At 47.1% G+C, this 124755-nt stretch overlaps 3 protein-coding genes across 9 annotated transcripts in view; 1 reads left to right on the top strand and 2 right to left on the bottom strand.

The window, feature by feature from the left end:
* The window catches only part of cadm1b (cell adhesion molecule 1b), a 115471-nt gene extending 77620 nt beyond the window's left edge, over nt 1-37851 (top strand). Inside the window, exons 3-12 of one of the 3 annotated variants that reach the window (XM_055514262.1) lie at nt 544-564; nt 5962-6111; nt 9401-9553; nt 10860-10997; nt 15193-15351; nt 16932-17028; nt 17233-17405; nt 23265-23315; nt 32704-32832; nt 32946-37851. In XM_055514262.1, coding sequence (XP_055370237.1) covers nt 544-564; nt 5962-6111; nt 9401-9553; nt 10860-10997; nt 15193-15351; nt 16932-17028; nt 17233-17405; nt 23265-23315; nt 32704-32832; nt 32946-33064 — 1190 coding nt within the window. In that variant the 3' untranslated portion in view covers nt 33065-37851. The remainder of the gene's footprint in view (nt 1-543; nt 565-5961; nt 6112-9400; nt 9554-10859; nt 10998-15192; nt 15352-16931; nt 17029-17232; nt 17406-23264; nt 23316-32703; nt 32833-32945) is intronic. The other 2 variants (XM_029170467.3, XM_029170466.3) reach the window with 2 other exon arrangements.
* A 7634-nt stretch (nt 37852-45485) lies between these two features.
* arhgap32a (Rho GTPase activating protein 32a) lies at nt 45486-63814 on the bottom strand. Of its 3 annotated transcripts, none has more exons than XM_029172563.3 (22): nt 63411-63814; nt 59332-59445; nt 58490-58595; nt 57550-57638; nt 57233-57317; nt 54519-54605; nt 54300-54437; nt 54133-54225; nt 53316-53438; nt 53141-53218; nt 52841-52922; nt 52587-52736; nt 51883-51985; nt 51246-51390; nt 50866-50948; nt 50631-50738; nt 50336-50481; nt 50048-50261; nt 49731-49879; nt 49521-49595; nt 48835-49443; nt 45486-48660 (listed from the first exon to the last, which is right to left on the bottom strand). In XM_029172563.3, the coding sequence occupies exons 2-22, from the start codon at nt 59418-59420 to the stop codon at nt 46586-46588; spliced, it is 4827 nt and encodes a 1608-aa protein (XP_029028396.1). In that variant the 5' UTR covers nt 59421-59445; nt 63411-63814; the 3' UTR covers nt 45486-46585. The 3 variants fall into 3 exon arrangements, with proteins under 3 accessions (XP_029028396.1, XP_029028395.1, XP_055370236.1); XM_029172562.3 differs by having other exon boundaries at nt 48835-49449; XM_055514261.1 differs by lacking the exons at nt 57233-57317; nt 57550-57638; nt 58490-58595; nt 59332-59445; nt 63411-63814 and adding an exon at nt 55478-55678 and having other exon boundaries at nt 48835-49449.
* Nucleotides 63815-65256: 1442 nt separating this feature from the next.
* Nucleotides 65257-121559, bottom strand: igsf9ba (immunoglobulin superfamily, member 9Ba). Of its 3 annotated transcripts, none has more exons than XM_029172564.2 (21): nt 121263-121557; nt 110643-110840; nt 100157-100303; nt 94572-94723; nt 88180-88297; nt 85817-85958; nt 84194-84339; nt 82694-82836; nt 81822-81962; nt 81626-81745; nt 81383-81533; nt 80146-80269; nt 79675-79850; nt 78642-78868; nt 78300-78384; nt 78063-78224; nt 77891-77936; nt 77093-77179; nt 74806-76428; nt 69979-70109; nt 65257-69882 (listed from the first exon to the last, which is right to left on the bottom strand). In XM_029172564.2, exons 1-21 carry the CDS (start codon nt 121324-121326, stop codon nt 69674-69676), a joined length of 4392 nt encoding a protein of 1463 aa, XP_029028397.1. In that variant the 5' UTR covers nt 121327-121557; the 3' UTR covers nt 65257-69673. The 3 variants fall into 3 exon arrangements, with proteins under 3 accessions (XP_029028397.1, XP_029028398.1, XP_029028399.1); XM_029172566.2 differs by lacking the exon at nt 65257-69882 and adding an exon at nt 72641-72686 and having other exon boundaries at nt 121263-121559; XM_029172565.2 differs by lacking the exon at nt 77093-77179 and having other exon boundaries at nt 121263-121556.
* Nucleotides 121560-124755: the final 3196 nt, after the last annotated feature.

Below are 124755 nucleotides of genomic sequence, written 5' to 3' on the forward strand. Positions count from 1 at the left end.
ATAAATGATGGAAGCTCTCCCGGGGGGACGGGCCCCCTGCGCCGCTGCGGGGACTTGGGAGCGTGCCAGTCTCCCGTGCCCTCTGAGATGCCAGTTTGGGTGGGCACCGTTCCGAGCGGGTGCTCTCTTCTCCAGGATACACTGAGGGTCCCGGGGGAGGCGTCTCCAGGCAGTGGCTGCTCTGGAGCGGGGCCGGCTGGAATCTCAATCAGGGCGGATGAGAGGGGGGTGGGGGGGAAGCGCCCCCCACCGACGTTAATACGACGGCGGTGACGATGGAGGAAGGGAAGGAGAACGGCTCATTAGGTCAACGCTGCACACACCTGTTGGAGAACAATGCAAAGACCAAATGGGATTAATTGCTCTTTGTATTAATCTTATTTGGTGTAAAAAAAATCCACAAATAACATATGGAGCTTGATTGTAATGAATTCTGATGAGTTTTTTCCCGTTAGCGGTGGAATATGGTGCTGGGCTTGCTTCCTGTCTGCTCACCAGCCTGTCTGTCTTCTCCCTCCTCTGCTCTGCCCCGCGCTGCACCAGGAGCTGCTGAAACCGTGACAGGTACTCTTTCTTTTTTCCCGCTACCTGCTGTTCATTTGGACGCGCCCGCTTCTGTGTGTGTGTGTGTGTGTGTGTGTGTGTGTGTGTGTGTGTGTGTGTGTGTGTGTGTGTGTGTGTGTGTGTGTGTGTGTGTGTGTGTGTGTGTGGCGACTGGCCGTCCACCGCGCTCTGCTCATCTGTGCATATTTACACGAATGGCTGCCCGTGTTGGTCTTTTTTCTGTTAGCGACGGAGGAGACAGACACACGCTCGTCATCCTAAGTCACTTTGTTTTTCTTTTTAATCCTCAATTCAACATTTGACCAATACAATATATGCACAGACCAAATTTGCATTCTACTTTTAGTTTTCCAGGTTAGAATTTCTGACTTGTTGCAACTGCTTGATTCACTGCATTTCTCCTCAACTCGTTAAACCTCAGAGAAACAGTTGTAAACTCTTACAGTGGGTCCAGGGCGCCTTTGAACTACAGTACATGCTAACAGCAGCGTGCCAACCTGCAAACCCTCTATTTCCCATTTACTTGGGTGGATGAAACAAATTTAAAAATAAAAAAAAGTGGGCGATAATAAATATTTGTTCAGACAGGACATACAGTCCTTGTGTTTGTTAGAATGTATCACCAGTAAGGGCTGAATTCTCTAAATGTTTATTATTATTAGTTTTCACTACTGGAGATTAAAAAAAACAAAAATGAAAGATAGTGCTGGATCAGAACTCCAGGAAATGTAATATTCTTTACATGAAGACGCCCTAATGCACATGTTGAACAAGTGATGCGTGTGTGACTGTCTCCTCCTTTCATGTCTAACATTTTTAACTAATGCATCTCGCTAGTTCTTCACCTTTTCCTGCTATTTTCTTTTCACCCCAGCATGTGGTTACTGTAAATTAACAAAAAAGCCAGTGTGCGGTTCTAGCTGTTATTTTCTAAAAGGGCATTACACTTATTTGTACCTGTGTCCAATCTACGACCTCATCCTTCTTCTCCAGCTGCTGTGTGATTTCCTCAGTACTTTCCCACAACACCCAGAAGTGTTTTTACCACATGACGTTTCGCATTCAACAGGTCCAATCCTCCGCGGCCTGTCTGAAAATGTGGCCATGAGGCTGAGAATGCAAATGAGACGCGATCCCCACGCCTTTTTGCAGAAGTGCATTTGACGTGCGCTGGGGGAGGTCAGGTCACGGCGTCCTCCTTCATCAGCAGTCATGAGCACGCTAGCTGCGCCGTGTCAACTTCATCACGCGCCGTGTGGGCTACAGTGAGAGGAAAGGGCAGGAGCCCTGTTTGAGGCTGAGTTTCTGTGGTGTTTGGGCTGAGCCCGAGGTGGAGCTGTGTGACCCCCCCCCCAAGTCTATGGCCACAGGGTGAAGGCTTCTGAACGGACTGTTTTGGGAAAAGATCAGACTAATTAGCAAAGTGTAGAGGGGGAGAAAAAGGAGCAAGTGCACTTTTAACACACTCGAGTCATATGAACATTTAAATCTGTGTTCATACTGTAGCACAGCAAATTTCCCAATATATTTTATTAATAAGTTATGAAAAGTGTACTGTAGATACAAGGATCATATTAAACCCAGAGTGGAGTAGGAAAAAAAAAAACATTTGCCTTCTCTAAGGGCACGCCGGACTGTTAGGGCAAACGGGCAGTGGATCGAGCCCCTGCCGTCCAACCCCCCCCCCCCACACACACACACACACCCCTGGGTGAGGGTGTCATTGTGTTTTTTGATACATTTCAATCAACCACACACATCAAAGCTTCCCTTGACTCAGTCTGTGTTGACCAGATGACTGCTATGAGCTCAGACAGCATTAGACACATACACACACACACACACACACACACACACACACACACACACACACACACACACACACACACACACACACACACACACACACACACCAGCTCTTGACTCGTTTCCCTGAACATCAGGACGGTTACAGTGTGTAAAAATCGTCCCCGTCTGCTCTCACGACATATGTTTTTCGCTGTGCGCGTTTGTGCTTTTCACTGCGCAAATCCAGTCACAATGTGAAACGTCCCAGCTGCACACTGCGTCAGCCGTTACATGTAGTGACAGCGCGTCACGCTGTAATTCCTTTATTATTTCACAGGCCTGCTAAGAAGAAGATTTTAAGAATATAAGAAAAACAAATTCAGTGCTGAAAAACCAATTGAAGCTCATGGTTGTGAAAGATCAGTATAAACAAGTGCACTGTAAAAAAGCTTCCAACAAACCTTATGGTTGGTTTAAATACAAAAAAATGGCCAAATGAGCTCTGGGGGAAGTCGCTCGACGCTAATTATACTCTGAGACAGAAGCACTCTTACTTAAAACAGCATTTCATCATGAGGATCAGGGTTTAATGACGAGGCTGGATGAAGACGGGCAGCATCAGAGGAGGAGAGGGGGAAACTTTTATTGTTAATGACACTCTCGGTCTTGGTGGTTCCTTGAAAGGACACAAGTGCAGCAGGCTGAAGGCGGAGGACGGCTGTCCTGCCTTTCGTTGCCCCCTTTCATGTCTTTTGATGTGAAAACAAGAGAGGCGAGTTCAAAGGCAGCGCTGGCTCCGTTCAAAGCCGCCCGTCTGATGGAGGCGCCGCTCGGCTAATGTTTCCCGATTTCGTCAACTTTTGCCAGAATGGGTCAGGAGCGGCGCCGCTCCGCGTCCCGAGCGCCCGCTCGCCAGGTGGCGCATCCCGTCGTGGGGGTCCGTGTTTTTCCTCCCGCGGCGCTGGAGCTGGAGGGCGTCCGTGTGTGGAGATGCAGGCGCTCCGGCTGCTGGAATGAGTGCGAATTTATGGGCCAGTCATCGGCGCCGCGCCTCGGCCCGCTCCCCTCCCCCCGTTCCCGCCGCCCAGAATTAATGACTGCCTCTCCTCATTTGCACCCAATCATGACCAGGATGCCGAGGCAATTGAAAATGTTTACTCCAATTGCGAAAGCCCTCCATGTTCCACAAAGTGGCCTGTTTTCACTTTGATGGGATTGCTAATCACAGCCACGTTATTTATGTGTGTTTTGAATTGGAAATGAGCCGAGGCTGGATGTTGGAGGGGGACCAACCTTGCTTGGGGGCTCCTAAACCTTATGGAGAATTTATCTCCTGCTCCCTTTCTCTCGGCCCAACAGATTGAGAGCAGGGTAACCTTGCTTTGAGGCTGCTCTGTGTTTGGTGTTTTGATTGCCAAATATGTTACTTTTACAGCCACTAAATAAAATAGACATCAAAACACTTCACATCACTTTCCCCTCGTCTTCTGCAGCACTTAGTGCAGAAGAGCTCGGGCACTTTTGATATCATTCGCAACTTGCTTCACTTCCCCGCGACTGGTATTTTTTGATTTGATGCTCAGCATGATGTATTAACAGAACTAGAAACAACAATGTATCAATTCACTGTCGGTTTCTCCACGTGAAACCAAAAGATCATCGCTACAATAGAGAGTTATGTCCGCGGCGGATCATTCTGTCCCTCGAGATTTATAGCGTCTGGTGACGAGCGGTGCCAGTGATTGGAAATACACTTGTTGCTACAGTTTAATGGGTGCACTGGGTCTGATACAGCGGGCCCCGCCATAAATCGTCCCGTCTCGAAAGATGACGCGCGGCTTTTACTGAGACAGGCGCTCATTCGCATGCTGCTCTGAGGCCGACGTCAGTGGTGACTGTAAATGTGGACTCCCACTGATTGGATTGGAACAAACATAAAAGAAACACCTGTCGGGACAATGCTGCGCAATTGAACAGCAAAGATGAGTTAACACCTCCTAAACACGCCAAGAAAAATACAGTAGTGAATGTAGACATAGGAAATAAACTGACAAGTCAGTGTAGAAAGGCCCATATTTGATGTATGCTATCTGGATACTTCACTTACATCAGCAGAGTGTTATTCTAAGTTATGTTCTTCCCCTTCATTTCCGCTCTAGTCTTCCCCTAGTGGCCGCCAGGAGAACTACAGCAAACACTGACCCTGAGTCATGCACCATCATCGTCTTCTGTTGTTCTAACTTGGTTAATGCCTTTGTCCTTTTAAGCAGTGCGACATCATTTCATTCCGTCATGTTCCTGCACATTAACATATGCCTCCAATGTGTCTCGGATCTAAACTATAAACCTTTAATGGACTACAGCGTGTACTGTACCTTGTTTTTCAGCTTTTAGTTTAGCGGCGCTAAACCCGGGTCCTGACAGCGGAGCGGAATGAAATGGGTTGCTCATTGCTTCAGACAGGTCTGAGGAGCTTTTCTCCACAGGAGGTTAATTTCTTATTGCTTGCCGCGTCCTCAGAGTTCATTTTGAATCATGTTAGTTTGCCTGTCTATTCCTATTATCACTATCTGAAAACGCATGGGTGTTTTTTTTTTTCCTCCCTCCACTTTGTAAATGTCAGAATGCAATAGAGGTGTCTGACAACTCGGGCATGCAAATGTGCTTTTGATGTTTTCTGGAGGCTGTGGCTGAGAGCGTTGTTCCTCCGCTAGTGTGAATCTGAGGCATTAAAACATATTCTCCATTCTCCTTACTCTTTTTTTGTCTCCTGACAGATAAATATAGCACAAGGTGACTTTTGATTCTCTTCCTCTTTCTCAGACGGGAGGGGAAACAAAGCCTGTGTGTGTGTGTGTGTGTGTGTGTGTGTGTGTGTGTGTGTGTGTGTGTGTGTGTGTGTGTGTGTGTGTGTGTGTGTGTGTGTGTGTGTGTGTGTGTGTGTGTGTGTGTGTGTGCGCGTGTGTGTCTGTGTGTGTGGGGGGCTGGCTGGCATGAGGTGTGAGTTACGGCGACAAGGTCCCGGGTCTGTCTGCGGCGGCCGTGCGAGTGTACAGAGAGTGACTCAGATGCTTACAGAACTTTTATTCCTGCAGATATAGAACAGAACCGCTGAGCACACACTGGTCACATGGAGCCTCAGATGGAGGGCTCTGATGAAGCTTAACCATAAACAGCATCCAGCGCGGCTCATCTCGCTGCCTCTCTGTTCTCTGTTTAACCCCCCCCCCCCCCCCCCCCCCTCCCCCTCCTCCATCGTGCCTATATGTACAACTCGCCACTTTCTTACACTCCTCCTTTGTTGCTTTTGCTTCCTACCCTCTCCTGTCTCTCTACCTTCGTGGGCAGCAGAGCTTACAGCCCATCTGGCACCGGCTCACATGGCCCACTCTGAGCAGGGGGAGATCAATAGTGACAAACACTGCACATAGCTCTTATATTAGAAGGATTAGACACGGCTGCAAACAGACAATCAACGCGGCCTTTTCACATATCTTTACACGGTGCATGTGTTAAAAACGCCGCCGCGGCCGATTTGAATATTCATCTGCTCGGAGAATTTCCGTGTCTCATCTGCCCCGTCGCTGTTGTTCGTTTCCCTGCTTCTAGAAGTGGAAGGTCAGAATCTGGCGACCGACAACGTGTCGGTGGTGGAAGGGGAGACGGCGACCATCAGCTGCCGAGTGAAGAACAACGACGACTCTGTCATCCAGCTGCTCAACCCAAACAGACAGACCATCTACTTCAAAGACGTCAGACGTGAGTGTGGGCGCCCGTCACAGAGTCAGCGTCAGTGGCTGAAACTGTTAACAACCTTACATCACTGAAGCATTCAGAGGCATCCTGTAAAGTGCTGTGTTTAGTAATTGTGTCTGTGGTTTGGTGAAATCCATCTAATTCCCTGAAAACCTTTCTTCACAATTACCTGGTTTCTATAGTTCTGTAGTCGACAGTATTCCCATGAGGATTCATGCAATTTGGGACTTAGTATGAGGGAGAAAATTAAAATACCAGCTTGTTATATTAAAGTTTGAAAAAACAGGAATTTCAAATAAAGCAGCTTTCAAAAATGTGAATTAGCATTAACCATTCACACGAGGAAACAGCATCGCCAACGTGAGTGAATGTGCTTAACGCCTTCACTTAATTTCTCTATATTTATTTTACGTATCACCAGCAACATTGTTGCCTCTACAACGTTTTCCCCCCAGAGGTGCTCGTCTTCGCGTCGGAGTCAAACCTCAGGGCGTCCTCAGCCAAACGACTCACTGAGGCTTTGACTTTGCAGGGACGGTGTCCAACATCCACACAATCGGCTCCAGCTTTGCAGTTTGATTCTTCGGCGCCAACTTCGTTCCGCTTGTCCTTGACTTTTGCACAAGTCATTAAGCTCAGAATGCGGCAAGATTAATATAAGATAATTCACTGTGCCGCCATAATGGGAATAGTTTTGTGTCCTTGTCACTGTTAGATTTTTACGATAATCTCTTAGATTAGGATATTGAACGATATGATTATGCATGAGCATATGGGCTACTCCTACTTTGTACCAAGTTTTTTTTTTTTTTGCCTCAGCTTTTTTACTTGTTTGCATCTGGGATGCGAGCCAAGATTCAAGGTGAATGAGAAATACCCTTCGTTTCTGTCTGTATTGCGTCCCAGCTGTTATTTCACAAGTCTAGGTAGCGAGGCGTGTGTTCTATTTACTCACTCGCGAGGAGCATCAGGGGAGTTTGAGTACACATTTTTGTCATATTTGTACAAAATACCCGCCGCCGCCTGAGAATATGGCAGAGATGATGGAAAAAAAAGCGCCGATCACGCTGCGCGCCACGTCTTTGAAAATATTCAATATGACACAGTCACAGACAGAGTTTGGGGGTTTTACACTTTAGGAAGGAATAATTAGCTCCCACATCCAGGTGCCGATCAATATTAGCTCCGTGCTGCAAAGCTAAGAAATCCTTTGCCTCTTCTGTGTTCCTCCTCCACGTGGGCCTGCAGCATCGTATCACTTCCTCAGCCTACGTCGATCCGGCGCCGCTGTCAAACGCTGTAAAAACCCAGAACCTTCCCTCATCTGCGGTTAGACGTGAATATGTGCTGCATTGCTGAGGTTTTACTGGGCCGCCGCCGCCGCCGCCGCCGCCTCGTCTTTGTTTTCCTCCTAATGGGGCGTTCTAAACCCCACGGTCGGGCTATTCTCGGCTCCGTTCCTAAAGGACTGCTGCTTCTGCGGGGACCCCCCCCCCGGCCCGTGGCATTGTTAACTGTCAACGGGGCCGCTCGACACAGTAGCAGATCTTTGTATACAAGGAAGTAAACAGCGCTGACACAGAGACTCACCGGGAGCTACAAGCAGCTCCAAGCGAGGCGGCAGCCATAGAAACGCCACCATAGCAGCCGTACAGTAGAGGGGGACAGACAGACGCAAATAAAGATGAATTACGTCAAAGGTGCCGAGGCCGAGCGGTGCTCGACGGGGCCACCCGTTCATTCTGAGAGATATATGCAGAATGACATGCAATTTGGCGGCGTTGTCATCCGAAATGGGAAAAATGAGCTTTTCTCGCTGAAGGTGGACCTCGTCGAAGGGTGACGCAGTGTCGCGCGGTTATTTATTCCGCGCGTCCCTCCTCTGGACTCTTCTGCCGCCGCGTTTGAAGGCACGCCGGTCTACTTTAACAATCAGACAGTCGGGACGTTCCTTCAGAATAAAAAGCCTTCCAACGTCTTATTAGATAAGACCAAATACGAAAAAAAACTCATCACAGCTGCACATTTCTAATTCTAGCACAAAAGTTAACACAAGAGAAAACATTAAGTTTATTTGCTACAGGCTTATGGGCTTCTCAATGATCATAACTTCTGACTAATCCCTCCAATCCTTTGTTCTGTCATAACTTTAATGTCTTCAGTATTAAAAGACAAAGTTGAAAATAATAAAAATATTCCAAACTCTTAGTTTATGCTACAGCGAACATGAATAGATTTAACCACATTTCACCACATAGATTATGACAAGATTTCCTCGTCCTAGCATGTGGACTGTCCCCCATCCTCCCATGTGAGCTGTCATCCTCCCTGAGTAAACCACCTTCCAGATCTCAGGCGTGAAGGGTTTCCCTCCCGAGCAGGTGCCTGCTCTCTCCAAGTGCATCGGTGTCATTGTTTCCCTTTGAGGAGAGACTTCCAGAGAGCCCTCAAATTACACCGCGGGATGAGGGCTGGTGTTGACACCGCCCCGAGACCCCCGCGCAATGATTACCGAGCTAAGTGCAAGGCCTGACGGGAATAACAAAGTCCCCGCGCCCCGAACGGGGGCCGAGCGGGGGTTCGTTAGCGCGACAGACGCGGGCGGGACCCGGCGAAGGAGGCAGGTCAGGACGTCAAAAGGGCTCCCAATCAAATCCACCACAGCCGTTGATGCAAAGGAGAGCTCAGAGGCGAGGGCCGACCCCAGTGATGGAGAGCTGGCTCACGCAGCTGGAGGAAGGCAAACGTCCTCTCTATGCTGGCATTAGTACACAGATTGCTGGTTACTTCAGACTGAGAGTGTCAGGCGTCGGCGCCGCTCCACCCCTGTGCTGTGATTTGATTCATTATGTATGTCTGCAGGCCTTTGCCTTTTTCTGGAATATGAGTTTGACGCGTCCATCCATGACCAGCAGCAGCCCATTTTAAGAGTTCCTAGCTTGTTAGGAGTCTTCATGAGCACTCTTCACACTTTCCTGTCTTTGTGAGTGCTCTGTGGACTGTAAAGCTACTTTATAAATCAACTTGTATGAATCATTTTGAAAACTCGCTTTCCCCTTTACTCAATTAAGGAGAAAGCCCGCCAAAGGGCAGACCCCCCCCCCCCCCCCCCCCCCCCCCTCCTCCCCACGCTGCAAGTCTCAGCCTCTCTCTCTCTCTCTCTCCCTCGCCCGCACCCCCCCCCTCCCCGCTTCCATTCTCACCTGTCTCCTTCCTCCCCACTCGGTGTCTCACGCTCCTGTCCCATGCTCACTGTATCCGCGCTGTCTCTGTCTCACATGTATCCCCACAGCTCTGAAGGACAGCCGGTTCCAGCTGGTGAATTTCTCTGACAACGAACTGCGGGTGTCTCTGTCCAATGTGTCACTCTCCGATGAGGGACGCTATGTGTGCCAGCTCTACACGGATCCTCCTCAGGAAGCCTACGCAGACATCACTGTCCTGGGTAGGTGTGAGGGTGCATGTGTGAACCTCGCGCACACATCACACCCCGGCCCCCACACACAGGCACACGCGCAGTCTCTCTCCTTTATTGTATTTTGCCTGGTTATACACAGTGAATATAAAATAATAGTAATCTTTGATCCCGTTATCTTTAGCTACTGAAACAAAATGTCAGCCAATTAGGCTCTCGCAGTGCTCAACAGCATAACGAAAAGGAGCAGATGCTGAAACTGATGGCTCAGACCGCGTTGGTTTTGGCAGCTGTGTTGACTCTGTGAATCCCGGTGAATGTTGACTTGGCTGCTCCAAACGATTCCCTATTGAGAGTCAGCTGTGCCACACTTTGATGCTTTGGAGTGAAATTACTCTAGTTAAGCTTTATTATACATGCAGACATCCTGGGGGATTGAAAGGAATTAAAAGCACTTTAAAGTAATTACTCTAGTTGTACAATTGAAACCTAGCTGCAGTATTTCTGAACCAAGGGTTGCATTGAAGAGTCCTTGAAATAAACACCCCGCTGACTTTTTTTTTATGCTTTCAAGCAACTGGAGTTCAGTAAGTTGTGCTGTGATGATTAATGTAAGAAATGAGGGGACAACTGTGCTTTACCCTGTTTTGTGTAGATCCTACGCCCACATAACCACAGATTGTAATTGCCTATATTTGAGCAACTTGGGCATTCACTTGGTACAAAACACATTCATAACTAATGCATGGATCATGAAGATTCAGATGAAAGCATGAGAGATTTGTGAAATCATGAAGACTTTTGTCAGTCTGTCACAGCCCAAACTGAAACCTAATATTCATGGTCCCCAGAGGAGACGTCCTACCTTTAGGTGAAATGTATCACCGCTAATGGATAGCTTCCAGATAAATGGAAAGATTGCCTCCAACAATCAGTTTAACAAAGGGCCCTCCTTTTCATGTGCAGGGCTCACTGTTGATTGGCTCCAGCAACTAAAAGACAATGACTGAGAGGTGGACTTCATCACATGACAACATAAAGGAGAAAATGAATGTTGAAAGCTGCCAATGATTAAACATGAATTTTCCATGACTGCAACAGTGCCATGTTAAGAATCAGTTCTTTATGCATAGAAATGTGAGATTACTTATAATTGTAAGTGCTTGGAACCTGCATGAGGTGGAGGGTCTTTGTGCGTGTGCATCTCAGCAACATCCAGCAGGTGTTGCCTGGACACACGTTAACCACTAACGCAATCTCATACTGTACAAACTCGATGGCCAACATGAATTGATGCAGCCACTGTGCCTCATCATTACCGTCGCCGCTGTTTCAGTACCGCCGGGAAGCCCGGTCATCGAGAGCCGCGAGGACGTGGTCAGCGAGGGGAACGAGACGGAGCTCACCTGCACGGCCATGGGCAGCAAGCCAGCCGCCTCCATCAGATGGATGAAAGGGGAGGAAGAGCTGACAGGTCAGTGGAATAACAGCCCGCCCCCATTTGCCCGGCGTGCTCCAGGCCTGTCGGCTCCCACTACAGGCCCCGCTCGCCGGAGGCTCGTCCTCTCTGAGCAAAATGTAGTTCTCCCAAAAGACATTAATGTGTGTTGTACTTATTATGCTGACGGACACCTATAGGAACCTAATCAGGCCCGGCATGTGCAGCCGCAGTGGGAGAGTGTGTAAAGCGTCTGTCCACAGTCTGGCCTTGCTTCGTCAGCGCTGCTGCGATGCTCAGTCCATTCATTCACAGCTGAAGTCCCAAACTCACGTTGTGTGTGTGTGTGTGTGTGTGTTTTTTTAAATAGATTTTACAGCCACTTTTATCCAGTTCATTTAATTCCAGAACGTCTTCGTTTCAATGTGCAGGAAATGTTTATAAAGCAACCTTAAATCTAAATCATCCATAAATGGTAGTTATGAACTAGGATGTGCATGTTCCATCTTCATTTCAGCGCCGTCGGCCGACTGCAGGCCGTTGCAGGCGAAGGGTATATAATCTGGAGTGGTGGAAAATCCTTATTACCTCTCAGTTATGATTAGGGGGTCATCAATTATTCATTGCACACTTATTGTACAGCAAGGGGAGAGATATTAATTTTAGTCATATCGTATTTACACAGAGTGGATATCTCTGGGCTTGTTGTCAAATTATATATGTATTAGAATGGAGAGGATTCATTTGGCTCGTTGAGAGATGAAATATTTAGACAAGAGCGAATCGGAAGCTAAATGCCATCTGTGCCTCCAGTGTTCCCTACAGGAGCCCCAGTCAATTTCTGTTTATGACTCGTGGAGGGTTGTGTGTAGGGGAGGGCGAGACAACAGGATGGTTAGATCAGCGAAATGCCACGGACACGCTGAGCAGGGCTAATCCATAGTGGCGCTGGATGCACAGGGAGCCAGAGAGTCACTGCCCACGACACACCCATCACTACTTGTTACGGACGCGCACAACAATTCATTAGCTCCTGCACATATTGAGATTAAAAGGCGGTTTCACGGAGTCGCTCCGATCATGTTTGTCTGTCCGCGTGCGGCGGCGAGAAAGAAATCTGCTGGCTAATTTAAACACATTTTCAAATTGGCTGGATTGGTTTTCGCAAGCGTTTATCACGCTGGCAGGTACGGGACTGATGCGCTCCGGGGCTCGAGAGGGACACACACACACACGCACGCACGCACGCACACACACACACACACACACACACACACACACAAACGCTGACACACACACGCACGCACACACACACACACACACACACACACACACAAACGCTGACACACACACGCACGCACACACACACACACACACACACACACGCACGCACGCACGCACGCACGCACGCACGCACGCACGCACGCACGCACGCACACTCACGCACACAAGGTGGAAAAACACGCTTGTTAGCATAAATGACAGCTGCGGTGTCATTTAAATGTGTTGGAGCCGGGCACTCAGCTGCTGCCGCTGCCGGAGTACAGGAGGAGATTTGTTCCGTCGGACAGCTGCATCGAGATGATGGTGTTTTTAAACGGCCGCGTGTGTGATCATGTGCGACAGAACGCACAAGGTTTAATCAGAACTCGGAACAGTTTGTGGATTTAGTATTTTACAACTCGGTAAGAAATGGTCTGGGTTGATTGGATGGAAAATTGTCTTTGGTGATAATTTTTGGAAAGTAAAAAAAAAAAAAAATCAAATTTTTGACTTTCTACTACTACTAATTTACTTTATAGCAACATTTATATCCAGAAAACAATCATTTAGGGAATCTGTTATCAAGCTGTTTATTAACAAACCCATTAATTATAGCCCATCCTTTTTCATATCCTGGGTTCACAACAACAGCGTCATGGAAGTTCACAAACATCATCTAAATATAATATTCATCTCAGCCGCTTCACTCGTGGCGAGAGCAGCGCCGCCTTCCAGCCGGAGCCGGGCGCAGCTTGATCAGGCGCTGGCTGCGCCATGTGTTGGCAGGCACAAGTCCCGGGTTAGAAACTGACTGAAAGAAAATGTCACCCTGAAAGGAGGCTATGCTTGATTGCGCTGGGATTGATCAGCGGTTGATGCTCACAAGAGCGTTTGATTTGACGTCTCTGCCGCAACACTCAAATCTCCTCTGCATTCAGATTGGAGTCCCTCCACAACCTGATCCACAGTTGTTTTCCTCATCTGGGCTCGGATGACACTGGTAATTGACAAGCGCCGCTCGGCCCGTTCAGTGATAATGACTCTGTATGAGTCTGATCTTCAAACCGCGTCTGAACTTGTAGAAGTTTTCCCAACTCTTTGTCTTATCAAGATGATTTTTGCAAGAAGCAAAACCAAAAATAATTGATAGTAAAATTCAAATAGGATTCGAGGTTTCATGACAGCAATGAGACAAATAATGTAGCAGCAGCGCTGTGTTCCTGACCTTGAAATGTGTTGCTTGTTCCTTTGGTATTTTGCATAGGGCAGAGGTCAGATGAGAAGCACGGCATCATGGGACTCTCGCGCAGACGAGGGGGAACAAGACAGGAGGGAGCTATTAGAGTAAAAACTGTCTCTTTGACTTTGTCCTGAAGCAGCTGGTTGCTTTTTTTCACCCAAAATCAGCTGTGACAGTAGTGTTGTCCACAAACAAGCCACTGAGGGGAGTGCATGTCACATGAAACATAAGCAGCTGTAGGACGCCTGCTTTTACTGTACATGCAAAACAGAAAAACAAAAATCTACTTCTTTAAAGCAAAGGTGATCAGACTTTTTCACACAGAGTGCCTGCCCCACCTACAGCTGATTAGGCCAGGTGTGTTGAGCCAATCAGAAGCCGGAAGCTCTGATCGGCCCCGGAACCGCTCGGGAAACGTGAGTCACGCGCAGAGGTAAAACGGCGGTGCTTTGTTAAAGACAGCAAAGCTAATTGCGTGAAGGTTAATGCTCCCTCACTTCACTCCTTGGAGCTCGAAGCGGCAGGATCACCTGCTCACTGACCCATGCGGCGGTTGTCACACGCTGATGGGGGAAGTTCACACTGTATGGAAAACCCAAACATTACTTAAAAGTGCCCTTCATCAAACTCCATTGTGAGAGAAACCACGTTACTGGTCACTTTATTTGCAGTAAAACTAACTAGCAGCTGCAGAGCTCCAGTTACAGCATGTGTGTCCTGCATGAATAACACTGTTTTGTGAGCGGTTACACAAAGACGATGCCAGAATCATTAACATCTTTTTTGTCTGATCATTAAAACACAATGTGAATAAACCCATTCGCATGCGCCACCTGTTGCCCTTGGAGCGCATGTTTTAACCCTGTAGCATTTAACAGTATATAAAAGCAGCCTAGCGTAATCAGCTTCTAAATGAAAGCTGTTTATTTCTAGTTCTTTCCTCTCTCACCGTTGCACACGTTCCCGCTGCTCTTATGATTATTCCACTGTTATCGCAGATTCACCTCGAGCGGCTTTCTCTCCGAGCAGCCTGTTCTCTAACCGCACTTGGCAGAGCTGTCAGATTTAATGCCCTCAAGCGCGTTGACCACTTACCAATCCCAGTGCTTTAAATTTCATGTAGGCAGGTCCTGGGCGGGTGGGTGTGTGTTACGCGGGGTTAATATCCATCAGGAGGCCACATATGTGTGTATTGGCGATCATCAACTGTGGAACAACAGTGTTTTGCCCTCCCCGAGTCCAGTCAGGTTCCCCTGTGACAAGGCTGAAATGGAAGTGTGCTGCAGGTCAGAGCGGGGCTGTAATTATTTCCTCACTTCATTAAGTGCGAGTAAACCATCACACTCAGCACTGCAGCTAATGCGATGCCCCTGTGGCATTGTAATGCTCTCTAAATGAATGCCCCTCTGACAGCCCAGGGCCTAGTGGGCAGCAGATTACTGCAGGGTTAGCCCCAACAATGCTCAACCCTCCGGCTGCGGGAGCATTCATTATCAGGCTTATATGACCCAGTCAGAGATGCAGGGAGGATCCTCTGAAGTCTCGTCCGGGCACCACATCGCTGAATCGCGAATCAAATGTGAATGGCGGCCGACAGCGCATCCCTTGGACAGGTAATAATCGAGCGGGCGCTCGTCGTGGTCACTGCAGGTCGGTGCTGCTCCAAGGTCTCGCATTTGTTTTTCCAGTTGTTAAGTTTTTCCTCCTCTCTCGTCTCCTTCTTTCTAGGTGAGACGGCGGTTGAGGAGATGTATGACAGGATGTTTACTGTCACCAGCCGGGTAAGATTTTCTGTCAGCAAAGACGATGATGGAGTACCGGTGGACTGCATCATTGACCACCCAGCAGCAAAGGACCTCCTGGCTCGAAGACACCTGGAAGTGCAATGTAAGTGACCTACGAGGACACTTCTTAAACTTAAAGGCATTCATTTAGATGTATTTTATGTTTTCCATGAACGTGTTTTTTGTGATTCATGACCGTGAACAGGCCAACTGAGCAAAGAGACGCCTATTATAACGCTTCAATGTGAAACGACAAAAGTCAATACATTAACAGCTCAAATGGATCATAAGGAGACACAAATGGATTAAAAGAGCCAGACGCGCACAGACAGAAAGGACCGCGAGGAGATATGACCATGAAATGACTACAAAGGCTAAATTATCACAGGGGTGTAAACACATGACACAAAAGAAAACAAAAAGATAGAAAAACGCTGCTCGGGCACTAAACGGTGACTCATTAAATGACAACAAAGGTAAAGAAAACAACTACAGACTCCCAGACTGGAAAAGTGCAGCGAACGCTCAGTCTTTGCAGCAGGAGAAGACTCTCTGTCATTAGTTTGGGCCAAATTATTCTGAGAGGAAGCTACAAATGAAAATTTCTATTTTTAGCACAAGGTTGTGAAAAAAAATTAAGGTTCTTCACCTTCTGATTGTCGGGAAATCTCCTAGTTAAAGGCCAAAAATCAGCTGAATATGAGCGACCCGCCTTCTGCCACCGGACTTTGGGACTGAAAGTCCAAATGCGTCTTGTGGTCGCATGAATCTCATTTAAGCTGGTTTTAGAAAATACAAGACAGACCAAAAACCAGCGCGTGTGATGATACGGGGCAGCGAATGTGTGAAGGCAGAGCAACATAACATAGGCTGTCGCCGAGGCAACCGCTACTCCCAGAAAGTTGGTGGATGTGTATCAGGACGCTGCCAGGTCTCATCCTGCACACGCTCCCAACAACATGGCGCCATAGAACTGCATGTGCTCGGCCGGTCTGTCGGCAGCCTAGATCCAGCGGAGATCCAGGTCCAGAACGGGCAAAGCATCAAAGTGTAGTTTATAGCTCAAGTGAAAACTGAAAAACACGACCCAACTGAACTTACACATACAAAATATTTCCTTTGTGCTTTTATCACATAAATAATGTTGCAAACAAATAAGAGGCCGTTTCATGTGAAGGGAATCAGAAGCTGTGGTGCAGCCACAGCACAGTTACACGTCTGCGTCTCCTGGTGCTCGCGGTCACCATCGGGAAAAACAGATGTTTGAAGCCATGTTTAGGCCTCGTTTAAGCGGTGCATCGATTGAAGTGGTAAAACAGGCTGCCTTACACTGTTAAACATCAAAGAAAGGTTATGGTAGCCTTTTGTAGTCCCTGTAGAATATTAATTTTTTTCCAGGTAGACAACTGTTTTGTCTGACCTTTCAAGGAAAAAAAAGAGAGCTTGACTGGAACCGCTTGACATTTTGGTAATCTTTAGCCAGCATTGATAAGAGCCTCTTTTTTGTCCTGTCGAATGACTTGACGTCCACTGCGCGCGCAGGATAATCGTTCCGCGCCGCGCACTAGGCTTCGCCCTGTTCCGCTTCTGTTCCGTCTGAGAATCATTTGACGTCCGGAGTGACAATAAAGGCCGTCGCGTCAGCACGTTGTGACAAAACGCCGCTGTCGCGCTGATCTGCAGATAAACCGGAGGTGAAGATCGTGGTGACGTACCCTGAGGGTTTGACCAGAGAGGGCGACAACCTGGACCTGACGTGCGTCGCCGAGGGGAAACCGCAGTGAGTCCTCGTTTAGCTTCACGCTGCTCACTTTATTCATCCATAATCAGCCCCTTAACCTTTCCACGTGGTTGTAGCATTTAAATGTTACCAGATGTATACAACATATCAAGTCGCCGCCGATGATCTCACATCTGACCTTTTCCTTCAGATTTCTGGACAGACGGCGCCCGAGTGACGCGTCTGGTATTTGTGTTTTCCCAGACCCCACCGGATCAACTGGCTGAGAGTGGACGAGGACGTGCCGCCCCACGCCGTGGTCGCCGGCCCCGAGCTCTACATCGAGAACCTCAACAAGTCCTACAACGGCACCTACCGCTGCGTGGCGTCCAACGCCGTGGGGGAGGCCTATGACGACTACATCCTCTATGTATACGGTGAGCGCTCCGCCCCGGTGCTCCGGACCCGACGCCCCCGTCCCCACCGGGATTCCACTCACGCTGCCGATGTGCCGACTTAGCTGCCTACAGTACCACAGCTTCGGAAGTCAGGGGATTGTTTCTGCATTGATAAGGATTTACCGCAGTGTTCGTACAAAACAAACAGATTGTCAGTTATATATGGATGTGAGCCATTATTGAGAGGAACAAGGGGCTTAAAAGCACAGAAGTGTGGCTGCGGTTGACAAATCCACAGCGCCACGAATTTATGTTGAAGATTTGAGCTGCTGCTGCGCTATTAATGCACGATGAGCTGGAATCGTATGAAGAGGAAAGCAATGGATGAAGTGGGTGTTAACTTACGACTGGTACATTACGGTACAAACCCAGGAAGGGAGGTGTGATATGGGAGCTTCGGGTTTTGGAAGCAGCTGTTGAGCAGAATAGAAGCTGAATCATGTTGTCTGCAGACAAATAATCGAGTTTTTCACTCCTTAACTCTCTTGATGGATAGTGGAAAACACACGCGGATTGGCCTGAACTAAACAACTACATCGCCCATAATGCATTTCGACTGCCGAGAACTCAGTATAAACTGTGGGCGTGTTCTCATGATACAGCTTGTGTACAAGGGGCCCATTAACTCACCTATAGCAGAGCTGATCATCAGGTCAAACTGCATAAATCTGATCAGCTCACTTCTTTGGGACTTCTCTAGGTTTTCACATTTTAAATCTTTAATTCTACACTTCTACAAAAGTAAGATCCATGATCAGACAGACAATCTGTCCCCCTTATACCTTGCATTACAGCCCATGATTGCAAACCTCCCGTTGCTTTAAAACATGCTTTCCTTTTCAAATATTCATATTTATTTGAATTTCATTCTTTGGTCTTCTACATGTATTGTTTGCGATATGTCCGGAAAACGTAGAGTCACTGAATGTGAGCATTTACCTTCGTTTTCTATTATAAAGTCGGACTTTGGCGCTGTTGATTCATGTCAGTGCGGGTGGAATGACAATGTGCCCAGTGTCCGGTTCGTAAAGGCCAACGGAGGACGCGCTCTCCCAGGACGTGACTTTAAAGGCCTTCAAATGGCTCGTTCCCCTTGGTTTGATCTTCTTTTTTGCCTTTGTTCCTCCCTCTGCCTTAAAACGGCTGTCAGTCATGGGTTTTTGTTTTGGAAGGTTTTCTGACAAAATTCCAAGTATGTAAAACAAATAACAGATTATTATTGTTATTATCATTATTGCTTTTGCTCATGAACACACTTGGCAGGAAACGCGATGAAAAAAGTTTCAACTTTTGTTGCCCACAACAGTAACTGTGTAAAGGTGCACCAGGCATCTTTGTACTTCACTACCCAAGTGGGAACAGCAGGAGGGAGCTTTTTGAAGTTCTGAAACCGAGAAGGACTTAATCAGTTAGAAATCATGCAACATGATGCCAGTGAAGTACACACTCCTCGGACCTTAATTTCCTATTTTTGGTGGCTGGCGGGGGTGATGAGGACGGGGGGAAAATAAATTTGCAGCAGGTGCAGCCATTGTTGGTGGGTTTAGCTTTCACTCATTGGAGCCTTCGCTCCCCGCTGGTAGTAAGAGCATGTTGTATTTCTCTCCAAACCTTCAATTTGTTTCTGCCCATGTTTCAAGAATATTGTGTGACCAAGCCCAAACTCAGGAATAAGGCTGAACCTGTTGCATGGGCGAAATCAAACGTATCGAGTAAACAATTTGTATTTGAAAATGTTCAGAATTCCAAATGTTTAAACCTGAGACCAGAAGCTAGAGTAAACGTGAAGAAATTTGAGTTTTAGAAATGTGTGTATACAGTTGTGATTTAGTGGGTGATTGTCCAGGATGTGGCTCTTAAAATTTTATTTTGAAAAAATGTTTTCAAGTCTTTTTACTTTAAATGTGTTTTTAGTTGTTAGAAGTCTGCAGAAATAGTTTTGACTTCTGACAACGCCACTGCTACTAATAACCATCAACCAAAGCTATGTTTTACAATGTTAGCAGAGCAATGATTGGCCATTATCTTATTGTGTCTATGTGGAGAGAATCTATTGCAGGTTTGAACTTGGTGATATTGTCTAGCTCATCGCTCTGCGTCCTGAGGTCCTGTTGACAGACATGACCCGTGCATCTTCCTTTTGTCCGGCTGATGAGCGAATGTTTGTGGCAGGTGTTGAAAACGTGCTTCAAATGAAATAATTTAATAATGGTGTGTTGTGGGTTCAGGACAACTGGGGAATTTCTTCCATTGTGAAATCGCTGCCTCCTGAGTTGAAAGCAGGCAGAATAACCAAGTTAGAGTGAGGAACGCCTGTGCTTCAGACACAGCAGGACCTAACAAATCCAAATGTCTCAGGTACACAGTGTTCACAGAAACACTGGCATTCATTTTCCATTCATATTTAGAGTTGCTGTGAAAAAAACAAATCTCCAGTTTCCTGTCATAGCATGTGATCTGTGGAGGAGTAATGCGCTCCTTCTCCTGACTGACATGTGTGACTCTGTCTTCGTGACTTAGGCTTCCTGTGACTCTCACAACTCGGCGGCCCGATGGTTATTCATCATCGCGCTCTGCCAGGCAGATGATGACATCTGCTCGTTCCCAATGGGCCCATAATGATCGCTCCCAAACAAAAGGACAGCATATGCTGGCAAATAGCTCACTCAAGGCAGACTTATTCATGCCTCCACGACTAAATTCCTAATCGTTGAGTAAAGACTCTTCTGAAAGTGAGATTTACTGTTTTCTTGCTTTAGTTAAATCCTTGTTTGCGGGTTTTCTTCCCTCAACGGACGACGGTCCAGAATAAAACCTGCAGCGGCCGCGTTGTCGTTTTTTTTCCGCCCGCCTCTGAACGCTGCTTCTTCAATTAGGAACTTCCTATCCACATACTTTACCACTTTCCATTAAACACCGTTCCTCTGGCGTGCGAGCGTTGGAAGATCTATGACTTCACTTCTCTATAATGAGACACAGGAGATTGGTAAAAGGTGCTCACAACCGCGTATAATTATGTCTGTGACTCCCGCGCCTCTTTTCTGGAGGATTTAATGCCAGACCAAATCGTGTTGTGGTCCACGTGAGGATTTGTTGCCCCAGACTAATCATGCCTGCTACCGTGGCTTAATTAATGTGTGTTTCTCCAACACAGATCGGTCCAAGCATGAGAGCAACTTCTGTGTAGTCTTCAGTAACAATGCGCCTACACAACAACCACCTACTGGGTGTATTTTCATATGTTCGTCTACCTGCCGTTGTTATTGTTGGTTTTGTCATTTAGCTCTCGTAGTTAAGCCATCACACACCTCTCAGAACCTGTCAACGGTGACTTTTGTTTAACCGACTGCATGCAGCAAATAGCTTGATTTTAATGAGTTGTTTTGTTCCCGATAAGCGCCGCGTTTTCTTGTTGCTTCGGACCGTTATTAATGGAGCCGAGCCCAATGGTCCATCACTTCTCTTTCATCCCACTGCCACCGCTGCGACTCCTCGAGGCTTTTCCCATTGCAAAAAAGAAAAGGTGTAAGGCTATGTCAGACCAAGGCCTAGCGTGGCGCGTGCTGCACGTGGCCAGTCGAAGGGTGGAGGAGGCGCTGTTCCGTCCTGCGCCAGCGGTGGGTCTGGCGTTGGGTGGTGGAGAGCGGGCCAGAGAGAGGCCTTTCTGTGGTATAACTCACGCACTGCCAGCTGGCAGGAGAACAACGCTGCATTTACTGCCACGGTGTGGCCCGCAGTTGACTTTCTGACCCATAAATCTTCGGTGGACAAGGAGTCAAAGAGTCACAAGCCACTGGAAATTTGGGGTTTATCAGGGTTTTGACACAACAAGAGCAGAAGGGACTTCTGAGAGGCTGCTGGGAAACTGTCAATACATCAGCTTGAACAGCAGATGAACCTGCACCGCAGGAATTCACTGTATCATCTACAGTACTGTTCATTGTAAAGGTCCCTTTACTAGACACTTGCTTTGTTGTGGGGAGAAGGCCTTTATGTACAGTAGAAGTAACCCAAGCAAGAGAAACACATAAAAAGGGAGCTAAACATCCTCCCTGCTGTCGTGTTGGCAGCCAGGCTTAAGCAGGCATAGATAAACAATTTCTCTTACATTGTTTCACTTTGTGGTTAAATTTTCTCATATCAAAAACCCTCACTGATACAAATGCTCCCTGAAAATACGGGTTCTCCAGCATACACTCATATTTCAGTGCTCGTAACGCTCAGCCCAGAGTCATCCAGCCTGGAAATTGCCCATGGAGAATTCTTGTTCGCCTGGATATTATATGTGCCACATCCTATCCCGGCCTTTGTGAAGACCCTCTTCCCTGAATGGCCAATTTCCCTCTTCCAGACACTGACATTTCAGCTATCAGACTGCCTTCGGTCACAGGAAAAGAAACGTGGCCCACCCCTCCCCTTCAAATAGTGTCAGAAGAAAATCTCTTCCTGATACCCTGATACCCCCCTACCACCATCAACGCCACCTCTGTCATACACTCCATCCTCTAGCCGCAACATTATGCTGTCCTTGATGCTTTATCATTAGTTTGGGAGTGTGTGGTCCCCCACTGCTGTCTTTTGATGGAGTGCAGACAGTAAAGACATGGAGACAGCCAGCCAATTTCCCCTGCCGAGACTCTCCCACAGCAAGGGGTCGTGCTATCTTCCCCCCGCACCAGAGCCAGGCATATATTCCTCTGATGGAAACGCTTTCAGCCCTCCTTAGTGCGATGGCATACCTGAGTTGCCCTCCATTTTGTTTTGCTGATTATTTTTCCTGGGGGTTAGTGACAGGTCTAATCAGTGCAGCGTGGGGCGGAGGGATGCTGCTCAGGGCTATAACGTGCTGCAGCACGAGACCACCGGAGTGGTTTCATTTGCAGTTTGACTTAATTATAGAAAGAAACTGTGGAAAATAGCAGCACCTTTCCATAATTGCCCGACTTTATTATTCATAGGTAATTAGAATATGTATTAAAAGAGGAAATTCAAAAGCTTAATATAATGATATAAAGCACAACCCAATACAGCGACACATTACTGTTGTTTTAACGAAGGAGTGTGACTCCAAGGACGATAGACTTGGTCCTGAAATTGGCAATGTATCCGCAAACAAGTGGAGTCATTTAAAAGAAATCTGGTCCTCACATTTATTTCCTCACAGGATTATTCTCAAAGGCTTATTATATTATTGAATGTCAATTAATTTGACATATTTATTAATATTCATGGTCACCAGAGGATGACTCCCCATGACTCTGGTGATCATTTGACTTTTCCACCAGCAGGTCACAGGGAGTAATCCACACTCATTTCAGATCACTGGGTGATTCCACAGACTTAGTAGAACTTTTCTTTCAGTCTTTTAAACAAGGTCAGGGTTACGTATGTTTCACAGATGCTGACTTAAGCAATCTGTTGTCCATGTGCCCAGCTTTGCATCTTGTTTGCTTTTCTGCTTTTCTTACTGATCTTTTATTTCTGTATGTTTTCAGTAGCGTAGGTTCCCTTCATACAGATGGTTCAGTGCGGATTTTGGCCCCATCACTCTCACTGAAATTCTGCAATGAATCTGGGGCCATTAAACAAATGGAATGGTCACAACACATGGCTACTATTGTAAACTAACGTGAATTGAATTGAACATTGAAACGATGCAAATCCAAGTCCTTACTCACCTCGTAGTCACTTGATACTCTCACCACCGTAGCTAAAACTGTGCATGTTTTAAATCTACAGTAGAGCTTCTCATCTTCTGTAACTTTTGCCTATTTCTTTACTTTTGTCTTCCTTTATTTCTTATACATGTTCTTTATTTTTTTTACTCTTTTCATCTAGATGCTCCCACTACTATCCCCACACCCACCACCAACCCAGTCAACACGCAAGGTACTGTATGCCCCCACTCCTGTCCCTCTCAGCAATCGTGCGTGTGTGTGTGTGTGTGTGTGTGTGTGTGTGTGTGTGTGTGTGTGTGTGTGTGTGTGTGTGTGTGTGTGTGTGTGTGTGTGTGTTTAGCAGCTTGCATGCACATATGATCAGGTGATCAGTAGGAGACAGAGCCAGGGCTCGTACCTGGACCTCAGAGTTGCTGTGGATGGCCAGATTTCATCAGATCCTCCCGCTGATAGGTGACATTGAGGACAGGCGGCGCAGTGCCGTCTCACGCACCTGTCACAGTCACACATTTGATCTGAGTCTCTGCTTTGCTGTCCTGCTATCTTATCAGCATCTGCAGCCGTATCTCAATCGCCTCATCCATCATATTATAATGCCCTTTACTTCCTCCCTACAAATGCCAGTCACATTTAGCCTCTGCGAGCTCCAAACAATATCAATAACTATTTTCTCAAAGACATACGAAGTGAATGAAAGGCAGATCATTTGCAGCATTTATACAGAGCAACCTTTTATTTTCTCGCTTTGATTTAGCCTGGTTGCAAAACATCATTTCAATATTAACCTTTCTTTAAAAAAATAAAGAAAATAAAATTGCTATTATTTCAAAAGCACCGCTAAGGCTCCACGGATTGCGAGGCAACCTTGGGAGTTGACATTTGGATATGCCAGAATGTGACATTTCAATACAAAAAACTATCCTTAAAGAATAGATCGGTTTATCAATAGCTGCTTTAGAGATATGGCAATTTTGGCCCTTTTTATTGTGACCACTCTGTAATTCATACAGTTTGGATGAGGTATAAATATAATTCATTTAAAGTTGACTGTTTTTTGGATTTGAATGGGTTCAACTGGGACCAGTCCAAATTGTGAGTCCCCTCTCTAATTCTCTCTAACGGAGCACCTCCCCGTGCCACTGCCTTTTCTCTCTGCCTTCCTGTGTCAGTTCAGCAGCAGCCATCGCGCTGTCTCTGTCTGGGTGGGGCGCCGTCAGACAGGAAGCTGCTTTCGCCGAACTCTGCGTTACTCTGCATTTTCCCTCCTAAGCTTTCCTTCCTCTGCTGCAAGATTCCAGTCATTTCCCAGAGACAGATTTGAAAGCGGATTTACCATGATTTATGCGGTACATGCTGGGAGGATGTAATTGAGCTTTCTTGCAGTTCACTACTCTTTTAAATACCCTGTCACAGGGGCAATGCTAAGCTGGCTTGTGGTAGATTGCTTCGCGCTACCTTAATCAGCGTAACAGCACGGCACAGTGTTTTCCTCTCGTGCATAGGGGAGGATGCAGATCGCTTCATAGTCTTTCAACATAAACAATGTGGGAACTGTCATGGCTGCCACCGTATCTGTGATTTCCTATTGTTCAGTACAGGAAGATTCTGGTTTAAAGGTCCATTTTGTGCATTTTCACACTTTTTTTAGCTGCAATCACTTGTTAAACCAGCTCACTTCACTTTACAGATCAGCTTCAGCTTAAAGACGGTGGTCGGCCTCTGCTTCGGGTCCTTCAGTTCACAGATGGATGCATTTTTCCTTTATAATTTGCACAGCCTCAATCAATGCTATCAACTTGTCCAGATTCAGAGGCAGTAAAGCCAGTGCAAGTCATGAAAATGCTACTATCATCTTTAACAGGTAGCAAATGCTTCTGGGCTTAAATTCTAGCATTAGGTGCCACTTATAAAGCATTTATTGCCATTAATCATTTTTCTGTTGTATTTTAGCAGCACAACTGAAGTCTGAGTGTATTATTTGTTATGCACTAAGCTTTTGAATCACTGTTGTTCACTAATCCATATAAACAACACATTCACATGGGCCCGTTGTTTGGAATCTGCTGAATGAACAAACACAAGGCATTTCTGAACTATGTTAATTTCTCTTCTTCACTCTGTTGAGGGTTTTTTTGTAAGTAGTTCAAGTTTAGTTCAAGGCCTTGCATCATGAGGGAGCTCTCGACATGTTCTCCACATGTGTGGGAGATAAGACTGAGGGTGTGTGTGTGTGTGTGTGTGTGTGTGTGTGTGTGTGTGTGTGTGTGTGTGTGTGTGTGTGTGTGTGTGTGTGTGGTACTTGCTGTTGTACACTGTTAATAATAATAATAATAATAATTTTCAAGTAAACCCTCCACAGTTGAAGATGAAATGTTTGCAGTTGTTTTGTACTTTATCAACCTCTTTAAGAAAAGTTTGTTAGCAAGTAAGTAAAATAGTTCATTAACTGACATCTGTACTTGTTTATAATTCATAGAAAGACCAACAAATAGCACCGCTTTAACCTGAATAACTTACTTACCTGTAGTTTTCAGCTGCAAGTAAAATTCTTCATTTTGTGTTTCCGACCTGATCTGATGTTCAGTTAATAAAATAGATTCCAGGCACAACTGTCATGCCTGCTTGTGCAGTGAAGCCATGTCTTACTCAGTTTGGTGAGTAAAATACGTGACCTTCAAAGCAAAAATCTAAAAGACTCCTTTATGTGGAAACCTTTGGCTCCTACGTGTCACTCGGTCTCTCACAATTCTAAACATTTCATTCAGAAACCGCTCCAGACGGTGACTGTGTGACCGCTGCTGAAGAAGTGAATCTTTAAAGAAGCAGAACGTTGTCATCAAGACGGATTACAGATAGTTACAGCATCACAGGGAGAAAAAAAAACAAAGTACTCCTCCGGTTATTTTGTTGGTGGTTGTGTTTCTTACGGGCAGAAGGAAGAATTTACCCACAATCCCCAGCTCTGATGGAATAAAGGGAGTCTGTGGCGATAATGCTCCAGCTCGTCAGATGCTCGGAGATGATCCAAGGCAGGGACATCATATCCTGGCTAAGCCTTCAGTAACCCGCTTCCCCCATGGTTTGTCGAGAGGAGCCAGAGGGGAAGACATGGAACGAGGAATTATGTTGGAGGCTTGATTGAAAAGACCCTATGTTTCCCTCTGTTACCACGGCGACTTGTTGGTCCAGCAGGACCTCTGCTGAGCAGCGTAAAGGCGAGGATGCCTCTCCTCGTTCCTATTTTACTCTTTTAGCGCTATAGAAGGGCGCGTGAGTCAGGAATTAAACATTAAAGAGGCTTCGGGGGGCGATGAGCTCGAAAACAGTTCCCGAAGTTAACAGCAATTCTGCTTTATAGTTTCTATAACACTGTGAATGAACTGCCAGCGAGAGCTTAGCAAGCAACATTACATTAAACACAACCTGAGTCTGGCTCCCGTACTGCTCCCCTCAGACCTGGTAGCACCGCTAACTGTAATACAGTTTTTATTGCTTGCTTGGCTAATCCATAGGAGATTTGCGGATCCTTATGACTTCACACAAGGATACATGCGTGACTTCAGGGTTATTTTGATGTCTCTCTTCTGAGCGTGAGCGTGCGATCCGCTGCCAGATGGTATTTCAGGAATCCATTTCTGGCAGGTTTTCATACATGTTTTGTTTGCCGGTGCCTTGCTCAGCGCTGCGTTAGGTGTTGGCAGAGTCGAGCTGCTGTTATGTCTTGGGATTCAGGCCTTAACTCTTTGCGCGCTGTTGACATCCAGCAAACACTGTTGTGAGCACATTAAGCATTCAACTTAATTAGCCATTAAACATTTACCAGTGTTGTTTCAGTTTTCACATGTCTCACTTCTCATAAAAAAACATTTCGCTGGAAAAATTAAGGAATCATTGAGAAATGCTAATTACTTTTTTCCTCCCATTTGTTTACTCTGAGTCCCAGTTGAATTTGTGTTTTATCTGACCTGCATTTTTTTTCTCTTTTCTTTAAACAGTAATTAAAGAAAGAAAATATTGTAATGGTCCGTTTTAATTGGTCTCCAGGGAATAAGTTTGTAACGGCAGCCCACCCTGACATTAAAAGAACATTTCATTGCAGTAATACAGTTTTTTTGCTATGCAGCAGTTATAAATGATTATGAGAGCTCTGCTTGGCACATTACAGCTTGGAGATTCACTGCTATGTGCCAGTGAACCTACATCGTATCTTTATTTGCAGCTGATAAACTATTTGTGGGGTTGGTTACTATGGGCAACTTTAGGACGGAAGCAGTGATTTCCATTATTTGGTCCACCTTTTCCTTCGCCTTGATCTCTACCGGGCCGTGTTAGGGCTGTTGAAGGGAAAATCTAAAGTGGAGGTGGTTGCTAGTAGCTTTTATGAAGAGAATTTTGCCAATTTCAAACGATACAAAAAGATGCCACGGAGGAGTCCAAGTTCACTGTCGCAATTTCCATTCATTTGGCATTTTTTATTAGTTGCAGCCAGACCTTCACTTCGTTCCTGCACCTCCGTTAAATGTCACAGCCGTGTTTGTACATCTTCAAATCATTGTTTGGGTTATTACAAAGGATGGAGGAAATCAATTTAGCCGCTAAGCAGCAGTGTTGGGATGGCAGAGGACAGAATGTGACGGGCAAGAGACGACATTGGCCCCGTGCGCTCATCTCAGCGCGCACATTGTCTTCTTGCGCGGCAATGAACGCGTAAAGCCACACATGTTAACAGTTCACTGCTGCGAAATGGCTATTGACAGTCCTTGATGCTACAGCAGTGCCCCATTGTCCTGTCAAAGAAAGGGTTAGAGCAAGTGAAGGCCGATGATCCTTGTTTCAATTATATACATGTAATTACATCTATGGATAGTGTGTGTGTGTGTGTGTGTGTGTGTGTGTGTGTGTGTGTGTGTGTGTGTGTGTGTGTGTGTGTGTGTGTGTGTGTGTGTGTGTGTGTGTGTGTGTGCATCTAATCCACCTGGTGACGAGCTCACTTGTCTGACTCGCTGACGGATGCGCTGATGCTCTGCTACTGACCAGCGTGGCAATTAGTTATCCCAGTCCCAGAGACGGAGAGGTGCGACAGTAAACCATGTGCTTCTGGGAGTTCAGCCGGGCGCGTTCCACCGCCGCGCAGACACGGGCATCGCTTGCAAATCCTCTTTATTCCCTCATAAATCCCCGCGTCTGTGCACATCCTGTCAGGACACCGGTGCGGACATGTCAGCTCTCCCTGGCTGAGCTGCGCCGGCGCTATGGACAGGAGCCACATTACAGACATAATCAAATTCTACTTATTTCAAGTGTGAGGCCACAAATGCTGCGGTAATAACGCCGCCTGTCATTTGGAATGTGCTCTGTATTCTGAGCGCCGTGCGCTGTTGTAATCTGCACGGAGCACGGGCGGCCGCGGGGACTCCTGGATGTGTTAAAGCACTGAATGACTAACTAATCTACCCAGAAGGGGGGTGATGGGGGTGGCGCATAATAGAAATGACAGAATGACGCTTCAATGACACTCCGTTCTTCTCGTTCAGGTCAGACTCACATCAGCACTTCTGAAGCCTACACGTTCTTCTCTGTGGTCAGTGTAAAGTGTTTAAATTTGTACATGGAAGAGTTGATTCAACACCTGATGAATGTGAAGCTGTGAGCGAAGTGATGACAGATTTAGCTGAGAAGGTTGATGAATAATCACCATCATTTTTGCTCATTGCTCCAGCTGATGTGTGTATTTAAATGTGAGAATAAAATGACTTTTGACTAAACATAAGGATCAAGGTCCACTTCCTCCTCCTTTGGAGCCGCACTCGGTGAAGGTGTTTTGTTAGTTGCCATGAAGACGGTTTAACACGTGTGCATGCACTGTAGGTCTTGGAAGGTCCTAAAAGGCAGCAAACTCAGTTTCCTCAATACAAGGTCACCGGGGCCATTAATTAATTTATAAAATGCAGGAACATTTTGTATTTAGACGGTGACGGGGGACAAAGCAGCTGTAAACTGAAAAGTCAACTTGTAGCAAAAGTTTAATCCATGTTGTGTTATAGAGTTTTTAATTGGCTATTCCACTCATCTATTGTCTGTCAAGTTCCCAGGTCTGGGTTGCATTAATGTAATTATTGTTGTATACTACTGGGAAATACTGGGAAAACTCTGATATAATAAAACATATTCTGGACCCTATTGCTTATTGTGGCCTTCAAATTTGGTCTTAAATGTCTATAATGTACTTCTTTCAAATAAACTTCATTAGTTATTATCATTGACAGCACAGAGTGAGTGAGTCACTGTTATTACCATGACTTGCTTATGAACTTTTTTTTAATTCCATGAATGTAGCACACTGCTCGCGATCCTTTCTCCAGCTCGTTTTTTCCCATAATGCAACTTGATTTAAATTCCTGCACGATATAATGTTTTATATATGTTGATTATATTAGATTTCACAATCCACGTTGTGAAACAAAGACTATAAATGTCAAACTTAAGCGCACAACAGATGACACGTGAAAGCAAACATTGCGGGTTTAGTAAGTGCTGTTGTGTCATCTTCTGTTACATTAAACAAGTATTAAACAGCATCGCATGTTCATGCAGACGGTAGGAATCAAGGAAAAGGTTAGAAAAGCTCCCTTACGAGACACCAAGTTTACTTTCAAGAATCAAACCTTGAGTAGCAGAACATGTTCTACATCTGTTTTCACAGTCTGAATGGTGCAACTCATAACTCCTGACCTTTATGTCAAACATTCATCTTTGTATTTCATTTTGCTCTCTATCACGTTTCATAATATATTTATGATTTAATGCATTTCTGCAGCAACCAAACAAAATGAATGCAAATGTGGTAATATCTCCAGTTCATGTTGAATATGAGGCTGGGGCTTTATGGGCCCCTGAGTTTATTAAATGCAAAGCTGACAATCGGAAAACGAGCGTTCAGTAGCACACTTGACGCAGGCTACACGTGTAACCAGCCGTGACACCTGCTCCGGTAGGTGTTATGGGTTTGTTTGTCTGTGGCGCCTTCTCCAGATGCAGATCCCCCCCCCCCTCCCATTAAATAAATCCGTGGCTCTGCGAGCAGAGGCGGATGAGGCCCTTCCGTGTTTTCCTGCGCGTGTCAAGCGGCAAACAGCAGGGAGCAAGGTGAGGGCAGCAGGGTGTGTGGGGGGGGGCAGTGGGTGCAGGTCTTTTAGTGGGTGTGGGTTCATTAGCATGGAGCCCTGGCAGTTCCCTCTGCTCGGGAATGAGCTGTGCTATCTGACATCCCCGGTACAGTAAACAAACTGCGCCTTGCACATCCACCGCTTCACACACCCTGACGCGAGGCAACAGCTTTACTCCGCGAAGACGAGTCCGTTTTTTAAGGGGGAGGCGCTCGCTGGAGTGAAACAAAACTTTTCTCATTAATTAGCGCCTCGCGGTTCCACTTATAAGATGTCCTTGTGCTAACTGGATGCGACTTAAATAAGGTGCCGTGCTCGTTCGGGGGTTGAGACGTTTCGCTCGTCTCGGGCCTCTCGACTCGACTTATTACGCCCTCACAGTGTTGAGAAACTCTGCACTCGCCGCTCGTCTTTTATCAAAATCATTCAAGTTCAGAGCATGACTAGTGAGATTGATGGAAAATTGAGCTGCTCCCTCATGCAGCAAAGAACAGTGCAGCCATTCCTTCACCCGCCACTTCTCCATCAGTCCAAATGTGCACAGATAGAGACTATTGATAAATGTCTCTGAACTATTCTGAGGCTGAACATTTAGAGGCTGAAAATTTTTGCCTGGTTCTTCTGCAGCGTGCTGATAAATCTGGCTAAATGCTAGACAGTGATACTCCCTGACACCTGAGGCAGCCACGTATTTCTCTGCATGGAGACACCGGGCGTCAATTTATCTGCAGACTTGTGTCTATTTCTGATGATTGAGCTCTATGACTTCCAGAAATGGCCTCTTAAATCACAATGTGTTTTACAGTGTGTGAACTCTTGCCGAAATTGCAGACAGTGTCTACTGTTTCATGGTGAAATAACTGTCTTAAAACATTTTCCAGCCTTGCTCTCTCAAGAGGCTCAGACAGCCATTTCATTTCTATATGAAGTACTGATAGTGCTCTTATAACAGGCTGGGTCCAACAGGACTGTACAGCACCACAAACGTCAGCATCAACCTTTATTTAAGGTGGGTTTAAGTAACGGAGAGAACACTGTATTTTATTAAAACAATATTTAGCCAAAGCTAAATATTAGTCTGCCAGTGTCTCATATCAAAGCATAACTAACTCCAATGACTTATTAACCATGTAGTAAAGCAGCGTATTTTGCAAATGAAACAAGTTAAAGCAAGTTAAGATTTCAGCGCTGCTTTGGATGGTGGGCGTCTAATGCGCAGATTTTGTGTTCAGGGTCCAGTTTTTTGTACAAGTTAAAGCGTTTCTTCACTGCTGAAAAGCAACTTGTGGTACCTTTTATCAGAAAAAATGTGCAACAACATTCAACATTGATGGTCCATGTCCAGAGAAAACAGGGGAAACTGATGCAGTGTGTTGTGGCTGAAAATGGTCAAATCCTACAACCCCCAGAATGCACTGCGCTCTGACGAGTCACCTGAGCTGCAGTGATTGGACCTACCTGTCATTTAGCCCCGCCCCTTCTCAGCCCGAACGTTGCTGGGGCAGGTACAGAAAAAAACAGGAAGCACTAGTTGTAGTCCGTGAGCCCAATCAATCCTGAGAAGCCTCGGGACTTTTGCAGAGGAATAAATGATAATTTCTCTCCATAGAAGCTATGGAGGAACCTGAGTGTCCCTTTGTTCTTAAATACTACCCACCATCGTTTGGGTAATTCTGTCTTTAAGTTTTCCTTAAAGAAAAATAATGTTTACTTAGTTTAAATTCTCAGGAATTGTAGAGTGTTCGCTATTAACCCCAGTCATACTGTAGCTACTCTGTCACCAGTGCCTAAACTCAGTCAGAAATATATCAGGAGAGATGGGAATGAGACAAAAAATGGAAATTTTGTAAGTGTTTCCCCTATCATTTGACTGTAGGCTGAGCTAAGCCAAATGGCTGCTGGCCTTTAACTACTTAAAAATAATAGGCACAATGCCAAACTGCTTCTTTAAATTTGTGAATTCAAACTGGTTTGGAATTGGTTTTAAATCTTATGGACAGTGCGGCGATTATGACTGCGCAGTTGGGTGTGAAAATAGTCAGGAAGATAAAACGCTTTTGTCACTAAAAATGATCATCATCTGCAGTTTCCAGGATTTGTCAGTAATTAATAAATAAATACTTTAATATCCTCTTTGCGGGACGTTTCGTTGCAATATCTGCACTGTCTTCCACCCTCTACAGACCAATTTGTGCCGTTTTATCATCTCATGTTTACTGGTAAACAGGTTGGCTTTTTTCTAGCGTTTCGTCTCTGCGGTCAGGTCATGCTAAACTGCTCTGAGAGAAAACAAACCAATTTAGTTTATTTTGGCAGCTTAATGCTTTAATAGCTTCCTGTGCGGCCCACGTCTGTGTGAAGGCATTAACTTGGTGACTGGCTGAGAGGGGTTTCTGATCACGACAGCATTTACAGTTATTATCCTGTTTTCAGACTCCAGAGCCGGCGAGGGGGCCCCGCAGAAAATTGACCACGCTGTCATCGGAGGAGTGGTTGCTGTGGTGATGTTTGCCATCCTCTGTGCACTCATTGTTCTCGGTCGATACTTTGCCAGACACAAAGGTAAAAACAGCAGCCGTGTGATCACCAGCATCTTCGGGTTCAAGCGCTTTCATTTCTTCTTGTTGTCGCGAATGTGGAGGCGCGTTGGCTAATATGCGTGTACTCTTTTGCAGGAACCTACTTCACGCATGAAGCCAAAGGGGCGGACGATGCGGCCGACGCCGACACGGCGATCATCAACGCCGAGGGCGGACACAACAACACAGACGAGAAGAAGGAGTATTATATCTAAACTGGACAGGCCAGGAGAGACGGGTGGGGATGCTGGCTGCTGGTGGTGGCGGTGCTATGGGAGTGAAATATCTAACTCTGATTGGTTACAAGATGGCGCGTGCACGATTTTAAAGAGGAGAAGAAGAAGAAAGAAAACCGTAGAAAGTAGGACTGGCATGGCCGAGTGGGCCAAGAAGGGCGTCGCTGAGTCACCTGCCGACCCCTCCTGGACTGCTGGGGCCTATTCTGTACAGTTCAGTTATTTTACAGACAATTTTGTGCCTTGTTCTATTTCTTTTTGTTCCTTTTATTGTTTTTTTTTTCCCTTCACTTGCTTGTTGGATTGGATTTTTATCCACGTACTCCACCTGATCCTCGGGCCTCGTGTTTGTCTATGTGTGCTGCAGCTAGCGTTTAGCTCATGTACCCAGATCTGAGAGGATCCAGCTCATCCACGCTTTTTTTTTTACGAGTATTCTCCAGAGGTCAGTAAGTGAAACGCGGTGTGGACGCATTTTTCTCCACCGGGTCATCGTCCGACAGGTCCTGCCTACGTTTGCTACATGTTCGCAGGTCTGGTTGGATTCCACGTATTTCAGCGCAGACTCACACTCACCTCTTCGAGGTCGCAGGGTTCGTTACTAAGAGACAATTGTGAGTAATCATGCTCATTATAGAATGTATTTGTTCCTGAAAGTGATGTAGGAGTGCTTTTAAATATAGTTTCACACCGAACCAGAAACGTGCAACTGCTCACTTGTTGGCTTCAAGAAAACTCCAGGCGCTTAGTAGACGTGAAGTCAGTTTAGTATTTGTTTAGGGTATCGTGGAGTGACGTTTAAGACATCCTGACAGCTGTAAGACTTCAAATCAGAACCACTTATTCATTTTAAGCTCTGTGTGGGGAATTATCTGATGGTCAAGAGAACTAGGGCGATTAAATAGCTGAAGATAACCTTTTGTGTTGGTTTTAGTTGGTTTTATGTTAACAAATGGACCTGGGTTTTAAAATGACAAAGGAAGTGACATTTTGGGAAATATATTCACCTCTTTTTTTTTGTACCCACACCTTGATGAGGTGATTGACCACATGGCTTACCAGCTATTATAAGCTGTAAGTCTCATAAGCTTAGCTTAGCTTGGCTTAGTTTATTTTATCTTAGGTTAGCTTATCTTAGCTTAGTTTAGCTTAGCTTAGTTTAGCTTATCTTAGCTCAGTTTAGCTTAGCTTAGTTTAGCTTATCTTAGACATCTGTTGGTAAAAAATGTTTGGCTAGTATACTGTATCTTGTGTGTAACCTGTTAACTGGGAATATATACAGGAGGAAATGGGGACGTCATTATCGACCTTAATGTTATAATGTAGAATTTGAATGATAAGAGTCATTTAAATGGAAATTCATGTAGAAGAATCTTGTTTCTTCTGGCTTCATGCTGACAGATTGTTGGTTGTGTACAGGCGTACCTGTGGCCTGGTAAACTATAAATTGAATTATTTGACACCACTGCTATTTTTCAGATTAAAATTTAGAATGTAGACCGTGGAAATCAAAGTCACTTCCCTGGCATCACATACTGTACAACTCATAATTTTAGGACACGAAACAAGGCGATTCATATCTGTATAAAACCAACAACATGTACAGTATGAAGTCCAAAAGACATAAAGTTTTTGTACATAAATTCCCATTTCATTACCCTATTGTTTAAATACGTCATTATAACACTAAAGTCAGATGTCCATACTGTATATCCACAGTAGTTGAAATGCTTAGTCAGCGATGCCCTGGTAATGCAGTGAAAACGCTGGTCCTTTTAAAGTGCCGCAACTCTAAATTTGCTTTAAAGACAATATTAGTGAAAAATTATCTTTCATGTTTTTACTTTGTGCAGAAATAAGCTACCAGTCTGGATGCAGCTTTAAATTGTTTAATGCAATCACCCAGCATGAAAAAGAATTCAGTGGTACAGTATAAATCATCACTTTTGTCTATAAGTATTTGATTAATTTGATCCAATATGATGCGCCTACACAAGAGTCAGGGTAATATTCGTGGCCAGAATGTGATGTTTTTTTGGGAAGCGACTTCCATGTGAATTAATGAGCATCATTTCTACTCCTAATAATGCTTCCCCTATTTAATGCAAATACATGAGAGTGGCAATCCTCTATACTGAATTAATATATTTCCCAGAATGTTCATTTCCTTTGAAGTAAAAAGAAGACATATTACAGTATATGAATAAGTATTAACAGTATATGAATAAGTCTTCTTGTCTTAGGTCTTATTATATACAGTACACACACACATCATTCACATCCTATATATATATATATATATATATATATATATATATATATATATATATATATATATATATATATGGTCCTACTGAACAATTTATAACATTTTATTAAAAGTATTATTATTACAGTAGACTATTGATGCAGCCTGCTGTTTTTGTTTTGGTTCATTCTCACATTTTAATGCCAACCACATCGAACCTGGACCAAACCTAATAATAGATTTTATCGATTAGCCACACACAGATATCATGAATATTACAGTACGTGTATACAGAAAGTTGCAGAATGCAGAATGCTCCTCTTAAAAAAAATAGTGATAATACACAATAGGTGTTTATTTTATTTTCCAGTATATTTTCACTTTTTGCATTTGAATGTGTTACTTTATAAGGAAGCATGTTACACTTTCAATGGCAAAGTTTCTTGGTAGTTATTTGTAAGGTATCCAGGTCTGTTCTGTATGAATACTCATAGCAAGTGAAAAGAGGAATCACTGCGTATTCACTGGCTTAAAAATCCTTTTCACACAGACTTTTCTGCCCTCACTGAAACATGACTAAAAAGACATTCAATCACTGCAAACATGAATCAGTTATATTTCCTTGCTGTGTGTAAAGACGTTTTACCTTTGGGCTGTCTTTGATAAGTTGTAAGGCCGAGAGCCCTTACAAGTTATCAAAGATTTGCGAAGAGCTTTAGACTTAGTTTGGGAGAGATCATTTTCTTTCTGTCATCCTGCAGCCTCAAACCTTCACAGGAGCCGTGTACTGTTACAAATTGCCCATTTTTTTAACAACACAAATGAGAAGCTCCTACGCTTGGTGACAGAGACGCAGCGTGCATGCTTCATGCCTCTGACTCCGTCACTGCTAGAAGAGTAAAACGTTTGGTAATTGGTGCGTGATTTCATTATATTACCTGGATATGAGCAAAATAAATGTGTTATGATAAAGGACAAGCACTGCCTTAAATACATCTCTTGACATCTATCGCTATAAAGGAAAAGACTGAAGGACTTCATTTAGTGCCTTCTTTGAGGGATGTGGTTAGTATCACACAGTATCCTCCTGTACTCTCTTACACTATATCTTGTATACTTCTAACTCACAGGGCCAATACTCATCTACGTGCGTACGTTGTCTATATTCACACAGTATAAAGCTGCATCACATTTACGATCTGGAGCGTAAAAGACGCTGGATTCTAAACAAACACACACACACACACACACACACACACACACACACACACACACACACACACACACACACACACACACACACACACACACACACACACATTTCTTTCTTCATCAGGGCAGTGTGGCAGCTTCCATTGACAAGAATGTCGTATGCCAGGATGTAGTATTTATTGTCTTAATTAGTGACAAAACAATTTTAATTTGGTCATAATTATTTTCTCTGCTTCACTTCATTTGTTATTTATTCGGATGCCGTTGAGGACGGGGCTCGCTAGTATTATCCGAGAGGAACACAGTACTGGAAGCTATAATAAGCTACAATGATAGTACACATCCCTGGAATTTAGCATTCTGCTGTCATGGAAACGGTGATGTGCATGACAAATCTTACTTTGAGGTTTGATATTTATCTTAAATTGTTCTAAAGCCAGTGCTGCTTTGAATCGAGGAACATTAAAAGATTTTGGTTAGCGTCATTCTAATCTAACTCCTGGTTGGTTTTAAATACTTGATATTAAGTATGTTTCCTTTCACTCTCTCAGGTTCATGAGTGTTAATAGTTGTTTTTTTTTTTTCTTTTTTTTTTGCATCTCAGGTAGAATGCAAACTTTAAGGCCCCAAGTATATACTGTAGTATCACAGCTACTCAAAAAGAAGAACAACTCACAAGGTGTACATGTTTTTGTTTTCTCGGTTGTACATGTTTATGTGTTCTTAATATGGTGCACTGTTACGGTAAACGTTAACTATTATTTTGCATAGACCTAGTTCACAAACAAAGAAAACTAGATTTGTTAAGCAGACGAAAATTATGTACAGTCAACGTCAACAGAACCACGACGATCTTCATGAAACCTCTTCTTCCACTGTAACTCTTTGCTCATGCAGTATTGGTTATTTAGTAATTATAGGATGTGACCCCAGACAGTTGAACGAGCATTTTTGATTCACGCATAACGTTTCCTAGATGAAAAGATGGTGTATTTACTGTGACATAAAGTTTTATGAATGATCTGTAACATGTCTTGGATATTTTGGATGAAGCTCGCGTTGAAAGCCTGGGGACGGAGGGGCGTCGGAGGGTTTGGCTGTTCCCTCACTCCTCTCAAAGTGGTTGTTTTGGTTGTTGAATCTTAAATTTCTCTCTGTACCCGGGTGACATCTTTCTTTTGTGTAGTGAAGAGGATGTTTCTCATTTGGCCATGCATATTTTGTATCGGTTTACGCCAACATTTTTACAAAAGAACAAAAAAATCTGAAGAGTACTTGTCTTAATAAAAAGATATCAATGTTTAAAGTGGCTGTGCTGTTGTGAGTTGATCAAAAAAACGTACCCCAGCTTTGTAGTCCTGTCCTGCGTGGAGACGGGGAGAATTCATTTATGCATTTGTTGTCAGACTCCCTCTCTCCCTGTTTAACGTGCAGAATACATTAGCTGGGTTCAACCTGCTCACTTCATCCTGAGCTGCTGATACTTGTCAAACCCACCCACCCCCTAGAAAGAAGAAAGATCTGGAGTTGAGGTAAAAATACTGTACCGATGTAGATGTGATTTGGATGAGCAGCGGCGGCAGCAAACCGAGCTCCCGTCGGTGATTGACACATGCACTGTGGTGCAGATAGAGGGGAGAAACGTTTTAAATGACACAATGACTGACACCGGCAGGCTCCGGAGCCCCTGTTAAGGTTTCTGCCTGAACATGTGGATGTTAGTGATTTGACAAATTGATAGGTATTCGAAGTACAAGACCTAATTCATAACCATAAGCTATTCTGTCATCATATTTCTGTCAGTGCCACCGTTTCCCATTACCTTAAGTGATCCATCTAAGGTAAAGGTCAATAACATTATTCAGACTTTAATGGGAATAGTTTAACCTTAGAAACCAGCCACTTTCCTTCCTTACTCATACAATTATGGAAATATAATGCTTCCCTCCAGGAACATTAAATACCTGTCTATTGATTTTTGAAAAAAATGGCAGATTATGGGATTTTCGTTATAATTTTGTCCCCAGGTTAAACCCGGGAAATAAATATCTGAATGGATGGCAGGCGTGAGCTCCCGCTATTCTGCCGTGCCAGCTGTCGGTGCGTCGCGGATGCATGAGTGTGGCGGTGATGTTTCAGTTAGATGCTACTAAACCCATTTAAATGTTCAGTTTTAATTTGGAATGACACGTTTAAGTGTAATTAGCACAATGAGGGAATCGAGAGCGAACGAATGTCTGAGCATGGCTTGTTTAGTCGGCTAATTGATTGATTGGGATTGATGGCATGCAGCACTTGGCTTGGCTGAGGTGTAATTAAATGATATGGGAATAAATAGCGGGTGAACAAAGGCAGACGCACCACGCTCTGTCTGCACACCTACAACCTACCATGGCGCTCCTGTTTGCTGCAAACACTCCACGACTAGCATAATTCTTATTTATTTACCACCAGCTGACTCGCTTAACAACATAACAAGACCCAGTTGTGTGTCCTGTTCAAACGGCCTTTGTTTCCCACAGAGAACAGCTCAGAAGCTTGTGTTGTCGTTGTTATCTTCAAAAAGACCACTAAACCTTTTTATATATAAGATAAAAGGCCGCTGACTCAAAATAACATGCAATGACAGTTCCAGTCTGCAGGCTCTGTATGCTGTACATCAGAAAAATATTTGAAGCTAATTCCACCACAGTGGAAGACTTCAGAGTGTAATGCGTCTTTAAAATAACAATCTGCAGCGGTAATGTTTATTAATTTATTTTTTTTGCATTTTTTAGGCCGTTCAGAGTCAACCTTGTCTGAAGTTACAACATCAGTAGCAGACTCAACTCCTACACTTACTGTAGGTCACACCTACACACTACTAGAATCACAACAGTGTTAAAAAACTGGTAACAAAAGATGTGATTGGTTGTTATAGTACAGTAACAGCATTGTTTCCTTGTCTGACTTGAATGGAGTGTGATGGAGAGAATTCAAACAGCACTGACCCGCAAAAATGTGGCTGTTTCATAGATTCATGACTCCTTGTTTTCTGGTAATTATTCTTCAAGTCTCCAAAGGTTTGGAGGAGCCAGAAAGGATGTACTGCAGAGTGGGGTTTTAACATCTGTAGCAACAAATCAGCTTTGTACAATGTTGACTCCTAAATACAGTACGCTCTTGGTTTTGAATGATTTTGAGTTACACCACTCATACAAATATGAAGTTTGTGGCTGGAGTCTATACAGTAACTGATCACATGCTTATTAAATGCTACAGAATCAGACCTTTGGCTTTTTACTGCACATGACTGCTACTGCACACACACACACACACACACACACACACACACACACACACACACACACACACACACACACACACACACACACACACACACACACACACACACACACACAAGCAGCCTGTTAATCCTGTACAAAAGTGTCAGGGAGCAAGGACTTGTGATTAACTCCAAACCTAAAAGATGCTGTGAACAGCACTATAGGCTCTAATGTCAGCCGCGTAGCTACTTGATGTTTCATTTTCTGATACTTAATCAGAGGCTGATGTTTACCAGAGGGGGAAAATGTGCGACATGTTGATGCGGATGTTTTAGGTAGGATTAATTAGAAATAGACTCTTCTTACCCTCCTCTACCCACCAAAAAGGTTAAGTGTTTCCAACGTCAATCTGTAATTATCCGCCGAGCCTCAGCTTCGAGCAGCATCGTCTGAAGTTCTGTCAACCAGATCTCAAGGTGACTCGGTTCTGCAGCAGCAAAGACGCGCTCCCTCCTCGCCACATGTACGTCGACGTTCCGCTTCATAGCCGCCACCCTGCTACAATGAGCAAGGCAAACATTTCACAGTCCCCTCTTATCTCTCATTCTGCTGCGTCTGCATGTAATCTTTCTATCATATTTAGTATTGTTGATGCATAATTAATTTTCATTTAAACTAGATTTTTAATTTGAAACACTTCGATAGCTGTTCGTGATTATCTTTCGGAGATAGTCGGAGAAAAAAGAAAACAACGCCATTGTTGCTCTACAAGTTTATTTAGTAATTCAGCCTCTTTCCGCGAGGCCTCTGTGGATGTTGTTCACTTATGTTGTGTGTGTGCGTGTGTGTGTTTCTGTTGTCAGCGTATGAAAGTGTTCTATTTTTGTGGGACAGCCTGTTACAGTCTAAAACCGCGTCTGTACACAGCCTTGAAGTCAGACGCAGGGAGCTTCACTGAGCTGGTGAGCCGCTGCAGGAACATTGCCACCTCAGTAATTTATCACTCTGAGTCTATTTTCACTTATTAAATTGATTAGGTAATTAAAGGTTACATGTTTTAATTAAATTGGCATTGAATTCATACACAGGGCCTCCGACTGGAAAGAAAGGCATCGTGGGATGAAGTTCATCAGCGTGAACGCGCTCGAACTTCAATTCGGTTCCGTTCGGAGAGATGCGGATAAGTTAAAGCGAGTGTTTCATGCTCTGTGAGCTCGGCAGTCGCTCTCTTTAGAAATACGAATTACAGATAGTAACACACAGCGCCGCTTTGCAAAGGCAGCAACACAATGGGCTTGATTAAAAATAGGGGTCCTGGAAGTTAGAGGTGCTCAGACTAATGTCAGCTGCAAAACTTTAATCTGTACAGCACTCAGGCATTGAATTGAGAAAGTTTGAGTGCTGGTTATTAGTAACTGTCATGAATCTACACAAAAACGGTAAAAAGAGCTCCTACAGACCAAAACCTGGGCAAAATATGACATTTTTCTTCAAACATACCAACATAAAATTGTCTGAAGCTGAAGTGGAGTACGTTCTGCTGCAGTTGGAGCCACTGTCCCTCTGCTTTGGGATAATGAGGTGAGAGTTCAAATAATCTAGTTGTTGTGTTTTGGCTTTGGGGCCGGCGCAGATTAAGACTGGATAGCGAGGTTTACCGACAAATAGAGCGAAATGTTTGGTGTTCATTTCCTTTGTTCAGCTGTGCAAAGGATTGACTTCTCGCTTGGTAAAACATTGCTGAGCCGAGCTGTTTACCCTCGATGGCTGCGTGGTCAATTCTACACGTCTACACAGAGTTTGCATTTGCACAACAGCAGAGAGGGCAACGCACGCAGGAAGCAGGAGGAGAAGAAGAAGCTGCATCTAAAGAATAATGGCTCCTCCTGAGCTTTAGGACGCGGTACCCAGTGTGTGCGATGTGAACAAACCAAAGCTAAGCTAGTGACACAACAGAAACGAACAAGATGAAATCCTGATGGAAAACACACTTTATTTTAGAGCAACTGTGAGTGTGACTAACTGCCTTTAAACACACCACTAAGGCAGTTTGTCTGCGCTGGTCTATAGTTAGTTCAGTCACAGTGAAGTTGACGATGTCCACACCTCCACCTAGTAAAGTACAGGATGTGTTTTTTGGAGTTTATCATCATCCAAATTATGAGTAGAGCCAAATACAGTAAATGAGATCTAGGATTATTAGTTGTTTTGATCACTTGTGTTTGAAAAGTTGAGATATTTTTTAGGAAAGCATTCCACAAAGCAAATTTGATTTAGTCTAATTTCAGTTAGGGTAAATTCATAACACATTTGTTTGTTAACCTACTAAATAAATTGAAGTGATGGATGCTTCTAATACCAAATTTCCAAATGATCCCGCGTGCGCAGTCATTTTCTGAGCCCGACCTGTGACCGTGTGACTCGGGGGCAGCAGCAGTGAGCCACTGTACGCTCACACCGCCTCACTAACCTGCGCCTCCGTTGTCGCCACAGCAACCGAGCGCGAGCTTGTTTGCGGTGGCCTTTCATCTGATGGTTACACTAAACGCTCAGCGATCCAGATGGGGTCTTTAAACAAGCAGGCTTTTTTTTTTTTAATTACTGATGGATAAAACCCTTCTCCCCGTTTCCTGGAACCTGTTGAATCGTTCTGGCTTTTGTTCCTCTCTCCTCATTAGTGATGCCTTATGGTTTTAAATTTAGCAAAATCCAAAAATCAGCGAAGTGTATTCAGCAGCGCCGAGCCATTCCTCAAATAACAGATGTATCATTTACAAGTAAATGCCCCAAATGGATTCACATGGCTAAAGCTCATTCAACTGGTGGTTACCTTTTGAACCAACTGTAATGCCTCGGATAATTACATTCTGTTTCCCGGGTTATTATTCATCAGTTAAAGGTCAAGGACATTATTTGCAACACAAGCTGCACCGCGCATTGTGTCGGCCGACACGCGCGCTTCTCGTTGCTCAGTCACTTTGATATGCATGTGAATGTCAAATTAGAAAACTGAGTCCTAATAGGAAGCCATTACTGCAAGTGAGAAGCCTTTGTGTAAACCTGAGGTCTAATCACTTATTCAATCACAAAGCATTGTGTCCCTGCTCTCCACCACCCCGCAACCACTGCGCCCTCTAAAAAGCAGCTGATTTTCTATTTGGAAAAACCATGGATACACTTGAATAAAATATATATTTCTATCCATCGCTGAGGTCTAATTGGTTATGTGAAGTACTAACAAGGTTCTCTTGGTTGTTGTAATTAAATTAGAAACCAATTGTTATGTTAACTAGGTAATTAAAGGAGCCTTGGAACGTTCTTTCTCTTGTCTTTAGCAGCGCTCCGACAGGCAAAGACGCGCTGACAGGACGCACCGAAGGCTGTGGCCTGCAGCCAGATGTTCGCTGCAACACCGGTGACACTGTGCACGTCAGACGCACCCTCTGGCCCCAAAAATGAACCGCAGCACGCACAGTTTCAGTCTCAGTGTCAGTGCCGCGGACGTTGGCAACTTTTTTTTCATAAATATTCATTATAACAAAGAAACCCAAACCAAATTTAGACCAGTAAAAATCCCAAAACGAGCCCCAGCAGACTTCATGTCTTTTGAAATGGAATTATTCAGAAGCAGAGGCGCCTAACTGCAGCCTTTTACTATTTAAATAATCCCATATCACAGTCGAGATCCATCAAAGAAACAACGAGTGTAGAAGTGTACATTCATAAAGTTCCAATAATGTTTTGTAATGGAACATTACACTGTAATAAGGAACCAAAAACGGTGCTTTATGGAGCCACTAAAGAGCCGTGAAGCAGAGCCATGTGCTCTAATGGAGCTGCGGACCGGAGGCGCTCGGAACCACGGAGGCCTCGAAACCGCTCCTCCAGAACGTGAAGAGTTCATAACGCACCGTCCTCACCCGCTCCGAGGAGGCGTCTCCTGGAGCGTCTTCCAGGGCGACCGTTACCACGGCGATCACCTGCCGCCCCAGAGGTGACAGCCCCTTCCCCTCGCACCTGCTGGCGTGTGGCGCCACACGTCTCGCACCCCCCCCCCGTCTCCACATCTGGGCCACGCCAGATGTTCCTGAATAATTCCCCGCGCAGGTGAAAGTTCCTTCGCCTCCGCAGCTGAAACCTCCGCACGCTCAACACGTCCAATTCTGGGCGCGCGGAGGCGCCGGCGTGTTTCCACTCACGCGCTTGTTTGTTGCGGTGGGAGTGGAGGGGATGGGGGGGCGCTGGGGAGCTTTTTTCCCGCTCATTGCGTTTGCCCCCCAACTGAGAAATAGGACTTTGACTTGATCCTGAAAGGAAGCGTGTCTCAAATGCATCACGGTGTCCCAAAAAGCAGATGGCCGCCCAGTAAAGCAACAATTCTTTCTCCCAAACGCTGAATAATACATGCATATCTCGCTGCGATCCGCTGAATTCAATAGCCTATAGAAACGCATCGCTCTCAACGTAAACCATTTTTGCAACAGGCTGCTCTGTTTCCTCAGGTCCAGTCTCCCATAAATAATTTGCCTTCAACCTTCGCATGCATAAAAATTGCAACTTGTTGGTTATGAGAGGGAACAGTGAGGATGCACTTTGAATGCCAATGCGCCGATGAATAAACAATGGCTCGCTGGTTCAGGAGCAATGCAGAGCTGCCAGGAGACATTGCTTTGAGTCCGCGGGCGCTCTTAATGGTTTCTGCCACAGACCGAGCCTTTCAGTCGGCTGTGAATGGGAGGCTGTTTTGATCCGGGTGGGGGTGAGACACTTTAATAATTTCTCACAAAGCAACAATTCCGAAAGCACTTCCAACAACCTTGGCCGATTCCTACTGGTTATCCTCCAGCCACCCATCTCGCTTTAGACTGTGACTGAATGGGCTTCCGACGCGCAACAGGCTTACGTGGGGGGAAAAGCTTCATATTCACTTCGGAGCCAATCATCTGCGCGTAAGGTCACGACCGAGATGCATCTGCAACATTCCCCGCGTTTTCACGTCGAATGCCGGTGCTCGCCGTTCAAAAGCAGCGCAAACAAAATAGCTGGGCTGCTCTGCGTTGTTTTGTCTGGAGGCAGATGGAAATGTGGGCTTTTCCACACCTTGCTGTAGGAGATGTTTCAGGTGTGTGATGCTGCAGTGCCATCTGGTGGCGGGCAAGCAGAACAGCAGCCTATTTATCAGGAGGTAAAACGGTTTTGGCCTCGCATACATTAGCAACTGATAATAAAAAGATGCATTTAACACCATAACATTTAAGCCAATATCCAAAGAGACAATGCATCAACATCCTGCATGAGAAATAATAAAAATACTACATATATTTGCATGATGTGGATTTTTGCCTTCTGCCTCTGAATAAAATTATAGGTGTTGGAAATGAGAAGGCTTTGGAGAATCAAGCAGATGCCGTAAATATAATCACATTACCCAGGTTGCGTTTATGGCTTCAATCACAGCCTCTCAGGCAGTTCAATGAATAGAAAAGGAATGATTTGGGGGGTAAGCAAACAAGAGCTAGGTTTGAGAACAGAGCGAGTTCAGGACAGAGGTGGACTGGCTTTTCGTGCTTGGAATCTGAGCTCTTTATTGGTGTGACGCAGAATTAAAAGACTTAGAACAATAAGTCGTCTCCTTTCCAATTGAGGTGTGACACAAAAGTTCAACAAACTGCAATCACCGATAACACCTTTATTTTTAAGAGTCTCACTAAAATAATGCATTTATCATGTCTTAACAGAACATTTCCATCTACATGTTTGGATTTGAAATAGCATCTTTGTGAATAAAACGAGATCATAGTTCACTGTTAAAGGTTCCCTAAAAGAGGAAAATATGTCAGTTTGTGACAAAACCACAAAAAAAACACTTTGTCACAAACTGGAGAAGCTGATCTGCGCTGACTGTGTAGCGTATTTTACCATGGTACAGCCGTTACTGAATGGAAACCACAGCACTCAGCATTTGAAGATCGCATTATACAACGTGTGATGGAGTAAAAACGTCAGACGTTAGAAGGTCACCTTCTCACGTCCATGACCCGCCCGCCAAAGTGCTGATTAGGCCCATTTCCACTGGCAGAACCTTTCCTGGTGACTAGGAACCGGGAACGTAAGAAGCATCAGACTAATGTGCTTTTCGTACAGCGGCTGAAATCTCCCTGTGCTGTGGTGGAAACCCAAAGCGAATCACAGGTCCTCTGAGGGGAAGCTCCCTGGATCCTAGTTCCCAGGAAAGAAAAGTACTGCGACCTTTTGGACGGAAATGGGCCTTTAGGATTTCACGATTACTCAGAGCAAACTGTTGCTCACAGGAAAAATATATACTGTATATCAAGAGGCTTCATGTACAGCACGTTAAGACAATGTGTTTTATCCAGTTATCCCCAAAAGTGCTTGAAGTCTGAGAAGACTGAACTAGAAAACAGGATGTACAGTACATTGGACACATGTTAGCAGTGTGTTATTTGTACAAATACATTTACAATGAAGATCTTTTATTGTTAATAAACCCTGTTACTTTAGTTTGTCCTCGACTAACGCAACATTTCCCCTCCTTCAAAGTATCTACTGTAAATCCAAGACAGTGCTCTGTTTTCCCTTTGCGATGTCTCAAAAGCCGCCGGCGATGGCAGTACGGATTCCTACACTAATGTCACACTGTTGTAGCAGCGCTGGAAGTAGAAAAAAAAAACCCTCAGTGGAAGAGTGTGTTGGTCTGGCAGAGGATAAAGTGCTGTTCTCCTTTGGCCCGGCTGCAGAGCTGTGTGGTTGGATTCACTCGTAGACCCCGGTCTCTGATGTCAGAGCAGCATGATAAAAGGCCTGGCGGCCCAGAGCCTCGGCCAGCAGCCTGTGGCCGCTCGGAGACACGCAGCCCTGGCCGGGCAAATTTCCTGTCGCGGCTTTGGCGGATCTGGCGGATTTAAGTCTCGGCGCGGCGTAATACCTCTCCATGTGGTCGTATTGTGTGGGCCTGACTTTGGTGCTCTGAGTCCTTCTGTTGGGCTGAGTGGAAAAAGAGCCCAGATGTTCGGGCTCCGCGGGGGATTTGGTGTCGTAACGGTAGTAGTGGCGGTTCTCCCTGGTGCTCTGCGAGCGCCCGGGTCTCCTGAGGATGCTGGGCCTCGCGGCGCCGCACAGGCTGTTGACTGCGCTGGCCGCCATCGCCCGCCCCGGGTCCAGACCCCGCGCGAGGCCCCTGTCGTTGCGTTCGGCGCTCTTGAAGTCGGGGCAGCCCCTCTCTGGAAGCGAGGGGACTTTGCGGAGCGGAGGCTGCTGAGGGGAGCTGTCTCTGATCTGAATGCGCCTGGAGGCTCCGCCCTGCTGCCGGACGTCCCCGGGCTCCAGCCGAGGCCTCAGGGACGGCGGGGAGGCGGCGGCGGCGGCCGAACCCTGGCTTTCGGTCCCGTCGGCGGAAAGCAGGCAGGCGTTCCCGGGGTCCGACTTGCTCCGGATGTGCATTATGTCTCTGCCCAGTGTGTCCCTGTCGGTCGGGGAGGCGGCGCCGGCGTAGGGCGAAACCACGGGGCAGGCGTTCTGGCGTCGGTCCTGCCGGATCGGCTGATACACGACTCTTTCAAAAACGCCCGCGTCTCTGGCCTCGTAGACCACGGTGTCCCTGCTTTGTATGTACAGCTCCCTGTTGACAGGCGGCGAGTAGTTGCAGTAATCGGCCTGTCCGCCGCTGGAGTGCACGGTGTACGACTGGCTGTGACGGACGCCGCCGGCGGCGCGGCGCGGGGGCTCCACGTAGCAGCGGGCGCCGTCCGCCGCGCCCGCGTCCGAGTACGGGCTGTAGCAGCTCTCGAAGCGAACGGGGAACTGGAGCAGCGGCCGATGCGGCGCCTCGCTCGGCGCCTGCTCCATGTAGAACATGGCGCCGGGGGGCGGGACCTCCGCCTCGGCCAGCTCGTAGTGGCTGAAGTGAGGGGCGTGGAAGGAGCGCGCCCTGCGGATGGCCGGATGCCCCGCCCCCCTGGCCTCGGGCCGCGGGCCCTGCTTTCGGTGGCAGCTGCCGACGGGCTGCTCGTCTCTATGGTAACGGCGGTACTGGGGCGACAGGGGGTGCCTCAGGCCCAGCGTGCTGCGGCGCGTCTCGGACGACTGCCTGTACAGGCTCCGTGGACCGGACGGGTGCTGGAGCAGAGCGTCCGCTCTGGGGCAGTGGTGCGTGTGGGTCGGCCGATGCTGGTGGCGGCGACGTGAGCAGACGTCCTCCACCGCGACCTCCGGGCAGTGGCGGCGCGCGGGACGCGGAAGCACCTCCTCGACGGAGGCCGGCACGGAGGTCTCGGCCAGAACGGCTCGGAAGTTGAAGACGTTGATGGAGTCGGCATTCATGTAGACGGGCGACGCGGACGGGCTCCGCGCCGCGCCCACGGGCGGAGTGGGCGTCGAGACCCCGATGCTCTGGTAGGTGGGCTCGCCTCCTGCGCCGTCCCTCCGCGGCCGCTCCCCTCGACCCCCCCTCCGCTCGGCGCTGCCGTCGTCCAGGCTGCCCGAGCCGAGCGGGCTGACGTTGGGCGTGAAATTGCAGGCGCCCTCCTGCCCGTCGAGGTGCGGCGGCAGGAAGTGGGCGGGGCCGCGCCACTGGGACAGGGCGGAGGCGTCGGGCTCGAAGGCCTCCTGGGACGCACCCAGGTCCAGAACGGTGGGCCGGGGCGGCCGGTCCTGGCCGCGGGGGGCCTCCGGACCCTGCAGAGGGGGGGGCGGGCCGTGGGGGCGTCTCTGGGCGCCGCCGGCGGCCTTCTGCGCAGATTCAGCCAGAGCCAGGGCCAGCTTGCGCGCGGCACTCGTCAGGGGAGGGTGAGGAGGGAGAACAGACACTGAACTCATAAGTCTATCTGTTCCTGGGGAGGGATAAGACAAACAACGCTACAGTATGACAGGACAAACAAAGCTATGGTAAGACGTGATGGGACAGACAAGACAGCTTTCATAAGAAACTACACAAGGTGTGATTATTTAGGTGCTAGCTATATATGGTAGCTGTTACGTGTGGCTTAAGGAGCAGTGGCACTGACCTGGATCAGGCAGGTTCTGAGCGGGCTGACTGAGCTCGGTCAGGGCTGATGCCTGGCTCGCTGTGCTGAGTGGGCTGCAGTGCTGAAAGTGTGTTCTTGGCTCCTTTCCATCCACCGGTGGAGAGGAGGAGGCCGACGCTCCGGGAACATCCGCCTGGGTCTTAAAGGACTTCTTCCTGAGTTTAGGTGAGACCAGCTTCGTCCCGCCTCTGCCCGGAGCCGGGCTCGTGTCCGGGGACCGCGAGCTGACGTTGTCGTTGACCGGCTCCGACTCACTGGAACAACCCGCGCTCCTCCTCCGCCTGCCCCCGTCTGTGCCGCGCGGGGGTCCGGGTGTCGCTGAGGCCGGGCTGCACTGGAAAGACATGGGGTCGAAGTCCAGAGTAGAGATGCCCGCAGCCGGCGGACAAAGGTCCAGGTCGTCCTCCTGGTGCGGGTTGGAAACGAAGGCGGCGACGCGGACCCGCTCGGCACCGGCGCGGCTCTCGCCCAGCGGGGGGCTTCTGCGGCCCGGCCTCGCTCGCCCGCCGTGCAGGCCGTCCCTGCTGAGGCCGGAGACGGCCTCGCTGGTGGAACGCGGCCGGAGGCGCTGGTAGCTCGGAGGTTCTCCTGGAACTGACAGAACGCGTACAATTAGCCTTTCAGCTGCCACACAGACTCAACAGTCAACCTGCATCAGTTGTTACCTTCAATATTGTGCAGGGACGTGAGCGATTCTTCACTTTTGGTGGAGCGCAGCGTGCCGCTAGCGCCTCTTCCGCCTGCAAATCATTTTTTTTCTCGAATGAGAGATCGCCTCAGACTGAATTTCCCAGCACCGGCCCAGTCGGCTGAATGAAGCGACGCGTTCAAATTCGTCAGAGTGTCAAAGCGAGAGGCACGGAATGCTTCCTCACCTGGCAGCGCGATGCTCTTTATCTCGTTGGGCTCGCTCGGGTGCCGCTTCAGCTTGCGCTTCGACACGGAGTGGGACTTCCCCAAGTGGAAGAAGGACAGCCAGTTGCCCACCGGGGACTTCTTGGCCTTGGCAGGAGGCCGCTTGCAGCTGCGACACAGACACAAACCACCTTTAGCTCCTAATGTGCCACAACTAAACGACACCAGGGACAAAACGCAAGCGTCAGGACTGCAACGTGTGAGGATGTCTGTTCAGCTTAAACGACCTTATGGAGCGTCATGGGCCAATACACACCTTTAGCGGCTGTATTCCTACCTTTCCATTGGGAGCTCGATGACTGTGTGAAACTTGCCAAGCAGGGCCCCGGGTCCCTCTCCGACTTCGATGTAGTCGCTGTGGGTCAGACATGGTGTCGTGGCCGGGGACCCCAGCTGTGCCTGAGTGCGAGCCTGCGCCTCCTCCAGAGACAATAACTTAGTGGATGGGGAGCAGACCAGCAAGGACTTGGGTCTGGATAAGGTGCTGGTGCCTACGGTGTAGTTGAAGTGTTCTCATTAGTAAAGCATTGTGTCGCGGTGCTTTTATTTTGGAGGAGAGACCTACCAGTGCTCTCCCTTATGATGGCGTTAAGTTTGGGACTGAAGAGTTCCTCCGTGTTATTAAGGATGAACTCCACCACCACTGACTGGATGCGCACCTCCATGAACGCCGCCGTGCCGCTGAAACAGGCCGACTCGATCTGCCTGGACCTGAAAACCAGTTCAAGCACAGCGCAATCTATTTCACAGCTCGGGGGGCCACTGAGACGCGTCCCAGTTCGCTGTCACAGAAAGGCTGGGACACGGAGCACAGCAGCGGCAGCAGAGCCCCGCGTGCCGCCACACGCCGCTGCACTCACCTGAGGAGGTTGGGGGCCCAGACAATAGCCAGGTTCTTCGTGTGCATGTTAGTGGTGGAGCTGAAAGTGGCCAGGTGGGAGAGATGCCTCATGAGGAACTCCAGAGTCCTGCAGAAAGCACAGAAACGCTCAGAAATCTTTGATAGAAAGTGCTGAGGGAAATAAAGGCAGTTTAGATTGCACATCCTCTTCCGCACGTGGCCACCAGGGGGCAGAGACGAGCCTTGAACCTGACCTGTAGTGAGGAGGCGGCAGCTGCTGGATGACATTGTGGATTTTGACCAGCCTCTCCTCGTCGGTGGCTGCGGACACGGCCTCCTGTGAAGACAGAGAACGCCGTGCGCATCAGAGAGGCCGGCGGTCCCTCACTTATCCTTGAGGCGGCGAGTGCGTTGGATGACTTTAATCTGCTTTTTGGCTTTAACGTGCAAAGCTCAGCTCCGTGGAACGACCCCAGTCTGAGGCAGCACCGTTCTTTTATCGCTCTTTTCAGTAAGATAACACATGGGGCTTCCACCTCTCACAGTGTCTGAACCTATTGATAGGCTACTTCCTGTTTCATATATCTATGGCCAGACCACGTCTGTGCCCCAGTTCCCCCGTTCTGACGCTTACTGAGAATCTGTCGTAGAGCTGGTAGGTGAGCAGAGGGTTGGGCAGCTCTCTGAAGTAGAGCTTACAGAGGGAGCCCACCGAGTGGATATCCTGCCTGAAGACCTCTCTGCTCAGATCTGGGATCTGCTCGGAGTCAAATTCATGCCTGGAGACAGAAAGAGGAAGAAAAAATAGACACAGAACGGCGTGGGAGTCAGCCCACTGCCCATCTGTCAGTAGGAAACACAGAAACGGGTCAACATCAGACGATACTTTCAACTACACAAGTTGCTTGGTGAATTAGTGATTTAGTTTTGTAATATCGTCTGAAGTTTAATATGGCTGCCAAATTCCATCTACTCCCCATCTTTAATTAGAAGTGGAGCGAGGCGCCGGTGAAGACGGCTCTTTGACAGCCCCAACAAGAATAAACTGGGAGAAACATCAACATGTCACCAAAGACTTTTCCTCCCCGAACAATTAAATGTGACACGGCATCAGTTTTTCATCTGAGAGAAGTCGTTTTAATTGACTGTCAACAGCCCATCACATTACGTCTCCCAATGAATCTGACCGTGAGAGTTTCTTTCACAAGTAGCTCTTGAGGCACAAACTAAGCTACGCCACTAGTTAGTGTTGGGTTTAATTAACTACACACCTCAGTTTCTGGATGTTGGAGGAGATCCCGGAGAGTCTGTAGATTCCGTCCACCACGCCGTGCTTTTCTATGAAGTCAGCACAGCTCTTAACAACCTGTGGGACTATGACACAGAGCAGAGGGACATGAGACCAGGACAAAACGCAAGCTGTGATGGGCTGCAGATGTTGATATGAAACGTCGATAATCATAGAAAATAACTATGCCATTGATTTGTTGATGTGTATCCTTGCCTTTCAGTGTTTACATTCAATAATCATCTGACAATCACGTCCCAATGTAGTCGTGCACGACAAAGACTAGGCTGGATGCTGTGAGGGCTCCCTATGGTTAGAATGACTGTATGTGATAACAGGTCAGGAGTGAATTCGTTTTTAGTAAATGGTCTTTTTGATTTTGCTTTTATTCAGCTTTTTGCATTAAAGGCAATAATGCTCACTTCAATATGTGTCATTGCATCATCATTACAAGCTTGGGGTCTGTGGAGAATCCCACCGTGCTGGCAGACACTGAGCAGTTATTCACACCACCAACTCATCTCATAACACAGAGCACAGTCATCACGTATCCACTGTACAGGCAGTAGATTTGCTACAAAATCCCCCCTGGAGGTGCTAATAAACTGAAACTAATAGGAGAAAACTCCTCCTCCTCCTTCTACTACCACTACTCTACTACTACTAATATTGTTCCCGCTTTCTTACCCTCGTGTCCAGAGTTGTGCAGATGTTCCCCCAGGTCACAGCCGAACACCCGTTCCCTGAGGATGCCCCGCTGCCGCAGCCTCTGCGGCGGCGGCCGGGACTTCATGAAGGACCTCAGGAACGTCACCAGCTTGCCGTGTTTCTTACACACTGGTTGATACGGGGGGAGACACACAGGCAACGGGTGACTCGGCGAACCCATGCAGCCCGTACGCTGGCACAGGCCCCGAAGCAACGAGCGAGCGGAGCGGTACCTGGCTTCGGCACTGCGCTTTGAACGCTGGGGGGGATCTTGTCATTTATCAGCTCAACGCAGTCACAGGGGAAGAAGCCGACCTGCGAGCAGACGGAGAGCAGAGGACAGGTGGCATGAGAAGAAGAGGCGCGCTTCATTAAACACGCGTGAGCTGGCGGGAGCAGTGGGAGCTTTTTGGGCGGTGGGTAAAGGTGCAGGGGGTACGAGCTGCCTCAGGCACTTAAACGGCCTAGTGTTCCTATGGTGGAATCCTTCCCGGCTGTTACTCAGCGATCACAAGCTGCTTCACGTGTTCTACCTGGAAGCCGTGCTTCCCTCGCCACCAGCCCGTGTCTTCTCTGGGAGGCATGTCTATCACCGACACAATGTCTCCCACCTAGGATCACAAACACAGAAACACTCAGGTCCCGTCTTCTGCCAAAAGAACCAGTGGGCAACCGGTCACGAACAGCCTGTCTCTGACGCGACCCCACCTCGAAGGTCAACTCGTCCGTGGCCTGGGCCGTGTAACGTTTGGTGACGTGAGCAGCAGCGATGGCGGGGACGTTGATCGAGGCTTCTTCCGACACCAGAAGATGGTTCCCCTTGTTGTCGATCTGAAATTACACGTAACATGAAAGTAATCTCCTATAAACCGACATATGTGCAGCCTTTGTTACCTGAGATCCATCCTGACATGTCAGGTCGGACACAAAGGCGTCCGCCATAGACTGTTAGTATCCCTCAGAGTCAGATATTGACTCAGCTCAGCTCAGCGGGACTCGGTTTATGGCTCCCTGCTCGACTCTACAGAACCCAGCTGTACATCTTGGAGCTGCATTAGTACGGTGTACGTGTGTCATTTGTAACGCCACGTTCAGTGAAAAGAGGCAGCTTTAGCAACTGCAGCAGCGCTTAGTGTAACAGATACTATATGTGAGGTACGTCAATGTTATAAGTCAAGCTTATAAACTACTGTAGGTGAACTTTAAAGGACAGATGCTACAGGTCTACAAGTCACATTTTATCCAGATAGACATACAGCATATGTATATCATATATATCACATATTGTGCATCCTGCTGTTACCAGCTTTTAAGCAAAGCAACCACATCACATCAGACCATAAGACCCAGACTCATATAGTGTATATGTACAGTAGTAGAGAGTAGAGATACTCCCTAAGCAGCAGGATCGATGGCAGGCAGGAGCACAGGGGTCTGGTCCTCACACCAATGATAGCGCTAATTAGATTCCAATGCTTATTGTGGCAGTAAAACCAGAATCAGTAGCATTAATAAGATGTGATACCTCCATCCATGTCAGTACTGGACCACAGTTGATCTTGTTGTCAGCGATGGCCGAGAAGCGGGACAGGTAGGTGGCCAACATGGTGGTTACTGACTGGAAGAAACCAACATTTAGAGAAAGCTAAAACACTGTAAAAAATGTATGTCATGGCAGCATTTGTAGTTTACCTCAACATTGTCTTTTATCAAGTCATGCCGCGGCAGCTCCGTGAGCTGGGAGAACCGACGGTCATAGATGCATAAATGTAGGTGTTTGTCCAGCACACGGAAGTCTTCATAGGACCTCTTCACCAGCCAGTTTCGACCCTGACAGGAAAAAAAAAAGGTTCATCAGAGCCGAGTGGAAACAAACAGCACCGTGTGATATCATGACAGCAACTATGGTACCTGGCAAGTGATCTGGACCAGGAAGACCAGCTCTTTGGAGTCCAGTCCAGCCTTCAGCCCATCATTCTGCCCCTCTACGAATGCCAGCTAAGAGAGGAACAAGACGGAGTAGAATATAACGTTAGATTGGTTTTGGCAGGTCACATGCTTCCAACGCTTCCACAGGAGATTTACGAAGAGAAGGGCGGAATTCAACTCTTACACCACAAATCACCTGAAGAATAATAGGAATTAACAGGTTGTTTTTTTCAAATTTCTAGATTTCTGAAAAATAATACAAATAATACATTTCCCTGGCTTACAAGTGATTCATATGCTTCACCGTGAATTGTGCAGTTGGAAATATGTATAATACATAAGCTGCTAATATCTAAGCAGAGGAAGGGGGTGTCGACTTGTCAGATTTCTCCAATATTCCATATGACCCCAAACTTTGTAGATCAAAGCCTCGTGAACGCACTGGAAGACGCCGCCGTATAAGAGACTTCAAAAGGCCCGGAAGCCGAGGGAACTTCTGGTTATTTATAACTGTTTGCAGCTCATCCAGATACGCTGTTACACAACACACAGCGACCTAGTTACTCCGCTCACCAGTTGTGCACCAAACCAGGCTGACAAAGGATGCAGCGGATGAAGGGCTGTTGAATAAGTCACGATAGAAGGATTTGTTGGGAATATGAGTCCGAGCCAAAGGGATAAATGTTGTAGTGGGGGGGGGGACAGGAGGCCAAAGGGATGCTGGGAGGCGGGATTAAAGATAAGCAGAAAGTGTTTAAATGAAACACAATATTAACTGGTTGAGAATATGGAAGTTAACGATTGAAAGACACTAGAATCCTCCTTCCGCCACAACCCTCAAATCTCAAACACGTGCCGCTCCACTCGTCTCCACTAACGCATGCATCTCCCGCGTTACTGCACCACAGTCTCCCACCGACACACAGTCACGCGCATGTTACCTGCCATTAAGGCATCTCCGCCTTCCACTGAAGGAACTAGCCCTGCCTTTGTGTGCAGCCGCACTCCTGGAGCCCAGTCAGCTCCTCGCTCTGAAGCCTCTGCCCCCTCGTCGCTCCCGCGTGACGTCCACCGCCGCCTTGCGTAAAACGCGCGTCCACCCGGCGTTGGACCGCCACCGGCTCGCTGCTCTTTTCAAACCAGCACGTATGAGAAGAGGACGCTTCCTGCCGTGCGTCTGATCCCCCTTCCTGCTTCCCTCCTGCGATCTCCTCCCCCTCCTCCCTCTCCGGTGCCCTGCATCCCTCCCCCCCCCCCCTCCATCTTGCCCTATCTCCCTCCCTTTCTCTCTTTTAACTCCTTTCTCTGGTGACAAAGAGGGTTCGGCAGCAAATGGGCTCAACTGGCACACACACAGATGCACAGGCTCATCCGTCATGCAGGGGCAAAGCTGCACAACACAGATAGAGGACCCTTGTTCATTTCAGAAGCATTCTTATTCATTTCACCCCCAGGGTGAGACTGGAGCGAATCTGAGGCGGGATCAGTCAGGCAGGCTGCAGACAGAGTCCGCTGTCCTTGTGCTATTTTGTGATGAGGATACATGAGACCTCATCAGTATCCTCCCTCCCAGCAGCCACAGTGTGTGTGTGTGTGTGTGTGTGTGTATGTACTGTAGAGACAATCAAATACACCATGGCAGATATCACAGGAGAACACTTATATGGCAAAAATAAGTGCAGTAATAAAAATGTATGTTTCTGGTTTGGAGGCTGTTTTCTCCCTGTGCGGCCTTTCAAGGTCACTACAGCTGTTTGCTTCACTTCTCTGCACTCCACAGACACAGCGGGACATTTAGCCCAAACACCGAGAGCATCCAGTCTGCTGCACTCTAATCCATTATCCCTGCACGCTGGGATTCACCCCTTGCGAGCGCGTCCGCTGCTCATGCGCTCCTTTGTGCTCGGCTACAGCGGCGGCGCGAGCGTGGAGGGGCGACTGCTGCCCTCTGCTGGACGGGAAGCACAACTAGCACCAAGGTCAGCCACAAGCTAACGCCCATGTGCACGTGTGACTGAGCAGCCACTGACTTCACTGTCACGTCGCTGCTTGTCATTATCACAGCGGTTAATGTCAAACAGGACATACTGTAAACATGTCTGTATCCTACATCACATGTTCAGACAGAACCCTTATAACACCTCATACAGCTACAGGATCTTTATATAGAATAAACATGCAACATTTCTTCAGATTATGTCTATAGATTATTTCCAACAACAAAATTACCACATAATGTAATGTTAAAAAGTTCATTTAATTTAGTAGCTTTGAGAATAATTATTCTGGACCAGACTGGTAGACTAATTACTATTAGCTTTGTCTCCCGACATTCAACAGTAACCAGTCTGACCATTATTGTCTGCACACAGGCCTCCTTCAGTTTCTGCATCCACTCACCTGTCACATACTGTCAATATGTGATCAACATGATCAGATTATGTGATCAGTGTGAACGGGACTGATAAATGCTAAGAGCACTGATTTATGCAGGTCGGGTATTTATGGTTGGATAAATATGTAAAGTGCTAAAGACAATGCATAAATGGAGGCGGAACTGCCAAAAAGAAACAAAGAAAGATATTGATCAAACTGCCATGTTGTATTTAATAAAGATGCATTTGTGGAGCCAGAATGGTCTCTGGACTTGGACCAAAGGCCCATTTACTAAAGACAGTAGCTCAGCTGTAACTCACCTGAACACTGCCAAAGTCCACAGTCTCATAGTGGAAATGAGCACACTCTGCCAACCTGGGGAAGTGACCCCTGGGGAACGTCAGCCTAAAAGAATACAGCACAAGAGTCATCAGTATTCAACGCACTGAGGTGATGGAGAGAAGCGAGGGCAGAGAGGGAGCGCCTGTGCGTGAGGGCAAGGTTAGAGACGCAGCAGCGATCCGTCTGTCTGTGCGGTGCCCATCGCTTTTATAGAAGGGCCTCTTTTCACTGGCCTGGATAGGAGCCCTGGTTTACAGCCTATAATAGCAGCAAAAGTGTCACAGGAAGCACCTACTTCTTCATGTTCTTGACCTTCATGCTGGCTGTGCTGACGCAAGAGCGCAGGAGTGGGTCAGCTGAGTGCTCTGCAACATCACTCCTCACCTGACAGGTGGAGAAATCACATAAGACTCAGTCACAGGATCAGTGATGGACAGATTTATATCATGCTATCTGTGCTAATGGTAAACGTTCTTTTACGCCAACACTATTGTATGTTATTTGAAGGCTTTTCTAATGCAATAGTGAAAGGCACAATGCAGAATAAGAAGACTGAAAAATTAAATTTTTAAACTGAAAAATATGAGTTACCTATTTTTAAAAATGAGAATTTAAAATTTAAACTTCAAATGAGAAGTCAGAAACCATCCTCTATGCTTCTCAGTGTTACAAATATGGTTCTTGAAGCATTAAATGTGTTTTTCAAACAGCATTGCAGATTTTCATTTCATTTTGCTAAAGTTTTTAATAACTTTCCGCAGCATCACGGTTTGGATTTTTAACTTGGTTTCACCTAAATTTTCATTTTAAGTCCTGGGCGAGGCTTGTGGGTGCTCAGCCAATCACATAGCTTTCAAAAAAAAAGAGCAATAGATTAAATGTGTCTCAATGTATCACAAGGTTGTCATATCATGTTTTAGCCTCTTACATTGTAGCTGAATCTGATGCTTTGGTATCATGACACACATTCATGTGATTTATTTTTGTTTTCTTGTTGGGTGAATGTTTGTTCAGTTAGTCTAGTTGTTGTAGCTACAAGTTAGAGAGCTACCTAACTGAGAAATTAAAAAAGAAAACATGTAATAATGACATGAAATGATAATAAAAAGTAAATTAATAATAAAAATAATAATTAAAAGCTAAATGTCTTCCTCTGTCTTACTCAGATTAAAAACAGATTGTTACTTCACAGAAGTAAAGATGTTGTGAAGGGGGTGGGGGTGTATATACTGTACCATGGCAGTGGATGTCTCCTCTGGCTGTATCTCTAATGGAGGATTACTGTTGGTTTCTTGAGGTAAAGCATCATCTTTGTCCAGGTCAGTAAACAGTAGCACATCTCTGCAGAAACACACAGGCCTGGAGTTACAGAAACACAACGGCGGCGTACGTCCACATGACTGTCCACTTATTGAAGGCCTCTTCCAAGCTGCTGTATTTTCTTAACAGAGCACCAGAGGGAGCAAGTGAGGGGGTGATTTCACTATATGTGGCTTGGGCTCAAATCATGACATTGTGCCAACGTGGCCCAGGAAACCTGCTGTATTAGGACTCAAAGTAAAACTCACTGCTTGAATCTGAAACGTCAGGCAAAGATGTGCTAGAAAAGCAAAGCGTGTGTATTCAAACACGTATTAAGACACAAAGGCGATCAGCACAAAAGGGAGTTCACGAAACCTTCCCTTGCAATGTGACTCAATGAATTTGGGAGTGGAGGGTGAGGTCCTTTCAATCCAACTTCTATGAGCAACAAAGGGAGGGGAGACAGAGGCTCAGCGTGATGAGACCAGGACACTAATCAGGTTGATTTATGGGACCCTCGTGTAACAACTCACAGAGGAAGAATGTCAGATCATCCAGATCCAGAGTAGATGGAGATTTAAATGCCTCCAACAGGCACATGCTTTAGCCTCAGCTCTGCACTGCTGCTATTCTACTGAGCTGAGTCCATTTACATGCAAACACACATGTAAATGACAGTGCAGACTCCTAATGCTCCCGCTTCTCATGCACACCCATATGGCTTTGCATAATCCAGACCAGCTGACGTGAAGCAAGGAGAAAGAGACTAACTCACCCTTCAAGGACGTCACTACTTCCTGGTTCTCCCCGGGGTCCTGAGGCAGCGTTTTCAATCACCGCGGCAACCACACATCCAGCCTCCATGATGCTGCCGTGCTGCAACAGTCCGCTGTAGAGAAACGTGAGTGGGAGGGAAGAGGCTCTGTGAGCGAGGGCAGGACAGTGGGTGGGTATGAGAGTAGAAGACGGGAAGAAGAGTTCGATGCGATGGAGCTGCCAGACGTTAACCCCTCGGAGTCCGCGGCGCGCGGCTCTCAAGGCTACGGTCGCACACAGCCCAGACTGTAATGTGTGATGACATCATGCGACGCTGCTTCCCAGGAGAAAGCACCAGGGACGGATAGGTTCATAAGATTAGGAGCTCGTTTTGAGCACACGCAGCCCTGACGGGTTTCAGCAGGAGAACGCGCTGCATTTATCTGCTCCTCAAGGAAATGTCAAGACTGTCACCGCAGATTCAGAACACGTCCCTGGATGGCATGCGTGTGTGGAAATATTATTTTATAACACCCCTGCACCCCTGAATATTTTTCCTTTTTAACACTTTTGGGAACGGCTGAACTATATTCCCTCATTTGTAAATTCACTGACAATGAATACAGGCCTTTCTGTCAGTTGTACTGTATGTCCAGCTCTGCTTATAAACCATCCTTCATCTGTACCTGCTCATACAGTACATACAGTATGTGGAGCAAGTGTTAATATTCATGTTGGAGTAAGTATATTTACATAATAAAAGACTAACGTCCATGAAATCGCTACAAAAAAAATCATCTATTTTAATGGGGCGTGGCCAGAGAGGGGACATCATCACTGGAGTCAGAAGGTGGCAGGTACAACAGAATGAATGACCTAATAAGGTGAGCCTAGACTCTTCACAGTTTATTCTAGCGGTTTCCAACCGGCCCCTCCGGCCCCGGGGTCTCACCGAGTTGCTGTTGACTGACTTCCACAAAGCCTCCTGACTCAGCAGAATGTGAGCCCGACAGAGGGGAACACAAGCCTGATGGTGCTCCACTATCCGCATCTGTCCTACTGGATCTCCACTCGGAGCGGGCGCTCGGGGTGAATAGTTTTGGAAACTTTCTAATGAGTTTTGAAGAACGAAGACTGTATCTCCCTACACTACCGTTCGTAGGTTAATCTGGTGATGATTATGACCTTATCTACAGAATGTCAGGCCAGGACACATATTTCTAATGCCTGCATAGTTTCCATGAAAAGGAAAATTGTAGCATGATCCACAGCACAGAGGCCGACCTTGCTGATTGTACCACGTCAGACAGAGTGTGCTATAGGAACACGCTGTACTTCACACTGCAGAGGAGGCTGGCGGGCGTTTTGTTCCTGTGTGAAAAGCCTTGTGGAGGAAGAAGCTGAGCACCACCGCGGGCAACGCACGGGTCTCACTGTACAGCGAGCGCCGCTCAGTATCAACCAGCACCACAATACATGAAAAGTAGACTATTTTAGAGGAGCTCCAAATAGCCTGGGCTATAAAAAGACACGACTGTCACAACTGCAGGAGCTAAAGAAGCGACGGCGCTCCGTGTCCGACCGTGGCGGGCGGAGGCGAGGCCTCCGCCGGCGCCCGCCTGCACCCGTGCAGCGTCACGGGCCGGAGAAATAGAACAGTGTCAGATCCGATCAGGCTGCAGCTCGATGCCGGAAGCGCCACCGGACGAAGCTGCACTCGCGCTTCCACGAGCCCTCTGTCAGTCGCATCCAAAGCATTGAGCATTGTAAGTGCAGAAATATGCAGCGTTCTATATGTGTGAGTGGAGCAGCATAGAAAGATGGACGTGAAAAATAGGGCGGCCTCCACAGAACAAAGCGCTGCTTATGAAACAGCAGCATTAAGTGTGCTGGCATGGAAAAATGACATCCTGTGTAAATGTAGCTACAAAACCTGTGAAGTACAGATACTTTACTGTAAATGAAGGCGGACACGCAAAACATTTATGTTATGTATATGCATTTATGCATGTGTCTGCATGTGAGCATGAGTATGAAGCTACGACCTGAACTAAACTAAACAAGACGCATGTTAGCAGATACGCAGCAAGGCTGTGATTGGACCAACCCGGCTCTCCATCTGGTCCCGTTCATCAGCCGGTTGCTACGTTCGCCGCTCGTTGCTAGTCAGGTAGCACAGCGAGTGGACGGAGCCACAACTGAAAGGTTGTGAGAGGAAAACACAAACTGTCGAGCTGAAAGACGCTGAAACACTCCGCTGAGCTGTAACCGGCAGAAAAGTTGTCATTAATAATATTTTGGAGGTGGCGCGTGTAAACACACTGACAACAGCAGCTCAATAAGAGTGACAGGCCAACGTTGCCAGCGAGGACAAAGTTGGTTTCATGCTCTCGCTCTGAGCGCTAGCGCGCAGTAAACAGCAGCCAGCAAAGAAGTGGAGAAAGGGCCCTGGTTGCCATGGCAACCGCCATCCTGTCCATCACGACTTGATGCTCCTCCAGAAACCTCAGAGGAACCCTGACTCCGATCGGCGATGTCGCCGCCGCTGTCCGAGCGACCCCGGCATTTTTTATAGGTCCGCCATCTTTATCAGAGCCGCGGCGCGGCTTCGTTCCTTAGGGAAGGAGGAGATGGGGGCTGGGGGCGCATGAGCCTTTAATCTGCTTGAAATCTACCACAGTGAGATTAACTTTATTCCATCTCGCACCGCTCGATCTTTGAGTTATAGTGATCCGCATGAGGGGCAGAGAGCGGGGTGAAGCGAGGGCAGGGAGATAAGGCCGTAAACAACAAGCGCCCAAATCTTTAATCACAAGCCGAACATCAGTGCCGGAGTCGTCCTGGGCTGCGGCCTGCAGCCCTCGCTGTGTGCACCTCTGCACACGGGCTAATGCGGGGGCAAACAACAAGTGGGATCTGCACCGTGGCCATTGTTTAAGAATATTTTTGTGCTGCTGCTGATGCTACTGTACCGCCCTCGCACAGAACCTCCTACACGTCGGCCTGTGAAAACCCAGGCAATCTAATACATCACCTGTGCCATAATTACCACCTTTGTGTGCTGGTGTTCGGCTGCAGACGGGTGTGGACTCGACCGTGCGCTAATCATTTATGAGGCCGGGCTCGCATTGTGTTACCGGGCTGCATTACATCATAACAAACATGACATGGAGGCACGGGTTTGTCCAGATGCTCGCTATACAGTGTGTTGATGACAGGATTCCTAATTCACCTGCAGAGCTGGAGCAGAAGGTGCTTTGGTGATTCATCTTCTGACTCACGTACATGACTACATGTATAACTATTATTATTCTGGTGTATGAAATAATGTTGAGCTAAAGCTGAAACGGACTTGTCTCACAGATTAGATGTAGTAGATTGCATACTATGAAGATGAGCAGACATTTACTGTACATGTGTGAAGTTGCAACCGATGGACTGTAGTATGTTTTTCATGCAACAAAAATAAATATATATGTTTGTACAAATACTACAGTATTAATTGTTATCAGGCTCTGATTATTATTATTATTTTACATTAATAATATCAATTAATTAACTAACCAACCAAGTCCTTGTCCATATTATTTTGTCTTCCCACCTTCCAATGCAGACAAGTACAGAGGCCGTTACAACCACAGACACACTGTACGTCTGACTTCCTGCACACGTTCACAATAACACAATATGCTGATGCTGTTGCACTTGTTGCAGGCCTGTTTCCCTATATTGCATTAGACCACTCGGGTATGTGCACACCCACGACATTACTGTGCATCCTAGGAAAAACAGCAGCACGATCCTCTGGACACAAACTCAGATCTGCCTCGGAGCACGTGATCGCCCGTCCTCTGCGCCGGCCATAAACTGAACCGGATCCAGTTTGTAAACTTTACCGTGGATGGACTTTGACCTGTTGGGCTTCACAGGCCGAACAGCGGGGTCAGCTGCATGCGGCCATAAACACGCGCGCGCGCGCACCCACGCGCGCGGTGCTTCGTCCGTAGCCAGCTAAAGAAAAAGCCCGGAAAACCCGCTGCGATCACACCTTCAGGGCGCAGGTTGTGCCCGACGCTCGGGGATAGTTAGGGACGGTACCTGTGCGCGTGCACGTCGCTCCACGCCGCTGCCTCCTCTATGCCGCACAGCGCCGAGATTCTTCTCCCCGACGAGGAAACATGTCAGCATCGCAGTGCAGAAGCCCTCCGCTCGTCATCCGAGGTGGACGTCAGCGGGCTCGGAGCTGCGTTCGGCTGCGACATCGCCGCGGCGGCGTGGGAGTCATCCCGTGGAGCCACAGCTGCCTGCGCGCCCGCCCGCCCGCAGCCCGCCTCGCTCGCCGACTGCCGTGGAGCCGCACTCGGCACCGGGAGCGCGCAAAACTGGCCCCGCGCCCGCGCCTCGAATGCTTTAGCCCCCGGGGGTTGCCAGACCTTTTCAAAGGGAAGGACCCGAGCAGGAGGTGAGGCGGACGGCGCGCGCGGAGCCCCCGTGTGACCGGTTGAGCAGCCCGAGGAGCCCCATCTGGCAAGTTGTGTGGTGTTAGGTAATGCTTGGTACTGAATTACATAACCATGTAGTGTAGGTGGGGTGGTAACAGTGAGAGGAGTGAAACCTGGTGTGCAAATCACTCATCTTCATACGTCTTCGCGTTCTCGTCCACTGAAGGGCAGCGTATGAAATCCATATTGTTTAGACATCATTTTACTATTAAATTACACCATAAGCTTCTCCGGTCCTCATTAACATCACTGTACAAACCAAATGATGCATTTCTGGATCAACAAATGTAGACAATGTAAATTGTAACTGTTGCAGCGCTATAGATGGAGATGAGATTAGTGCTGTTCTAAGGTTATGTAGAACAGAATGTTTATTCTTTACTAAATATCCTCTTGTCCTGGATATTTACTGTACCTACAGTAGGAATAGGTTAATATTCAATGAAGACGAGATGAGTGAATTACATTACTATGTCTGCTCAACACTCATTGAGGTTTTAATGCTGCTGACGGTAAAAACAACAAAACACACATTACCTGTATATATAGTGCTGGCAGCGAGTCCAGAATACAGACTGGAACAAACATCCTGGATGTGTCCAAAGGTCAAGGCACCAAACCCTGCTCACAGCCAAGCAGTGGCACATGAACCCCAGACAGTCAAAGCCCAGCATGTGCTACACATGGACATAACAAATTAAAATTGGTACGTTATGTTCAGCTTTGTAAGTAATATTAGTTAAGATATTAGTCATCTTTTCTTCATGTTTCACATATTCTATCTATTGTGAGAATCATTTTTTACACATCGAGACAATACCCAATATTCCGGCCTACAACAAAGTTTACTATCCATTAAATTATAAGTATGTTGATTATGTCAAGTGAAAATACAGAACAAAACAATTTGACTTTACTGAAGAATCCAAAGGCAGTTGTGTGTTTGAACAGTGGATTAGCTGCACTTTTCATTCCCTCAGGTGTATGCACATGGCTGCTCATTTGTTTGTTTCCCAGCATGCCAGAGGGAATTTCAACAAAAGCGCAAAGGTCATAGAGTGACAGATCTCATCCTCTCCCAGGTTATTTGCCTTGTTCGGGCTCAGACACCACACAGTTCGTGCCGTAATGTCTGGGTGGAGCTGGAAAAACACGGGATCCGGCGACACGCATACATTCAAGCACGAGCTTTGATCTTTGTGGGATCCATTGTTGTTAATAAAGTTTAATGTGCTGTTGTTGTATTTTATTAGTTTAACTCCTGTGTCCTATAATAATAATAAAAAACACCGTTTGGCCTGATTAAACTCCTGTCACCGCAGCATCTTCCTCTCTCTCTACCCAACACCTACACCCTGTGTCCAGCAGGCGAACTGCACCTAACCCCCTCCTCGCGCTGGATCAGAATGTTCCGAGAAACAAAAGCACAAGGAAGATAAGGCCTCTTTTCATTGTTTTTATTATATCAAAATACAAAAATTTGAGAGGAAAATTTTGTAATGGGACTAAGCATTTGAAATGATATGGTGACATGAATACATCACTGCTTTCATATTCTCACGGACATGCCACAGACAGAGCGTAGATCATGCGCTAGGCCCATGTCTACGTCACAACGAGCCACCAGGAGTGAGCCTGTGCGTTGTTCCCCGTAAAGGGTTTACATGGCGACTGTCTCTACATATTCAGGCCAGTCGCTACTGGCCCGGATGTTTTTACGTCATAGTTCCCTCGGGTTTCCGTTTTTACTCACTAAAGAAACGAGATCCATGGCAGTTGAACATGAAGAGTGAGTAGGACATGATCTCAGATGGTACAGAACTCACTGGACAGCAGTGGCAAACGAGAGGAAAGTAATACAAATATTCTACATAAGGCTTTGGTACAGCACCATACAGTATGAGTTAATTGCTCACATAAAGTTAAGTGAAGCGTAATACCTGATGTGGCGACGGAACAGAATGACGAGTCTAAAAAAAAAAAAACAAACCCTGACCAACAAAAGAGAAACATCAGGTCGTTGTAGCAAAACAGACAAAAGTAAAAAAGAATGTTTTTGCTTTGAAATATTTACATATGAACACTGTTGAATACACTTTTCAACTTAAATAAGGACATCATGGAAATGTTAAGCACAAAATAGATCAAATTAACATACATATGTAACATATAATACATGTAAACATGTGATGTACAGCACAGAGTCGAGTGGATGGACATGAAATGAAATGTGGTCAATTTTCTTCCTTTTCAGCACTACTGGGTTTGCTTGAGTATGAACATTAGCTAAAACAGTCAACAATGTAGTGCTTATTGTAGCCTACAATAATAATACATTCTAGTTCCTCAGTGCTGGTACACATGAAAAAACAGAGAATATAGAAAATACTACATATTTCTATTTTCTGTCCAATAACAACCAGCTCGGATGTCCATGAATGATTGCTAAATAGGCGTTTTTGTATTGTCTCTACATGCAAGATTAATACGAAGAAGAAATCAAATCGATTCTAAGTGTCGACCTACCAGCACCTAGTGATGCACTAAAAGCTGTAAGCAGGAAAAGTTGGACAAAACAACCCAAAAACAAAATGAAAAGCAATTTGAGCTAACAGTACGTCCAAAGCAGCCCTCTTAAAACGCTGTACATGTTTCTGTTTAATATGCAAAAAAACAAAGAAAGGAGCCCGGAAGACGTCCGTTCGTAAAACCCACCCCATTACCATTCGATCAGGAGAACCAGGAATAAATACAAACAAGGTCTGGCGACTACCCATGGCTATTCTGTACAGTACTAGTAGGAGTTCTACCATCCAGAGGAGTTGGCGTAATGACGTTGGGGGGGGGGGCGAACGCCCCCCTGAAGCAGTGTGCTTGGAAAAACAGTGCTCTCAACCAAAAGACTGTGGACCTACGAAAGGCGGCGTGTAGAAAAGACCCCGTTGTGACCTGACGCTGCTCTCTCTCTCCCCGATTGCCCTCCCGTGACCCCCCGCGGTGTATGTGCGCTACACAAAACCAGGGCCCGCGCGTCTTTTTCGGCTTGGTTAATATTCTCAATATCATCACAAGTTATACTTTTAGAGAGGGTACCTTGGAAGCACGGACAGACATTGCAAACACACTATAGAAAACAGGTGGTCGTGAACTCACTTCACCGACACGAGTCTCTATTACTTGAGGTTATATGCTATTTTCCAGTATTGTCACTGTCATCACACCATGGTACTGTTATCATAAGGACCTACTGTATAGTGTCTACGGGAGCTAGTACAGGTTGCTCGAACACACAGGGCCCCAAAAGAGTTCGCTTGTGGGAACGGAGAACTAAAAAAAAACAGGGAGAAACTCTATTCTACAGCACCACGAAGTTAAACATAGCACCAAGTTGTAATGTTCGAAGCAACTACGCCCTAACATACGGTTCTGTATCAAACTAATGTAAACACAATTTCCTCCACAGCACGTATTGTATATGAATATAGCATGTCTGTGACTCGTCCTTCGGTTTAGTTGCTTTGGACACCTGAAGGCCGAGAGCTCTGGAGTAAATCTACACGTGTGCTCATGAATGGGCAAAATACAGTATTACTTTGTTCCAGGGATATTATAGAGGGCAACACACTCTAAAGCTTTTTTTTTTCCCAATGGGCATTCACGTACTATACATCAGAGAAAATACTACTCAACTTGTGCAGCCAGCGGGCTATGGCAATAATACGTAGTACGGTACTAACATTAAGGTTTCTTTTCTTCTCAGATAAAATAATGTCTGCTAAAGTATGACAAATGAGGCACCTTAAATATATTTTAAAAACATTATCCACTTAAAGCCGTACTGTAAGCAAATACTTTGATATAGAATCTAATTTCTTTTTCCTCAGGATTGTTCCCGTCCCTTCCTCCGTACATCCTCGTACAAGAACACGTTCCTGTAAAACACGGTTTTAACTTCTCTTTACAAATACAATACTCACCATGTACAGTATATAACAAATATAGAGTATTTTTTCTCGTATCTTACACGAAAAAAACCAATTTGCTAAAGCAGAGCGTTCACTTCCGGGCGAGTAGTCACTCTCTCGCCTGTCTGAGCAGTGTGAGACGTTTGATTTGTCGGTAGGTGGGAAAAAATCGGTATCGATATGCATATAAGTGATTGAACGAGCTTCGCCGGCGAAATGAAAATGTTTGTTTTTTTTGTAGCAATCAAACGAACAGGAGCTTGGCTCAGAACCTGTGTGTGTTGGACGAGGGGGGTGTCGTTCATCACCACATACCACGTGACTGAGAGACGTTTGCCGTGGCATCACCGAGCGCAGCTGCACAACGAACAGCGTAATGGGTCATTCAATGTACTGTGGCATCGGCACATTCATTTCCTATACAGCAAAACATACATTCAATATCGGTTAGTGTCGAGAAATAAACAAACAAAGAAACAAACAGAGAAGGAGCAGGCAATACGCAAACAGCTGGGGGAGGGGGCCTTGTACTGCAAGTATTTCCCATAGCAATCACATTTTCAGCTGATGAAAACCTAGTTTCCACCAAAGTTACATTTACTGTTCTATGTGCCTTTATTAATTTTTAAATACTGAAACTGGATTTATTCCTTTTTTTTAACCGGTATTGTGGCTTCTGGCCTTTTACTGGGGTGTACACAGTTGAAGCAGGTACAAATTTAAGACATCAATGTAAAAAATAAATTAAAAATAAAAAAACATCAAAGTTATGCATCGTCTGTAGCGTTTTTTTTTTTCTCACGTCCTTGGCAGAGAAAGTAAAAACACACACAACATCACAGTCTCTCACTCCTTCAAAGAGACAAGTATGAGAAGGCGAAGGACAAAGGCAGTCTATGTTAAAAACCGAAACCAGAAAAAGGCAAAGAAAGGCACCTCGAGACGTGCCGCGCTTCACAAATGATGCCTCCATAATGAAATACATACAGTACTACAGTACATATCACAATTCATCACCCTGTTCTTCTAATTCCTACAAAGTCCAAGTGCGTCGAGCCCTGGACGACTTGGAGAGTTCTGGCCAAGGCTTTAACGCTGTGCTGCGTTAAGACACTGTCCTCTAACGGTCGGCGTGGAGCGCAACTCAAAAGGAGCACAGTTAGTTCTGATAATAAAAAAAAAGCTTCTAAATCAGATCAGGTGGGGCCGTGTCGTCTGCTCTAATGCGCGTGGTGCGTTATAGAAACCTTTTTATCCGCGTGTAAAAAGGTCACATACGTACAATATACCACAAGAATGACAGCAACTCTGCGTTTTTACTCTGAGGTATATTTTGTGGTAAGAACCCTGTGTTGAAATACTGACACTATTTGTATTGTAGGAAAGGTAGAGTCATGTCCATGTCCGAGGACGCACCAGGCTTAACAGTACCGCATCACTGTAAAACCTAAAGATATGGACCCCTCGGTGACTAGCGAGTGAAAAATCCTTCGGCGTGTTGCGACATACTCAAACAACACCTTTTATTACTGTAGGAGGAAGCTTAATTCCCTTGTTTTTACTATGTATATACATTATATATGTTCAGAGCGTTTTTCAAGTGAGAATCCACGAGACAGGCTGTGGCGTCGGCTCTGAAATTCATTGTCCTCGTCTTCAAATGAGATTTTTCCGAACCCGGAGTATTCGTCCGGACGCCTCTCGCTGCCCCGCACGCGCGTGAACTTCAGGGATTGCAAACGTATTAGTTTGATACAGAGATTGTTGTGGGCTGAGGTGGTTGTCGTTGTTGTCGTCGTCGTTGTTATTGGTGGTGGTGGTGTTTTTTTTTTTTTTTTCCAGGGGTCGTTCGGGTCAGCTTGGTCGAGTCCAATGGCTTGATGGGTAGCGCAGGCTAGCGCAGAGTCCCGTAGTTGGGGCCCTCGGAGTCGGCGCCGGCTAGAATGCCTGTCTGGTCCTCCTCGGACTGCCTGCGGCGCAGGAGGGAGGTCAAATAGAGATAGGGGTTCTTCTTGTTTTGCCTTTTTCTCTTTCTGTGGAGGTCGAGATCCTCGCCCTCTTGGGGTGTCTGAGATCGCCGCTGGGTCTGAGAGGGAGACATGTCTGAAATAGAGGAAGCAGAGAGGAGGGGTCTTACACCACCCACACATACTGTACAACAAGCCCTATAAATACCAGTGAGCGCTGCTCCACACTAACCTGTTCTCCTTCTGGAGGTTGTGTTGTTATTGTTGTTGGCAGCCTCTCCCTTGGCTTTAGTAATACAGTGGTGTAGCAGTGCTGGTAAGCTCTCAGACCCGGCAGGATCACTAGACGCACCTAGAGGTTCCCTGCGAAGAGGAGAGACAGCACAGCACACGTTGTTGCGCGTTCATCCAGCAGCGGAGTCCAGTCCCGTCTTAGATTGGAATATGGTCACAATGACACTTTGCCTGCTATTTCCTGTGGGTGCTATGATCTGATTCTAAGGAGAGTCCTGACACTAAGATGATGAGTTTCCACTTTATATCTGCACTCATGGATGATAAAAGTTAGAAAGAAAGACAGAAAGAGTTATAAACTAAACCAGTTGACATAGGGTGGATTTGGTGAAATTACAGTTTGGGCTATATATTAGTTCTAAGACAGAAACTATATTAAAGACCCAGCCCAGGATTTATGGAGTCCACATATTTCATTTTAATGGTATTTGTTACTAATTGTAGGTCCCAGATTTAAAGCTTAACAATAATTACATCATATTTACTTATTCAGGTGTGGGCCTTTAAATAAGTGACTGCTTCAGAAACTGGTCCATTTGCTGTATAAAACTCATAAAATGAAAATATTTTCTGGAACGGTAAATATTCTGTTCCTGTAAAAAATATTTTTAAAATTTAAAGGTCTGTAAAACAGGGGTCATCAACCATTCACTAATCTACTGTTTGTAAGTACATGTGGAGGACAGTTCATTCTGTTGATACTTCATAAAAGTTTTATTTTTACTCCTCTATATATTAGGTTATTAGTTACTTAGCAACTGATATTTTCATATGAACTTGCAGTATAGCATATGATAATCTGCTATAAAGTCATTCAATATCAAAGTGCTCAGTAAATACAGGTGCAGTATAACTGATTAGCTAGAATCGATTTATCCACAAAGAAAAGTAACAAGGAGTAATTCTTAAATTTTAGACGAACTTCCACAAACAATTAAGTTACAGTTTACATTCTCATTCTTGTGCCAGATGAAAGCTTCTGACAGATATACAGTAGATAATATATTATAGACTGACACTATAGATCTTACTTTGTTTGTCCACCAAAATCTCTTCATCCACCTGAAAACAACCTAAAGAGCTACAGCTGTCGACTTCAGATATTCAGTAAATGAGTTAATGGTGAGATGGTCTTTGAGCAGCTGTACAGCACGACACTGAGTGACTAGCAAGCCTTTTAGCCCAGTTTCATCATGGAGTTAGAGACTGTTTATCTAAGGTGAAGAGATCCTGTGAACAAGTCGAGGTTGTCCAGCGTCTATATTAGTTATTAATATGCTGCATCTTGACATGGTTTTGTTTGTGTAAGCAACTAAGACAAATATTGCCCCACCTCTTGTTAACAATCCATTAAGGCCACACCTGTTCTAGTATCACTGCACTAATCTTTGTATTGTGACCCCTGTAGTAAATGTTTTGCAATTCTTGAAAATGAATAGGAATAATAAGAACTATTTTCATTTCATGAGTGATACATGCTGAATTACAGTAAATGAAAATCGATCAGTGTTCAATCAGAAAAGGAATCCATCACGGGCCTTCACTCTCACACAGTCCGTTTTTACCTTGTACCGAACACTCTGCTTTTGCTGTCCATCTCTCATGGAGAGATGCAATAACGTTAAACCGTGCCCGAAAAACCTCAACTTTTACATTCACACTCATGAGGCTCAGTGTCTTTGGCTTTCAAAGAACTGAACGCAAAGAGTTTCAACACCTGACTTAACCCTTCCATTAAGTCAGGTTGCTGTGCCCGACGTTCGGGAATGCAACGCTTTACAGACGCTGCCCAGCGTTTTGTCACTGTGGAGAGAGAGATTGAGAGCCATTAGCGGGAGAGGGGGAGACAAATCGGAAGGAGTGCGACAGACCTGGAGAGATAGAGAACATTTGCATTATCACATCCACTGTGAGCAATCGCCACAGCGCGGGCAAAGACATTTTCATGGACATAAACACTGTACACCACACTGTCATCAACATGAACACTGTGTACAGAGGCTTCACCATGCTGACGGGAGGAGATGGCAGGAAGAGGAAATGGCCGTTAAAGAACGAGTCACATGACAGGAGGAGGAAATGGCCATTAAAAACAGTCACATGACAGAAAAAACGAAAGCACTTAGGACAACAAATGTGACAAAGAATTTAGTTGGAGAATCGTTGTTATTTGTTTGGTCGTAGAGAGGAGTTTAGAGAATGCATGCATGGCATTTTGCACATGGAACAAGACTTTAAAGGGGAATACTCCAGCCTATCACTCATGTGCGCCCGCTAGTGATTCAAGGCTTTTTTGGATTTTTGCTTTGGACGCAGGAAAACACGTCTGCAGTCAAACAATCAAGAGGCAGAGTTCAATGCGTCTCCACAGTCTTAAACCGCGCCTCGCGCCTGCTCACAAGCCTTAGCGACTGCAGCCGTGGCCACGGCAGGCGGACTGCGCCTCGGAACGTGTCCTGCGGTCGTTATTACCATTGGCTGCACTTCACTTGAATCCAGCACAGAGGCACAACCCAAAGCGATTCCCCTTTAAAGGAGAGAGTGATTGGAGCCCTCCCCCTGCTGACCCCTCCCCTCTCAGACATGGGTCCGACCCTTACCTATTGTGGCGTAGGGGACCGGGTCACAACAACGCTGCCCAGATAGCTGAGATCAATCAAAAACAAATCAGGTAAGACCCTTACCCTCTATAAAGCAGCAGCCCTATAAGCGACTTTTCCTTTAAAGGTCAGTGACGGCGCAGGAGAAAAGTCTCCGCCTCGTGGCTTTAGCTACTACATGACTGTAGCTTGTCTGCTGGTGAAATGGGCGTGAGGGGGCTCAGGAGTCTGCAAGAATGTAGTTGCAAGATAAAAGTGGTGGCACTGGATGTCTGCATAAGGTGGTCATGAAAGGTGAGCTCCACCAAAGTCACACGTCTGCACAGTATTTCCTGATAGACACAAGGAGGCACGGGTTCCATGTTTTAATTAAACACACCCACAATAAACATAGAATGTGACGGTGGATGAAGCAGCAGGAGTTCAAATATCTGGTAACTGGCAACAAGGTAGATCTGGTGTCTCAGACACTCAAACATGTTTTTGTTGGGAGAATAATGGCTTCCTGTGTTGTCCCGCTATGACTGCTCTGTTCTTTGGACTGTCTTAGAGAGGTAGAGGTTTTTGAAGTGATGTTGGCTGGGAGCCCACCTCCAAGGGGAGCAGCCACAGTATTAATCATCTCCAGATACAGACAATGTGCCCAATTGTGGACTGAGCTGACACCGAAAGGACTCCTTTTAACCATTTTCCAGCTACACAAGCATCTGCTACTCGTGACTAACGCGCTGATACTCAGTGTTTTAATAAACTAGTGCAGGTCTGAACCAAACCTCTTTTCCAGATCCAACCAACTTTCACCTCTCACAGGAGAACCCTCCAGTTGATGTTTAGGAACATCCAAAACATAGAACTCCCATTCATTCATCCACCGCGACTTTAAATGTTGATTGGGTGTGTATAATAATGCACAAAAGATCAGAACCTTGTGTTTCATCAGTCTAGATAAGATATGGTGGACATCAGATCACATTCCATGACCAGCTTATGACGATAACCAGGAAGTTACAAAGTGTGTGTAAAGTGTACAATGAGGCATAAAAGCCTCAGATGTGTTTTATGCAGGTCTATAATGATAATCTGTATACAGAGGCACTAAACATGAATGGGGGCTGTGCTGGGACAAAATCCTTAAGGTGACACTTCATTTCATTCTTCTCTATTTTTATGGGTACCACGTTCAAACAAGGGATTATGAACTAAACCTAAGTGTTAATACATTATTTACTAATACCTTGGTGGATGGTTTTAAGAAATACTTCGTACTTTAGGTCCTTGCTGACTTTTATAGCCATCATGACACTTGGTTTGTGTTTTTAAATATTAATTTCTTGGCTGACGAAGGATACAGTCGATTTACTGTACCATGTCACAAGGCAGATGTTGGTGGAGGGCACAAGGCATCAACCTACCAAATTAGCCACATTAAATTGATTTCTTCCTAAGTCAGAATTTTTAGGATAAAATATCAAACTTTTTTTTTTTTTTGACTGTTCAAAAGGATTTGACGAGAAGAATCTTTTTTGTCTTTTGTCACTGTGCTAGGCTAGGCAAGGCTTTGATTTCTAACTAACAATGCAAAAACAAATCAATATTAACACACTGTATACTATTTTTAAATTAGTCCAGAGATGTGAATAAAATGTGACAACCTAGCTTATAACTTGACTTCATAACTATAACTATAACTATAACTATAACTACAACTATTTCATTTATTATTAAGGCTGATTCACAGCCTATAAATACAAGCTTGTCAGAAAGTGGTACCTTAGTGTACATGTAAGTGTTGTATACATAGACTTTTGGTGCTTCACAAATTAATTTAAATTTTAAAAATCTAAAGAACTAATTGATCAGATTACATTTATATCCAGCTTTTGTTGTTGTTGTTGTTGTTATTCATATAGTGAAGACAAAAAAAATACAAAAATTGAGATTTCACATGCCAGTAAATTGTCAAAATTAAGAGATCTGGCGTTATTAGGAACTGATACAAGGTGTGCTAAATGCAATTACATGCCTTCTGCATATTAAGGTACAATATGCATTTTAATTATGCATTAATGGAAACATCAAAGTGGATAAATACTGAGGAAATTTGGAATAAAAGTCTCCTCTTCAAATAAATGTGTGACTATTCTCTACTGGAATGGATCACCTACCCTGAGGCCGATATCTGGAGCTGGGAGGGCTCTGAGGGCAGCATCTCCTCCTCTGTCCTCCTCTGGGATGGCCTCTGCCCGAAAACATCCCTGCCCTCCGGAGGGGGAGAGGGGGACTGGGAGGGATAACTGGCTGCAGTGGAGGCGTAGGACATGTGGGCGTGGTAACTGGGGCTGGTTGGCTTGGCGCCCTCTCTCTGAGTGGGAGAGGTGGTCAGGGAGGACCTCCGGGAGAAACTGACAGTGGCCGAGGGCTGCAGGGTAATCTCAGGCATCTCCAGAGACCGAGAGGTGCGGAGTATGCTGGGACGTGGAGGGGGCCGCACTAGAATGTCTGGAGAACCTGGCTGGGTGCTAAGGGGACTTTGAGAGAGGGGCGAGAGGCGGGAGGGCTGGAGAACTAGCGGGGGCAGGCTGGGGTCTGCCCGGCGCCCAGCCCTCGGGCTGAGCCAGGACTGAGGGCTACTACTGGGGGCTGTACTTGGGCTCCCTGCACGGACTGCCGGGTCAGGGTAAGGCAACACTGGTACACCCACACCGTGGGCCGTGTGTCTGAGCTGGCCGAGACTTTGGGCCTGTTGCATAGCTAAACGCCTAACCGGAGGCCCAGGGGGCCTGTCTCTGCCTGGGGGAGCCACAGGGACCTCCAGCTGCAGGAGTCCAGGGCTTGTTGGATCCTTCAAGTGAGATAGATGCAGGCGACTGGGGGGGAGAGAGTGCGGAGGGTATGGGGGCGGTTCGGGGAGATCCTGATGATGTAAGGGATGGTGAGGCGGGTATATAAACCGTGGACCTTCTAGACCCAGGAAGGGTAGCTCATGAGGCTGCCAGCTTTCAGGTGAGCGAGGAGGAGGGCTGTGTGTGTGAGACAGAGAATGGCCCGAGGCAGTGTACTGATGGTGCTCCATCTCCCCGCTCTCCTCCGGGATGGAGGGGTAACCGAAAGGGCCCTCAGCGGTGCCTGGGGGCGAGGACAGAGCGGAGCTACGCGGGCTGATGTCAGGCATGTAGAATGGTGGCGGAATCCCTGATTCACCTCTGCTGCCTAGATACCCATAGAACGGGCCTTGGGGAAAGCCCCTGTAGCGGGAGACGGGGGCCTGCCCTGAGGCGTGAAGTGCGCTGCTCTCTGCGAAGCTCATACCTTCCATGGGCCTGTGCAGACGGGGGCTGTAGGTGGGGGGCTGCGTTGATTCCAGGCTGGAGGACGTTGGGGAGAGCTGGGGCCGCAACATGGGCATGATGGGCGGCAAAGGCCCGGGGTCAAAATCATTCTCCTCATCGGACTGCCGGAACTCTGGGTACATGTCTGACTCCTCTGCAAAGGGGAAGCCCTGGATGCGGCGGGGTGGCGGGCTGGTCTCCATGACGAAGCGGCCATCGGGGCCACGGCTTATCAGCTCAATGGGCGTGGTGACCTCTGCCTCGTGCTTGGACACGCTGTATTTCTTGCTGGCTATGGCACGCTTGGTTTTCTTATAGAAGGACAGCTCTTTCTCTTTTTCTCTCAAAGGGCTGGGCAGCTTCCTGACGTACAGGCCCGGGCCGTGGGAGCCCTCTGAAGAAAGCGAGCGGGGCCGAGATGGAGGGGAGCTCTCTGGGCTTATCTTCCCCGACGACAGCCTGATTACGAAGAGACAGACACAAACACAAGACCCCCGTTCAAGTCGACGTAGCATGAAACACAGCCAAGAAGAACTACGCGAAGACTATGTTAAAACAGAAGAAAAGCCTCTGACCCTGTAAATGAAAAGTCGCAATTGCATTAAGGTGAACGGATGACACAATACAAGGCTAAAGCACTAACAAGGCAGCCATGATGAAGAGTGACGGCGGCTTTATGGCAGTGGGAACATCAGATAAAGCAGCTAATCAACCGAAGCCACAATGACAAGGTGAGAGGAAAACCGACGACACAGCTGGATAGCGGTTACACAAAACTTTTCTTGCGCAGATGGCAGACTTAATCCAAGATGCTGCACCAAATGGTGATGTGGGGGAAGCGGATGACGTCTAACCAGGCCTCGTGTCCCACACCAGGAGCAGCATAGTCGACATCTACAGCTGCACACTGTAAAGAGTGCGTTGTACTGTGCATGCGGCTGAGCTAATGCAACTCAATCCCCGTATGATGCATGGAGGTCTAGGAAGTCTATGCATGCAATAAAGGCAGCGCTAGGCCTCACTAGTCGTCGCCAGTGGATCGTCTCTACGCAAATGCATTAACCATGCAGCCAAGCCAGTGCAGTGCAGCACACTCTGTATTTTGGTACAGGCAGGCACTCACAGGGGGCTGGCAGGCGGGGGCAAGAAACTGCTCCTGGCAGGCTCGTCCCAGCAGGGCTCTACCCCCGGCAAGGGGGTGAGAGGAGGCCTGCGTTGGGAGACAAACGACATAGGCCTGGTTCATCTTTGCCACTAGCCTGAGTGACTGTGTGTGAACTCCCTGACCTTCCTGGATCATTCACTGAGACTGGACAGAAGTGATCGGAAAACAATGGTTCTGCTCAGGCAAACACACATCTTCTCTATACAGGTTATTATCGCAAATGAGCGTCCCTTTGAAATGCACACACACAAATTCCCACGGACACGAACACACCACGCAGAGCTGACACCGTACATTAAATGTGCAGCTAAACGAAAAACGGCATCATTAAACACTGATCATGCAGAAAAAGCAGAAAGCATTTGAGGTTAAAGAATAGATGGATCAACAATCAATACACATACTGCAGCTTGGCACTCTGGGTAATGTGCTTAAAATGCTGACTGGGCCACTTTGAACTCTTGCTTAATCTGCCCATGATCCGCTAGAGGTTGCTACTGTACATGTTGGTCTGCACCACCCAAAAAAACACCTCAGACGTCAGTGTTCGCTTGTTGTTTTGTTCCCCGTGCTTAGTCATAGGTGCAGGACAATGCATGCTGGGAGTAGAAGTCAGCTTCACCAACAACACTCAAAAAGCATTGTGTCCTTCCAGATGATGTCGCAGCTTTTCCTTTTTACTCAAGTGCCAAGGCTGATGCACAGTAGTGGACACCTCTGGCAGACTGCGGGAGCTCTGACGCTGGCTTTACTTACGGCGACTCAATGCTTTTCCTGAAGTGTGTCACCGACAGGGGAGGATCTGAGAGGACAGAAACATTTCAGTTTAGCTTCTCTTCTGTTGAGGCGTTCGAACAAGAGGGTCCAGACCCTGAACCCACCCTTCCTGTGACTAGCCTGTGTGGGTTGGGCCAAGAGGAGCACCGACCTGGTTTGCGTTTGAGTTTGCGACGGTGCTGCTTATTGACGAAGCAAGCGGCGAGAGTGCTGAACAGAACGGCTGCTGCCAGAAAGCAGATGGTCGCCACGACGCCCGCCACCACGGGCCGGGCCAGCCCCTCCTCAGGCAGCTCCGCCGGAGGAAAGGGATCTGGCGAGGGAGATGCTCGGGTCAAATTTAGCTGCCACGAGCTCTGATCATGTCTGTGCGTGCTTCATGACTGACCTGTGCTGGAAACTCCCACTACGTTGCTGCTCTCACTGATCAGGTCATCCATGACGGCCATCACTCGAAACTCATACCAGGACTCCTGTCACAAAACGTACTCTGCATTATTTTTTGCTCAGCACACTGGAAATATGAAAAACTTTACTTTACTGAAGAATTGGAGATGCCAGTTCTATAACAATCCATATGAGAAAGTTGTGGAGAATAGATTATTCAATCCAGATGTCTGAGACACTACACAAAGTAATCAGTTAATTTAACTGATCCAAGAATGAAATCAGAAATCCTGACACTTACTAATGTCTCCATTAGTAAGTGTCAGGATTGTCTTTAACGAACCTGAACGAGGTCCCTGGCGATGAGCTCGGTCTCTGTGGAAGGGATCAGATCATCCAGAACCTCCCACCTCTCCCCGAGGCGGAACTCCATGATGTATCGGTCGATGGGTGAGGAGTGGTTGGCTGGAGGGAGCCATGTGAGGAGAACACCGTGCTGCGTGCGATTGGCTGTGAGGCACCGTGGTGGAGTAAGAAGCACCAGTGGTTCTGGGGTACCCAGAGGAGAGCCTGCAGGCCAGTGAATGGGCACAGTAAGAGAAGGGAAACTCTAAATTAATTCAGATTTTGCCCCGTTTTCAAAAGTGCGCGTCAAGGAAGTGGCCTGCAGCCCGCTGGCAGTTTCACGATCACCTTTGAAACGGACCAGATATCTGCGTTACGACAACGGCCGGGCTTAAAGCCGCCACCGCTCTGTCTCTTCCACTGCTACGCTGAAGAACAGGCTGTGTGTCGATTTCTGCTGACACATTGATTTTAAATACCATGCACCTTTAATTCAGTTTGCGTTCACGTGGCATGCATGAAAAAAAAAAAAAAAAGCCTGAGCCGGCAGCCTGCCCTTGAGACATGACTTGGATTAAAATAGAGAATGGAAATAATTATGTCTACAACTAGAATACAAAAACTTGTACTGTAAATGGAACACAGGCATCTTTAATGGCACCACTTACAGGTTTGCAACTTAAAACTGTTACAGTAAACGGTGAAGGGGTTCCTGACTTGCTTTCTATGCGCAAAATGAGTTTGTCGCAGAAAACGTAATTTGCATATTCATACAATCATTAAAATGACTTGATATTAGCTTTTACTACTAAATGATTCTTTTTTTTACATACTGTAGAGAATAAAGAGCACACATTACTGTACATAGAGTATCAACTCAGACATCACTAGAGGGCAGTGTATTCCATAATCCTGCTAATCATTATCAAACTATAAATAGTGTCTGAGCACACAGCTCAGCGGGTTGATACTGAAGTCAAGAGGCAGCAAACATGGATGGAAAAGCCTTTGATTTACAGCACGGTACCAACCTGCAGTGTTGACTGTCACAACTTCACTGAATGGGCCTGTGCCCAGTTTGTTTTGTGCCAGCACACTGAACTGGTACTCTGTCCCAGGCTCCAGCCCTGGCACCACCAACCAGGTCTGAGCACCAGAGACGGGCATCGAATGCCAGTCGTGAGGACCGAAGTCGATTCTCTTTGACCTAAAAACAGAAATTAGACACAAAAAGCGGAATATTGAATGTGGTGTGATGAAGAAGCGAATGATGTCCTAGCGACTGGTCCCTCAGTGCATGACAGGTTGTCATTATTCTATAAAATCACGTCTTAAAATGACCTTGTGCATCATACAGTGAGACAAACATCCTGCCTCCTCTCAGGCGCAAACTGCTGGACCTCCTGCAAGTGTTGCTGCAGTGACCCTCAATTATTTTCGCATGAGCATCCACTAAACACCGCTTCCCCCGGCTACAGGCGGCTGTCATTGATTTCACTTACACTGGACCGTACCACACAGAGAATGTCTGTTCGAAGCCGCCATCATAACCCGGCTCCCAGGATACGTTAGCAGAAGTAGTTGACGGCAATACGTGGATATTGCCAGGAGCATGGGGGCTGGTGCCTGTGAGGATGTAGTGGGGAAGGGGAAAGAGAGCGGGTCAAAGTCAAAACAACACAATCATTTACTGTCACTTGCTGTAAAAACTCTAGGATTTAGATTTAGTTTCCTTTTATAAACATAACTCTATTAACGTCTTTAGTCAAATATTGCTTCCTGCAGATGATACTACGGTTCTGGATGAGGCGCTGGCCAGTGTAAGGTCAGGTTCAAGAGCAGCAGCGCCGCCCGCGGCCGTGCTGGTCCCGCCCAGCTATAACAGCTGTGCAGCGTGGCCGGAAGCCAGAGCGCTGCTCAGCGGAAGGAGGAGCACAGCTGTCTGCGGCGTCGCCCGACACCTGTCGGTGCCAGCTGTGCGACTGCAACCGGCCCGTAGGCGCCGGGGCCACGGGGGCAGAACCGCCGACCCGCTTCCCATCTCACGGACTAACGCGCTGGAAAATACGCTTGTGCCCCCTTCCTGCTCGGAGTAAACAGCTAAAGTGGATCCCACCCACACGCAGACAACAAACATGGCCACAAAGCCCAGATGTCTGCCTTTAACTCGGTGGGTGTGGTGGGACCGTTTCAGGCTTAATTTCAGCGGCGGGTCCTGTTTCCTAAACATTCTGAAGGCATTTTCTCTGCTATCAGCGCCGGAACGACATTGTCACAACTCGAGCGAGCAAAGGGCATAATCAGCGCCGCCGTCTCAAATGAGAGAAGGGGTGTTTGAAGGCAAAGGCGCCGAGATTAGTTATTAAAATCGGAACCCTACAATTTGAATTACAGGCATTAAAGCAGACGTTCGGCTGGAGAGCTTGTTGTAGCACAACTGGTATCAAACGGTGACAACTTTAATAGAGTCTGAGGGAAAAAGCGGCTGAAGCAGAGGGTGGAGACCACACACTGCACTCACACATTAGGCTTTAAATTAACTAGATGGAGCTATTGCTGATAAAATCTGATGAAATTTTAATGATGCCTAGGAGGGAAATTGGACAGAGGCGAGAACTTAGAGGGGTGCAGGTCCTTTGTTTTTTTTCTTCTTCATGCAAATCATTGAAAAGACACAGCAAAGTAACTCTGAAAGGTCAGTGAGTGAGGAGGCGGAGGCGCCGTGGACTTTGTTTGTACCGATGACTAGGATACGTGTGCTGGCAGTGATGCTTGTGACCACATTAGTGGCTACACACTCCCATTCTCCGTGGTCTTCCTTGCTGAGCGACACAAACTGTAAGCTGCCACTGGGTAGGATGTTGTGCTTACTCCTGCTCGGCTTCCCCACCTTCAGTGAACACAGAGATCAGAGTGACGGGGTTCAGCGTGCACTAACAGATTCATCATGGTGGAGTGCGCCGTGTGCCAGCTGTGCCCCACCTTTCTCCAGGTGATGGTTGGTATGTCGGGGTCTCCGGAAGCAGCACAGGGGATTACTAGCTCTCTCCCAGCCTCCTGGCGGTACTCCCCCCCAGGCCTCACGTTAAAGTAAGGGGGATCCTTGAGAAACACACACTCGTATCACGCACGTCTTCCCATAGACACATGCTGCAGACACGCACACCGTAGCTGCTACCTTTAGCACCAAAGTGGCAGGGGGGGACATGCCCATGGTACCCAGGGCGTTGTAAGGCACACAGGTGTAGGTGCCCAGGGAGTCTTCTGTGGCCTCCGCCACCCGGATACTTCCATCTGGCATCAGGCTCCACCCAGGGTACTGCAGGACAGGGGAGCATCATGCATAAATGTTTGTTTAGGAAAAAATAGTACAAAAAATAGTTAATGGTCCCAGCACATGCAAAATCCACATTTTGGCCATTCTGGTACATTTCCCTGACTATCTACAGGACTTTAGACAGCTTTATGTCAATGTGCTACTACAACTAGATGGTCCGCAGAATAATCTTATGCTGTAATATGCAATATACTGTAAGGACTTTTCACCTTCCAGCCTTCAGTTCTGATCTAGCGGCTGTGCTAGTGTTTTCATATGCCCTGTGAAGTGATCAGCATTCAACCGGTCACCTGTGGGTGGGCGGTTGTTCCACCCGACTCTGCTGTGTGTCACTGAGGCCACCTGAGTGGTGTCGCAATGAAGGAGGTGTTCTGTAAGTGGGAGGTTCCGTGGGTCGAGGCTCAACCCCGCTGCTCTGTTGAGAGCAGGTCATTCAACCTCCCCGAGTCGTCTTTTGAACCACTCGTCTTTCTCGCCCGGACACTTCAGCGACATCCACGTCACAAACACGGATCGTTTTGGCTGCTGAAGCCCACAGACGTGGAATAAAAGTCGTTTGTCTCATTTAGAGACAAACGGGTCAGACTGTGCAGCGTCTCAGAGAGACAGATTGGAAGATTAAAAGATTCTCTGTTTTAAGCCCAGATAATGTAGCAGTGGATGCCGTGACCTACTTGATAAGAAGGTGAACGAAATCCTTGAAACACACTGACCTTCTCCACTCTGAGAGGATAACCGTCTTTCTCCCACTTCACTGATGTCACAGGTGGGTTGGCGTCCACCGGGCAGCGGATGATGCCTGGCAGTTTCCGTGGGACGTAGATGACCGGCGGCATGTTGATCACCCGGGCAGGGTCTGCGTGTAAAGGTATTAGTGGGATGAGCTGGACTCATAGTAAAGTAAAGTCACATGGCACGCGGTCAGATTACAGAAATACCTCGTCCTCCCTCAATGCTCAGAACATAAACAGGGGTGGAGAAGACTGGGCTACAGCCAGATGGAGAGGTTTCATCATCACCAGTGTCTGCTAGACGGGCTCTGTTCTGGACTACTTGTTTTTACTTGGGTTTAAACTGGACCATTTAAATGCACTTTAAGTAAAGAATCATTCTCATGAACTAGATACTGTACAGTTTAGTTTGATCAATCATTCTTTTTCTACATCCTGTGTACAACAGATAGTATACAGTATATCTATAGTATTTCCCAGAAATATATGAGCTATTCAATTGCTTGTGGATAATATTCATTAGTAATATACGTGGTCAATAATATCTATCTATAATGTTATATAATCTATTACTGTATATGTTTGTCTCCGGTATGTGTCAGAATCCGACCACAGGAGAAGCTGACACTTTGCAAAAAGGCTCATTGATAAATCTGCTGTTAAATTCATTGACTCTCTATTAATCATACTGGTTATTATTTCATAGGACAATCCACTCAGGGTCAATGAAGAAGGCTACGTGTTTAAGTGGAAGCAGCTGTGGGATGCTTGACGCAAATAGCATTTATAAAGTGTGCTTAGTCCCAGGTAGAGTTCAGTGGTGCTGAGCTCAGGATGTGTTCCTATGAAGCATCCAGGATGCTGCTGCTGCTGTTTGTGATGAAATCAGCGCCTGCAGTGCCGTGGATCCCCCGACTGTAGCACAGTAATCAATGTCCAGCCGCAACTTTGCAGCAAATTAGCTAAACGAGCCGGGGCCGACGCTAAAATGAAACGTTGGACGCTCAGCGGTGGTGTTTGTCCGTCATCAGTCACAGGCGACGCGCTGGAACGGCCCGTTTCATTTAGCAGTTCAAAGAAGACGAGGAAAGATGGAGTCGGAGGACGAGCCGGGCTCCATCTTTGTGCACCGGAATCCAAACGGATGATGATTCAGTGATTAGCATCCTCTCAGGGCAGGGCCGCACTCGAGGAGGCGCGGTGAGAACAGCGCCGGGTGAGTCTCTGCTGCCTCTGTGCAACGCGTGACCTTGAAAGTCTTACTTTGCGTTGCAGTCACAGGGAAGCGCTGCCAAATAACACAGCGGCCTCTGACACAGGCAGCCTCCATACTGCTGCTGTTTCCTTCTCCACACACACACACACACACACACACACACACACACACACACACACACACACACACACACACACACACACACACACACACTCGGCTGGTTGCCGCCCCTCCCCCCGCCACTTTGTCGCCATGGTAACACTCACACTGAACAGTCAGGTAGGCTGATGCTGAGGGCGAGATGCCGAGGCTGTTGCTCGGACTGCAGGTGTACTTCCCGGCATCCTCCGGCTTGACCCGGAAGATGATGAGGGTGCCGTCGATGAGGATGCGCACTCGGAGCTTCAGATCACTGCAAGAAGACACAGAGGTTGTGTCAAACGGGAACAGGACGGGGCAGCCATCATTGGCTTTTCTTCTCCTCTTGGACTAAATTGCATGAAGGAACCATAAGAGAGCAGCAGAGAGTCAGAAGGCAGCCAGCACCGGGAGACATAAAGAAGCAGAATATAGAGCAGATATAGAGCCTCTTAAAAATAAAACACAAATATTCACTTCACTTCAACACTGACCACATCATAAAATGATGTTGAGTTCTACTTATATCAGTCAAAAAAACAACTGTGACCAATAACTATTATCTGTGTGTTAATTTATAACTGAAGTTTTTATATAACTGCATAAATATTTTAAACCAAAAACATCTGTGTACTTAATGACTAAAAAAAAAAACTACTAACTACTAGACTAATCACCACTTATTGACTCCAGGTAATGAGGTCTACACAGTAAATATATTACTATTACTATATATTTCTCTTTATTGCTTTGTGTAGGAAAATGTTAAATCATTGAGACAGTAATCATAAATAAATACAAGGACTAAAAACTGCATTCCAACTGTCTTAAGACCTAAAAATAGGAATAAATGTGCTGGAGCTCCAGGGGTTTCTGGGGTAGTGTCCAGTATTTCTAGATGGTTGCAGTACAAACAGACAGAGACGAGCAATGAGTCCTGTGAAAGAGAGTGCAGATCCTGCAATACTCAACATCTTGAGATTTAGTTTATCTCTTTCTCGTGTCTAATTACCACTACAGTATATGTTTTGGACCTACTGTACAAATAAAGGCGCTCGGGTAGAAAGAGTTCATGCAATTGTCTCAAGTGAAACCGATCTATGCCTAAAACTGAAGAGAAGAAAGAAAAATCCAGACTGATGCCCCGAAAGCTGTTTAAAATTAGATTGGACACTTCAGTGCACCTCCTTTACTAAAGTCCCTCAGGCGCTTGTTTTCAGTGCCAGTCAAAAATCCCATTCACCCGTTCCTCCCTCCCTCCCACTCGCTCTGTCTGTCACTCCTCCCCTGCAGAAACCCTCTCCGACTGTAAGAACCCGCTCTGGGGAGCTCGCCGAGGTCCTGGCCGGGCTTCAGATCATCGCTGCGTGAGAGGCACATGATGACACAGGGCCCGAGTCACGTGACGGCGTCATCCGAGTGCACTAACTGGGCTGGCGCGATGCAGACGGACCCCCACCAGGCTCGCTCCTACCGCCTCCAGGGCCGCAGCAGGACCGGGCGCGGGTGGGCCCCACGCACACACGCCACACGCCCTCACAGTCACTTAAGATACAGCACAGCACAGGGGCTCAGAGACGCACGACGTCATTCCCATCGCAAAGCTGAGGGATAAAAGCCCCGCGCAGCCGAACCGACTGAGCCCCTGAGCAAGGGGCCCTTAAGTCCTAACCTCATCCCGGCGCTTAACTGGGAAGTTCTCCCCAGCTGCTGCTGCTAAAGCACAGAAGTGAACTTGATCATAACTTTACTTCTTGAAGTAGACGTTGTCCTCCTCCCAGAACCAGGTGTAGGTCAGGTTGCCGGGATACGCCTCCGCTTGGCAGGTAAAGAGAGCGTTCTGGGATATGTTTACAGTGACGTTTTCCGGTGGTGACACGATGTATGGAGGCCCTGAGAGAGACACAAGGTTAAACTGGAACAGCACAGTCCTCGTTATGGGCTCCACCCAGTCAGGACAATTCTTCTGCATTTAAATCCATTACATAAGTATATACATATCCAGTGTATGAAGACATGTGTAAGCAGATATACAGTACGTGTGTACATATTTATTGTTGTGGCAATAATACAGTAATTAATATTAGAATGAGCAAGTTCTTTCCATAATAGTGTAAATCACACCTTAGTTTTATCTTCAATAAAAATGAAACAAATATAATTTTCACATTAGTTTTTATTAGTTTGGACTCTATACATACATAACTATGTGGATCTGCTCAGACTAAATGTAACGTTTGTTCCCTCCGTCTGCGGCACCTTCAGGTTTTGTTGTGTGTTCATGGTCCTGGCTCCTGTTTTTAATGTTTTGTGCATTATGTTTGCTCCAGAGCTCCTTGAGTCGCCTCGTTCCAGTATCGGCAGTGGAAACACACACAGCTGAGCTTCAACAGACCACTGCGAGGTTGACTTTAGGCAAAACACGTTTTTCAGCAATTAAAACTGAAAGAATGTCGTAAACAGGATCCAAGTGACAACTGAAGCATAAAACCTCCAGCGCGCAGGTCGTCAGTGCGTCGGCTCCATGCACAACACGCCGTGTATTATTTACAGTCTGATAAAATACAGCGAGCCGCCAGATAGTTTAACCTTAATAGTAGTCGGTGTTAAATCCCGTGCGTGCTTCACTTTGTAACCTCTTCGTCCCCTGAGGTACTTCACAGTGCGTTGGCTCTGAACTCTCAATAAAACAGCAGCAGCCATGAAAGGTAAGCTGTCTTTTGAGTGGGCCCAGACACAGGCCTCTGGGTTGTTTTCCTCCCAGCGTGCGCAGCGTTATGCATCAGGTGGGACTGTGGATGCCGGCGTGTGGGTGTCTCATATAACAATTAAAAACACATCACTGGAGTGAGAGCGCAACCGCTCACATATCTGCTGCTCACTGCTCTGGATCACGTCCTACGTCGTCTTCCAGCCTGTCACTTACTTAGCTTTTTACACAAGGTTTCTCCCTCAGTGTGTCCATCAAAGAAACTGAGTTGAGTTTACATTAGGATTGTGACATAACAGGTTCAGAGGGTTTAGACAATCCCACGTGTTTAGGTGTCTTTGCCATCTAAAGTCAGAAGATGTATTCATATAAAGGGTCCCTTTGATTTGCAGGAGGACACGAATGACCAGAGAGCTACTTCAACACGTCTGACAGAGTCTATGGAGCGGATCACTGCCCATTTGTACCGGTCCAGTCCTCAGAACCTGCCGTCACATGTCAAATGACCCAGTTTATTGATTTTAATGCAATGTGTTTTGGTATATATGTGTGTTTAAAGGAAAAAATATGTGTTTTTCTGGCATGCTCCCAATCACATTGAAGAAAATCTAAACAAACCTACAAAATATTCTGGGGATTCAGACCCAAACCTGTCTAGTCTTACTAGTGTATTCGCCGGTTTGCATCGCTGCACCACCACTGCTGCAGTGAGGAGTAGCAGAGCGAATGCCTGCGGTCTGGAGGCAGCTGCATCACACACCTAAGCGCTGCTCACGGGCCTTACTACGTTGAAATGAGTTTCTAAATCTGCGCTCGCCGTGTGTGTACAGTATTTGTGCGTGTATTTACTGTAGTGGGAGCGATGCTGCCTAGCCTGCATCACCCGTCCTATTAAAACAGACCCTCCACCAGAAAACGAGAGGCTGTGTTTCTCGTTAAATACCCCCCCCCACCGCCCAGCAGCCCTGCTCTATCAGGAGACTGAGAGGAACTGGAGGCTGCTATCACAACCATCTATCTGATCGGTGTCTAGCAGACAGCCTGGTTAATGGACCGGAGATAGACAGTGACATTCTCATAGACAGATCCTGCTGTACACACACACATGAGCAAACACCGGCCCCAGACTGAGTTATTGACTGGCTGATACAGACCCAGAAGGTATGTTACATACAGTACATCAGTACACCAGAGACTCTGCCTTTAAACCCTACTACAGTAAATGCCTTCCAGTATAAATAATGAAACTCAGCTACTTAATGATGCAAATGCGATATTAAGCCTCGGGGAGTAGGGAAAGTTCAAAATCTCTTGATCCGTGCAAATACAGAACATTTGTCAATTACACCTATTAATAGGCAGCGCGGCGGCGCGTCGGGGGAGTGCCCAGCGCGCGTACTGTACCTTGAACCAGCAGCCGGGTGGTGTGCAGCACCTCTCCCTGGTCGCTGTAGGCGCGGCACGTGTACGCGCCCCGGTCGTCTCGAGTGATGCCAAGAATGGTGAGACTGCCATCGTGGACCTGCGGGTGCAAGAGGAACAAAGTGAGGCTGGCGGGAGGTGAGGCATTTCTCTACTCACTAGTTTTGGCTTGTTGTTGGTAAATTTTGAATGAATATAAATGACTGTACAATGCGAAATATTATGTATAATAACCACCCGCACTGCTGAAGTAAGACCGTGGTGAGAATCTACACATCAAACACTTAAAAGTCACGAGTGTGTCGCGCTTTAATTATCTCCATGTCTGATGTGGTAACCGTGGAAACGTCCAACTCCACGTCCTTGTGTGCGGGCGCCGGCGAGAACCAATAGGCAGCGACGGAAACACATCAACCAAACCTAATAGAAATACCCTCATAAATTATGCAGCAGGTGTGCGAGAGGCTCTGTCCATTCAGGTCACACACAGCTGTAGTCTGTCCATTCATGCAGCCGAAGGGGGGGGGGGTGCTCCGCCTGCAAAATCGCTCCTATTCATCTGTCTCTCAACTGTTTCGCAGATGAGCGGCGCCGCTAGAAGACCAACGGGAGCAGTGCTGAACTTCTGTCAGTCTGTTGGCAAACTGTAGCATCCTCCTCATCGTCACCCAGATTGTCTAGCGCACAATAACACTTTGTGCGTCGCCGCAGCAACATGTGTGCCGCTCTGAGAGCTGGGGGAGTGTTAACCAAACACTGATGCGTCGCGAAGCATCAATTTGTTGCTCGCAAACCATTTGGACTGAGAAAAAAAAAACTTGAGACAGATTCAAAGTGATTAAAATTGCCTTTACTTTAATTACATGCTTCTAATATTAAATAGGGTCTGGATGATTTAGCAAAGACTCTGCTAGATCGGCCTCCCTCATGTATTAGCAACGACTACTTGGGTGAAAATGTCTGGGTTGTGATGCAGAAGTTGTAATGACATGTTACAGTAAGATACTTTTACTGATGTTTTGTTTTGTACCAACCTTTAAAAAACACCATTTCCCATGAGCCCTAGCTTTTACGCTAGCAGGCTAAATGTGAAGCAGCTTTGTCAGAACTCTCAGCACAGTAATGCAGCATGAGTGTTGATCAAGAGACACTGGCTAAATTACTGTAGCACTTTTTATTTATTTCCAGAATGGCAATAAAAGTATACTAGTTTACCTTTTAGCATCACAAATCCTAGATAATCTATGCCCGCTTGTCCGTTTGACTTGACAAGATTGTAGTTTTTCAGATGCTAAAAACTACAGTACTGCTAAACTTGCACTGGCTTGTGCTCAGATACAAAGTGAGCACGGGTCCCGCTTTGAGTCGGCCTTTTCACTGTTACATGACGTTCAGCTGCTGGACCAGTGCTGTAAGTCCGCTGCATTCACTGATACAAAAAAAAAATCTTAGAGAAGCTGCATGTCACGTTTTGTGTGTTCAAAGGGCTGAGCTTAGATATTAGCCAATAACTGGGCTGTGTGTAATAACACAGCAACACTGTGTCCAGACCACCGCTGCCGCTGCTGCTGCGACTCTCTGTGATCCTGGGATTTCGCGTTGCCGTTCATTTAAGTCTAAATCCAATCGGCGCTGAATCAAAACAGCAGACCGCCGGCGTGATTGTTCCAGACGCCCAGGACAGTGAACCTAACGGCATGTGATGATGCCTAATGGTCGCCGCTTGGGCGCTTTTTGTGCCTCGGCTGAACTTGATCCAAGGTGAGCGAGCGAGGATTAAAGAAACGGGCAAGCGGGGGGAGGGGGGGAGGCGGCCCACAGTGGATGAGGGGGAAAACGGGACAGACGCCGGAGATAAGACGAGGCACGAGATGAAGGCAGAATCTTAACACTAGAACTACTAAGGGACGTACACCTTTACATATACCCCTAACTACTGCTGGGTGATCACTTGTCCGCCACGCTCCAGCTGGCACCCTGCTAAGAGCCGCTTTTGATACGTAAAGAGGGCCATCACCGACGCACTCTGTGGGGTGGGATGCATGGGTTTGCTGACCCTGCTGCTGCCTGCAAGGCAGGAGCAGGGTTCCTACTCAGGTTCCTATGAGTCTATGAGTGACATCCACTGTTACAATGTTCCACCGCTATGTGCTTGGATTTACAACGTGAAAGGACGAGTGTCATTGTTGCGGTCTCACCGAAGGAAGCAATAAAAACATTAACAAGACAATAAAATAGTTTTGCTGCTTTGCTTATTTACAAAAAAACTAAATAAAGTTCACACATTATTTCACTGTAACGTTACTAAAAATTGCAGAAAAGACGACAGTACACCGCTCACCCATCTAGTTTTAACAAATGTGCAATTAAAAATATAATATAAACCAAAAAACGCTTGAAAGCGTTTCGGTTTTATATTCCATTTATTTCGTTATTTCCCCTTTCACCTGTACCACATAATAAGTCATTGCAGAGCTACAGCCATGTTTCACCAGCCGCTTTCGGCAGTGAGTCATAGACGGACGTTGTTCTGCCCGCTTTCATGTAGACACGGAACTCTTCACAGTTTTGTCAAACGTAATTTCGTTATTCATATACAACAACATGCAAATGCTAAAAATTACTGAAAAGATGACAGTACACCCATCTAGTTTGGGTGAACAGAAAACGCTTGAAAGCGTTTCCGTTTTATATTCCGTTTATTTGGTTATTACTCCTTTCACCTGTACCACATAAAGTCATTGCAGAGCTACAGCCATGTTCCTAGGAAGGCAACCAGCTGTTTATTTCGTTATTTCCTCTTTCATGTCCGTCTGGTGAATGAAAGTGGGCGTGGCCATCCACGTCCCAGAGCGGTGACACTGGGGGATGGGAAACACGCATCAACACGCAGGACAAAGATCTGCGTTTCTCTGCTGCTGCAGCCTCGGCTGCGTTGGGTTGTTAGTCTCCCTTTCACCTCTACCATATGAAATGTGTTCCTACGAAGTTGATCAGCCGCTTTCAGAATCAGAATCGTTTTTATTCACCGGGTTTATTTTTATTTACAAAATATAAACAGAAAACGCTTGAAACGTTTCCGTTTTATATTCCATTTATTTAATTATTTTTATTTACAAAAAAATCCCATACGCTTTGCACTGTAACGTCACTAAGAATTAGGAAAAAAGACAGTACACCCATCTAGTTTTAACAAATGTGCAATAAAAAATTTAAACAGAAAACGCTTGAAAGCGTTTCTGTTTTATATTTCCGTTTATTTCGTTATTTTCCCTTTCACCTGTACCACATAAAGTCATTGCAGAGCTACAGCCATTTTCCCAAGAGGTTCACCAGCCGCTTTCAGCGTGACACACGCATGGACGTTGTTCTGCCCGCTTTCATGTAGACACAAAACTCATCAAAGTAAAAGAGCTCAGAGCAGCATTTGCAATTACATGTATATTAATAACGAAATAAACGGAATGTAAAGTAAAATGCTTTATAGAGTTTGGTGTCTACATGAAACCGGCTGGTCAACTTTGTCAACATGTGGCTCCAGTAAGTGGGGGAATAACGGCCCAAAGCAACAGGCTGAAAGAGGAGGCTGTGGCAGAGGAACACAGGTCTTTGTCCTGTATGTTGATGCGCCCAGCCCCCACAGTCAGCGCTTACCTTTGCTACGGGACTGATAGCCCCGCCCACTTTTATTTATCAGACAGATATGAAAGTGGGTATAACGAAATAAACGGGATGTAATGTAAAACGCTTTCAAGAATTTTGTCTACATCAAAGCGGGCAAATCACATGTGAACGTTTTAATTTTTTTGTAAATAAAATAATGTTTGCCCAGTTCAAACCTGGCGAATAAAAACGATTCTGATAGCAGCTCAAGATCAACTTAGCAGGAACACATTTCATGTGGTACAGGTGAAAGGGACACTAACAACCCAACGCAGCCGAGGCTGCAGCAGCAGAGAAACGCAGATCTTTGTCCTGCGTGTTGATGAGCGTTTCCCCTTCCCCCAGTGTCCCCGCTCTGTTACGTGATGGCCACGCCCACTTTCATTCAACAGACGGACATGAAAGAGGGAATAACGAAATAAACATCTGGTTAACTTTGTAGGAACATGGTTGTAGCTCTGCAATGACTTTATGTGTTACAGGTGAAAGCAGTAATAACGAAATAAATGGAATATAAAAAACGCTTTCAAGCGTTTTCTGTTTATATTTTTTATTGCACATTTGTTAAAACTTGATGGGTGTACTGTCATCTTTTCTGTAATTTTTGATGACGTTACAGTGCAAACAATATTTGAACTATTTTTTTTTTGTAAATAAACAAAGCTTCGCCACATTTGAGAAGGATCTGAAACTGTCTTATTGTAATATTGATGATGATATCTTATTGCTTCCTTCGGTGAGACCGCAACAATGACACTCGTCCTTTCACGTTGTAAATCCAAACACATAGCGGTGGAACATTGTAACAGTGGATGTCACTCATAGACTCATAGGAACTGTGCAGCCTTGCAGACAGGAGCAGGGTCAGCGAGCCCACGCAACCCACCACCTAGAGTGCGTCAGTGATGGCCCTCTTTACCTAACAAAGGCAGCTGTTCACAGATGATTCAGGGTCTCAGCTAGCCGAGCAGATCATTTGACCACCTTCTAGTAGGAATGGGTATATTTAGAAAACCCAGTAGTTCTAGTGTTAATTTCTGTCACACGCGCTTCACTGACACATCCACAGAGACCGACGGAGGGATGCGGAGCGGCGGGAGGCCGCTCTTCCTCGCCTGCTCACAGCCTTTTGTGTGTGTGATTTAAAGTACCCTTTGGAGAACCCCCTAGAACCACACGCTGGGTGCTGTCCTCCGCTGTACAGCTCTTTTATTGCTGCTTTTCTTGTGTGCGACGAGGGGAAGGGGGGGGGGTTGTCTTGTTGCTAACCCCGTCTGTCACATTCCTCCCTTTCTCCAAGATGTCTCCGTGGATCTGAGCATGTGGGTGAGCAAATATGCCCTAATGCTCACTCACACACACACACACACACACACACACACACACACACACACACACACACACACACACACACACACACACACACACACACACTCTTGACACAGGAAGGAGCTTTCCCAAGCACCAGGCTGCAGAGAAATGGATGCTGAGAGTCAATGAATGCGCCGCGTTTGATATTTCTCCGTCTCCAGCAGTGAAGCTAGTAAACTTTGGCTCTCACTAGCGATTTTCATTTAGTGTAACATTCATATTAGGGCTAATGTAATATTGATGCAGGAGGAGGAGATTAATAATGCATCACAATGTTGTCTAACCATTTACCGAGGGGGGAGAGGCTGGTGTTAAAAGGAGGCAAGTGGGAAAAAAAGGGAAAAGAAAGAGGCAGAAGGTGTCTTAACAGACACGTCTGCACGCTGCAGCTGGAAAGAGGTGAAAACGCCCGCAGCAGACTGCGATATCACTAACATCTGAGCCTGTGAAGGCAAGCGGAAAAGGAGGGAGGGAGGCAGCCACATTCAAAGAACGAAACATCCTCTAATGCTCTAGTACTCGCTTTACGTAATCAACTCTCTGCCGCGTTCAAAGCGTTCCGGCAATTCTCCCTGCGACAAGGAGCCGTGATTGAAGGTTTTCCGCTCACCTTGACCTCCCTTCTCTTTAGAATTGCAATATTGCCTCCCAGATGTGAGCGCGCCGCGTTCGGCTGTCAGCCAGGCGCGGAGGTGGGGAGAGCGCCTGTTACTGTCAACTGACAGCGTTTGGAACTAAGCCACGTTTGTCCCGTGGCTGCGCGGCCCCGTCATCCTGTGGAGGTTCCGGTGCCTCGGACTCGCGTGCGATGGATCGGTGACGCGGTGCTGACACGCCTTCGATTCTGCGCGAACCCGATATTTCGGCGTTGATGGTTTATGCTGAGACATTAAGCTGAGGCGTTCCAGCGGCATCGAACCCCGCGGCTGCTGCGCCAGAAATATCCCGTCATGACATCAGGCCGTCTACATTGAGCTGTTTATCCACGTGGTTGAAAATCTAGCATCACCAGACAATAAAGGGGGGCTCAGCAGTGTGGGATGCGCTGCCAGGAGCCTTAAAGTTGGTAAAGTGACTCAAAGAGGCTTCTTATTTCACTGACGACAGTTTCTGGATGAAACACATGAGTGTGTGTTAAACATGACATCACTTCTCAATAGATTTTACGCATTAAAGTGAATAGAGCACAGAAATACAGCATCACTCTGACATGAGCCACAGTCCATAACATCCTTTGGTCCAGATGGGATCAGTGGATGGCACCATCTGTGCACAAACCCTGCTTCTATTTTCGAACACAATCGTAAATCTGACTTTCGGGCGTTGTGCCTTTTTCTTACCGAATATTTTGCGTTGGTTGCGAGCTCCTCCCCCTCCCTCAGCCAGCTGATCATTGGTTTTGGATTTCCCTGGGCAGAGCAGCTAAGCAGAGTGCTTCCCCCTTCCTTCGCCTCCACATATTGTGGCGGCGTCGCTGTGAACGAGGGTGGGGCTGCGGAAAGAGCACACAAACACATCATTACGACCATGCAGCTCAAAACTGTCAGACGTCACACTCTATGAATGAGAGAACGAGGCCAAATCTTGCTAATGTTTTGAGTCCATCCCTTTAATGCAAACGCGTTTGGAGTGACCGGCTTCATGATGGAAGATTCTCAGCCAGATGCCTGGGTTCTCCTCCACTTCACACAACAATATAAACCTTACACTGCTAAACATCAGCTAATGTGAGAACTTTGGCCTGCTCCCATTAGCTTTAGCCACAGCGACGGTAAATAACACAGGGTTCACTGGCAACTGGACTTGCTGCTTCTCTTCTTGAAGGCGTAGCTGCTCCTAAAGAAAGAAAGCAAATCCAGTTTCCATGGAAGTGAACCTTCAGCGTAGACATCCACCACAGTCCTACAATAACTCAAACTTCATTAACGTTAGAATTTCCCTTTGCAATGTCATGTATGTAACAAATGCATGATGTCCAGTACAGTAATGGAGGTTTACAGCAACACCACAAAGTCCCTTAAAGGGTTTCTAGATATAGTGAAAGACACTGTACAGCCTAAGGTGAGTTTGGACTGTTTGAATTTCCACTGTGTTGTGCATTTTAGAAAGGAGTTTAGACAGAACGCTCTTTGCTGTCTCCCCTGCATGCAGCAACAGCCCTGAAAGAGCCACCTCAGCTACTGGACATCACCAACATGTCCACCTGATGTTCCTGAGCCCCGGCGACAGCCACAAGGGACCCCTTCCCCATCCAACGGCGGCATCTCCACAGCCAGCTGCTTGCTCAGCTTCAGACAATGTTCTGATTAGAAAAAGTGCCACCATGTGTAGTTACAGAGGAAAAAACAGGCACCACTATACAAGTGGGTCAGCGCGTGCCGCTGGGAGTGCTGCCATGCTTCAGACAGCTCACGAGCACCTGGCATGGAGAAAACAAAATGCCCAATTAGCACATTTAGACATCTGCCCGTCCATACTGCCCCTCGCTCCCGAACACTCATTACATCGCATGATACAGTAGATTAATGGAGATCCTAATAAAATGCATGAGTGCTTTATGCATCCCAAGCTCGTACTGTTGATGGGTCAACGACTGCATTAAACGGATCATGATGCACCATTTTAGTTACCAACAACAAACTTTCTGCTCTTTGCACTTATTTGATTGAAATGCAGACTCTCATCAACAGATATGATGAATGTGATGATATAAGATAATAAGATGAATGATATCATGTCTGTATTTTCCATGTACTGAAAGTGCTCAGCAGTGTTGGCCCCTTTATGGAATCATAGAAACAAACGCGGTCCACTTGGGCCAAAACATGATCTCATACTTGGCTTAAAAGCCTTGACATGAACACGTGGAATGTACAAATTTAACACAGGCAACTTGGCTTTCGGTCAACAACTCACATGATGATGTGGCAGCAGAAGAGTGAATGAGGTGAGTAATTATAGTTACTGAGGGGAGGCACAGGTGAAAAAAGTACACAGGTCAAACCAGGAAAACGGTGACTGGAGGGGGCAGGAAGTGGGTGTGGCTAGAACAAGGGGCGTGGCTGGAGTAATTGAAGCAGAAAAACAGGGCAAGATAAGAGTGCTGGAACATTGTTGAACAGAAGATCTTCCAGCTTCCCGGAATCAATTTCAGCAGTAACAACTATTTCAGAAGACATTGTGCAAAATCATGCATTTGGATAACACTTGAGAGATGCAGAGGCTGTACACACACAATGCTCCACAACTCCTCAGTAGAATTTATAGAAAAGTACAGAAATGAGGCATAAAAGTTCTGGAAGAAAATGTTATGAGCTGATGATGAGACTAAAATTAACTTCTAGCAAAGTGATGATAAGGTCAGAGCTAATGACCCACAAAAAAGCTCATCCGTGAGTAGTGTCATGGCTGCTTCAAAGTCCTTTCTAAATCGTCTGTATTGATGCCATTATTCACAATGATACAGTTGCAGGGGGATGAATTTAAAATTGTACGGAAAGTTTTTAATTCATAGAGAAAGAATATTATCTAGACCACAAAGACAACAACACTGGCAGTAAAACTCACTCACTCACTCACTCACTCACTCACTCACTCACTCACTCACTCACTCACTCACTCACTCACTCACTCACTCACTCTTGCTGAGGGCATGCTCGAGCCTATCCCAACTGTCAATCCATCACAGGGCCACATATATAGACATGCCATCAGTCACCCTCTCACATCTACAGGCAATTTAGAATCTCCAATCAACCTGACATGTGTTCGAACTGTGGGGGGAAACCAGAGAAAACCCAAGCACACACAGGGAGATCCCATAGAAAATGAGAAAACTGTCAATGTCACAACATAGATCTGAGTGTTTGATCTCAAAACATTCAGAGAAGAATATATATGTTTTATATATTAGATATTAAATATGTAGTTGAATGCAGCAGCTAAAGGCCAACTCACGAAGAGAACATCAAGGACCTTGAAGCAAATGTGTCACCTCACGCCACCTCCAGCACCTTCATCTTTACACCAGCAGATAAAGGAGAATGGACCAGAACCACGTACACACTAATGGTTTCTAGCTATCCACTAACTACACAGCGGCAACTGATGGTGACGGTGCACCTATTTATACCAGCTGATGCACCAACTTGAAGCGCATCCAGGATACTTGTGCTGTCATTAATTTCAGTCCTAATTCCCATTTTTCCCAAGGGACTGAGCATCACTTGACAGGAAATAGGAGGCGCACGTTGCAGCGACGGGCATCAGGTACGTTGGTCAACCTGGGAGCTGCTCGTCACAGAGGAATCGTCAACACTGCTGGGAAACCTGGGAGTTGCTCCACAAAAAAAAAGTAAGCTGAGCGTCAGATCCTTGGCCTACTTACTGCAGCTCTTCATCAATTATATACATTAAAACATGCCTGCAGAGCCCGCGCTCCCACCGTTCTCCTCCGCAGACCACACAGCGCATGGGCAGAATGCCCGGCACCGAGCCGATCTGAAAGGCTCGCGTCGACTGCTCGTCGCTCGCTAAATCAAGAGTGTGTCCGCATAATTTCACTCCCTCGCTCGCCCGTTCTTTCTTCGCCTCTGCTCCTGTGAGAATACCGCTACACAGAGAACACATTTTTCATTGATTTCACATCATGAGCCTCAAACGTTTCAGCGTGAACTATTAAACTGAGAAGAAAGAAGCACTAACGGAGACCCCCCACCCCCCAACCCAAGGTCAGCGTCAAGGTACTCCACAGATTCTGGGTTAGAATACGTTGTAATTAAAACAAGAAAAACACAAGTTCCTTTCCTTTGCAAAGACGGTGAATTTGTGGATTTGCACCTGAACACATTCAAGGTACAGTAGAAAAAGATTAACGATATTTCCATATCAGCAACTTGTAAGTGGTCGGGTCATCAAGAAATTGATTGTATGATTACACACTCGGTTGGGAAAGAATTAAAGCGCTGTGTCCTGATACAGCTAAATGTGGTTTAATTATCCAGAACAACAGTGTTGTTGAGGTTTATCAGAAATTCAAACCATCACAATGAGTCCGATGGAGGGAGCGTCATTATTTGGGGCAAAGGGGAGAACGAGTCAACCTAATAATGAAAGGCTAGTTTCGGGCAGGACACTGCAGAACTATGAGTCTAAACCCAAAAAATGAGTTTAATGCACAACTGTTTTTGACTTTGCTGAAGATGAGATGGCACTGCATGAACTATTTCCACATCAAAACATGATTTTTTTCATCCATATGCTAATCGTGACCTATATTTCTAGAATTTTCCCTGACAGAGCTTGTGAGTTACACCAAAGCACATTATGACTGTGATGTATTTAACAGCTCTGTCCACTGGGCGCCACATGGGTTCGTTCCAAGTGGGTATTTGTGGGCAAACTGGGGACATACGCAAAAAAAACATTATTTGTTAATTAAAAGGTGCACCTTAAGGATTGTTCACACGAGCCCATGTTAAAGTTGCACTGGACCCATTAGTGACAGATAAGATCCGAATAAACAGACCTAATGGTCATATGAGCTGACATTCAGGCAAAAACCATATGCCAGCCCATCACTAGGCCAGTTTCAAAGTCTAAGGTTCGGTCGTCATTGTAGGTACACTTAAAAAACTGCTGCATTTCTTTGTTGGCTTCGTTAGTTTTTAAATAGTCCAGACAAGCGATGGGCAGATGACACCAAAGTAGGGGAAGAGGGGGAGGGAGGGCGACCAGAGAGAGGGGCCTTAGTGTCCTTCTCGGGCATAAGGCCGTGCCATCTGACACCTGCCACTGGGTGGGCATGGATTCCCCTTCCGCTTGGCAGGAAGTGAAGGCCGGCGAACAGGAACTCAAAGGAAGAGCGTATGCAAATACCAGTGGGCAAAGGAAATGGGTGCCCTTAGTGTCTGTGCGGAGGCCAGACAAAAAGGGCACCTGTGTCTCTCACAGACGCCCATTTAGTGTGTTAGATGTACACACTGACTGCTGCCTTTAACCGTCCAAACCTCAGCCCCAGATGTGCCGATCCCCACGCCCACCCCAAGCCAGCTAGCGTTAGCGTTAGCGTAGCGCCGCGCGCGCCATGACGCCGTTGTGGACATGATCGGCGGTGGCACAGCTCGAAGCAGCGGCGAGCAGCAGGAGACAGGGCTCGGGGCGCATACTGATGAGCGGCGCAACAGAGGTGCAGTGTGCCAGCGCAGGTGACGCCGGGGGTCGCGAACAGAGGCCTTGGTGCAACGCGCCGTGCACAGGAAGTGGCACAGAGAAACGATAGCTACTGTATTTACAGCTGCCGTTCAGTTGAGCAGTGCAGCCTCATTCTTTAGCATCCACAGCTGAATCACACAGAGGACAGACGGTCGGCCTCCAGCGAGGCCTTATTGAAACGTATGGACTGCTGCTTCTAGTCTGCGTGCTCCTCGCAACAGGATTCTCCAAGGCCCTGGGGCATTCCTGCGAAATGCAAAGGCGCAGATTTGATTTTTTTTCCGCCCGGTCATCAGTTTGATGGCTCTCAGGCTTTCACCGATGAACCCTGCTAGAACCGCCTGAAACAGGCCACAATCAATTCTCCTCTAACCAGCCTTTCATCCTTTTTTTTTGCCGGAGGCCCAATGGTTGCTCATCCACATCGGCCTGGAAATAACTTGATCATGACAAGGAGTTCAACTCTCCCCAGGAATTAGCCAGTACAAGTGTGACTGAGGGCTGTCTGCAAGGCTGCATATCATTAGCCACTATACTTATAGTGTAGCAATGACTAGTAGAGTTCCTCCATCCGCTATCACTAGCTTTAAATGTGCTGGTATCTATGTTCGAGCATGCAATTTAAACTATTTTCATGCATTAGCTGTGAGCACATTGTACTGCAAGTGCTAATTCTTCACGGAAGGCCCTTGTGTGCGTGCAGGCGACTCACCGTTGACTGTGAGGTGCACCCAGCTGCCGTTGTGGAAGGTGTCGTACTGTTGCTCCAGCATCAGGACCCTGCACTCGTACCAGCCCTGGTCCTCGGAGCGCACCGGGTCGATCTGCAGGGAGGCCTTCCCATGCAGAGAGGCTCTACCTGCAGACACGGGGTGGTGGGGGGTCACAATTAGCCTCGTTCGTTTGCATGCTCTTTTTCAGCAGCGGTCAGCTCCTCCATTGAAACTCACACCTAGGAGATTTGCTGGTCATCAGTCCTTTATAGCGGTTGGGGGTAAATACAGTGTAATACAACACCACTGTAGCAAATCCACCTTCGTGAAGGTGGTGGCAGTCGTTTTTTTTTATTATCACCTTTGTGAAGGGGAGCTATTATTGCAGCGCTGTTGTATTGGACCAGCATTAGTTTTAGCTACAGGTTGGTGCACTGAGCGTTTAAACCTCTGCTTAGCTCATTTTCTTTCTCTCTGCTCAGCAAATTCAGACTTTGAAGTACTAGTTAATAAAATAAGCACAAGCCTATTTTAGTCCAGCAAAATTCATTCTTTTGTTCTCTTTTTTTGTTAACCTACTTATTCCCACTCAGGAAGTACAACAGTCTGAAGTGTGTCCAAGCTCCGCATGGAAGGCTGGAAAGCACCTCGGACAGGTTGCCAGTATTTCCCAGCGCTAAGGGAGACAGACAATGCTTAACACTCACTGTACATTCATACCCACAGGCAATTTTGAGCCTTCAGTCAGCCTGACGTCCAAGAGGAAGCACAGTCTGCTCTAAAGGACACTTACAGACCTTACCTATAGCACATCCAGTCACTAAGGGTCATAGACAAGCTATTTCTTCGTGTGTCTTTGTGTTAGACTGATTCTTCTCAAAAGTGAACATTAGGCTTGTTCTGTGTACTGTATGACCAAGACCAGGTCAACACGTACAGTAACACATTATCTAGTCGGATTAATACAAGAACAAGTGGCAAAAATTTGAGGGTTTCCAAAGAAGCGTGAGGAGGGAGTTTCAGAGAGTAACAGTTTATTGTGCTCTGTGTGAAATGTAAAGGCGCTGGTGATACTGGGACTTCCAGCTGGTGGTGTCTGAGATACAAACTCCCATTCATAAAGCCCAACTAACATCAATAACAACACAACGACAGACTACATGTCATGTGATTTGAGCTTTTTTCTTCCGTTTTCTTATTAAGAAACAAATAATGACATCAACGTTTACAATTATAGCCTTTTATTGGGGGGCTTTATTGGGGATTAAATACTACCATGAACAATTATTTCCCTGGCACACAAACCCATATACTGTAGAACTGGAGTTTGACTTATTCAACTTTTTAAATTAAACTAAGTACATAAATTACTAAGCGACTAGCTTCAGAAGGTTTATTTTACCTTTGAGGTCAGGCTTTAGTTGTTTCTGCCTATTTCCAGTCTGCTAATGCTCAGATAACATCAAGGTAGATGTAGTTTCATATGAGACCGTTTTCTTCTCATCTAACTTTAACCTTTTTATGTTTTACGCATCAAACATTTGAACATTTTACCACAAATGGAAAACTTTCTGGGGATTATACATAAAAAAAACCACCAAGCGGAGGCGTAACTTGAGCTGATTTAAACTTAAGTTGGTGTCGGCGTGGAAAGAGACCAACCTTCCACTTCACAGGAATCATCTAGTTCTCATAAAACTTCTCCTTCCCGGCCGCTTTCTTCTTCAAGGCTGAGGATAAATTGAAATTCTAAAAGGAGGAAATCGCGAGGGATGGGAGAAGTTCAGGAACGCGGGCGTGGAGAAATCTTGGGCGGCTAAGCTGTCTGTCTCCAAGCCCGCACCCGCTGCTCACATGGCTGCCTCTGACAGGCCGACAGACTCAAACATTCGCTGCTGCTCTGTCTGACGATGGAGCCCTTTTCCACACTTTGATGTGTAGATGTACTGTAAGCCCTGTTTCCTGTTACTTCGCACTGTCAGGCAAATGTACTGACATCGCCGGTGGGCTGACTTGCACCACCAGCACTCACTATAAATGCAACAGATAGATACCCCCTGCCACGGGACTGCTGCCACAGCTGGGGCAGAAAACTGACGGGATATTTCGCTAACAGAAAATCAATAGAGCAAATAGAAGGACAGAAGACTGAGGACTGCAGCCTTGCAGAAATAAAAAAAAAAAAAAGGTGGCTCGTCTTTAAAAAGTCAAGTCTATTTTAGCCCGGGCACTGAAGTGCTGAATGGCGTGAAGGGTAGGGCTCAACCTCCGCTCTCATTTGTCAAGGAGTGAGACGGTGCTGCAGTAAACAGAGTTCACGGGGCTGTATCCATGTCAGGGTGTCCCCCCGGGCCCCCGCGGGGTCCCGTCCGCTCCAACAACGGAGCCGCGGCTCGGAAAAAGGGAACGCTGACAGGCTCGCTGAGGCACAATTAAAGGTGCAAACGCGCCGTAGAGCTCAAAGGCAAAGTGGTTAAGAGCTGATTGAGTGTTACGTTTAACCGATAGTTAAAGCGTTCATTCAGTCTGCTGTCTCCATGCTGCTTAGTCAGGTTGAACCCTTGGATTGTTACTTTGCTAGAGCCTTTATTGGTTTGTGTTGAAATCTCTAGTTTGTTCTACTTTTGTCTATGATTCGTTTTAAGTTTTGTGTTCATTTGAATCGTGAGAATTTGTTTAAACTGTACATATAGATTATCCCCCACATGTACATACAGCACTGTAGCACACATGCATGAGGGTGTAGGATATTTTGTGCTCATGGTTGCACATGTTTTCACTATGATAATACGACCGGTAATGCTAAGCTAAATGCTAACTGGAAGCTAAAGACCACCACTGTGGGCATCCCATATGCTCTGCTTCCATCTTTTCTTCACTGGCCAACAAAGACAAAACTAATGTTTGTATAGCCATGAGCCAAAAAAGAACAAAATGACCCACAACAGTCTGCAAGGAGAAACGTTTCTGCCCCTCCATTTAAATGATTAATGAATAAAGTCATTACGCTGCCTTACACTGTAACTGTAAGTACAGTGTTCATGAATGATTGACTCCGTTTTCAACAGGCGCGTGATGGAAAAACAGCACATTTCCCAATTCTATTCCCATTTATTCACACTGAGCGATAACAATTCCTGGGAATAGCTCAAATGAGTTCGAAGACGGCATGGGACCATTAAGCGCCGCAAATAGCATCTCATAAACTCCAGTCCGGTGTCATTATCACACTGTCACCATGCACATGCAATCCCCAGGACACGCTTTAATCTATGTAATGAGACTGGCCATATTCATGTTGCATCTGCTCCCCGGTACATAATTCCTCAACAGTGGACTTGACGCCACATGGCAGAGGCCCGCTGCTGGAGCGCCAGGGAGCACAGCGGCGGGCGACGCTGTTTGAGGAGCGCTGCTCACTCACGCCCCGCTGTCAGTCAGGAGGTTAACGCGAACAATGCAACGCTCCAGCGGCCGCAGCAGCCACTGTAGCCAGCACGAAACAAAGAGGGATTTCCCCAGACACTCAGTCGCTGCAATTAGGCTCCTCCGCAGTGATGACCCCGCTTAGAAAGCCCACGGGAAGGATTTTCAATAAATTCCATTTCCACTCTATTCATATAAAAAGAAAATCAGAAAAATCTGTTGTGCCCACATTTAGGACATTCACACCACAGGGAGATAAATCCTGCAGCTTTCCGACAAGCTGTGCTTTGCCTTTATTTTACAGCATATTACCGGGTCAGGCGGGGGCTTTGTACTTGCTAAAGAGGTGGGAACAGGAAGGGATAATTCTGACCTCATTCTGACAGCTCACCATCTTGTCACAGACACTGACGCAACATCAGAGGAACCAATTTCCCTGCTGTACGGCGTCTGTGTGAAGCCAGCAGCAAACATACTGTAGAAGCCATCAAAGTGATTTTAGGGCTGTGTAATGCTCAAGAGTGGGACAAGAAGCCCGCGTCATTGATCCACCACTTCAATTGAATGTTTGTCCATTTATGTTGCCTTTACTATGCTGCCTTTGTAACACCATAACGTTTTGTACACTTCATGTTTCATGTTCACCAGCTCCATCATTAGAGGTATTTTTAAGTTCTTTTAGGCCTTTTAGTTCTTTTCATTACAATGTGAATCAATAACAAATTCAATTCAACAATAGCTGACTCACTTTAGATTTTGACCAAACCACTGAATATGACTCTTCTCAGCAACTTCTAGCTTTTAGGAGTAACCTTGAGTTTTGGACTGTTCATCAGCCACTTCTGGTTATGCTACATACTGTACACATATACACAAAACGTTGTTCAAAAGTTGCTACAATGAATATTTATTATTAATATTTGATTAGATCAGATTAAATTGACAAGAATGCTTTTTTGTGTCTGCCTGTATAAATATAAATAATTGTAATGGAACTTTAACTTCTGAAGCTGAAGACAACCTAGCTCAGTGTTAACCCAGTGTTAAGTACAACCCGGCTCTACAGTGAATCCAACCTTTATAATGTAAAGATTACCGTTGTGATCGGTTGAATTAGTTTTAATGAGATGATGATTCACCTACAAAACCTCTGATCATTATATTGTGTTGGTCATGTTTTGCATCCTGGATCCTGTTTTTCATTTATTTTATCCAAAGAGAGTCTGTTTTGCTTGCAGATTAATTCCTCCATCCTCATGAGGTCAAATAATTAATTCATGAAGCTTAAAATCTTTTCATTAAATGAAGTCCATTTCTTGTCTATAATGCCATAAATGCAAATATAAACCCTAAATCCTGTAGATTCAGGGTTGTCACAGCCTGGACTCACTTCCTGTTTTATTTTCTTATACTTCCGGTTTTGTCTTGTCACTTTTGTTTTAGCTTTACTTTGCAGTCACGTGATATCCCCAGCTGTATTCTATCAATCATTACTCACCTGTGTTCTCATTAGTATTTAAGCACCACCTCTAAGCCCAGCACTTCGCCAGATTGTCTCTTTATGTTACTGCCAGCAATCCAGCGTTTTGAATCCATGATCGTGACACCCGTGTATGACCCTGCTTCTCCTGACCCTGATTCTTGTCTAGCCTACGATCCTGCCTTGCCGTGAGTTGACCCTAGCCTGCCTTGTGACCACCGCTTGTCTAAACCCTGTCTGTACTGTACCTGCCTGTTCTGTGTATTGACCTTCGTCTGCCTGACCACGAATTAAGTAAACTGCGTTACCACTCAAGTCTTGTCTTCGCTGTGCATGTGGGTACCTCGGAAGCCGTGACAGTACAATCTGGCCACACTCGGACCCAGCCGGCGTCTTGCATCGGTTTAAGGGCTGCAAGGGATTTTGTTTTGTGTACTCGGACAACGCAGAGTCGTGATGGTTTTTACCTGCTCGAGTCTGCCGGAGGATCTCCGCTGGTGCTTCAAAGAGCTCGCGAGGAATTACGCGGAAGCCCCCAGTCTGAAGGCGCGGCTCCGCGTAATAAAACAGGCGATCGCTATCCTGGAGGAGGAATTTTGGTGGCTTGACTACCCGGGAGTGCAGACGCTTTTTGAGAAACTCCAGTCAATGCGGAAGGATTTGGCACGCGCTCTGCGCGCGGCGCCCGCCAGCGTCTCATCAGCTGTTCCTGCTGCACCGGAAAGCGCTCCTGTCGCTGCTCAGTCGAGTCAAGCTCACGTTCCTGTCGCGCTCAGTCAAGCCAAGCTCGCGTTCCTGACGTCGCTCAGTCGAACCAAGCTCACGTTCCTGTCGCCGCTCAGTCGAGTCAAACTCACTTCCCTGTTGCCACTCAGGCAGATCCAGTCCCTGCTCCAGACGTCGCTCAGGCAGATCCAGCTCTCGTTCCAGACTCCAGCTCATCGAACCAAGTCCATGCCCACGCTACCGCCATAGTTCCCCAGTCCAATTCAGTCCGTGCCGTGGACCCAGCTCCTGCTTCAGCCCTGGCGGTTGAGGAGGTGAAGCCCACAGCTAGTCGTCAGAGGTCCAGACGGCGTCGACGACAGCCGGTTTCCCCTGTCCAGGCCCCAGAGGACTCGGCCACAGAAATCAAGCAGCCCTCTCCGCCAGCAGAAGGCACTCTCGCTCCATCTTACGACATGCCCATCTCCATCGCAGGCATCCCGGACAGCATCTTCCTGCGGATCCGTGCCCAATGCGCCCCTCCGGTCCTGTTCCTGTTTGCCCACTGGCTGAACTCCGCTGAGGCAGAGACCGACCCGGTAATCAAGGAGCGTCACTTCCGTGAAGCCGCCCTGCTCATCGCCCGGAAGCCTGCGCTGCGCGAGGCCCTGGGTTTCATTGAACCCCCGTCAGAGCCTGCACCCGTTCCTGCATCAGAGCCTGCACCCGTTCCTGCATCAGAGCCTGCACCCGTTCCTGCATCAGAGCCTGCACCCGTTCCTGCATCAGAGCCTGCACCCGTTCCTGCATCAGAGCCTGCACCCGTTCCTGCATCAGAGCCTGCATCACTGGCCCCAGCGTCTAAGCCTGCATCACTGGCCCCAGCGTCTAAGCCTGCATCACTGGCCCCAGCGTCTAAGCCTGCATCACTGGCCCCAGCGTCTAAGCCTGCATCACTGGCCCCAGCGTCTAAGCCTGCATCACTGGCCCCAGCGTCTAAGCCTGCATCACTGGCCCCAGCGTCTAAGCCTGCATCACTGGCCCCAGCGTCTAAGCCTGCATCACTGGCCCCAGCGTCTAAGCCTGCATCACTGGCCCCAGCGTCTAAGCCTGCATCACTGGCCCCAGCGTCTAAGCCTGCATCACTGGCCCCAGCGTCTAAGCCTGCATCACTGGCCCCAGCGTCTAAGCCTGCATCACTGGCCCCAGCGTCTAAGCCTGCATCACTGGCCCCAGCGTCTAAGCCTGCATCACTGGCCCCAGCGTCTAAGCCTGCATCACTGGCCCCAGCGTCTAAGCCTGCATCACTGGCCCCAGCGTCTAAGCCTGCATCACTGGCCCCAGCGTCTAAGCCTGCATCACTGGCCCCAGCGTCTAAGCCTGCATCACTGGCCCCAGCGTCTAAGCCTGCATCACTGGCCCCAGCGTCTCCTGTGTCTCTGGCTGCAGCAACTCCCACCCTAGCCTTACCTCAGTCATGCCAAGCCTCAGCCCAGCCTGCAGCAGCTCAAGCCTCAGCCCAGCCTGCAGCAGCTCAAGCCTCAGCTCAGCCTGCAGCAGCTCAAGCCTCAGCTCAGCCTGCAGCAGCTCAAGCCTCAGCTCAGCCTGCAGCAGCTCAAGCCTCAGCTCAGCCTGCAGCAGCTCAAGCCTCAGCTCAGCCTGCAGCAGCTCAAGCCCCAGCTCAGCCTGCAGCAGCTCAAGCCCCAGCTCAGTCACGTCAAGCTCAAGCCCCAGCTCAAGCTTAAGCCTCGGCTCCGCCACGCCAAACTCAAGCTCCATCTTTACGCCAGCTAGCGGACACCTCTGGCCAGTCACACCAGGCCTCAGTTCCTGTTCCTGTTCCTGTCGGCCATATTGAGGCCGTCCCAGTTTCTGTCGGCCATATTGAGGCCGTCCCAGTTTCTGTCGGCCATATTGAGGCCGTCCCAGTTTCTGTCGGCCATATTGAGGCCGTCCCAGTTTCTGTCGGCCATATTGAGGCCGTTCCAGTCCCTGTTCCCGTCGGCCATATTGAGGCCGTTCCAGTCCCTGTTCCCGTCGGCCATATTGAGGCCGTTCTAGTTCCTGTCGGCTCCTCTGAGGAGGACGCCGTTCTAGTTCCTGTCGGCTCCTCTGAGGAGGACGCCGTTCTAGTTCCTGTCGGCTCCTCTGAGGAGGACGCCGTTCTAGTTCCTGTCGGCTCCTCGGAGGAGGACGCCGTTCTAGTTCCTGTCGGCTCTTCTGAGGAGGACGCCGTTCTAGTTCCTGCCACTGTCGGCTCCTCGGAGGCCGCAGCCCCCGACGATCCCCAGGAGGGGGTCGTCCCGGCCGCAGCTCCTGCCGCAGCTCCTGCCGCAGCTCCTGCCGCAGCTCCTGCCGCAGCTCCTGCCGCAGCTCCTGCCGCAGCTCCTGCCGATCCCCAGGAGGGAACCGCTCCCGCCGCAGCGCCTGTTGCAGCTCCTGCCGACCTCCCGGAGGAGGTCGGCCCAGCTCTGTCTCCTGCCGACCTCCAGGAGGAGGTCGGTCCAGCTCTGTCTCCTGCCGACCTCCCGGAGGAGGTCGGTCCAGCTCTGTCTCCTGCCGACCTCCCGGAGGAGGTCGGTCCAGCTCTGTCTCCTGCCGACCTCCCGGAGGACACGCTCGTCTCAGCTCCTGGTGGTCCGGTCCCGGACACGCTCGCCTCAGCCCCTGGTGGTCCGGTCCCGGACACGCTCGCCTCAGCTCCTGGTGGCCCGGTCCCGGCCACGCCCGTCTCAGCTCCTGGTGGCCCGGTCCCGGCCACGCCCGTCTCAGCTCCTGGTGGTCCGGTCCCGGACACGCTCGTCTCAGCTCCTGGTGGTCCGGTCCCGGACACGCTCGTCTCAGCTCCTGGTGGTCCGGTCCCGGACACGCTCGCCTCAGCCCCTGGTGGTCCGGTCCCGGACACGCTCGCCTCAGCCCCTGGTGGTCCGGTCCCGGACACGCTCGCCTCAGCCCCTGGTGGTCCGGTCCCGGACACGTCTGTCTCCGCTCCTGGAGGCCCGGTGCCGGCCACGTCTGCATCGGTTCCTGGTGGTCCGGCTCCGGCCACGTCTCCACGTCTGTCTTCGCCTCTGGTTCCTGCCTCGTCTCCACGTCTGTCTTCGCCTCTGGTTCCTGCCTCATCTCCACGTCTGTCTTCGCCTCTGGTCCCTGCCTCGTCTCCACGTCTGCCCTCGGTTCCTGGTGGCCCGGCTCCGGCCATGTCTGTCCTCGTCTCTGGTCCCAGCCTCGTCTCCACGTCTGTCCCCGTCGCCGTTCCCGGCTTCCCGCCGGCTCTCGCCTCACCTGCCGGACGGAGGGCCAGGTCCTTGGCGAATCCTGTGGCAGGGATGGCGCTGCCTCCTGCGTCGTCGGCCACCTCGGCTGGCCGGTTCCGGAGGCGACCACCTACCGGGAGGTCGCTGTTTCCCGCCCCGACGATGGCGCGGTCTCTGCCATTGCCGACCGCCGCGTCTTCTCAGTTCCCTGGTGCACCCCCGGTCTGGAGAGCACCGGCGCATGTGTTTGGCCACGGGAGGCGTCTTGTTCCGACGCCGGCCTCCTAGAACTCCAGCCTTGCCCTCGGGCACAAGATGTGCCGTCTCGGCCTGGCGGCTGCCCGGCTGGGACTCTCCTCGCATCCACCCTCCTTGAGGAGGTTTCTGGACTTTGTTATCATCCATCATGGACTTTACACTCATGGACTCGGTTCTGTCTTCTGTTATTCGCGCCTTGTGTTTTGTTTTGGCCCGCTTCCTGTCCTCCCTCCGCCCACCCTGCTAGTCGGTCTTGCGCGTTTTGGGGCGCCTGGGAATTCGCCCGTGAGGGGGGAGTTCTGTCACAGCCTGGACTCACTTCCTGTTTTATTTTCTTATAGTTCCGGTTTTGTCTTGTCACTTTTGTTTTAGCTTTACTTTGCAGTCACGTGATATCCCCAGCTGTATTCTATCAATCATTACTCACCTGTGTTCTCATTAGTATTTAAGCACCACCTCTAAGCCCAGCACTTCGCCAGATTGTCTCTTTATGTTACTGCCAGCAATCCAGCGTTTTGAATCCATGATCGTGACACCCGTGTATGACCCTGCTTCTCCTGACCCTGATTCTTGTCTAGCCTACGATCCTGCCTTGCCGTGAGTTGACCCTAGCCTGCCTTGTGACCACCGCTTGTCTAAACCCTGTCTGTACTGTACCTGCCTGTTCTGTGTATTGACCTTCGTCTGCCTGACCACGAATTAAGTAAACTGCGTTACCACTCAAGTCTTGTCTTCGCTGTGCATGTGGGTCCGCTACCTCGGAAGCCGTGACAAGGGTTTATGTTTGCAGGTTGCTCCACTGACCCTGTCCTACAGTACAGCACTGTGTGTGCTCTGTGCTGCATTGCCACTGTGTAGGAACGCATGTACTGTACTGCGTGTGCACAATGTCACAAACTGCTGAGACATAGTTTTTGTTTCTACCCACTAAGAGGCAGCAGATGCCCCTACGCAGCTCTGTGTGGAGCAAAAAGAACCACAACACCTTTCTCTAACTACTTAAAGACTTCAGCGAACTGTACTGGGGCTACAGGTTTTAAGGGGAATCACTGTGGTGTATTTGTACTGTAAGTGCAGGTGAGTCTTCTCAATAAAACAGGTTCGGGTGGTACATGTACACAGTGCTGTGTGTTTAACCTGAGAGGTCTGCAGCAATACAGGAACATCTATACACTGTACGATCAGGAAGTCTTCACAGAATTACTACAGTTCTACAGACTGACTCAGTGCTATATAGAAATAATGATCAGGTCACACACCTGGGCCACTCCATCACCCCATAGACATGAATCTGGACACATTCACTGACACAATACCAAAAAAAGCCATAAGATTACAGGGACAAGTTCCTCCTCTCACCTGTGTACTCTGGATCCACATGAGGAGGGTAGAAGCGGAAGTTGATGAAGAAGGGGATAGGCACTCCAAACTTGAACCACTCCACCACATAAGGGGGCTGCTGGCCGTCCAGGGGAGGGGACACGTCACACCCCAGGATCACGCTCTCACCGGCGCGTGCCGTCACAAACCGGGGCTCCTCTCTCACTCCGTGGGCACCTGGCGGGACAGAAGAGGACTCGTAAAGAGGACAGCTCAGCGCCAGAACGGGGCTCTCACTGCATCTGCAGACGAAGCAGAGAAATCGCCGCGGTCGAGTCATCTTGGACTCATTTACAAACAGTGATCGGTTGGCAAATAAAGGCGATCGACCCAATTACTGTACAATGGATTAAAAGCACGTATTGCTTGTGAAGCGCTGGACACGGAGGCTGCCGTGCACTGTCTGAATGGTCACTATGCACGTGGGTAAACCCTCTCCCCTCGGCTCATCCCTCCCATCATCATCCGTCAGTCGCATCTGTTGGCGAGTGTTTTGTGGCTGTGCCATACTGTACTATAAATGAGCTGCCAAGGCCTCCATTGATCATCGCTGGCTGCTGCTCAGATGAGCTTTACTATGAGCACCACCAGGCCTGGCGCCCGGCCACGAGCGTCCAGGCACGCTGCCGAGCGTTGACCTATCAGATGACTGAAAGGTCGGCGTACCTGCCTCAGCAGAACGCTCACTCTGGGAATGGATTTTCTCCAGCTGCCACCGCCGCTCCCATTGAACGGGCCATATCGCCGCCGTCAGAGCGAGCACGACTGCCCGCCCTCGCCCAGGGGGAGAATCGCTTCAGGGAACAAGAGACATGCTGACATTTCACTCCAGAGAAACACCAGCTGAATAACTTAACGCTTTCATTAACAGTATCATTTGCATTATCAGGGCTCGTTTTTTTTTAAAGGGACAGCAGATTTGGACAACGATTGGGAACTGCTTCCTCTTATACAGAACAAATGCAACCTCTCTTAGACCGAACAGGCAACACATTGTCTTTGGACTGTGGGAGAAAATAAAGCATTAACTCCTCCCCTACTGACCATATGCATCACTTAATGATTGTGTTTACCAGTTTAAGCCGCATTATCCTCTGATAGACTTAATCCACCACGTTTGTTTCAGCCAGAGCAGGATCTGGAGTGAAATGTAGCTGATTTAAACAAAATACACGTTTTAGTGCATGAGGTTCCACACTCCCCCGAACACAAACCAAATGAAGCATGTGCATGCTTTAGTGGACACAACAGGACCACGTAACAATCACAGAGGCTTTTCCATTAAAGAAAACTCAAAGCTGCACATGCTGCTCTTCAGCTTTGTTATCATTGGGCCTGTGATCAAGCAGCATTTTTCATTTAAATGTGCACAGCAGAAAGATCGCTAAGCTGCACAAGTGGGAAGTGCAGAAAGGTTCTGTGAGGCTGCCCTACAACCAGCACAAGCCGTGATCTCAACAAACAAAACATCTGATCCATCCATAATCAAAAGAAAAGCAGAAATCTGCTGAACTAATCCTTCGAGAGTTGTTAAAAAGCCTGAAACTCACACCTGAGTACGTTCCATCGCGGCCTCATTTATAACCCCTTTAAAGACGATTAGCCTAACTCTGCTCAACACCTCATGCAGCTCAGGAGCTGAGAAATAGGAGGTGAATATGAGGTTTACTTCCTTTACACAAATAGAAACATCAGAAAAGGCAAGAAAACACATATTCTGGGTATTTCAACAGGTTCACCTACTGCACTGTACATGTACTACCTGTCATACCACTTCAAACCTTTTTCTGTGCAGGAATCACAAAGTGCATATAGCCTTATACTTCATTAACACCAAATCTACTAGACATTCAAAGAAACAAAGATGACAATAGATCAAAATCTAAATAATTATAACAGTGAAGAGCTTTGAACTGCATCTGGGGCTGTTGGGTATTTGTGTTCGGAGAGAGCAGGCTCCCATTAACAATGAAACACTGGCACATTGTTCACTTTGGGTAAGTAGAGTCACTTGACATGAAGCACAGGCTCAAACCTGGTGGCTACTGAGATCCATTGTTTTCCTCACACAGCTCATGCTGCAGACGTTTAGCTGCTCAAGTTATTTTGGTGGGAGGGGGTGGGGAAAAAAAAGAAGTAGGAGCGATAATAACTCTCAACTTCTTTTATAGGATCCTCCACGAGTGGACGATCAGCAGGAGTTTGGCCTTTTTCATTTGCCTAATGGAGACACAGTGACTGCACAGGGTTTATATGGGGCTTATTGGGGAAAAACAGTGAGGCTCTAGGCAAGACATGCAGGGTCCAAGCTGAAGACCCTCCAAAAACACAGAATAAAGGGATCAATACAGTTAAAACATGATGGCATATCAGAATTGCTTTGGCACTGTAAACGTCAACTTAACTGTAATTGCAGAGTGAAGACTGAGATACACGGAGGCAGAATTCTGTTGAGTAAGATCTGCATAAATCAGACAGGTGATAAATCCAGGGGACCAATATGTTTTATCTCCTCTCAGCATATAGTGGATTTACTGCTATGATCACGAATTCCTGAAGGGCAACAATTCTGCCACCCGTCAAATAAATCACCTGAAAGGCAGACAGTCCACGTACAAAAGGCAAAGCACTCGTTGCGGGTTCAAGAGGAACGCCACGGCAGGTGAGTCGACATGTCTGTTACAATTACCCGCCATCCGAGCTGACAGCTCAAACGCCAACGTGTCCTGACTGACAGTAAATTCCTATTTACTATTATGTTTGAAATGCCTGTGCTCATCATACAGTAGAGCACAAATCTCTCCCTAGTGTTGTCAAAGGGATCCGATGGGCTCGCTGCTGCCTCCGGTGGCCATGGGGGGGTAAACACCGGCGCTGCAGTTCTCATCAAGCACCAGAGAGAACTCAAACAGGAACAGGGGGTGTGAATTCACACCAGAGCTGCTTTAGGCCCCGCAGGATGAAATAAAACAAATTAGCAAAGCACAGCACCGTTAGAGCACAGCGGACATGACAGAACAAATGTGTTGAAACCGGCACCACAAACAAATACGAAACATCTGCTGGAGGTCCATCGACAGCTGTCCAGACCAGCAGATGAATCAGCACTGCGGGGACACGCGGGGTTAAGTCTGTGAGCGCTTTTCAAGTGGCAGTGGTTGAAAATGTCTCTCCGCACGAGAAGCACGGTGCACTGAGCTTGCAGTCATGATCACAGGGTTTACAGTAAATAGACACTCTCTGCAATTTCGGGCCATAATCAGGCAGAATAGAGCGGCTGCGATGTTGTGACATTCATGAGCTCCAATAACATATAAAACAATATTGAGGAAAAATAGGAAAAACCGCGGAAGCCTGAGATGAGCTTGGATTTTCTGCTCTACGGTGCCTAAACCTCTTTATGGAAACCAGAACAATATTTCACCCAGCAAAACTAAAATCTAATATTTGCCTCATGCTCGGATTTGATTTAGTGTTCGAGTAAGGGCGCGCGTTGCTCGCTGCAGTTAGAGATCCTGTAAAAGGCGCAGCAGGAGTTGAAAAGCGCTGCCTCGCGGCGTTTCCTGCCGGACAGAGCTCCTGATGTGGAGGATGTAATGGAATATATAGACTGGACGGAGAGTGGAGTGAGGAGCTCAAGGACGTGCAGCCACTGGCCTGGATGGGCTACTGACAGGGCGGTAATTGAATGCCAGCCTGTGTGCGCTGAAGGTCACAGCAGAGAATGGCCCGAGTCTGTGTGTGTGTGGTAGAGAGAGAGAGAGAGAGAGAGAGGCCTGTGTGTGTCAGTACATCTGTGTATATCAGTGTTAATCCGAGTCTGTAATATTCAAGCCCAATGAACACACGGGACGACAGGACGCGGCCCACACAGGACCTGTGCGTGTTCTGAAATGGAAATTACAGACGGAGGAACTGGTGGAGACAGGACGAAAGGTTAAATTTGCCTGAATGAATAAAACTCCGTTACACTTAACCAGAGCTGGTGAAGCACGGACGCCAGCGTGGTGGGTTGGGCGCAGGTTTGTCCCGCTCTTTATGTCCCGCCACCTTTCTCCCACAGCATGTGCTTATGTAACGACGCTCCGGTTTCTTTTAAGTGGTCCAGACAGCGTGGTTGTTAGTTATAATTCAACCAGGTTCACACCGGCAGCAGGTCCGCAGTGGGGGAGAAACAAGTGTGGTGGAATATCGGACCAACCCTTAGTTCAGTTTTAGAATTTATTACCAAATATTATCCCTCTGGATTCAAAGGAAGAACGTGTACAGCTGTGCAAAAACAGAAGCCCTCTCTGTTAAAGGTTGGCTCCAACATCTGTTTCCTTCCATCCTCGCTCCGATCTCACATATTCTCCTCAGAAGCAGGTTATGATCATGTGTTAAGTTCAGAGGAACCTCTTCTCCCCACTGTGACCCACACACACAGTCCAAACACACCCCAACGTCCCCGTCTCCTGAAACTCCGTATAGACATGAAACCATAACAAGCATCGTATTTTCTATACAGTACGTTTCACAACTGACACTCTTCTTCACAGCTTTCTCCCTTCTCTCCTACAGATACAGATCTCGCCACACAGACGGCATCACAACCACACGCTCAACTACACACTACGAATACTGTAATTTGTATAAGATTAGTGGAAAGAAACATGCATTATTTCATTTTTTATTTAGTTTTCTCACATTGAGACATGACATGACATTTAAGTCAAAGCATCTGGATAAAAGCAGTGGTGGTGTTTTCTCTTTGTTTTGTCCCTTAATGACACAGAACAGCTCGCACTGCAAAGACTCCAGATAGGAAACACAAAGTGCTCGGTGCTCAGTCGGGGACGGATGTGCTGACACCTGCCCCTCCACACAGCAGGGAGAGTCCGAAAGCATGAGGGAGATGTGTGTGAAAGGGGCGAGGCGGCGTTGGCGGGCGCCGCTCTGCCAGGGGTGCATATTATGGGTCATCTCTGGCAGGAGCTGAGTCCTCAGTGCAGCCGTGATACGGTCATTTTAGAGTCACTCACATATTTTTACGAGTTATAAACTCTTTAGCCAAGGTGCTTTAAAGTAATTACACAAAGAGGCATGCGGCTGCTGATGGAGCTTATTAGCGCTTTTATGTGGCTTGTCTAATTACAGCTGGTTATGTTGCTGTTTATTCAGCATCACTAAATCATATGCTAACCGGGCGAGTGGCGGCTCCGAAAGCGCCGCGGGGCTGCGACGTGACGTTCCACGTGAGCTGCTCAGACGTCGACGCCTCGTCGGCTGCAGCTGATCTTCCCATCGCTAAGTGCCCACTTCCTCATGATTCCCCGTTCGCCCCCTCCCTTCCTCCCTCTCTCGCGCTGCAGTCCGGAGCGACACCGGGGCGCTCGCTGTAGTTTCACCGCCGCTCTGTGGGAAGAAACGCTCCTCGCGCTCGTGTTTCCCCAAACAGGGAGAAGACGCGAGAGGGGAAGGATTGAAAAGCTGCTTTCACAAGCACAGGATACGCCGTTGATTGAAGGTGCTGAGAGATTTGTGTGTGGTGATGCTCTAAAAAAACTCTGATTAAAACTAAGGCAGTGTGTCATAGTTTAACATGACTTGCATGTGTTCATAAAATCATATTAGAATAGAATCAAAACAGAGCAATCTTTCCCAAACCTCACTCTCCACGTAGCCTTGTTGACCTTCATATTACATAACATTAAAGTCATTTTTCCCAGATGCCGATGATGATCTAGTTACTGTGACTTATCGCAGCCACCCAGAACCACGTGATCTGAAACCTGGCTTTCCTAGTGCGCTGCAGGCCTTGTTTGCAAGGAGACTCTGCCGGGACCGGACTGGCTGCTGAGGGGGGGGGGGGGCATCACCAGAAAGAGCTGGCACTTGCCCAGTGCTGAGAGTCTGCCATCCACAGCTTGAGCACAGGCCCTCTCCTAAGCTCATTACTAAGCTTTGCTCGTATGAATGTGAGAGAGAAAGTACAGCAGCAGGAAAATGGAATAATGAAGATCTGTGTGTTTGCTGGAAAATAAGGGGGAGACCACATCAGAATCACTCACGCAGTTAACATTACTTTAGAGGCTGCACTACAAAAAGTACATTCTTAGAATTTGAATTAGAATTTGTGTATATCAGTAACTTTTGATAGACAGGCATTGATATCACAGAAGAACTGAAAAAATACCAGCAGAAAATGGTCTCTTCCATATGGAATCATGTCAGAATTTAAAACATGATGTTTGTTTTCCAATAAATGGAATCACTGGAGTTCTTTGAGTGCTTGAAATAAGCTTGACCTCAACAGTAAAAAGCTTCTTATATGCCAACGTATTAATAATGATCCAAAACATAAACACAATTTAACACGTTTATGGCCCAGGCCTGTGCCAGAAGCTTTTATCCAGTTAATTTAGATGTGAATAGTTCCACTTAAAGTTACTAGATGCTACGTTTGGAAATCAAACTACACTCGTTGTTCTATCTACTACGAATTGATAAATATTTCAAATTGCTAGAAAAAAGTATTCTTTTCTGATTGGTCAGACCTCCAGAACGTGGGTCACACAAATGTTTGATACAAGCCTAACATTCTCATAAAAAGGGAAATATTAGAAAAGTGTTGCACACTGTAACTTACCATATTTAATATAACCATATTTTTATCATATTAATAACTTTATTTTAACAAAAATGTGCTGCCTTCTTTGTATACTGTCTATAAACCCACCTCTATAAACATACAGTAATTGCTCTCATCTCTATAGGAACCCACTGAATCTTGTTTCATTAATATTATAATTATTAATATTAGACTATAAAAACATCTATCAAATGCTACAGCTACACACTAAAGACTCTATGTACTGCCGGGCCTTGCCACGCTCTCAGGGGTCAGGAGGCCTTGATTCTTGTGGCAACAGAGGAGAGCAGACATCAATAAGCTGCATGAACCAAGGAGACGCTTCCTAATGATGTCCCTCACCCATATCTTTCAAACTTCTAAAAGCACTGCATGAGTCAGACAAATTAAAACGTCGCTGTCAAAACATTTTCTCACGCAGCATCTCAGACAGCGCCAACCTCCAGAGAAACGCTGAAGGCAGCCCGGCCTATTGAGCGTGCAGTCTGACGCCGGACGCAGGCGCGGAGGCAGTGGGAGGGCTTTCAGACGCCGCCTCAGCACCGCTGGGAGGCCGCAGACGCGTGAGTGACAGCTCTGACACGTTCACAAATTCTGTCCGCTTTTATACTATATCTGTGTCTTTGAAGGAAGCCGGCGTTGAGAACACGTCACGGTTCGCGAGGGAGCTCCGGATCCTGTGACGCATCAAGGAGTCGGCTCCAAATTAGAGAATTACAGATGAAAACCATCTGGCCGAGAGCCAGATTAGCAAACACTTAAAAACACAAAGTCCCAGCACAGGCAGGACGAGTGGAGTGTGGAAACACTGCTTCAGATGGACCACTCCCCGACTCTCGCCACTGACATTTAATTACTCCTATATTGCCATCAGCGTCCCTCTTGCTTCACCTTGATTGGTTGCCAAGTCACCATTGACTTTGTTGAACTAACCTCAAGTCTCCATGACCATATGCTTCCTCCCTGATGGGCACTTGGCACTAGAACATTTCTTTGACCACCCATTTACTGTGAAGGATTCCCTGTAACAGAGCTATTGAATGATGTCGGTAAAAGCACAGAGTCCGGACTTAAACACACATTTGTACTTTCTAGCAACTTTCTGAATCGAATATTTTGACTATTTTACAATGTTGTGGGCAAACTGTTTCCTTTCACAAGCCTATGAACTGCATTTCTTGATGAGTTCACTGTCGAGGTGCAGTGAACTGCTGCAGGTGAATGCTCTGACGGAGGCTTTTGTTTCAGGTCATGGTAGATGCTCAGGCTCCAGGAAGGTCAGCGCTTCCTAATACTATCAGGGAGGGTATACAGTAATTCTCTGGATATGTTTGGGCTTAACTCGGCTTTACCAGCACCGCAAGGCCAGTTCGCCATGGTAACCTAGGCGACACGACTAACCCGTCAACAGCATGACTAACAGCCACTTAAAACTCTGAGTCATTAATCCTGCAGGACCCTCCACGGTGCAAATCAAAGTGGCTAATAACAAAGAGAAACAGACATTTGATGGATCAGTCTCCGGTTTCTACCCTGACAGTGAACAACACCCAGCGCAGTGCGCGGATGCTACTGATGCCACACGCCATCATGTACAACAACAGCTTGTGCATCAAAAACAAGCGTGGCTATTTGAACAATACGCCGACCACCATGCAAACATCTCAGCATCTCTCGCTGCTTTGCTTTGCACGTTCACCTGCACTTGGCCAAATTCTGCCGCCGGGCATCACCTTAAAAAGATTACGTACGTAATCCCTTTTACTTCGCTGGTGCCTTTTTCCTACAGACGGACGCGTCTGTCTGACGTGCTCGCTATGAGGAATCTACGATTCGGAAAGAAAAAAATCAGAGGCATTCATGAACTGCTCATTGGCACGACTAGCAACGTGTGCTCTTCAGCTTCTTCAGTTACATTTACCCGGACGCACGGTTGCCTCACATTTTTTAAACATCCACATTTAGAGCACAGCACCAATCACACTTTTCTCCTGTTTGCTTTAAAGCTATTTAATTGCCCCCTCTTGTTTAATTCATGCTAACTGGCACTGAATATCACATGTGTGGAGGATTTACCATATGGATCACATGATCAGCTATCTTACCTTTAAGTCTGACCATGCAAAATCCATTACACATTATTAAATATGATATTTCTTCATTTACAGACAGCAGATAGGCACTGACCACCATTTTGTTACTGAGTTCCCATGCAGCTTTGGGTTTACAACTAAAACCCTTTTTGCCTTGCAGGAGGAAAACCATAGTGTAGCACAGGTTTGTACAGTAAAAACAAAGTGTGACGCTCTGCTCGCTGCACAGACAAAACAGCTGAATATTGTACGCGATCATTTCTGCAAAGACTAAGCACACATTAGTAAGATGTGGGGGGGCTGCCGGTCTCTGGGCCCTGTGCTAAGCTAAGCTAACCCGAGGCTGGCTCCCGTCCAGCGCTGAATGGATCAGCATGTGAGTGGCATCACGCTTCATCTAACTCTCAGCAGGAAAGTGAATAAGCGCATTTGCCAATATGCCAAACTTTTCCTTTATTAAATAGTAATTAAATACACACCCATGCACCTGACATGAGATCCAAAGGTGCAAACTACATACACAATAACAGTGCTGATGTATATTCGTATAATTTAGAATGAATGACATTAAAGCTTCGTTAATATTATTGTAAGCATAAGTCTCTGACCACAGTGCTAAGTTGCTTACATGCATTTCAGTGGTTCTGATCAGCACCAGTCTGGGTCAGATTTATAAAAACTAATAGGCTACTGTGATTTGTGACTATCTAGTGCAGCCTGTAAGCCTGTTCCAACATAAATCATCTTCAGTGCCGTGCCGACACCAGACAACGCCTTTGAATCCATGTTATTAGGCCCCATCCAAGCCTCCCCAAAATGGAGATTTTGTGCTTTTAAACAATGGCACGTCTGAGAGGAGCCTAAATCAAACGTGCTGCGCTGCACCGGAGGATGTTCGGGTGAGATTGTGCTTAGCTTGGATTTGGGTGTCATTGGCAGGAGGAGCCAGACCTGTGAGCAGACCAGTTTTGACTGGGTATGTGGGGTCATTGGGATCAGTTACCAGGCGACAGCCTGGCACATGTCTCCCTCGTCTGGACATGAGTGGAAAAGCAAGGTTAAGTAAGTACATGGGTCGGTGCAGCGTGCTCAGAAAAAAATATGAACAAAAGGGAGATTGTGCAGTTTGTAGCTCCTGGATGGACTGGTTTAAAACCACCAGGATCCGTGTGCGTGAGCCTCACGCAGCCCACAGACCCGTGACCCCATGCAACACCACAACCAGCATGACAATCCCATGCATGCACCACCGGGCTCTATCAAATTCAAGGGTATATTTCATCTGACACATGATACATTATTTAGTTACTTTTCCATCTTGAGGGCTGAGATGGTCACACCCCTCTCTGGAGAACTCAAATGGGACCTGCTCGCTATAACACGTTGCACGGCAGCGGGGGACGTTATCCCCCCCTCCGCCCCCTTTTTCATGAAACAGATGAGCTTCACACACATCACAATACGGCCCTGGCCCACAACCGCGTCAATCAACTTATCCCCACCGTGTTCATCAATCGCCGCGGACACCAGCGTTCGCCTCCCCGGCAGCGGCGTGAACGATCCCGTCTCAGATATCGCGCGCGTGAGCCAGGCCATTTCAAGGCAATTGTTGTTTCCCCGAGACACTTTGACCACGGCTGAACTTTCACGTGACACATGAGATATGCAGCCATTTGTTAGACTGAAATAGCCCCACAGTTCATACGGTACGACCCCCCCCCCCCCCCCCCCCCCCCCCCCCACACACACACACACACACACACACAAAAATAAAAAAATACATCATGCGATTGCAAAAAGCGGCACCGAGCGCACACGGAGACAGCACAAATCAAATGCTATGTGCGGCACAAGATATATTGCACTTCAACTCACCTTGAGCGGCCGTTCCTCTGGTGCTGAATACACTTGCTATCAGAGTGGCCACATACCAAATCATAGTACTATTGCCGACCAGCTATTACCACGCAAAGTGCCCCGTTCAACCAATCTCTCATATTCGACCTTGCACCTCACGGTCTCTTAGCAAAAGCCCCTTTTCATATCCTATGTTCTTTCCTCGTGGCGTTTCCCTTCATCCCTTCCCTCCCCCGTCCTTCCATCCGCATCCTCTCCCGAAGAGACAGAGCACCTGCACCGCCGCGTTTGTAGTAGACGGAGCCGTTTTTTACGAGCGCATAGTGAAACCAAGTGTGAGAATGCAGCCACAGGTCCGCCTCTGCTGTCATTGGATTGGCTGCTGATTGAGGCTTTGGGGCGTGTATTGGTTCTCCGGACGCCCCGCACCCGAATGACAGGAGAGCGGCCGTGCGCCGATTCAAGGTGAGTTGGAGCGTGCTGTAGTAGTGGAACCGCAGTATCATGCGCATTGACAGAGAGCCGTGTCCACATCTTTAAATACCTCTCCTAAACTGGCCCCACGTGCACCATCGCCGCCCATCATCCCTTTCATCCGCGCCGCGACCGTGCACTGTTCGTCACGTCACCATTGGCGCCATTCAGCTATGTTATGCTTTACTGTAATGCGCGACGCGAGGCGGGTGAAGGCTGGTGGATGCGTGACTCATCTGTCGCTCACCCCGTAGCCTTCGGCTGTTGTCATGTCGCTGTCACCGACATGAAACGCTCACTTTTTCCGCCGCCGCGCCGCGTCTGGCTTTATGCGATGGGTGTGGCGACAGATAGGTTACAACGCCGCTCGCCAGATTATTTCCTCGACGGCGGCGGAGAGGATGCGGCTCCGTCGCGCTGCCCGCTGCACGCGCGCACACACACACACACACACACACACACGCGCGCGCGCGGTTAGCAGCGATAAGGCACCCTCGCATGCACCGCCTGTGTGTTGTACACATGCATGGCCGCAGAGGAGCCGTGACGCCCGCGCGCCTCTGGCTGCTCGGCGCGAGCTCAGATCTCACCCAAATAAAAGCGCTCGCGCCGTCTGCCTCGGCCGAGCGTTACCGCAATAGCTGGCGGTGTTATTTAGGCGGGATTGTGGAGAGATAAGACTCTGGGTTTTCAAAGCTCGCCTTTTCAGCAGACTTTGTCCGATTTTCTGCCGAGACATTTAAGTCTGTGTGTCTGGCTGTGTGTGTGTCTGTCTGTCTGTCTGACACCCCCACCCCCTGGCTTTTTGGGAGGCTGTCATATTCCTGTCTGAAACCCTAAAACCTAAGGAGGCTCCTTTTTTCAGCAGTCACAGCCAATAAAATCTTGATCAGTAACATTTCCATTTTTAACAGTTGTATGATGATGAGAGGTCTAAAGTATAATAATATATTCAATATTAAAATATTAACTTGCAACCTCGCTTACTACAGTATACATACTACAGTATTATTAACAGATGAGTCAGTGCACCTCAATAATGCCTCAGTGCAATCACAATAATATTGGGTTTTCATCATTTACTGTACATATTACTGTGAACTGCAGCTCTGTATGATTAGCAGCTATTAAAATGACCAAAACACAAAAAAACCTAACATCAGTTCCCACAGCTTGACACCTGGATTTGGGTGAACGTAGACGTAGGCCGGAGCTACGGTGCCGGTACCAGATCTGCCTCCTGTTCAACATGACACCTGAGAGGGCCACGAGGGAGCGAACGGCACCATGACCACTGCAGACTGGTGAGCAGCTAAAGTGCTGTTGGATTAAACAGATTCAGTTCCCAAACACGCTCAGTGAGCTTTGATGCTGTATCTTCTTGACTAAGTATCATGACTACTACTACTGCTGAACAATAGCATCTCCTGTGCCGCCAAGCTGTGAGTCATAAGTTGTGAATCCTAATCATCAATAGCAGCAGCAGCAGGGATGCAGTGTTTGGTGCTGTGGCTGTTTGTCCAAATATCTTCTCTCCATAGAGGAGCAGCTATCAACAATGACTAAGCCACTCTGAGACCGGAGCGTCTGTGTCTGTTTCACATATTCTCACAATCGGTGTCAGTTCGTCACTGTGTGATGCTGTGGCAGAACCAGCTCTTTAGCGCCACGCGCCACTCCCGTTCCATTCATAACCAGAACTTAGACTGTGCCCAGACAACCTCAGGATGCGCTGACCATTCCTAAAACCAAGCACAGGGTTTCAGTCTTGCCTCCTAAATCCACGAGAGAGACTGTTTTTCTCTTTTTTGTCCGTGATGGAATTAGATTCCCTACAAGCCAGCGCAGAGCGGAGATAAGAACACACATGATAATCTCTTACGCAACAAAACTATTGGTTTTACAGATGTGTCCATGGAGACTGGGGATGGAGGTGGCCAAAGGTCAGGGGGAGGACATGGAATGTATGCAAATGATGAATGCAACTGAAAAACAAAAGAAATAAATAACATTAGCAACTGCAGAAAACAGACGTATCTCTGGTTAAGCCACTTTTACCGACATACGTGTGGATGTTTGTACTTGATGATAAAGAGGAGCACAGTCCTGATGAAGAACAGGGATTTCTCTACTTTACTGCAAGAACTGAAGTGACGTGAGTCCTACTTAAACTTTGACTCTGTTTTGGATCATTTCTTCATAATGTCACTGACGGGGTGTGATTACAGCCCCTGTACCTGCCAGGAGCCAAAAATAATGACATGAAAACTTTAGCACCTGAAGATGTTAGCACTTGTTTATTTTTAGGGTTATCCAGTGGGATCTTCTTCCTTCTTCAGCCTGTCACCACTGTCAAGAGCTTTTCATCTCTGCCATAGAAAGGACCTTATTTTAGTTGAAGGAACACAACATTCAGCTGAAGCCAAGGTAAATGTTTGCATGGTCCTGTACATTAGAACGACTACGTATAAACCTTCGCACAGACTGAGATGCTTCGGTGACAGAGACTTATGGATGTGTACGCTGAGGGCCCCACGCAGCATCAGTCAGTCGGCCTGCAGCTGCCTGACCTGCCTGTGCAGATGTTCTGTCTATGTGTGTTTATGGTGCCTTATAGGCTCTGTGTCTATATACATGTACAGCAGTCGGCAGGTGATTCTCACCAGCAGCGGTCAGTAGTGTTTTACAACACAGATTTATTGCTTGAACCAAATATGAAATGACTGAACAGTTCTTTGCTCTTTTCTATATCTGTCATCATTAGTTGGGTATGTTGATCACTCTAATTTTGATTATCCCGCAATAACTTTTTTGTCTTAAAGCATTTGTGACCCAACGTCCATGGGTCATGACTCAGTTGATACAGTACCAATGACAACTTCCATTACATTAGCTTTTTACCTGTCATATGTAAGAATAAGGGGTGTTTTTTATAAAAAAAAAAGTATTTGTATCATTTAAGTGTACCTGTGCTGCTTTAACTTTCATTTGACCGGTTTAAATATACATTTTTCAAATTTTTATATTGAAATGATGT

This window comes from Betta splendens, chromosome 13, assembly GCF_900634795.4.
Source record: "Betta splendens chromosome 13, fBetSpl5.4, whole genome shotgun sequence".
NCBI lineage: Eukaryota > Metazoa > Chordata > Actinopteri > Anabantiformes > Osphronemidae > Betta > Betta splendens.

Coding starts and splice junctions, on each gene's coding strand:
- arhgap32a (XM_029172562.3), bottom strand. CDS start 59,420: ATGGAGGCTGGATGTGTGGTTGCCGCGGTGATTGAAAACGCTGCCTCA. Junction 53,219..53,315: donor CGGACGAGTTGACCTTCGAG/GTGGGGTCGCGT, acceptor TTGTGATCCTAG/GTGGGAGACATTGTGTCGGT. Junction 50,949..51,245: donor AGCTCTACGACAGATTCTCA/GTAAGCGTCAGA, acceptor CTGTCTTCACAG/GAGGCCGTGTCCGCAGCCAC.
- igsf9ba (XM_029172564.2), bottom strand. CDS start 121,326: ATGATTTGGTATGTGGCCACTCTGATAGCAAGTGTATTCAGCACCAGA. Junction 110,841..121,262: donor CAGAGGAACGGCCGCTCAAG/GTGAGTTGAAGT, acceptor CTGTCCCGCCAG/GTGCCCACGGAGTGAGAGAG. Junction 78,225..78,299: donor AGTGGGAGTTTCCAGCACAG/GTCAGTCATGAA, acceptor CTCCCTCGCCAG/ATCCCTTTCCTCCGGCGGAG.